Consider the following 144,179-nt stretch of genomic DNA (forward strand, 5'->3'; position numbering starts at 1 on the left):
TCACCGACCACGACCGATGGATCCTGTAACTAAGGCTCCGATCACATCTACAAGATGTCACCGACCGCGACCGATGGATCCTGTAACTAAGGCTCCGATCACATCTACAAGACGTCACCAACCACAAGCGATGGATCCTGTAACTAAGGCTCCGATCACATCTACAAGACGTCACCGACCACGAGCGATGGATCCTGTAACTAAGGCTCCGATCACATTTACAAGACGTCACCAACCACGAGCGATGGATCCTGTATCTAAGGCTCCAATCACATCTACAAGACGTCACCAACCACGACCGATGGATCCTGTAACTAAGGCTCCAATCACATCTACAAGACGTCACCGACCACGACCGATGGATCCTGTAACTAAGGCTCCGATCACATCTACAAGATGTCACCGACAACGAGCGATGAATCCTGTAACTAAGGCTCCGATCACATCTACAAGACGTCACCGCCTCGACCGATGGATCCTGTAACTAAGGCTCCGATCACATCTACAAGACGTCACCAACCACGACCGATGGATCCTGTAACTAAGGCCCCGATCACATCTACAAGACGCCACCGACCACGTCTGATGGATCCTGTAACTAAGGCTCCAATCACATCTACAAGACGTCACCGACCACTGATGGATCCTGTAACTAAGGCTCCGATCACATCTACAAGACATCACCGACCACTGATGGATCCTGTAACTAAGGCTCCGATCACATCTACAAGACGCCACCGACCACGACCGATGGATCCTGTAACTAAGGCCCCGATCACATCTACAAGACGCCACCGACCACGTCTGATGGATCCTGTAACTAAGGCTCCGATCACATCTACAAGACGTCACCGACCACGACCGATGGATCCTGTAACTAAGGCTCCGATCACATCTACAAAACGTCACCAACCACGACCGATGGATCCTGTAACTAAGGCCCCGATCACATCTACAAGACGCCACCGACCACGTCTGATGGATCCTGTAACTAAGGCTCCGATCACATCTACAAGACGTCACCGACCACGACCGATGGATCCTGTAACTAAGGCTCCGATCACATCTACAAGACGTCACCAACCACGACCGATGGATCCTGTAACTAAGGCCCGATCAGATTTACAAGACATCACCGACCACGAGCGATGGATCCTGTAACTAAGGCTCCGATCACATCTAGAAGACGTCACCGACCACTGATGGATCCTGTAACTAAAGCTCCGATCACATCTACAAGACATCACCGACCACTGATGGATCCTGTAACTAAGGCTCCGATCACATCTACAAGACGTCACCGACCACGACCAATGGATCCTGTAACTAAGGCTCCGATCACATCTACAAGACGTCACCGACCACGACCGATGGATCCTGTAACTAAGGCTCCGATCACATCTACATGACGTCACCGACCACTGATGGATCCTGTAACTAAGGCTCTGATCACATCTACAAGACGTCACCGACCACGACCGATGGAACCAGTAACTAAGTCTCCGATCACATCTACAAGACGTCACCTACCACGACCGATGGAACCTGTAACTAAGGCTCCGATCACATCTACAAGACGTCACCGACCACGACCGATGGAACCTGTAACTAAGGCTCCGATCACATCTACAAGACGTCACCAACCACGAGCGATGGATCCTGTAACTAAGGCTCCGATCACATCTACAAGACGTCACCGACCACGACCGATGGATCCTGTAACTAAGGCTCCGATCACATCTACAAGACGTCACCGACCACTGATGGATCCTGTAACTAAGGCTCCAATCACATCTACAAGACATCACCGACCACTGATGGATCCTGTAACTAAGGCTCCGATCACATCTACAAGACGTCACCAACCACGAGCGATGGATCCTGTAACTAAGGCCCCGATCACATTTACAAGACATCACCGACCACGAGCGATGGATCCTGTAACTAAGGCTCCAATCACATCTACAAGACGTCACCGACCACTGATGGATCCTGTAACTAAGACTCCAATCACATCTACAAGACATCACCGACCACTGATGGATCCTGTAACTAAGGCTCCGATCACATCTACAAGACGCCACCGACCACGACCGATGGATCCTGTAACTAAGGCCCCGATCACATCTACAAGATGCCACCGACCATGTCTGATGGATCCTGTAACTAAGGCTCCGATCACATCTACAAGATGTCACCAACCACGAGCGATGGATCCTGTATCTAAGGCTCCGATCACATCTACAAGACGTCACCAACCACGACCGATGGATCCTGTAACTAAGGCTCCAATCACATCTACAAGACGTCACCGACCACGACCGATGGATCCTGTAACTAAGGCTCCGATCACATCTACAAGATGTCACCGACCACGAGCGATGGATCCTGTAACTAAGGCTCCGATCACATCTACAAGACGTCACCGCCTCGACCGATGGATCCTGTAACTAAGGCTCCGATCACATCTACAAGATGTCACCAACCACGACCGATGGATCCTGTAACTAAGGCTCCAATCACATCTACAAGACGTCACCGACCACTGATGGATCCTGTAACTAAGGCTCCGATCACATCTACAAGACATCATCGACCACTGATGGATCCTGTAACTAAGGCTCCGATCACATCTACAAGACGCCACCGACCACGACCGATGGATCTTGTAACTAAGGCCCCGATCACATCTACAAGACGCCACCGACCACGTCTGATGGATCCTGTAACTAAGGCTCCGATCACATCTACAAGACGTCACCGACCACGACCGATGGATCCTGTAACTAAGGCTCCGATCACATCTACAAAACGTCACCAACCACGACCGATGGATCCTGTAACTAAGGCCCCGATCACATCTACAAGACGCCACCGACCACGTCTGATGGATCCTGTAACTAAGGCTCCGATCACATCTACAAGACGTCACCGACCACGACCGATGGATCCTGTAACTAAGGCTCCGATCACATCTACAAGACGTCACCAACCACGACCGATGGATCCTGTAACTAAGGCCCCGATCAGATTTACAAGACATCACCGACCACGAGCGATGGATCCTGTAACTAAGGCTCCGATCACATCTACAAGACGTCACCGACCACGAGCGATGGATCCTGTAACTAAGGCTCCGATCACATCTACAAGACATCACCGACCACTGATGGATCCTGTAACTAAGGCTCCGATCACATCTACAAGACATCACCGACCACTGATGGATCCTGTAACTATGGCTCCGATCACATCTACAAGACGTCACCGACCACGACCGATGGATCCTGTAACTAAGGCTCCGATCACATCTACATGACGTCACCGACCACTGATGGATCCTGTAACTAAGGCTCTGATCACATCTACAAGACGTCACCGACCACGACCGATGGAACCAGTAACTAAGGCTCCGATCACATCTACAAAACGTCACCAACCACGACCGATGGATCCTGTAACTAAGGCCCCGATCACATCTACAAGACGCCACCGACCACGTCTGATGGATCCTGTAACTAAGGCTCCGATCACATCTACAAGACGTCACCGACCACGACCGATGGATCCTGTAACTAAGGCTCCGATCACATCTACAAGACGTCACCAACCACGACCGATGGATCCTGTAACTAAGGCCCCGATCAGATTTACAAGACATCACCGACCACGAGCGATGGATCCTGTAACTAAGGCTCCGATCACATCTACAAGACGTCACCGACCACGAGCGATGGATCCTGTAACTAAGGCTCCGATCACATCTACAAGACATCACCGACCACTGATGGATCCTGTAACTAAGGCTCCGATCACATCTACAAGACATCACCGACCACTGATGGATCCTGTAACTAAGGCTCCGATCACATCTACAAGACGTCACCGACCACGACCGATGGATCCTGTAACTAAGGCTCCGATCACATCTACATGACGTCACCGACCACTGATGGATCCTGTAACTAAGGCTCTGATCACATCTACAAGACGTCACCGACCACGACCGATGGAACCAGTAACTAAGGCTCCGATCACATCTACAAGACGTCACCGACCACGACCGATGGATCCTGTAACTAAGTCTCCGATCACATGTACAAGACGTCACCGACCACGACCGATGGAACCTGTAACTAAGGCTCCGATCACATCTACAAGACGTCACCAACCACGAGCGATGGATCCTGTAACTAAGGCTCCGATCACATCTACAAGACGTCACCGACCACGACCGATGGATCCTGTAACTAAGGCTCCGATCACATCTACAAGACGTCACCAACCACGACCGATGGATCCTGTAACTAAGGCCCCGATCACATTTACAAGACATAGAATCATAGAATCATAGAATGGTAGAGTTGGAAGGGACCTCCTGGGTCATCTGGTCCAACCCCCTGCTCAAAGCAGGATTCACTAAATCATCTCAGACAGATGTCTGTCCAGCCTCTGTTTGAAGACGTCCATTGAAGGGGAACTCACCACCTCTCGTGGCAGCCTGTTCCACTCATTAATCACCCTTACTGTCAAAAAGTTTTTTCTAATATCTAATCTGTGTCTCCTCCCATTTAGTTTCATCCCATTGCTTCTAGTCTTTCCTTGTGCAAATGAGAATAAAGATGATCCTTCTACAATGTGACAGCCCTTGACATATTTGTAGACAGCTATTAAGTCTCCTCTCAGTCTTCTTTTTTGCAAGCTAAACATTCCCAAATCCTGCAACCGTTCCTCATAGGACATGGTTTGCAGACCAGTCACCATTCTGGTCGCTCTTCTCTGAACTTGCTCCAGTTTGTCTATGTCTTTTTTAAAATGTGGTGCCCAAAACTGTACACAGTATTCCAGATGAGGTCTGACCAAAGAGGAGTAAAGACCAATAATGACTTCACGTGATCTAGACTGTATGCTTCTGTTAATACATCCCAGAATTGTATTTGCCTTTTTTGCTGCTGCATCACACTGTTGACTCATGTTCAGTCTATGATCTATTAGTATACCTAAGTCTTTTTCACATGTACTGTTGTTTAGCTCTATTCCTCCCATTCTGTATATGCTTTTTTCATTTTTATTGCCCAGATGTAGTACTTTGCATTTTTCCCTGTTAAAAACCATTCTGTTGGTTGCTGCCCACTGCTCCAGTTTATTTAGGTCTTTTTGAATCCTCTCTCTCTCTTCTCTAGTATTAGCTATCCCTCCTAGCTTTGTGTCATCAGCAAATTTAATCAGTTTACCCTCAATTCCTTCATCTAAATCATTGATAAAGATGTTGAACAATACAGGTCCCAGGACGGAGCCCTGTGGTACCCCACTTGAGACATTCATCCAGCTGGATGTGAAGCCATTTACAATCACCCTTTGAGTCCGATCACTAAGCCAGTTATGAATCCACCTAACAGTTGCCTGGTCCATTGCATACTTGGTCATTTTTTCAATAAGGATGGTGTGAGATGCTTTGTCAAATGCTTTGCTGAAGTCAAGATATACTATATCTACAGCATTTCCCTGATCCACCCAGTCAGTGATTCTGTCATAGAAGGAAATTAAGTTAGTCTGACATGACTTGTTAGTTATAAACCCATGCTGACTCTGGTTAATCACTTCATTCTTATCCAGGTACTTACATACATGTTGTTTAATAATTTGTTCAAAGATCTTTCCTGGTATAGAAGTCAGACTCACCGGCCTATAGTTCCCTGGGTCCACCTTCTTCCCCTTTTTGAAGATAGGAACAACATTTGCTCTTCTCCAGTCTTCTGGGACTTCTCCTGTTCTCCAAGAATTTTCAAAGATTAAGGAGAGTGGTTCTAAAATTTCTTCTACGATCTCCTTCAGTACTCTGGGGTGTAATTCATCTGGACCTGGAGACTTGAACTCATTTATGTTAGCTAAATATTCCCTCACAATCTTTCTGTTTACAGATAACTTGGATTCTTCTATTCCTTTAAAAGGACAGTGAAGATCAGTTGATGTTACATTTTCTTTCTGAGAGAAAACAGATGCAAAATAGGAATTAAAAAGTTTGGCCTTCTCAACATCCTCTCTTACCATTTCTCCATTTTCATCCTGTAAAAATCCTATAGCATCTTTGACTTTTCTTTTACTTTTGACATACCCCCAAAATCCTCTTTTATTGCTTTTGACATCTCTTGCAAGCCTTAATTCATTGTCAGCTTTAGCTAACCTCATACATGCCCTGCAGGATCTGCAGACTGCATTATAATCTTCTTTAGATATGCCTCCCTCTTTCCATTTAATAAACATTTCTTTCTTTCTTTTTAGCATGTGTTTAAGTTCTGTGTTCATCCATCCTGGTTTCCTTAAATGCTTCCCATTCTTCCTACTTTTCGGGATTGTTAACGATTGTGCTTTGAGAATCTCATTTTTAAAAATTTCCCATCCTTCCTGGACATTTTTGTCCTTAAGGACATCCAGCCATTGGATCCCTCCTATTCTCTTTCTGAGTCTCTTAAAATCTGCCTTTCTAAAATCTAACCTTGAAGTTTGAGTCTTCACATGTCTTCCTCCTCTAGTTATCCAAAATTCTATAATAGCATGATCGCTGCCTCCTAGGGTCCCAGCCACTTTTACCTCCTCAACCATTTCCTCCTTGTTTATAAGGATTAGATCCAAAGTAGCAGATCCCCTTGTTTTCTCCCCTACCTTTTGGAAGATAAAGTTGTCAGCAAGAGAGGATAAGAATTTGCTTGACCTGTTAGTTTTACTTGAGAGAGATTCCCAACAAATGTCTGGATAGTTGAAATCTCCCATGACCACTACGTCATATTTTTTGGAGAACTTGGTCATTTGATACATAAAGAGTTCATCCATATCTTCAGCTTGCCCAGGTGGCCTGTAGTAAATGCCTACAATGGTGTCCTTTCCGTTGTTCTCTCCTTGTATTCTTACCCAAACAGTTTCCACAGAACTCCCAGTCTCTGAAGCTTCAATCTCTGTGCAGATATACGCTTTTCTAACATACAATGCGACACCTCCTCCTCGTTTATCAAGTCTGTTTCTTGCAAATAAGTTGTATCCTTTTAGCCTTTTATTCCAATCATGTGTATCGTCCCACCAAGTTTCAGTGATTCCAATGACATCATATTTCTTTTCCTGCGTTAGTAGTTCTAATTCTCCTTGTTTGTTGCCCATGCTTTGTGCATTTGTATAAAAACATTTTAGTTTGTGATTGGTTTCTCTTCCTCCCATATTTTTATTATTTAAATTGTTTTGTCTTTGTTCTTCCTTTCCACTTCCAGTAGCAGAGATCTCAATAGTATTTGTCAGCTGTATGGCTTTTTCTGGCCTTTTGCTTCCCTTCCCACATTGTTCTAGTTTAAAGCTCTCCTGATGAGTGCAGCAAGGCAATTTCCAAATACATGTTTTCCAGTCTTCGTAAGGTGCACCCCATCTCTAGCAAGTAGTCCATCGTATAGGTAATTCATTCCGTGATCCAGAAATCCAAATCCTTGTTGACGGCACCATCGACGTAGCCAGTTGTTCACCTGTAGAATCTTATTCCACCTCATTGTTCCATGGCCATCCACTGGGAGGATGGATGAGAAGACCACCTGCGCTCCCAATTCTTTCACTTTCTTGCCCAAGTCTTCAAAGTCACTGCAGATGGTTTCCAGGTCCTTTCTTGCGGTGTCATTTGTCCCCACATGTATTAGCAGGAATGGGTAGTGATCTGTAGGTCTGAAGAGTCTTGATATCCTGTCAGACACATCTTTAATTTTTGCTCCTGGAAGACAGCACATTTCTCTTGAGGTTATGTCTGGTCTGCAGATAGCAGCCTCTGTTCCTCTTAACAGGGAATCCCCCATGACCACCACTCTCCGTTTTTTCTTCACAACATTCTTCTTTCTCCATCCAGGAGGATTCTGAGGGCTTACAAGGTTATTCATTGCTGGCAAAGTCTTATCTTGCTGTATTTCTTCATGGTTCTCCTGCGAGAGAGCCTGGTACTGGTTCCTGAGCAGTATAGGTGCTGACTGCCTCTCTATCCTCCTGCTTCTCTGGGTCACATGCTTCCATTCCTCTGTTTCCTCAGGTGCAGTTCGAATTTCTTCTCTTTCTGAATCATGAAGAGATGATTCTGCTCTCACCGATAATTCTGCATCACCGACCACGAGCGATGGATCCTGTAACTAAGGCTCCAATCACATCTACAAGACGTCACCGACCACGAGCGATGGATCCTGTAACTAAGGCCCCGATCACATCTACAAGACGCCACCGACCACGACCGATGGATCCTGTAACTAAGGCCCCGATCACATCTACAAGACGCCACCGACCATGTCTGATGGATCCTGTAACTAAGGCTCCGATCACATCTACAAGACGTCCCCGACCACGACCGATGGATCCTGTAACTAAGGCTCCGATCACATCTACAAGACGCCACCGACCACGACCGATGGATCCTGTAACGAAGGCCCCGATCACATCTACAAGACGCCACCGACCATGTCTGATGGATCCTGTAACTAAGGCTCCGATCACATCTACAAGACGTCCCCGACCACGACCGATGGATCCTGTAACTAAGGCTCCGATCACATCTACAAGACGTCCCCGACCACGACAGATGGATCCTGTAACTAAGGCTCCGATCACATCTACAAGACGTCACCGACCACGACCGATGGATCCAGTAACTAAGGCTCCGATCACATCTACAAGATGTCACCGACCACAAGAGATGGATCCTGTAACTAAGGCTCCGATCACATCTACAAGACGTCACCAACCACGAGCGATGGATCCTGTAACTAAGGCTCCGATCACATCTACAAGACGTCACCGACCACGAGCGATGGATCCTGTAACTAAGGCCCCGATCACATTTACAAGACATCACCGACCACGAGCGATGGATCCTGTAACTAAGGCTCCAATCACATCTACAAGACGTCACCGACCACGAGCGATGGATCCTGTAACTAAGGCCCCGATCACATCTACAAGACGCCACCGACCACGACCGATGGATCCTGTAACTAAGGCCCCGATCACATCTACAAGACGTCCCCGACCACGACCGATGGATCCTGTAACTAAGGCTCCGATCACATCTACAAGACGCCACCGACCACGACCGATGGATCCTGTAACTAAGGCCCCGATCACATCTACAAGACGCCACCGACCATGTCTGATGGATCCTGTAACTAAGGCTCCGATCACATCTACAAGACGTCCCCGATCACGACCGATGGATCCTGTAACTAAGACTCCGATCACATCTACAAGACGTCACCAACCACGAGCGATGGATCCTGTAACTAAGGCTCCGATCACATCTACAAGACGCCACCGACCACGACCGATGGATCCTGTAACTAAGGCCCCGATCACATCTACAAGACGCCACCGACCACGACCGATGGATCCTGTAACTAAAGCTCCGATCACATCTACAAGACGACACCAACCACGACCGATGGATCCTGTAACTAAGGCTCCTATCACATCTACAAGACGTCACCGACCACGAGCGATGGATCCTGTAACTAAGGCTCCGATCACATCTACAAGACTTCACCAACCACAACCGATGGATCCTGTAACTAAGGCTCCGATCACATCTACAAGACGACACCAACCACGACCGATGGATCCAGTAACTAAGGCTCCGATCACATCTACAAGACGACACCAACCACGACCGATGGATCCTGTAACTAAGGCTCCGATCACATCTACAAGACGTCACCGACCACGACCGATGGATCCAGTAACTAAGGCTCCGATCACATCTACAAGACTTCACCAACCACAACCGATGGATCCTGTAACTAAGGCTCCGATCACATCTACAAGACGACACCAACCACGACCGATGGATCCAGTAACTAAGGCTCCGATCACATCTACAAGACGTCACCGACCACGAGCGATGGATCCTGTAACTAAGGCTCCGATCACATCTACAAGACGTCACCGACCACGACCGATGGATCCTGTAACTAAGGCTCCGATCACATCTACAAGACGTCACCGACCACGAGCGATGGATCCTGTAACTAAGGCTCCGATCACATCTACAAGACGTCACCGACCACGACCGATGGATCCTGTAACTAAGGCCCCGATCACATCTACAAGACGCCACCGACCACGACCGATGGATCCTGTAACTAAAGCTCCGATCACATCTACAAGACGACACCAACCACGACCGATGGATCCTGTAACTAAGGCTCCTATCACATCTACAAGACGTCACCGACCACGAGCGATGGATCCTGTAACTAAGGCTCCGATCACATCTACAAGACTTCACCAACCACAACCGATGGATCCTGTAACTAAGGCTCCGATCACATCTACAAGACGACACCAACCACGACCGATGGATCCAGTAACTAAGGCTCCGATCACATCTACAAGACGACACCAACCACGACCGATGGATCCTGTAACTAAGGCTCCGATCACATCTACAAGACGTCACCGACCACGACCGATGGATCCAGTAACTAAGGCTCCGATCACATCTACAAGACTTCACCAACCACAACCGATGGATCCTGTAACTAAGGCTCCGATCACATCTACAAGACGACACCAACCACGACCGATGGATCCAGTAACTAAGGCTCCGATCACATCTACAAGACGTCACCGACCACGACCGATGGATCCTGTAACTAAGGCTCCGATCACATCTACAAGACGTCACCGACCACGACCGATGGATCCTGTAACTAAGGCTCCGATCACATCTACAAGATGTCATCAACCACTGATGGATCCGGTCTCTCGGCCTCTGGTCTCCTCCTGGAATCCCCTCAGTGCTGACGTCACACAGATCCTGTTCTGTCTCCAGGAATATAATCTGCGGGGAATGTTCTCTGCTCTGTATATAATGTCTCCTGGGCGCAGGTCTCTGTATAATGGCTGATAACAGAGAGAACAGCGATCCAGAAGTATGAAGCGTCTGCAGCACTGAGGGGGAGGAGCTGTGGTGACGTCATCATTATCACAGGTCCTTCACCACTTCTCTCCTGAGCTCCGCCCCCTGATCACATGGCGGTGACGTCACCACAGGTCCTTCACCACTTCTCTCCTGAGCTCCGCCTCCTGATCACATGGCGGTGACGTCACCACAGGTCTTTCACCACTTCTCTCCTTAGCTCCGCCCCCTGATCACATGGCGGTGACGTCACCACAGGTCTTTTACCACTCCTCTCCTGAGCTCCGCCCCCTGATCACATGACGGTGACGTCACCACAGCTCCTTCACCCCTTCTCCTGAGCTCCGCCCCCTGATCACATGGCGGTGACGTCACCACAGGTCCTTCACTACTTCTCTCCTGAGTTCCGCCTCCTGATCACATGGCGGTGACGTCACCACAGGTCCTCCACCACTCTTCTCCTGAGCTCCGCCTCCTGATCACATGGCGGTGACGTCACCACAGGTCCTCCCGCTCTCAGTGCAGCAGCTCCGTCCTGGGTGTGCGCAGCTCTTGCTCTCTGGTATCAGCCAGCAGCAGGTTTCCGCTTCCCGCCATTCCGGTGAGATTACAGGGAGGGTTTGTGGTGAATCTGTGAGAGGAGAGTGTGGGGTGAGATCAGAGCTGTTCCTGTGGAGGCTCCTGCTCCATGTGACTGCGGCTCCTCAGTGTTGTATGGGGGATGTGCAGCGGCTCCTCCTCACCTCACCGCCCCCGCTGGAGGTGGAGTTACCACGGTGACCGTCCCCCGCTGGAGGTGGAGTTACCACGGTGACCGTCCCCTGCTGGAGGTGGAGTTACCACGGTGACTGTCCCCCGCTGGAGGTGGAGTTAGCACGGTGACAGTCCCCCGCTGGAGGTGGAGTTACCACGGTGACCGTCCCCCGCTGGAGGTGGAGTTACCACGGTGACTGTCCCCCGCTGGAGGTGGAGTTAGCACGGTGACAGTCCCCCGCTGGAGGTGGAGTTACCACGGTGACCGTCCCCCGCTGGAGGTGGAGTTACCACGGTGACCGCCCCCGCTGGAGGTGTGGTGACCGTCACCCGCTGGAGGAGGCGTTACCACGGTGACCGTCCCCCGCTGGAGGTGTAGTTACCACGGTGACCGTCCCCCGCTGGAGGTGTAGTTACCACTGTGACCGTCCCCTGTTGGCGGTGTAGTTTCCACGGTGACCGTCCTCTGCTGGAGGTTTAGTTACCATGGTGACCGTCCTCCCCTGGAGGTTTAGTTACCACGGTGGCCGTCCTCCCCTGGAGGTTTAGTTACCACGGTGGCCGTCCTCCCCTGGAGGTTTAGTTACCACGGTGACCGTCCCCTGCTGGAGGTGTAGTTACCACGGTGACGACCTCCTACGAGGCTGATAATGAGCGGTCAGATCGGCGGAGGAGGCCGCGGTGGAGTTTGTGGCTTTTCCTCCAGATTCTTCCTGACAAATGTCGGATATTTGGGGCAGAATTCAGTGATTGTCGTTATATCGTCCCCTGTGATCTCCATCTTCTCCTTTATCATGAAGACGCCGGCAGGACGAGATCCCTCCAGCTGATCCAGTGCTCATCCCTCCTTCTCCTGAATGACCCCGAGGATGGACGAGGGCGAGACCACCAGAAGATTATTACACTTCACCCTGGAGATCATCTCCCTGCTGAGCGGAGAGGTAACTCCTCTACATTTCTATCAGCTTTATTGTGTTATGTAACAAGTCCGACATCGGGAAGAGGAAATCCAGAAGAGGAAGAGAAGGATTCTTTACTGTAAGAGCAGTGATTGTGTGCAGCTCTCTGCCAGGAGGAGTTGTCATGGGGATTCCCTATAAGAGTTGTAGAGGGGCCTGGATGTCTGTCCTGAGTGTAATAATATTCCAGGTTATGGCCCTAGATTACTGGAGACGGTTATTGATCCCGGGATTTCTACTGATTGTCAGATCTGGAGTCGGGAAGGAATTCTTCTCCCTAAGTGTCTCTCTCCATACACAGGATTACACAATAGTGAGAAAGACACCGGGGGAGGGTGTGACTCACATCATCCATCTCCAGGAGTCAGGAGGGCGGAGCCCGGACCCCATCACACAGCCTCCCCCGCACATGAGAGGAGGAAGAAGATCCTAGAGCTCAGCAACAAGATGATTGAGCTGCTGAGCGGAGAGGTGACTGCTGGGACATTATACAGGACAGCACTGGAGGATTCTGGGTGATGACCGGAGAGGTGACTGCTGAGACATTATACAGGACAGCACTGGAGGATTCTAGGTGATCAGCGGAGAGGTGAGTGCTGGGACATTATACAGGATGGCACCAGAGGATTCTGGGTGACGACCGGAGAGGTGACTGCTGGGACATTATACAGGACAGCACTGGAGGATTCTGGGTGATGACCGGAGAGGTGACTGCTGGGACATTATACAGGACAGCACTGGAGGATTCTGCGGGATGACCGGAGAGGTGACTGCTGGGACATTATACAGGATGGCACCAGAGGATTCTGGGTGACGACCGGAGAGGTGACTGCTGGGACATTATACAGGACAGCACTGGAGGATTCTGGGTGATGACCGGAGAGGTGACTGCTGGGACATTATACAGGGCAGCACTGGAGGATTCTGGGGGATGACCGGAGAGGTGACTGCTGGGACATTATACAGGACGGCACTGGAGGATTCTAGGTGATGAGCGGAGGTGTGACTGCTGGGAGATTATACAGGATGGCACTGGAGGATTCTGGGTGATGAGCGGAGAGGTAACATAGTTTGTAAAGCCGAATAAAGACTTGCGTCCATCAAGTTCGACCTGTAAGTTCTGTAATTGCTAAAGTTGATCCAGAGGAGGGCAAAAACCCCAAATGATTTGGCCAATCTTCACCTGAGGAAAAATTCCCTCCCGACTCTGAAACCAGCAGTCAGAATAAATCCCTGTATCAACCTACTATTTTATTCTATTTTTAAGTATACGCTGAAATCTGCCTGGTATCTAGAAATGCATCCAGTCCCCGCTTGAACTGGTGTAGTGAATCCGACATTACCGTCTCCTCACTCAGTGAATTCCATATTCTCACTGCTCTTACCGTAAAGAACCCTTTCCTATGCTGGTGCTGGAACCTTTTCTCTTCCAGTCTTAGTGAGTGCCCTCTTGTTACCGTAATATCCCTCCTTTTGAACAAATCCCTGGCAAGGTCTCTATACTGTCCCCTAACATATTTGTACACATTTATTATGTCCCCCCTCAACCTTCTCTTTTCCAGGCTGAATAGTCCTAGTTTTGCCAACCTCTCTGGGTATTGCAGTCCCTCCATTCCCTTTATTTATTTTGTTGCCCTCCTTTGTACCTTTTCAAGCTCGTTTATATCCTTTCTATATATTGGGGCCCATAACTGAGCACAGTATTCCAAGTGTGGTCTGACCAGTGCTTTGTACAGTGGAAGAACAATGTTCTCATCCTTTGCAGCTATACCTCTTCTGATACATCCCATTACCCTGTTTGCCCTTACAGCAGCGGCCTGACTTTGGGCACTCCAATTTAGTTTGCTATCAATCAAGATGCCCAAGTCCTTCTCCATCTCTGAATTCCCCAATGATTTCCCATTCAGTGAGTACTGGTGACTTCCATTTTTCCTTCCCATATGTATGACCTTACATTTCTCCTCGTTAAACCTCATTTGCCATTTAATGCTCCACCTACCCAGCTTATCCAAATCCCTCTGTAGGTCTGCACTGTCCTCTTTTGTATTAATTGTTTTACATAACTTTGTGTCATCTGCAAATATTGATATTTTACTATTTATCCCATTGACTATGTCGTTAATAAAGATATTAAATAACATTGGGCCTAGTACAGACCCCTGTGGTACCCCACTAGTGACGCTTACCCAATCTGAGTATATTCCATTTATAACCACCCTCTGCCTTCTATCCTTTAGCCAGTTAGCTACCCACTTGCAGACATTTTCCCCCAGCCCCATCATTCTCATTTTGTATACCAACCTATTATGTGGCACGCTATCGAACGCTTTTGAGAAGTCGAGATACACGACATCCACTGGTTCCCCCTGATCTACTCGAGAGCTAACCTCCTCGTAGAAGTCAATCAGGTTTGTTTGGCAGGAGCGATTCCTTATGAATCCATGTTGGTTCGGGGTTAATAGATTATTACCGTGTTTCCCCGAAAGTAAGACCCCCCCGAAAGTAAGGCAGGGTGGGGGGTTTCGGGGGGGTCCGCCAATGTAGGGCACCCCCCGATTGTAAGGCAGGGTAGCGGGGGGGGGGGGCCGGGGAATGTAAGGCTGATTCGTCACAGGCTCCCTAGCCGGCTCGCAGCTGATTGGCCGATCAGCCTGTTCGTCACAGGCTCCCTAGCCGGCTCGCAGCTGATTGGCCGATCAGCCTGTTCGTCACAGGCTCCCTAGCCGGCTCGCAGCTGATTGGCCGATCAGCCTGTTCGTCACAGGCTCCCTAGCCGGCTCGCAGCTGATTGGCCGATCAGCCTGTTCGTCACAGGCTCCCTAGCCGGCTCGCAGCTGATTGGCCGAATCAGCTGCGACGTCACCGCCTGCAGGCTCGCTCCGATTGGTCCAGCTTCCCCGGCATCCGAATCGTCAGCCCGGCACCGCAGAGGAGATCGAAACAGAAGGAAAGTAACGGTAAGTTCCGAAACTCTCTCTCTGTGTGTGTGTGTGTGTGTGTGTGTGTGTGTGTGTGTGTATACGATATGTGTATGGGTGCCGTATGGGGCTGTGTGTGTGTGTGTGTGTGTGTATACGATATGTGTACGGTATGTGTATGGGTGCCGTATGGGGCTGTGTGTGTGTGTGTGTATACGATATGTGTACGGTATGTGTATGGGTGCCGTATGGGGCTGTGTGTGTGTGTGTGTGTGTGGTGGCAGAGTGGGGGGCAGAACCACTGTATGGGGAGGCTGCATACTGTTCAGCCTGTTTTTTTTCCCAATGTAAGGCCTCCCCCGAAAGTAAGGCAGGGTGGGACTTTTGGGGGTAAAATTAATGTAAGACAGGGCCTTACTTTCGGGGAAACACGGTAGCATCAAGATGCTCCATAATTGCCTCATTAATAAAGCCTTCAAAAATTTTGCCCACAACAGACGTCAGACTCACCGGCCGATAGTTTCCGGCGTCACTTTTCGCTCCCTTTTTGAATATTGGCACTACATTCGCCTGTCGCCAATCAAGTGGTACAGACCCAGTCTCAACAGAGTCCTTAAATATAAGATATAACGGTCTGTCTATCACATTACTTAGTTCCCTTAGTACCCGTGGGTGTATGCCATCAGGTCCTGGTGATTTGTTTATTTTAATGTTACTGAGGCGTTTCTGTACCCCAGCTTGGGTTAGATTTGTCATACTTAGTGGAGGATTAAGCTTGTCACTTCTCATTTCTCCTGTTAGTTCTTTTTCCTTTGTGAAAGTTGACGAAAAAAATTATTTAATAGATTAGCTTTATCCTCATCTTTCTCTATGATTTTGCCTTCCTCACTTTTTATCGGTCCAATATTATCCGATTTAATCCTTTTACTATTTATATACGTAAAGAACAGTTTGGGATTTGATCTACTTTCCCTAGCAATACATCTCTCTGTTTCCTCTTTCGCTATTTTTATTTGTTTTTTTGCAGGTTCTCGTTTTTTCCTTGTAACACATTAGTGCCTCCTTACTGTTTTCCTGTTTTAATCTCTTGAATGCCTCTTTTTTGCTATTTAACGCCCCTTTTACGTTCTTATTCAACCATATTGGTTTCCTCTTATTTCTGGCCCTTTTATTCCCATACGGTATATACCTCTCGCACTGAGTATTCAGAATTATTTTGAAGGTTTCCCATTTACTATTCGTATTTCCTTGATTAAGAACTTTGTCCCAGTCAATAAGTTGAAGGCTTTCTTTCAGCTGATCAAACTTCGCCCTCCTAAAGTTTAATGTTTTAGTTGTTCCCTTATTGATAACCCTACTGAAGGGCATTTTGAAATTGATAATATTATGATCGCTATTACCTAGGTGCCCCCCTATCTGTACCTCAGTTATTCTATCAGGCCTATTAGTCAATATTAAGTCCAACACGGCCTTCCCTCTCGTTGGTTCCTGCACTAGTTGGGAGAGATAATTATCCTTAATATTTGTCAAGAACCTTTTTCCTTTCTGCGATCTACAGGTTTCTGTTTCCCAGTCAATATCCGGGTAGTTGAAGTCCCCCATTACAATCACTTCATTATGTTTTGCTACTTTGTCTATTTGTCCTAATAGCAGTTTCTCATTCTCTGTTATATTGGGTGGCTTATAGCAGACCCCCAGTAATATTTTATTATTATTTTTTGCCCCCTCTATCTCTACCCACATGGACTCGACCCCCTCTTCTCCCTCTCCTATATCTTCCCTTAGTCTGGGCTTTAGACGTGACTTTACATATAAGCAGACTCCTCCGCCCTTCCCCTGTTTCCGGTCCCTTCTAAATAAACTATAATCTATTAAATTTACCGCCCAGTCGTAGCTATCGTCTAGCCAAGTCTCTGTTATACCTACGATGTCATACCTCTCCTCCGATATTAGCGCCCGCAGCTCATCCGCCTTATTGGTCAGGCTTCTTGCGTTGGTCAGCATGCAAGATAAAACTTTGGGGTTATTTAGCATCCTATTCTTCTCTAACGATCTAACTGTACTATCCCCACCCCCCTCTCCACCCTCATTATATTCACTTCTCCCCTTCCCCCTTGCTTGCCTCACATCCTACCTATTTCCTTGGTTCCCCCCCCGTCTCTAGTTTAAAAACTCCTCCAACCTATTAGCCATCTTCTTCCCCAGCACCGCTGCACCCTCCCCATTGAGGTGCAGCCCGTCCCTACGGTAGAGCCTGTAGCCGACAGCGAAGTCGGCCCAGTTCTCCATGAACCCAAACCCTTCTGCCTTGCACCAACTCTTTAGCCACTTATTCACCTCCCTAACCTCCCGTTGGCGCTCCTGTGTGGCTCGCGGGATTGGTAGTATTTCTGAGAAAACTACCTAGGAGGTCCTTGCCCTAAGCTTCCTACCTAGATCCCTGAAATCATTTTTAAGGACCCTCCATCTACCACTCACTTTGTCATTGGTGCCAATGTGGACCATGACCGCTGGGTCTTCGCCAGCCCCACCCAGTAACCTGTCAACCCGATCCGCGATGTGCCGGACTCGAGCGCCAGGGAGGCAGCACACCGTTCGGCGATCCCGGTCTTTGTGACAGATTGCCCTGTCTGTCCCCCTAATAATAGAGTCACCCACTACCAGGACCTGTCTAGCCTGCCCTACACTTCCCCCCTCCCCCTCATTACTGGAGCATACACTCCCCCGGCGGTCAGAGGATCTGTCGTGCTCCAATAATGCCGGTTCTGAACCAGCCTTCCTATACTTCTTCCCTCTATCCCTTCTAACTGTTACCCAGCTCTCTGCCTGTTCAGCCTGCGCTTCCCCACTAAGCTCCACCCCCAGTGTTGACCCATTGAGTGTCTGCTCGGTGAGCAGCAAACTCCGTTCCATGTTGTCGATGCTCCTCAGTACCGCTATCTGAGCACTTAGATCCAGGATTTGGGCTTCCAAGTGCACGATATGCTCACATCTCTCGCAGCAGTATGGATCCTTGAGCGGTAGCTCAGGGAATGCATACATTGCGCAAGATGTACACTACACGGCTCCGACCAACATGGACGTCATTCTAAATATGGGGATACAGTCAGTATATATGTACAAGTACAAAACACAATTATTCATATATATAGGTGTATGGACGGGGATCAATTAGGGATGTGCAAGTGTATCGATTAGATATCGGCGCGGGATCAGTTAAGTATGGACGGGGGATCAATTAAGTATGGACGGGGGATCAGCTGAGTGGGTCAGGTGGATTAATTAAGTATGGACGGTGTGTCAATTAACTATGGACTGGGATCAATAAGTATGGACTGGGGAAATAATTGTGGACTAGGGAATCAATCAATTAATTATGGACAGGGGGTTTAATTAAATAGGATGGGGGGTAAAGCAAATAAATAGGTATGGACGGTGGGTCAATTAACTAAGGACTGGGGATCAATAAGTATCAATAATATCAATAAATATGGACTGGGGAAATAATTAATTGTGGTCTGGGAATCAATCAATTAATTATGGACAGGGGTTAATTAAATATGGTGGGGGATAAGGCAAATAGATAGGGACTGGGGATGAGTAAAAGTGGACAAGGGGAATCTATTAAATAGGACAAGGGGGATCAATCAATTATGGGCTGGGGGGGTCAATCATTTAAATGTGGTCAGGGGGATCATTTTAATATGGACGGGGGGTGGTCGGGGATCAATTAAATGAGGACGGGGGGGTCAATTTAACGTGGTCAGAGGGATCAGTTAAATATGGACGGGGGTGTTCAGGGGAATCAATTTAAATATGGACGAGGGGTGATCAATTAAATATGGACGGGGGGGTGATCAATTAAATATGGACTAGGGAATACAATACAATTACAATACAGATACAAATACAATACAGTACAGTACACACTTGGGTTCAGTAGGGCCGCTTATCGCGGCCTACTGCCCCTCACTCACCTCCTCTAGGGACGCTGCTCGCTATCACAGCGCGCTCGTCCCTCCGGTCGCCTCTTACCGGTCCTCCTGATCACCTCCTGGTCACCACCACCTGGCACCCTCCGCTGGCCGGCACTGCACGCTACCACAGCGCTCTCTTGCGCTCGTCCCTCCGGTCGCCTCCTACCGATCCTCCCGGTCCGCTCGGTCACCTCCGCCTGGCTCTCCTCCCTTCCCAGGAGCTCTCTCCACACACAGCACAACTCTTGCAGCACACGGCAGGCTCCACCTCCACCACTTCCTGTCAGGTCTCCTCCCACTTCCTGTGTAGAGGTGACTGCTGGGACATTATACAGGACGGCACTGGAGGATTCTGGGTGATGACTGGAGAGGTGACTGCTGGGACATTATACAGGACAGCACTGGAGGATTCTGGGGGATGAGCGGAGAGGTGACTGCTGGGACATTATACAGGACAGCACTGGAGGATTCTGGGTGATGAGCGGAGAGGTGACTGCTGGGACATTATACAGGACAGCACTGGAGGATTCTGGGTGATGACGGTGTCGTTGTTGTCAGGTTCCTATAAGGTGTCAGGACGTCGCTGTCTATCTCTCCATGGAGGAGTGGGAGTATCTAGAAGGACACCAGGATCGGTACCAGGAGGTGATGATGGAGGAGCTCCGGCCTCTGACATCACCAGGTGAGAGGAGACTCTTGTTGGCTCCGGTGGATGTGATGACGTCTCTCGGCCTCCTCCTATAATAGATGATTTTTCTCCAGACTTGCTCTGGTTTTCTCTACATTTTCTCACAGCTTTCATTCCCTGATTCTTCTCTTCTGATCTGTGAGTCGCGGTTTCTCCGCTGTCGTCTTCATCAGTCTTGAGTCTTCGTCCTCGGCGGCTTCTTTCAGAATCTTTCACCTTCCTTAGAGCATCGGTCACATTTTGTCTGCAGATGTCCCAGCCCTTCTGTCCTTTCTCTCCTGTGAGATCTTTCGGTACCTGAGTCTGTCGTGGATTGTTACTCAGCAGAGTCGGGGTTAATTTACTGATTATTTTCCCCCTAATCCGCTGTCGCTCGTCCGTCCCTCAGAATCGGTGCCGGCTCAATGTCGTCATCAGTCGTGGTCGGGCGTCCGGCTCCTCCCTCTTGGCTGACACTTGTGTGACCTTCCTTGGTCTCCTCCGTTCATTCTTCTTCTTTGTGACAAATCACTTTCTTCTTACTGAGCACAAAGTGCTGGATAAATATCGGCATCGGACCGTCCCTCAGACCCCGAAACACGAGTCCTGAGATAAAGATGGAGCGTGGTGGAGCCGATCACCCCCCAGAGCCGGACATGGAGGCTCCAGCAGTTCTCCGGCCCCCGCGTCTATTCACCACTCGCTCTGCAGGCGGAGAAGCACAGAACTTTCCGCACTGGAGGAGAAGGTCGGATCACCGCGCACTCCTCTCTATAGGGGGAATGTGTCTCCTGGAGGAGAGCGGCGATTCTGAGTATGGAGAGTTATAGGCCGTGCAATGCCCCATGGGAAATAAGATATGCAGAGAACGGGGTCTCTAGTGCCACCTACAGGAGGCAGCAATCCTAGGAGTCAATATCAATGTTTCAACCCCATCCTGTTGGGAAAAATTTCCATTTTTTTCATTTTTTTTTCCTCTCCTTCCATCAGCCAGAACATTTCTATTTTCTATCCACAGATGTTTGAGGTTTTGTGTTTTTTTCGCAGGAAAAATTGTGCATTTTACCATATAATGTGCTGAAAACGGGAAAAAAAATCCAGCTGAGGTGAGACAGTTAGTGAAAAAAAACCAAAACGCAATTCCACATTTATATTTTGTTTTTTGTTTCTCTGCATTTATTGGGCGGTAAGAACGACCTTGTGGCGATTTTCCAGGTCAGAACAGGTACAGCGATTCCAAACTTCTGGGTTTGTTTTTTGAATATATTTTTTGGGTTAAACAGATTCTGTGGCATCGGACAAGACAATCTCTCCTTGGCTCCCCGTGTGCATCAGTAAGCGCCCATGACCCCGGTGCCGACTCTCTAGTTGTCCTTTCTACACATTGATAGACGCTAACCGCTGCGTACCGGGTGCTCCCCACAACACCGTCCTTCCGGGTTCTGTGACTTCATCCGTCAGCCGTACATGTGCCCTTTTTTCTTCCTTCAGAGACAAACTCAGAACTTTCCGAGCACTTGCTGCCTATTTTAGTGTTTATATCGATGTGGATACGGAGATTTATGTCTGTTTAAAAAGGAATAAAAACACATTAACTCGTGTTTTTTTGGCTCTCAAAATACAATCACTGGTAAATGGTCACCGTCCTTCCCCCAATCTCCATACAGTAAATTAGGAGAGAAGAAACCAATTGATGGAAATGTGGAGTTTTCACCAGCTCCTCTGTGGTTCCATCCCTGGTGGAGACGAGACTTGGAGTTGTGTTTCTTAGCACGGCTCCTCCATCTGACTGACGAGGGTCTTCTCTGTCCCTCTCCTGAGGGTCCTCATCCTCCGAGTGCAGAGCAGAGAGCATTAGGCTTTGGCCTCGCTGATTACCACTTCATACTTGTTGCCCACAATGTGCTGGGACCTCTGTACCGGGGGTGAGGACCACAACAATGTAATTTAGTCCCTGATACATAAAACTAGAATTACCGGTTCTGAGAGACGAGTCTCATATATAGACCGATACACGGCAGGTCATGTATTCAGTCTCTGTGTCTCCACAGATGGATCCAGGAGGAGAAATCCACCAGAGAGATGTCCCCGTCCTCTGTATCCCCAGGACTGTCCAGAGGAGAATCACAACATCCCGGAGGATCATCAGGCAGATGACACTGAAGTCCCCACAACATCTGACCATGACGTGATGGGACTTGAGCTCATCGTACATTTTTATTTTTATGGTGAAGATCTGAATGACATTAAGATTGAGGCTATCGATGAAGAAGAAGAGATGATGGATTCATGGACCGATCAGCAGGGTGAGGAGGGGAGACTGTCCTATCTGTTCTTTGGTCACCTACTACTACTTAAATCATCTCATCACATGACCCAATCTATTCCGTCACTATGTGTTTCCTACAGATGGATCCAGGAGGAGAAATCCACCAGAGAGATGTCCCCGTCCTCTGTATCCTCAGGACTGTCCAGAGGAGAATCACAATGTCCCGGAGAGTCATCAGGTAGACGGTGCTGAGCCCTGTACTGGATCTGTATATGGGGGGACATTTCTGGTACTGAGGTCATTGATGTCATATATTTTGGTGGTTTCTTGTATTGTGCTGATTGTTACATCTGATAAATCAGAAGGAAGATCCGACTAAGAATAAAGTGAAGGACGAGACAGAAGAAGAAGCGATGACGAGGAGGGATCAGCCGTGTGTGAGTGACGGGAAGGAGGAGATTCCTGTAGATGTTTCCACAGGTGTGTAATAATGACCGGCGTGTGATGATGATGATGATGATGACTGGCGTGTGGTGATGATGATGACCGGTGTGTGATATTGTGTGGAGTCTCCGGTGCAGTGAAGCTTTATCCGTTGTGCACATCACAGCAGAAGAGTCCGGTGGTGTCGCAACTGCTCCTCTAGAGTCCCGCTGTGCACCGATGACTAACGGGGCCGCCTCCACACTGCTTTTGATGATTTAGGAATCAAATTCTTAATTTTCCTAATTATATGACTTCTAATATTACTTCCATATTTTTGTTACACAAGTCCCGTGCTGCCATATAAATGACTGACCTTGTGATCCAGACAGAACCTTTGGCAGAAGATTCCCTGTAATGAGGCAGATGGAGGCATTGTGGACCCCGTCTGACCTGGATTTGGCATTCTCCGTCTTTTTCAGTGTGCGTAAAAGAGCCGTTAGCATAGTTTTGTGCATCTCTGAAAAGAAGGACACAGCTGAACAGAGGCCTGACGGTGTCCAGAGTAACTCTGCTGCCACATTATATTGAATGGATCCCTTGGGGGTGTCATCTGAATCACATATTTTGTAGATTTAGATGGAAACCCTGATGTAAGTGCTCAGCGTAGAGCACAGGATAAATGTGATCTAAAATGTTCTGTACCCCAGAATGCCACCAATAAAAGCTTCTACTCAACCCACGAAAAACAAGTCTCCACTCTGGTTCATCATATTAACAAAAACATAGGGTGTCCACATTATGTGACGTGGCTCCCACCTAATGAAATCCAGCAAGATCTGCTCATCTAAATATCCTCTCCTCCTGTGCCCCACAGTACGCTTAAACCACAAGTTAGCGTCCACATGTTTTGCATTATTGTAGCAAGGAGAGCCCACTTAATTTACAGGGTGCGTGTCTCCAGAAGCACAAGCTGAGCATAATGTACTAGGCACTGCAGTATACCGGGCGCTACTGTGTACTGGGCACTACATCGTATGGGCGCTGTGACGATACAGCTTAAAATTTTAATTAGCCAGACGATTAGATTTGGTAAGTCACAGTGGCTCAGTGGTTAGCACTGCAGCCTTGCAGCGCTGGGGCCCTGGGTTCAATTCCCACCAAGGACAACATCTGCAAAGAGTTTGTATGTTCTCCCCATGTTTGCTTGGGTTTCCTCCAGGATCTCCGGTTTCCTCCCACATTCCAAAGACATCCTGATAGGGAATTTATATTATGAGCCCCAATGGGGACAGTGCCCATAATGTCTGTAAAGCGCTGTGGAATTAATGGAACTATATAAGTGAGTAAAATAAATAAATGAATACACTATTATCTTGGTGTTGACTTGTAAATGTTTGTGTATTTATGTGCCTGGTCAATAAGAACAGACCAGTATTTGTATAACCCTGAATATTAACTTCTGTTCGTTTGGAAACAAGGATGTTTACTATGCTAAAGACATGTTGTACTAAATGGCAACTAGATGTTTATTTACAAGACCCCCCTGTGATACCAACTATGTAAATTGATTAGCTCAAACAATGCCCTCCCTAACACCTTACCTGTGAATGTGTACTTGCACAGACAACTGTAGCTATTTTTAAGGGACATGTACTTCTGTAGTAGTTAGTCTTGAAGCAGAGAATCAGAAAGGAGAATGAGAGACATCCTTCAGGACAGTAGATGGGTAGCATGTCAATTCCATTCAAAGAGACACAGATTTGGATTCTACATGACTCCGGCATAAGGGTATCAGCCCTGACTGGAAAGATACGGATCTCTGCTCCATTGACCATCAGAGAACAAGGATACATTTGGGGAGACCAGGTTGGGATGATGAAGTCACTTGGCCCCATGGATATGTTGTTTGGGGTTGCCAGGAGGAACCCACCGGTCGCCTGGAACCCATGGAGACAAAGAAGCCAGATTGGGACCCACCGGTCATCTGGCCTAATGGAAACTCTCAGAAAAGCCAGGGTGGGACCCTCAGGTCACCTGGCCTTGTACCTTGATGGACTGCTAGCTTCCTAAGCTTACCGCTACCTTCTCTCTGTGGGGGCCCGCCAGAAGCGGGAAGCCACTGGTTGAGGTAGTCGGCCCTGGAAGTTTCCAAAGTCGCAGCTGTTCTATCCCAGGCGGGCGGAGTGGAATGGTGAGACTGTGTAATGTTGTACCATCTTAGGTATTTGCTGGGACTGTTCTGTGTGTTTATTGTCCTCTTTGTGGTTCACTAAAGTATTGCCACGCTGTTTTACCCTCACCCTGTGTTGTCTGAGTAGCATTTCACCCATGGAAGACCCTGGGTCTTCACAGGCACTATAATGGAATATTTGCATTTTCACTTTGCAACATCCATTGCTGCTCGTTTCTGAAAAACACCGATGGAGTCAAATTCATCACTACAACTGTAGATAAATTCCCAGATAGGTGTAATTTCCAAGACGGGATCACTTGAGGGGGGATTCTGCTCTTCTGCACTTAGGGGCTCTATATATGGAGTCCGCAAACTATTCTAAAAAAAATTTTTCTCCAAGAGTCAAGTAGCACTCGCTATATGCTGCCCCACGCTGCATATCTGACCGTCTTTTCTAAACTGTATCTATCTGTCTCCCAGTATGTTCCCTGCATCCAATATCTGCTGTGTATCCACTGATCCCTGCTAATTTCATTCTATCTGTCTTTGGTATGTGTGATCCCATCTGCACGTTCACCTCAATCCTTTGATCCCAATACACACTGGTCCCTGGCTGCCTGTTTCCTGAATACATTTAGCCTCTGTGTCCTAATTACTCCCCCCTCCCCCACTCCACCCATGCACTCAACCCCATCCCTTCCCACCTCCTCCCCAACCTCACCCCCACACTCACCCCATTCCTAGCCCATCTCTTCAACCTATCACTAACTTCTGGTACCTTCCCCGCTACCTTCAAAAATGCCACAATCACGCCCATCCTCAAAAAGCCATCCCTCCACCCAACCGCCTTGTCCAGCTATCACCCCTTTTCGCTCCTCCTATTTGCCTCCAAACTTCTTGAGCAACATGTTCACGCTAAACTTTCCTCCCACTTCTCATCTAATTCTCTCTTCGACAATCCGGCTTCCGCCCCCCCCATTCCACCGAAACTGCTTTTACCAAAATCACCAATGACTTACAGCCAAAGCTAACAGACAATTCTCTGTACTCCTTCTTCTTAACCTGTCCTCTACTTTCGATACAGTTGACCACTGCCTCCTACTACAGATCCTCTCTTCCTTTGGCGTCAAAGACCTTGCCCTATCTTGGATCTCCTCATACCTTTCTAACAGCACATTTAGTGTCTCCCACTCACAAACTACCTCCTCACCCCTCCCCCTCTCTTCTTAATCTATACTCTTGGCCTGGGACAGCTCATAAAATCCCATCTGTACGCCGATGACACCCATATCTACCTCTCTGGCCCAGACGTCACCTCTCTGCTGTCCAGAATCCCAGCCTGTCTATCAGCCATATCCTCCTTCTTCTCCTCTCGCTTCCTCAAGCTCAATGTGGACAAAACTGAACTCATCATCTTTCCCCCATCTCGCATATCTTTCCCACCTGATCTTTCTATCACAATAAATGACATCACTCTTTCCCCTGTACCGACAATCCGCTGCCTCGGAGTAATCCTTGACTCTGCCCTGTCCTTCAAACCCCACATCCAAGCTTTCGCCACCTCCTGTCATCTCCAGCTCAAAAATATTTCCAGAATCCGTTCTTTCCTCAACCCTCAATCCACTAAACTTCTTGTGCATGCTCTCATCATCTCCCGCCTCGACTACTGCAACATCCTCCTCTGTGGCCTCCCTGCTAACACTCTCGCACCCCTCCAGTCCATCCTTAACTCTGCTATGCGACTGATCCATCTCTCGCCTCATCACGCCTCTGCTACCCCCCCTTTGCAAATCCCTTTACTGGCTCCCAATTGCCCAACGTATCCAGTTCAAACTACTAACACTGACCTACAAAGCCATCCACAACCTCTCTCCTCCGTACATCTCTGAACTAATCTCCCAATACATTCCCTTACCTCTAATCTCCCGATACATTCCCTATCCTCCATTTTATGGAATTGTGTGCCTCAACACGTCTGATTATCCACCACACTTGGATCCTTCGGACGGAACCTGAAAACCCATCTCTTCAAACAAGCTTACAGCCTGCCATGACCTTGCCTGCTGCCACCTCAACAACACCTGAACTATTGAAACCCCCCCAACCTACGGTCTCCTTCCCCTCTCCTGTAGAATGTAAGCCCACAAGGGCAGGGTCCTCCTCCCTCTGTACCCGTCTATCATTGTTAGTTTGTTTACTGTAAGTGATATCTGTATTTGGTATGTAACCCCTTCTTATATTCAGCACCATGGAATCAATGGCGCTATATAAATAATAATAATAGCGCTCCTCCCCTCCCGAGTCTCGCCATGTGGCTAAGCAGTACTGTACAGCCACATATAGTGCACTGCCACGTTCAGCAGAAATTGTGTAACAAATTATGTGGTCATTTTTACCCATTTTACCTTATGAAAATGTAAAATCTGGGTCTAAAACAACATTATAGTGGTAAAAAATATTTTGTTGTGTCTTCTCCGTTCAATGGTATAACATTTTGTGAAACACATATGGCGTAAAAATGCCCACTACACCCCTAGATAATTTATTTGTGAAAATGATTAATTTGTGGCCAAAATAACATTTTTTGGGGAAATTATTTTTTTTTTTTAACTTTCACGGTCCAATTTCTTAAAATGCTCCCCATACATTTTAGATAAATTCCTTGAGGGGTCTAGTTTCCAAAATGGGGTCAGTTGTGTGAGGTTCTTCTGTTTAGGCACATCAAGGACTCTCTAAATGCGATATGGCGTCCGCTATCTACATCAGCCACTCCAAACTTCAAATGGTGCTCCCTCCCTTCTGAGTCCTGCTGTGCACCCAAACAGTAGTTTTCCTCCACATATGGGGCATTGACATACTCAGGGGAAAGTGTACAACAAATGTTATGGTCCATTTTCTCCTGCTACCTTTCTGAACATTAAAAATTTGGAGCTAAAATAACATTTTTGTGGAAAAATTTTTCCCTTCCACATTGCTTTAATTCCTGTTAAGCCCCTAAAGGGTTAATAAACTTCTTGAATGTGGTTTTGAGGACTGTGAGGGGTGCAGTTTTTAAAATAGTGTCACTTTTGGGTATTTTCTATCACAGGACCCTCAGTCACTTTTAATGTGATGTTTTCCCTAAAAATTATGGTTTTGTATATTTTGTTGGAAAAAAATGAGAAATTGCTGATAAACGTTTAACCCTTCTAACTTCCTAACAAGTTTCATCAATGATGCTGATGTAAAGTAGACATGTGGAAAATGTTATTTATTAACTATTTTGTGTGATATAACTCTCTGGTTTAAGGGCATAAAAATTCACAGGTTGAAAATTACAAAATACTAAAAAAAAATTTGCCAGGTTTTTTTTTATATTTTCATAATTAAAGGCAAATAATAACGACCAAAATTTACCACTAACATAAAGTGCAATCTGTCACGAAAAAAACAGTCTCAGAATCAGTGGGATACGTTGAATTACCACATAAAGTGATGCTGGTCAGAATTGTAAAATGAGGCCGGGTCATTAACCCACATAACGAGCAAAGTATCTTGGTCCTTTAGGGGTTAATGTACCTTCAGCACTATTGCAGTCTTCTGAGGTTTCCTATTATGCTCTTATGCATGCTGTGGACATGATTACGGTGGCCGGAGCTCGACTGCTCCTGGATGTAGGGCCGCCTTTGTGACTAGTCAATCTGATTTGCATTCGGTACTGAAATATTAAAACTCCATTGAGTGGACACTTTTCTACACTAAGGGCATGATAGGAAGCTTGCTACGAGAGTGACATGGCACTGGTGCAACATTAAGGGGTTAATTCCTGATGACAGGTTCTCTTTATGACCTGTCTATTTGCTGTCTAATCTATGGCACCCCTGACTTGTGCCAATGTCACCAGATTATAAGTGTCATTCACTTTACCCGTCATTGTGTTAATGTTATGGCATGTAGTTGTCCTCCTTATTACCGGTACTTTCACTGACGAGGGTCTTCACTGTGAGCTCCAGAAAATACATTTAGAAATCTCTTTGGATATGATTTTTTTCTTTAACACAAATCTATGTTTCATCCTTATAGGAAATCCTTGTGGGAATAACGGTTTATCACTAAATTGTAAAAAAGAAGATATCTGGAAGCACTCTAATGGAGAAAACCTCATCACCCTTCCTGCACCTCCTGGACTTCACAGCACTTCACTTTCTTATAATCCTCCAAATCATGAGGAATCATCTCCTGAGCAATCTCACATTATTACCACAATTCCTGGTGAGAAAGTGGATACAAGATTTCAGTGTGACAAGCAACTTACTAAAAGCTCAGCTCAGACACAAAGAAAACACAAAGGAGAAAAGCCATACTCCTGTTCAGAATGTGGGAAATGCTTTACATATAAATCACAATTTGTTATACATGAGAGAATTCACACAGGAGGAAAGCCATATTCATGTTCAGAATGTGGGAAATGTTCTAGAAATATATCAGATCTTGTTAAACATCAAAGAATTCACACAGGAGAGAAGCCATATTCGTGTTCAGAATGTGGGAAATGTTTTAGAAGTAAATCAGATCTTGTTAGACATCAAAGAATTCACACCGGGGAGAAACCATTTTCTTGTTTACAATGTGGAAGAAGCTTTAGAGATGAATCAATACTTCTTGTACATCAGAGAATTCACACAGGAGAGAAGCCGTATTCATGTTGACTTTGAGAAATGCTTTACAAAAAAAAATCAAGTCTTTTGAGCCACGAGAGAAGTCACACAGGAGAGAAGCCGTATTCATGTTCAGAATGTGGGAAATCTTTTACACATAAATCATATCTTGTAAAACATGAGTAGTCAAACAGGAAAGAAACTGTAATTATGTTCTCTGTGTTTCATCAATTTTAATAAACATTGCTCAGCATAAATGAGTACACCCCTTTTGATAAATTTTATTTAATATCTCACTGAACACAAGAACAATTCTAAAATTTTGCCAACACTGAATTTCATAGAAAATTTTGTAGAATCAAAACCTGAAAGTAAGGTTAATTAGTGATGAGTGAGCATGCTCACCACTGTTCGCTACTAGCCCGAGCATCTCAGTGCTCGAGATGCTTGGTACTCGGCGAGCATATTTTGAATGCTCGGGCTGGAGCCTGAGTCCTCTCCCTGCATGTTTGGTGTTAGACAGCCAATTAACATGCAGAGATTGCCTGCCAGCCACGGTAATGCCTCAGCCATGTTGGTTGTGGCATTACAGTGATTGGCTGGCCGCATAGCGTCATTGGGTCTATATAAGACCTGGCGCAGCCATGCTCGACACAGTTACTGTGGAATCAGACAGTGTAGGGAGAGGTGCTGCTGAGCGAGGGAGAGAATTGACGGTTGTTTTAGTGAGGTATTCCACAGCATTACAAATCCACACTAACAGTCCTTCTAAGGACTAATGCTACTGAATATTAATCCTGGTGATAGCAGGAGTTAGGCAGGCAGAGTTTGTGGAGAGCGTATACAACACAATAGGATCCTTTGCATATTCTTTCTGCTGCTGTTACTCATATCCATAGTTCTAGATATCAGGGCTAATATTCTTATTGCTCTTAATCCTGATAATTTTGGTGAAAGCAATATAATGCACCATTTTTAGTGCTCCATTTGCTTGTTAGCAGCATACAGCCAGATTTGGTTGATTTGAATAGCATTGCTGTATTGTGGAAGAACAGAAACTTGTCCACCATCTCAGGTGGTCAGATATTACTGCCGTAATAATCCAGACATTTTTGGGAACGTGACAGATTTTATACTCCATTTAAAGTCTGCCAGTTGTGTGTTCAAACCTATTCACACTTGGTCGCTGACCAATAGCTTATCTATTAGGGCAGTGTTCCCCAACTCCAGGCCTCAAGGCCCACCAACAGGCCATGTTTTCAGGATTTCCTTAGTATTGCACAGGTGAGTGAACATGCATGATTATATATAAAAGACCCACCAATATAATTCAAGATTGACATCACATGATTAAACTACCAATACAAAAGACAATCAAGATAACGTCACATAATAAAGTCATCAATAGAAAAACCCCAATATAAAACTACACAAGTAAGTACAATAATATATATATATTTTTGTACTTTCTTATTTGTGTAGTTTTATATTGGGGTTTATCTATTGATGACTTTATTATGTGACGTTATCTTGATTGAAATCACACGATTAAACTACCAATACAAAAGACAATCTTGAATTGTATTGGAGGGCCTTTTATATGTAATCACGCATGTTAATTCCAGGTATAGCTTTGACTAAGAACGCAGGCTTGCGTTTGAAACGCGTTTCTTTGCCTTTCTTCATGATGGAATTTCCATTTTACCATTAAAATCTTTTTGCGCATGACAGAAGCTGGAACATTTTGTATTTTTCCTTCTAACGCAAGTGGTCCCTTGAGGTCCATGCTTCAGGACGCCAGGAAGTGTGGGTAAGCTGGTTTCTTTTTTCTCCTGTTTGACAGATATTATACTCCATTTAAAGCCTGCCAGTTGTGTGTTCAAACCTATTCACACTTGGTCGCTGACCATTAGCATATCTATTAGGCCACTACCTAAAACTGTGGTCATTAGACATGATCCTATATTACTGCAGTAATAATACAGACATTTTTTGGAATGTGACAAATATTATACTCCATTTAAAGTTGGCAAGGCGTGTGGCAAGGGACGGGGAAGTGGATTTTGCCAGTCCAACTGCTAGGTCTTCCTGAGTCTTGCTCTTTTTTTAAAGACTGTCCAGTTAACCCAAAAAAGGCCATTTGCAACATCTGCAATGCCAGCATCAGCAGGGGCAGCAAAACTACCAGCCTGACTACCACCAGCATGCTCAGGCACATGACAGCAAAGCACCCGACTAGTTGGGCAGAGCGCCAGGGTCCAGCAACAGTGTCTGCGGGTGACACCACTACCTGTTCCACTGTTGTGCGTGCATGACAATCCCCTGTCTATGGACCAGGCGAAGATGTCTCCCGCCCTGCACCTGTCGTTGCACACTTGCAACCACCACCATCAGCAACCACGTTTTTGTCCCAGTGCAGCGTTCAGTTGTCCCTACCCCAGCCCTTGGAACGCAAGCACAAATACGCAGCCAACCACCCTCAGGCCACAATGCTAAACTGCCACATTTCTCGACTGCTTGCACTGGAAATGTTGCCTTTTAGGCTCGTGGAGACGGAAGCTTTCCGCAACCTCATGGCTGTGGCCATCCCTCGGTACTTGGTCCCCACCCGCCACTATTTCTCCCAGTTTGTGGTCCCGGCCTTACACAAGCACGTGTCCCAGAATATTACCCGTGCCCTCACCAACGCAGTTACTGGGAAGGTCCACCTAACCACAGACACATAGACAAGTGCTTGTGGCCAGGGACGGTACATCTCACTGACTGCACTCTAGGTTAATACTGTGGAAGCCAGGACCCAGTCGGACCCTGGGATGGAATGCGTCCTCCCGACGCTGAGGATTGCGAGCCCTGGGGCAATCAGGGTTGCCCACACATTCTACAGCTCCTCCACCTATTCCTTCTCTTCAGCCTGCATATCCGAAATGACCACATCAGTCGTAAGCTGGAAGCACTGCCACGGCCAAGCGGCAACATGCTCTGCTGAAGCTAATATGCTTAGGTGACAAACAGCACACTGCTGCAGAGTTGTTGAAAGCTGTAACAGAGCAGGCAGATCTGTGGGTCTCACCACTGAACCTACAGCCAGGCATGGTCATGTGTTACAATGGCCAGAACCTGATGGCGGATCTGAGGCTTGGCAATCTCACACACGTACCATGCCTGGCCCATGTGCTCAAATTAGTGGTTCAGCGGTTTCTCAAAACCTACCAAGATCTGCCAGAGCTCCTTGTGAAAGTACACTGCGTGTGCCCATTTTAGAAAGTCAGCTACAGCTTGCACTGCCCTCGCATTGGAACTCAACGTTGCAGATGTTGGGAAAGATTTGTGAGCAACAGAGGGCAGTTGTTGAGTACCAGCTTCAACACGCCCGTCGGTATTCAGGTCAGCCTCCGCACATAAGAGCTGATGAGTGGGCATGGATGTCTGACATCTGTGGCGTCCTCCAAAACTGAGGACTCAACCAAGATGGTGAGCAGTGATGACTCCATAATTAGCGTCACCATCCCGCTTCTCTGCTTACTGAAACACTCGCTCACAATTAAAGAGGAGGCTTTGCAGGCAGAGCACAATGAGATGGAGCAAGGAACTATACAGGGTGATGCTACACAGCCCAGCCTTATCTCATCTCAATGTGGATTGGGTGATAATAAGGAGAAAGAAGATCAGGAGCTGGGTTTCAGTGCTCAGACGGTACTACCCACACCACATTCGTACCGTCTATTCAACTTGGATGGCCCGAGAAGAGGGAGAGCGATGAGGAGAACATGGACAGTCGTCCTCTTGGTGAGGACAGGGAAGTCTTGACTGTTGGCAGTCTGGCACACATGGCTGACTTTATGTTCTGCTGCCTTTCCCGTGACCCTCTCGTTATATGCATTTTGAGCAACAGTAATCACTGGTTGGTCACACTTCTACACTGTGTTCCAAATTATTATGCAAATAATATTTTCTCAGATTTTCCCAAATTACCTATATGAATTGCAGTCATTGTAATTTTCCAGTCAAATAACTATTAGAGTACAATTGAAAGGTTTTTGTACAAACTTCCTATGATAACAGGATATTTTTAAAAAAATAAAACACTCAAACTGCACTCAAAATGCATGTTCCAAATTATTATGCCCAGCAGAGTTTTCAACCTTTTCATTTTAATAAAGAACAAAAAAATGGTCATTTTTGAAATTATAAGCATTAGCAGGCTATTACAAACTGAAATCAAACAGTTTTCACCTCCAAACTTTATTCTAGGTGATGTTACATTTGCACATAGGACCCCTTGTTCGAAAGGAGCTTCTGAACTCTCTCGTCCATTGAATTTGTCAGGTTTTGGATGGTTTCTGCTTCAATTGTTTTGCATGAGGATAGAATACCCTCCCAGAGCTGTTGCTTAGATGTGAACTGCCTCCCGCCATCATAGACACTCCTTTTGATGATGCTCCAGAGGTTCTCAATGGGGTTGAGGTCAGGGGAGCATGGGGGCCACACCATAAGTTTGTCCCCTTTTATGCCCATAGCAGCCAGAGATGCAGATGTGTTATGTGCAGCATGAGACGGGGCATTATCATGCATGAAATGCTCTCGATGGTCCAGATGGATGGAGTGGAGGATGGCTGGTTGATGGACACCCCATGCAAACACGGCTACGGCGCTAACAAGGAGGAGGTGGAGTAATGTTTTGGGCTGGAATCATGGGGAGAGAGATTGTCGGCCCTTTTAGGATCCCTGAAGGGGTAAAGATGAACTCCATAATGTATGTTGAGTTGCTCAAACAGCACTTCCTTCCATGGTTCAAGAAGAAGAACCGTGCATTCTGCAGCAAGATCATTTTCATGCATGATAATGCCCCGTCTCATGCTGCACATAACACATCTGCATCTCTGGCTGCTATGGGCATAAAAGGGGACAAACTTATGGTGTGGCACCCATGCTCCCCTGACCTCAACCCCATTGAAAACCTCTGGAGCTTCATCAAAAGGAGTGTCTATGATGGCGGGAGGCAGTTCACATCTAAGCAACAGCTCTGGGAGGGTATTCTGTCCTCATGCAAAACAATTGAAGCAGAAACCATCCAAAACCTGACAAATTCAATGGATGAGAGAGTTCAGAAGGTCCTTTCGAACAAGCGGTCCTATGTGCAAATGTAACATCACCTAGAATAAAGTTTTGAGTTGAAAACTGTTTGATTTCAGTGTGTAATAACCTGCTAATGCTTATAATTTCAAAAATGACCATTTTTTTGTTCTTTATTAAAATGAAGGTTGAAAACTCTGCTGTGCATAATAATTTGGAACATGCATTTTGAGTGCAGTTTGAGTGTTTTATTTTTTAAAAAATATCCTGTTATCATAGGCAGTTTGTACAAAAACCTTTCAATTGTACTCTAATAGTTATTTGACTGGAAAATTACAATTACTGCAATTCATATAGGAAATTTGGGAAAATCTGAGAAAATATTATTTGCATAATAATTTGGAACACAGTGTAGACCCGCGCTACAAGGAGAACGTTCTAGTCTGGCAGAGAAGTCTAATAAAATGTTGCAGTACCAGAAGGCCCTTGATGAAGCATTATCTGACAACGCTGGTGGCAGAGGTCACATATTGTTGGATAACCAAGGAGTACAGGTGAGGGAGACACAAACCAAAGACAGGGAAACACTGTCAAAGGTCTGGAACAGTTTTCTCAGACTCTCCCAGCGCCTAGGCCCTGATTCGTGAGGTACTCTGACAAGAAGGGAAAAGTTTTGGAAGATGCTGAAGGAGTACCTTGCTGATCGTACCAACGTCCCCCGTGATTCCTCTGTGCCTTACAGCTATTGGGTATTGAAGCTACACAAGTGGCATGAACTGGCTCTCTACGCCTTGGAGGTCCAGGCCGCTGGCGTTTTGTCAGAGATGGTTTTTAGTGTCACCGGGGGTATTATAACATATACACAATAAATGTGGAGGAGACCCACTCCTTAATAATGGGAATGATATATGCAGGGAGGAGGAGAATGGAAGATCAGCTCAGCAGTAAGTAGTATCCAGGACACAGCTGCAGGGATCCGCTCAGAAGTCCCGGGACCGGCCTGAACAGCAAATGTAACAATACAAGTTCCAGCAGAGATCCAAAAGTAACAGAAGATGAAGTTTATTCACAAAGTAGTTACAATACACGGCAGCAACACGACCAGCTAGTGTGAACACCAAAGTGTTTCCACCCCCTGAGGGGTCTTACTCAGGGCTCTCTGCTGAAAACACAATGGTGCTATTTACAAGGAACAAATACACAAGTCCCATGTTAATGGCGACCAATGAATGTAACAGGTTAATTATGATAATTACATCACACCTGTACTTAGCTGAGGAGCCAGGAAACTGTTACCATCAGGGTCTGCATACAAATCTCATGAGTCCTATAGGGAAAAAAGAGTCCTGCATGGAAAGAGTTAAATGGAGCCAGAGTATAGTATCTGCGGGAAGGAAGCATACAACATATAATATCCCATATTCACACATAATATAATGCACGACAGCCGCTACCAATAATGTCATTACATTATCCACGGAGTATAGTCCCAGTTATTATAATGGGGTTAGAATAATGAAGAAATATTTACCTGTACGAGAACAAGATGAAACATTGTCACGTGTCCTAAAAGAGAATCACATGAGATAGACCCCCAGGAGACCCCACTACTGACTCTGTATTGGCTCCTAGCACGGATCCATCAATTCAGCTGCAGATCTCAGACACATGGCTGTGCTTAAAAGGATATTTCCAGTGCGGCCGGACTAGATGTATTAAAAGGTAACGAATCCACTTCCTTTTCACTAATAAAACGAACCATATTCAGCAGTTTATGAATTACACCGGGTGTGGTTTCCTTAGGCTGTGTGCTCACGATGCGGTTTTTAAGTGTTTCCGCAGGGGCAAAAACGCTGCAGAAACGCTTAAAAAACGCTTGGTAGAAGGTCCGCCATGTTCCCCAATGATAATCCGCGTGTGCTGTGCACATGCTGCGGAAATTTCCACTGCGGATTATCATTGCGGAAAAATACGCAGCACTAACAATTATTTTGCGGAAGTGTTGCGTTTTTGCCGCCATTGATTTGCATTAGAACGCGTGGAATCCGCTTCACTAGATAAGGACATGCGGAATACACGCGTTCAATGTGCAGATGGTACCCGGGTATAGAGGACAGGAGACTCTCCTCCGGACCCGGGTACCATAGAACCTGTAAAAGAAAGAATAAAATAAAAAATAAATGTTATATTTACCTTCTGACGGCCCCCGCTGCGCTCCTCCTCTCATGCCGGCACATCGCGGTGGACTGGAGGACCTGCGCTGACGTCATAGTCATGTGACGGGTCACGCGACGCTGACGTCGGCAGGTCCTTCAGTGTACCGCGACTTGCCGGCAAGGGAGAACGGAGAGAAGCAAGACTGCGGGGGCCATCAGAAGGTAAGTATAGATTTATTTTTCATTTTTAAACATTCTTTTACGGTCACATTATATAAATGGATTTCTATAGTGTGACCAAGTTGTCAAGCACTTTCCAAGTGATGCTAAAATCGCTTGTCAACCCGCAAGCGGAAATGCATGTGAAGAACGCTTCACATCCGCATGTCCCTGGCAGGAAAAACGCATGTACAATCCACATGTACAATCCGCACGTACAATCCGCATGTACAATCCGCATGTACAATCCACATGTACAATCCACATGTACAATCCGCATGTATAATCCTCATGTACAATCCGCATGTACAATCCTCATGTACAATCCGCATGTATAATCCTCATGTACAATCCGCATGTACAATCCGCATGTATAATCCTCATGTACAATCCGCATGTACAATCCGCATGTACAATCCTCATGTATAATCCGCATGTACAATCCGCATGTACAATCCTCATGTACAATCCGCATGTACAATCCGCATGCGTTTTTTCTGCCAGGGAGATGCAGAAACGCTCAGGAAAACTCCGGAGCATTTCTGCATGGTGGGCACATAGCCTTAGTTGATTGTGTTCAGGGCCGCGTTCAGTATGTTGGATGCAACCAGCACAACAGCTATTAACATCTCTCTGATCTCTGCAGTATCTCGTCATTTTGTTAATATACTGTACATAAGGGTGATTTGTCAGGACTCAAATTTAGAGCTATTGATAAAGTCCATAAATCTAGCAGAGGTGGAAATTACAGAAGAATGGTATTAAACCGAGAATCCTATTGGATCTTCCAACTCGGCACCAGGGTGCTGCTAGGTCTGAACGTGAGGCAGGATTTAATCTAAAATATTGATCACTGCAGTCAGGTATTATTCCCCATACTGTTAGTTATTGCATGCACATGACGATAAATACATCATTCCCCTTAGGTGGTGGAAACGCGTTGGTATTCACACTAGCTGGTCGTGTTGCTGCCGTTTAACTACTTTGTGAATAAACTTAATCTTCATTTACTGTTGGATCTCCACTGGAACTTCTATTTTTACATTTATGTAAACCAAACAGAAAAAAATACCCAGTAAAATGTAACTTTTAATAATTACCATTAAAAGTGTACTAAATAGTCCAAATGGGACAAAAACATAACTACACCTATCAATATGGGGCCGTTACATTGACGATATCCTCGTCCTCTGGACTGGGGACCAAGCGTCCTTCATTAGGTTTATACAGCGTCTTAATATAAATAATCTTGGCCTAAAATTCACCTATGAGATTGGTGGCAATAAAATTGCCTTTTTGGATGTTATTATTTCAGTTGATGGATCTGGTTCCCTGAGGTCATCTATCTTTAGGAAGCCGACAGCGGCACATAGTCTACTAAGATGGGGGAGTTATCATCCTACCCCCTTAAAACAGGGAATCCCTAAAGGTCAATTTTTAAGACTGAGGAGAAATTGTTCCTCTGAGTCAGACTTTCTCCATAGAGCAAAGGACTTGAAGGAACGATTCATTGATCGAAACTATCCGATTAAGGTGGTTAATGAAGCATATAATCATGCTTTGAAACAGGATAGGTCTAAACTGCTGGTACCCCGAGCCAGGTCTGAACAGACTCCTCTGACTAGATTAATCAGGACGTATGATGATCAACATCCAAGGATTATGACAATTTTGAGAAAACACTGGGCCATTTTAAGGACTGACCCTGATGTATCTAAGTGGATTACGGACTATCCATCAGTGACCTGTAGGAGAGGCAGATCAGTTATAGACCATCTTGTACATAGCCACTTTGTTCCACCTAAAAAAGAAGGCACCTGGCTGGATAGAAGGTCAGTGGGCACTTTTAGGTGTGGCCAATGTAGTTTCTGTAGATACGTCTCGCCTTCAGATACCTTTCAGAGTGCGGTAACCAGACGCACGTATAGGAACAAACATTCTGCCAATTGCAAAACTATGGGCGTTGTCTACATGTGCACATGCACCTGTCCAAAAGACTATGTGGGAAAGACTAAGAGACAATTTAAAGTTCGCGTTGGTGAACATCTGCGGGATATTAGAAATAAAAGACACACCCCGAGCGAAACATGTGAACATTGCTCATGGAGGAGATCTTAAATCTATTACGTTCCGCTCAATCGAAGTTGTTGGCCCCTCAGTTCGCCAGGGCGACTGGAATAGGAGGATTTTATAGCGGGAATCCAGATGGATTTTCTGGCTTGAATCTTTGAACCCTGGAGGCATTAATGAACACCTGAATTTCTCTAGCTTTGTTTAGCCTCTTTTTCTGACTAGCCCTAACGGATGAAATCATTTTTGGCCTCTTGAATGGATTTCTATTTGTATTCGATCCCAGTAACTGTATCTTTTTTACTGATTGATTGGGACTATTTATTCATACTCCATATGTTATGATTGACATTGGGTTAAAACTGCATTTTCTTACAACACGCTGCCTATTGACAGTGGATGGTCTACTATATAGGTACTCATGTACATGTGCTTTATTGTGATGGACTTGTCAGTACTTATTATGGTATATTTAATACCTCCCTCTTGGGGGTAGGATTGACTCCCCCTTATGATACAAGCGTTTCGAAGATTTTTCTATTGAGAAGTTTTACACTTGCAACTTTGTGCGCTCTACCATCTTTATGATGGGAATGTCTGCTGTTCTGTTATTGCAGCCAATACTGCCATATCGAGAAAGAGAGAGTCTATTAGACATACACTGACATCATTATGTAGAACGCTGTGTGCGTCCAATTCCCGTGGTTACCGTGGTCTCGTGGTTGAATGAGGCTTGTGGTTCATCTCCATGGTATTACCGGAAGTGACGCGATATACGTCACAATGTGAGCCATGTGGCATTAGCTTTAAGTGCGCCCTACAATGTACTGCGCAACTGTGGAATCATATAAACTATGGCACGCAGCTTGCGTTCCACCTCCAGGGTAACACCGGAAGTGACCACAATTACGCAACCGGAAGTTACGTAATATAGGACTATACAAATTATGGAACGCAGCTTTGCGGTTCACCTCCAGGGTATACCGGAAGAGACTGCAATCAAAGGAGATCTTCTTCTGGGGGAATTTTGAATGAATTGGCGCACATTATCTTGAGAGGAGGTATAAATATATGGTGTTGTTTGTTGTTCCAGGCACGGCTATATTCCGGCATGGAAGCACTTATTATCAGTGCAACAACTATGGTCTTTCTCCTCTAACATTTGGTTTGTCCCCTGATGAGCCCTGGATCGAGGAGGGGGCGAAACGCATTGGGACTACTTTAAAAGGGACATTGTTTGCTGCTGGGTCTATATCACCCTGAGTGACCAAGAAAGTGGATGCCCGGCTCGACTGAAAAATTTGTGTGAAGTCCACAAGTGTGAATTTATCCTGTGATTGGGACTATATAGTCACCTATCAAAGGGCCTAAAGAATTATCTTCTAAGACATCTGTCGGGACCCCCAGATGGACTAGAGACCAGATAAGTCCATTTACTTGTCTTTGACCAGTGTATTTCTGTCTAATTGTGTGGGATCCTGTGAGTGGCTATTGTGGGGCTCACACTTATATATACTAGTGTTGGGAGGCTAGTTCCTGTTCCTTGTTATATTTAGGGGATAACATTTCCTCTGTCTTTGCATTTTTTTTTTCCCTATTTACATACATGTTGTGTGATATTTAGCATGTCAATTATGACATGATTGTATTCGATGCTGGTCAAACTTTGTCATCTGTGTGTTTGTTTAGGGAGATCTAGGGACAGGTTAGGGACAGCCTCCATGGAGCGGGGACACCAACTCTTATCGTTAGGGTGAAAATACTCCGCTGGTAGGTAGGGTATTCCATCCCACAAGGGTTATTTAGGGTAAGTCTGATTGCATACATATTTTTTCTACCCTGACTATCCTTCCCCATATATGTTTTTATTGATAGGTGTAGTTATGTTTTTGTCCCATTTGGACTATTTAGTACACCTTTAATGGTAATTATTAAAAGTTAAATTTTACTGGGTATTTTTTTCTGTTTGGTTTACATAATAATATATATACCCTCTTTTTCTTGCCAACTTTGTTTGGCTTGTTTTGTCTTGTTTTTTTCACTATTTTTACATTTAATAATGGGAAGGCCAATTCAAATTGATTCCATATTCTACAACGTTACCTCTCTTATCTGAAATTTGTTTATGGGTGAGCTATCGCAGTATGGAAAGCATATTACACCGATACAGCCAGGTGTTATTACCTTATACTGCGTGCTGCAAAAAATTTGTAAAAATCTATCTTATTCCCTATTGATACCGCTGTTGGCTCCATTTGCAATATGGACAGGTGCAAGGTATCATCATCTGGAGAGGAGTGTTCATTGTCGTTGAATACATCAGTTTGTTGTTGCCACGTTCGAAAAAAAGCTCTCCGGGGCCGGTTGAAATGTATTTTTTACTGTACAATATTACCTCTCTTTTCTGCGATTTGTGTACGGGTCAGCATCCGCGTTGCATTTTCCTGGCCTGTACTTGATGCTGAAATTGAAGTCAGCTAGTTCAGCGACCCATCTCTGACCCTTTGCATTCACTTTGGCTGTAGTAAGGACATAGGTCAAAGGGTTGTTGTCAGTGTATACCTCATACTCTTTGGTATAGTAGAGATAATCTCTAAATTGTTTACAGATAGCCCATTTCAATGCCAGGAACTCCAATTTTCTGGAATTTAGATGGTAATTCTCCTCGGCGTCTGTCAACGTTTTAGAACCGTAACCAATCACTCTCATTTTTCCATCTTGATGCTGATACAGGGCAGCTCCCAGTCCAACTTGAGAAGCGTCACAATGAAGAACAAATGGTAAATTGAAATCAGGATATCCCAAGATGGGTGGTTTTACCAGGTAGTCTACTAGTTATTCCAATACCTGTAGTTCAGTCTGCGGACAGAGATTCCCGCTTTTGGTAATTGGTGCTGCCCCTCCATCCTCCAACTTCAACCTGGTTAGAAACTGTGTTAGCTCCTGGAGGACAGTCCCCATGACGTCTTCAGCTTCTTTCTCCCCCAGCTCATCCATTTTTTAATTAATGGCAGCTAACAGTTGTCTGCGGTTGTGTGCTTTCGAAATCTGTTCTTCTGACATCTTTATATGTTCTGCTACTGTTCTCAATTTTTCACAGGTTAACTGAAGAAGCAGCTCACTAATTCTGTCCATTTGTATTTCCACATCCATTGCTGCTAGTGAGTTTTCTTTAGGGCTGGTCCCCTTTAACTGGTGTAGCAGAGTAGAGTTGTGCTGCTGTTTTTTTCCAGACAGTTTTCCTCTTCTCCCTCTACACGCTAATTCCTGCTCAGGACTCCCCGTACGGGCCACCAATGTTACACGCACGCCGCTAGGTTCAGATAGGGGCGAGACTGGTTACATGGATTCTTTGGAATCCTGGGGGAAACGTTGCTCAGGGCGACTCTTTAAGGTGCATCTACACCGGCCAATAATCGGATACTGATCGGCCTATCTAAACAGGCTGACAGTCACCCGATATATGAGCAAAACATTAGTTCATCAGGTGAAATCATTAAGCTTAAATATTCCTGTTCTAGGCAGCAGATCATCCTGTGTAAACGTGCTGCCGAGGACAATGCTATTCTCGGCGCACAGAACCATCATATTAAGGTTCACAGGTGATTAAACGACTGCCGATCGGCTCCATATAACCAGTCAGGGGGCATTTAGGTGCCGCGTTTGTCCATTGTAAATGCAGCCTTAGATCCCGGTACCTTATAGGAGACTTCTTCTCTGGTTGCTCACATCCTTTTCTTCTTCATCTGACCCTGATTCCAGGGTAAGTTTTTACATCCGTAGCTCGTCTCAACAGATGTTCTTTTCTTCAGTCTTCGGCAGCACATGTCGACACAGTGCCAAGTGTCATTATAATGCCGCTTGAATAAAAATAGCTGCCCCTGCTGTGCCGTAATTAAGCCTGTGCTGTGCCCCTGAATAAATAATAGCGCCTCCCTGTGCTCCATACACAAAAAATGACATCCACACTGTCCCTCTTATGATACATGGCCTCCTCTCCTATAAAATATTGCCTCCACACCATCCTCCCTTGTATACTACTAGCTATTGAACCTGTTCTACGCCCAGGTGGCGAGCATTTTTATAGGTATATGGTCTCCCATGCAGGTATGTGCTGCCCCCCTCCTGGTATTTGTGCTGCCCCCCTCCTGTCCCCTCCATCCTATCCTGGTATGCATGGCACCCCTCATCCTTATCCTGGAATGCATGGCACCCTTCATTCCCAATCATGGAATGCATGGCACCCCTCACCCCCAATCCTGGTATGCATGGCACCCCTCACCCCCAATCCTGGTATGTGTGGCACCCCTCACCCCCAATTCTGGTATGCGTGGCACCCCTCACCCCCAATTCTGGTATGCGTGGCACCCCTCACCCCCAATCCTGGTATGCGTGGCACTCCTCATCCCCAATCCTGGTATGCGTGGCACCCCTCATCCCCAATCCTGGTATGTGTGGTACTCCTCATCCCTATCCTGGTATGCATGGTACCCCATCCCTCTTCCCTATCCTGGTATGTATGATATCCCTCATCCTGGTATGCATGGGCCCCTCACCCACATCCTAGTATGCATGGTACCCCTTATCCTGGTATGCATGGCCCCTCATCCGAATCCTGGTATGCATGGCCCCCCCACATCCCTATCCTGGTATGCGTTGCACCCCTCATCCCCAATCCTGGTATGCATGGTACCCCTCATTCCTATCCTGGTATGCATCGCCCCTCATCTGAATCCTGGTATACATGGCACCCCTCATCCCCAATTCTGGTATGCATGGCACCCCTCATTCTTAATCCTGGTATGTATGGCACCCCTCATTCCAAATCTGGTATACATTGCACCCCTCATCCCAATCCTGGTATGCATGGCCCCCTCATCCCAAATTTGGTATACATGGCACCCCTCATCCCTATCCTGGTATGCATGGCACCCCATCCCTTATCCTGGTATGCATGGCACCCCTCATCCCAATTCTGGTATGTATAGCACCCCTCATCCCCCAATCCTGGTATGTATGGTACCCAGTCCTTCATCCTGGTATGCATGGCACCACTCATCCCCCAATCCTGATATGTATGGTACCCCTCATCCTGGTATGCATAGCACCCCATTTCTCATCCTGGTATGCATGGCAACCAATCCCTCATCCTAGTATGCATGGCACCCCTCATCCCTATCCTGGTATGCATGGTACCCTGCATTCCTATCCTGGTATGTATGGTACCCCTCATCCCTATTCTGGTATGCATGGCACCCCTCACCCCCCAATCCTGGTATGCATGGTCACCTCACCCCCCAGTCCTGGTATGCATGGTCCCCTCACCCCCCAATCCTGGTATGCATGGTCCCCTCACCCCCCAATCCTGGTATTTGTGGTACCCCTCATCCTGGTATGCATGGTCCCCTCACCCGCCAGTCCTGGTATGCATGGAACCCCTCATCCCCCAATCCTGGTTTGCATGGAACCCCTCATCCCCCAATCATGGTTTGCATGGAACCCCTCATCCCCCAATCATGGTTTGCATGGAACCCCTCATCCCCCAATCCTGGTATTTGTGGTACCCCTCATCCTGGTATGCATGGTCCCCTCACCCCCCAGTCCAGGCATGTGTGGTACCCCTCACCCCCCAATCCTGGTATGGGTGGTACCCCTCACCCCCCAATCCTGGTATGCACGGTCCCCTCACCCCCCAATCCTGGTATGTGTGGTACCCCTCATCCTGGTATGCATGGTCCCCTCACCCCCCGATCCTGGTATGTATGGTCCCCTAACCCCATAATCCTGGTATGCATGGTACCCCACATCCTCCCAATCCTGGTATGTGTGGCCCCCTCACACCCCAATCCTGGTATGTATGGTACCCCTCATCCCTTTCACGCTGCACACATACAAAAAATAAACACTTGTACTCACCTTTCTTCCCTGTGCTCCAGCGCTGAGGTGTCCTGTTCTGCCGGAGGCTGGGGTAGGAGTGTGGCACCAGAGTACGCGCGTGCCCATACCCCGCTGTCTGGCGCCATTTTGTTGAAGACACACTGCAAATGTGTCTTCAGTAAAATGGCGCCGGATAGCACTATGCGCATGCGCCGATTCCGACGCCTCACTCCTGCCCCAGTCTCCGGCAAAGAGAGGCGCCGCGGCAACACTCCTACTGGTCAGGTAAGTATGGCGCCGGAGATCGCGGTATGCATTCAGTGTCTACGCATACCGTGATCTCCGACGCCACACACTCTTCTTACCTGTAACGGCTCCATGCGGTCTTCTGTCTGGAGCCAGATTGCACAGGCGTGTCGCGCTTGCGCAGTCTATAAAGGCTTCAGACAGAGACACGCATCTCCCGTTATATTATAGATATCCACCACACCATCGCCCCTTAACAACTATGACCTATACACTGTCCATCCTACACACTATACCTACGTTATGACCTATAGCCTCCACTCTGTCCCCATCTTCAGTGCCCCTCCCCACAATGCGCCCTCTCCATACTGTGCCCCATCTTCACACTGTACTCCCTCCATATTGTGCCTACATAATGTCCCTCCTATATACTGCCTCCCATACTGTGCCCTTACTGAATATTCAGCTCCACTTAGGAGCACTTAGCTTCCCCTCATTTATGTCGCTATATCACACAGCTAGTACCACATGTACCTCCCAAATACAGCCAGCACCCCATGTACTCCCCATGCAGCCAGCACCCCATGTACCAACCATAACAGCAAACATCCCATGTACCCCCACACAGCAAACACCCTATGTAGTCCCTACCCAGTTAACACCCTATGTAGCCAGCACCCCATGAGAAGCCAACGTGCCATGTACTCACAACACAGCCAGCGCACCATGTACCCCCCACACAGCCAACGTGCCATGTATTCACCACACAGCCAACATCCTCATTTACTCACCACCCCAATGTACTCCCCATACAGGCAGCACCCCATATACAGCCTGCACTCCATGTATCCCCCACATGCAGCGTATAGCCCAACATGCCCTGCCCATATACAGCCTGCACCCCATGTACCCCCAGTGTTTGTTTTCCACCACACATAGCAGTTAGTCCAAAAAATTTTACAGTCTTGTGAAAAGTATTTGCCCCCTTCCTGATTTCTTTTTTTTTGCATGTTTGTCAAACTTAAATGTTTCAGATCACAAAACAATTTTAAATAAAAGACAAAGATAACACAAGTAAACACAAAATTAAGTTTTCAAATGAAGATCTTTATTATTAAGGGTCAAAGAAATCCAAACCTACAGGGCCCTGTGTGAAAAAGCGATTGCCCCCATAAAACATAAGTTAACTGTGGTTTATAACATCTTTGGGAAGCTGAGTACAATTTCTCTAGCCACACACAGGGCTGATTACTGCCACACCTTGCTTCAGTTAAGGTCAGTGTTCACTCCACCATTAGAAAGAGACTGGGCAAAAATGGCATGCATGGCAGAGTTCCAAGACGAAAACCATTGCTAAGAAAAAAGAACAAAGGCTCATTTCAGTTTTGCCAGAAAACATCTTGATGATCGCCAAGACTTTTGGGAGAATACTCTGTGCCCTGACGAGACAAAAATGTAACATTTTAGAAGGTGTATGTCCTATTACATCTGGCGTAGAAGTAACACAGCATTTCAGAAAAGTAACATCATTCCAACAGTAAAATATGGTGGTGGTAGTGTGATGGTCTGGGGCTGTTTTGCTACTTCTGGACCTGGAAGACTTGCTGTGATAAATGGAACCATGAATTCTGCTGTCTACCAAAAATTCCAGAAGGAGAATGTCCGGCCATCTGATTGTGACCTCAAGCTGAAGCAAACTTGGGTTATGCAGCAGGACAATGATCCAAAACACACCAGCAAGTCTACCTCTTATAGGGGTTTTACTCACTTGGATGCGAAGGGAGGAAAACAGTGAGCATGTTCCTTTAAGAGTCCATGTCGGTTTATTGCTTCATAAACAGACAAGCAAGAAAAAGAAAACAAACAGCCTTTAGTTCAGACAAACAAAGTAAAGTGTCCTTAGCAGGTCTCTGCTTAATCAGTCCTGTGGGCACAAAGGTTGTGTAATGTCCAGTATCCTGGCTCGGTCAGGAGCCAACCACACACAGAAGGCCTTCTCCCTCCAAACACACAGACAATGTGCCAAATAGCCTCCATTTTATAGGCTGTTAACCACACCCAGAGGTGAGGTATGTGGGTTGTTGGACCCGTCCATTCTCTCCTAACAACCCGTAAGCCGGCTCCCAGGTGCACCAATTAGTCCTCTTAGTGCGTGGGTACACTAGAGAAACACTCCGGGCTACATCACAGAGACCAGCCATCTCTGTGACACATACTTCCCATAGATTATGTGACCATTAGCCACCTTACATACCTCCCCCCTCTGCCTAAAGCCGTGGGGCTTGGCACCTTCTACCACTAGACAGGGGATTCTCGAGAGGGCATCAGCATTACCATGTAGCTTCCCTGCTCTATGTTCTACATGATCGTTGAAATACTGTAGGGCTAAAAACCAGCGGGTGACCTTGGCATTTTTCCTTTTTGTTTCCCTCATCCGAGTGAGGCTTGGTCGGATACCAGTCTAAATTTTCGACCTAGCAGATAGTACCACAACGTTTACACCACCCACTTTATGGTCAAGCACTCCTACTCTATGACCGCATAATTTTTCTCGCAGGAGGACAGCTTCCTACTCGGGTAGAGGACAGGGTGCTCCTCCCCGTGTATCTCTTGGGAAAGGACAGCTCCTAAACCCACATCTGAGGCATCTGTCTGGAGTAAAAACTCTCTTGAAGTCAGAGGCAACAATGACCGGTTGCCTACACAGACCCACTTTCATTTCTTTAAAGGTCGTCTCCGCCTTTGCAGTCCATGGCTGATTTTGTCCCCTTAAGAAGGTCATTCAGGGGTATGGCCATCATGACGAAGTTTGGGATGAACCTTCTGTAGTATCCCACGATCCCCAGGAAGGCTCTAACCTGTTTTATTGACAGGGGTCTCGGCCAGGTTTAGATTGCCTCCACTTTACTAATTTGGGGTTTGATCTCACCTCTACCAACGACATAACCTAGGTATTTGGCTTCTTCTTTCCCCATAGCACATTTCTTCGGGTTTATTCAAAACCCCGCCTTCAAACACCACCTGGACTTTTTCCAGATGACTCTGCCAGTCCAAGCTGACGATAACAATATTGTCCAGGTATGCCGCAGCGTATTGTTTATGGGGTGCAAGAATTCAATCCATAACTCTCTGGAAGGTTGCAGGGGCCCCTTGCAGTCCAAACAACATCTGGATATACTGGAAGCATCCATCCGGCGGGGAAAACACAGTCTTCTCCTTGGCTCCCTGTGCCATGGGGGATCTACAATATCCCTTCATCAAATCCAAGGTGGTTATGTACCTTGCTGTCCCAAGCCTCTCGATCAGCTCGTCGACGCGTGGCATGGGATATTCATCGAATTTGGAGACTTCATTCAACTTCCGATAGTCGTTGCAAAATCTCCACTCACCATCGGGCTTTGGGACCAAGATGATCGGGCTCGACCAACCGCTCTTGGATTCTTCAATGACACCGAGTTTCAGCGTACCAGCCACCTCTTTGGAGATCAACTCTCGTTGGGCCTCAGGAATCAGATAGGGCTTCAAGTTCACCCGCACAGGTGGCTCTGTCAGAACCTTGTGTTCTATGACCCTTGTGCAGCCCGGCAATTCCGATAACAGATCCCGGTTCTTCTGCAATAACTCCCGACACTGCTGTTTGTGGGCCTTCGTTAGCGTTTCTGCTATTGCGACTCCTCCAACGTCACGTTCAGGCTTGCCCAGCAAGCTTAGAGCTTCCACAGCCTCCCTGTCTTGCCACGGCTTGATGAAGTTGAAGTGGTATATCTGGTACTGCTTACGTCGTCCTGGTTGATGAACCTTGTATTTCACATAACCAAGCTTCTCCACCACCTCATACAGCCCTTGCCATTTGGCCAAGAACTTACTCTCTACAGTAGGAATTAACACGAGCACTTGGTCTCTGGTACTGAATTTCCTCACTCTGGCTGACCGGTTGTAGAACCTGGCCTGAGCTTCTTGTGCCTGCAAGAGATGACCTTTTACGATGGGCATCACCTTCTCGGTCCTCTGCTGCATCAGTGTCACATGCTCGATGATGCTTCTGTGGGGCGTGACCTCAGCTTCCCTGGTTTTCTTGGCTATATCCAGGAGATCTCGTGGATGTCGGCCATACAGAAGTTCGAATGGCGAGAACCTCGTAGATGACTGTGGAACATCTTGGATGGAGAACAACAGATACTGTAAGAGACGGTCCCAGTCTCTACCATCCTGTTCTATGGCCTTCCTTAGCATACTCTTCAATGTTTTATTAAATCTTTCCACCAGGCCATCTGTCTGAGAATGGTACACTGAAGTTCTCAGTTGGGAGATTTGTAGGACCTTGCGGAACTCCCTCATCACCTTACTCATAAAAGGTGTTCCCTAGTCGGTCGGGATCTTGTATTTCCAGCAGCAGCTGCCGATCTCATACAGGTCACTCACTGAATATGTCTTGGAGTTGCACAAACATCTGACTGTTACTCACAACCGTGTTTTTTCCTCCATCCCAGACCTCAACTGTATAAATGGCACACACACTGGTACCAGGAGACTGGGTCGTGGTCAAGAGACATATGAGGAGACTAATGAACCCAGATACAGTGAGCCATTTTAAGTACTGACCACTGCTATTTCTGTCAACCTCCAAGGCAAAGATACTTGGATCAATGCCAGCCACTGGAAAATGGTCTTGATCCCCGGCAGCAGCAAAGATGATGACCCTGCCCCTTTGGACCATTCTGATGGCAATTGCATCCCTTGCCCTAACTCTCAATGACGTAAAAAAAGAGGAGAGGACTGGGACAACAAACTCATAAGTATCACCAAGTCCTGCTTTGAGACACAGTTTATAAAGACTGTCCTAAGAACTACTGGATATGCACCCATAGCCCAATATCCTCTGATACACTGTCATATTGTGCGGGTTGTGTGGGGGATGTCTACTCCACTCCCCTGTAGAACTGTACTGTTTTAGTAATTCTATGCGTGTTTTAGTCATCTGAAAAGGTGTTATTTTCAGGTATGGGCATTAGATGGCAGGAGAGGTACGGTTTGATACTACAGTACCCTTATGTCAGTGGGACACAGGGTTAACTAGTTTCGGGGCTGTCCTCAGTGACAAGCTAGAGACTGAGGGATCTCTGGGAGTGAGATTTGGCCATCTTGGTTATTTAAGAAGTAGCAGTGAGTGAGGAAGGACAGAGAAGAAGAGAGAACCGTGTATGTGGGAGAAACCAGGAAGATTAAAAGGAACGGGCACACCACAGTATAATCTATACTCTAAAGGTCAATTTGTGGATCCTGGCCTCTTCCAGGCGATAGGCAGTAACGGACGTGCCTGGACTAGGGAGCCTCAGGAGCAAGGTAGTCCCTGCTAGAGTTAGGTATTGGGAGCCGTGGAGTGAAGCAGGAACTTCTCCACGAGAAAGTCCAGAGGCAGTTTCCCCTAGGTCCGAGTCACACCGTGATTAGCACCGTGTGGGGATTAAGACTGTGTTTTACCATCTGTGAATGCCATCTTTTGCAACAAGTGTTGTACCTGTAATCCCGTTTCTAAGGCCGTGCTGAACAAGTAAACTGGACTGTTTTGTTTTTAAAGAACTGTGTCGTCTTTTATTCAAAGCGCAGAAGATCTGAACCCGTCTGAACCAAGGATGAAAGTGAGTAAAGACTTCCACAGCATACGGCCCAAACTACAGCACCCCACACTCACCCAGGGACAACCATGTCACCATATTTCTAAACAAAAAAAGACCAACATATTGTATAGAAAGTGGAATAAGGAACCGTTAAAACAAGGCCGGGCCCAAATCACAAAGAAGCCAACTCAAACAGCAAGATATCGTAAAGGAGAAACATGAGTAATTATGACATAAAATAGATTTTATTAGAAAATATTCTTATTAAAATGACAATAGTGTAAAGTATATAGTAGAAACAACAAAGCATGGGAAAAATGGATCAAGTCAAGCGACACCATGTCCATATACAGGGGGCCCCAATATATCCAATATGGATAACACAGGTAAATATATATGTGTATGAGTTACTACAGGGTGGGCCATTTATATGGATACACCCAAGTTAAATGGGAATGGTTGGTGATATCAACTTCCTGTTTGTGGCACATTAGTATATGGGAGGGGGAAACTTTTCCAGATGGGTGGTGACCATGGCGGTCATTTTGAATTCGGCCATTTTGGATCCAACTATTTTTTTTTCAATGGGAAGAGGGTCATGTGACACATCAAACTTAATGAGAATTTCATAAGAAAAACAATGGTGTGCTTGGTTGTTTTTTTTTAATACTGTAAATTTTATTGAAAATGTATAAGCTTAACAATAGAACCAAAGAAATAACGCATAAACTGAAATTAATAGAGCATGTTGGAAATCCGCTATGGATCATACACTTATCTGCGTTCTACTTGCAGACTCCTAATAAACAGTGTTTAGTCCATGCACTATTATACGAGGAGCTGAATATTTCCATAGTTGGTGTAACTGTAGGAGCTGCTCGCTTACTCAATCATTTGCTATAATCTATATTGGTTTACAATTTCAGAAACACTACTAACCTTTATGACACAGACAGGAAAACAACAGGGGGAATGGGAAGGGTAATAAGGCAAAATACTGGAAGATTTCAGCAGTAAACTCTGTTCTACTTTCCTTGAACAAATATCAGGTATTAAATTGGGCCCATTAATAGTCCCATGGTCCCCACACCTTATTGAATACATCTAATTTGGCGTTTATTACTGCCGTCAGGTGTTCCATTCTTCGTATATCCACAATTCTACTTAGTAGATCTCTATTAGAGGGGGGGGGGGGGGGAGCGTTTTTTTCCAATGAAGAGCTATGAGGCATCTAGCTGCTGTTAGGATGTGTAGAAGCAGCTTTGAGGACTTTTTACCCATCCCTCTTGGAGTAACATTTAATAAATATATAGCCGGGTCTAGAGGGATTTCAGTGAACAATACTTCCCGCAGGAGGGATCTGACATTTCCCCATAATGGGGTCAGGATCGGGCAGGTCCACAAAATGTGGATAAGGGACCCCTTAGCAGCTCCGCAGCGCCAGCATCCATCCGGGACAGAGGGGTTTAATTTGTGTAATAGTTCAGGGGTATGATCCTAAAACATCATTAATTTATAATTGGTTCTCCTTGTACAAAGTGCAAAGAGAGGTTTTGGATGCTTTATCCCAGATGGACTGCCAACACCACGGTGTTAGTTCCTTTCCCAGAAACCTCTCCCACTTAGTCATGTATGAGTGTTTAGGAGGTGGATCCCCCCGGGGAGTTTTAATTAGACCATATATGTCCGATATCAGACGGTGTGCTTGGTTTTAACATAACTTTATTCTTTCATGAGTTTTTTACAAGTTTATGACCACTTATAAAATGTGTTCAAAGTGCTGCCCATTGTCTTGGATTGTCAATGCAACCCTATTCTCCCACTCTTGACACACTGATAGCAACACCACAGAAGAAATGCTAGAACAGGCTTCCAGTATCTGTTGTTTCAGATGCTGCACATCTCGTATCTTCACAGCATAGACAATTGCCTTTAGATGAAAACAAAGATAAAAGTCTAAGGGTGTCAGATCGGGAGACCTTGGTGACCATTCAACTGGCCCACGATGACCAATCCACTTTCCAGGAAACTGGTCATGTAGGAATTCTCGGATCTGACACTCATAATGTGGTGGTGCACCATTTTGTTGGAAAAACTCAGGGAACGTGCCATCTTCAGTGCATAAAGAGGGCAACACATCATCATGGAGCAATTTCAGATATCCAGTGGCATTGAGGATTCCATTGATGAAGAATGGCCCCACTATCTTTGTACCCCATTAGCCACACCATACCATCAAGATACCACCCTGTATATTTGGGTAAGATTTAACAGCCTCAGTAGGAAGTATGCACCAACATTAGGGTTACAATAGAAATAATAATACCCATAGCCAGAGCTCTGGCTGGGCCAGTCAAGAATGGTCATAGAGTTGTTCTGAAGCCACTCCTTTGTTATTTTAGCTGTGTGCTTAGGGTCATTGTCTTGTTGGAAGGTGAACCTTCGGCCAAGTCTGAGGTTCAGAGCACTCTAGAAGAGGTTTTCATCCGGGATATCTCTGTACTTGGCTGCATTCATGTTTCCTTCAATTGCAACCAGTTGTCCTGTCCCTGCAGCTGAAACACCCCCCCCATAGCATGATGCTGCCACCACCATGTTTCACTGTTGGGATTGTATTGGGCATGTGATGAGCAGTGCCTGGTTTTCTCCACACATACCGCTTAGAATTATCACCAAAAAGTTCTATCTTCATCTCTTCAGACCACACAATCTTATTTCTCATAGTCTGGGAGTCCTTCATGTGCTTTTGAGCAAACTCTATGCGGGCTTTCATATGTCTTGCACTGAGGAGAGGCTTCCGTTGGGCCACTCCGCCATAAAGGCCCGACTGGTGGAGGGCTGCAGTGATCGTTGACTTTGTGGAGCTTTCTCCAATCTCCCTACTGCATCTCTGGAGCTTAGCCACAGGGATCTTGGGGTTCTTCTTTACCTCTCTCACCAATGCTCCTCTCCCACGATTGCTCAGTTTGGGTGGACGGCCAGATCTAGAAAGACTTCTGGTGGTCCCAAACGTCTTCCATTTAAGGATTATGGAGGCCACTGTGCTCTTAGGAACCTTGTGTAATGCAGAAATTCTTTTGTAACCTTGGCCAGATCTGTGCCTTGCCACAATTCTCTCTCTGAGCTCATTGGGCAGTTCCATTAACCTCATGATTCTCATTTGGTCTGACATGCACTGTGAGCTGTGAGGTCTTATATAGACAGGTGTGTGCCTTTCCAAATCAAGTCCTATCAGTTTAATGAAACACAGCTGGACTCCAATGAAGGAGTAGAACCATCTCAAGGAGAATCACAAGGGAATGGACAGCATGTGACTTAAATATGAGTGTCTGACCAAAGGGTCTGAATACTTATGATCATGTGATATTTCAGTTTTTCTTTTTTAATAAATTTGCAAAAATTTCTACATTTCAGTTTTTTTTCAGTCAAGATGGGGTGCAGAGTGTACTTTAATGAGAAAAATAAATGAACTTTTTAGAATTTACCAAATGGCTGCAATGAAACAGAGTGAAAAATTTAAAGGGGTCTGAATACTTTCCGTACCCACTGTATCTCAGTGAACGGGATCTGTCCCCTGCAGGATCCCATAGCATGGGGAAGTAGCTGATGGATAAATTATCTGTAAATAATAAAAAGGGAGGAATTGTTGTGGTAAATATTTATACTTTGATTATTATTTTACACAAATCTACCTATATATTTGATAATTTTAATATTAGTTTTATAAGTGTTATTCAAAAAAGCGATAACACAGGGTGTAGCGCTGTGTTTCTGTTACAATTTCCTCTGTTTTTTTAAGTACAGTTAACTGGATAGAGAGAGTTTTAGTTTCAAGGACATCTGCAGATGTTTCCATAATTACAATTTTGTTATTTTCAATTAAAATGCTTTCTTTCCCCAATTAAAATATCTGCAGCATGAGGTAATGTAAAGCCTGTAAAGACCTTCCCCTTCTCTGTTGTTGTAATAAAGATATGTGACTGTGCTTCTGAGACTCAGGTATAATTGTACACTCAGACACTGGCTGTTTGTTATTCTCTTTTCTCTGATGCATCGTATTGATTCTATTTATCTAATTTGAACCAAAAATGGCAGCCAGATTTAGAGTTAATTATCTCAATCCAAATTAGCTTTTCTTCGAAGGGCTATCACCGACCACGACCGATGGATCCTGTAACTAAGGCTCCGATCACATCTACAAGACGTCACCGACCACGTCCGATGGATCCTGTAACTAAGGCTCTGATCACATCTACAAGAGGTCACCAACCATGACCGATGGATCCTGTAACAAAAGCTCCGATCACATCTACAAGACGTCACCGACCACAACCGATGGATCCTGAAACTAAGGCTCCGATCACATCTACAAGCCGTCACCAACCACGACCAATGGATCCTATAACTAAGGCTCCGATCACATCTACAAGATGTCACCGACCACAAGCGATGGATCCTGTAACTAAGGCTGTGATCACATCTACAAGACGTCACCGACAACGACCAATGGATCCAGTAACTAAGGCTCCGATCACATCTACAAGATGTCACCGACCACAAGAGATGGATCCTGTAACTAAGGTTTCAATCACATCTACAAGACGTCACCGACCACGACCGATGGATCCTGTAACTAAGGCTCCGATCACATCTACAAGAAGACATCAAACACGACCGATGGATCCTGTAACTAAGGCTCCAATCACATCTACAAGACGTCACCAACGACCGATGGAGCCTGTAACTAAGGCTCCGATCACATCTACAAGACGTCACTGATCACAACCGATGGATGCTGTAACTAAGGCTCCGATCACATCTACAAGACGACACCGACCACGACCGATGGATCCTGTAACTAAGGCTCCGATCACATCTACAAGACGTCACCGACCACGACCGACGGATCCTGTAACTAAGGCTCCGATCACATCTACAAGACGTCACCGACCACGACCGACGGATCCTGTAACTAAGGCTCCGATCACATCTACAAGACGTCACCGACCACGACCGACGGATCCTGTAACTAAGGCTCCAATCACATCTATAAGATGTCACCAACAACGACCGACAGATCCTGTAACTAAGGCTTCGATCAAATCTACAAGACGTCAACAACAACGACCGATGGATCCTGTAACTAAGGCTCCGATCACATCTACAAGACGTCACCAACCACGACCGATGGATCCTGTAACTAAGGCTCCGATCACATCTAAAAGACGTCACAGACCACGACCAATGGATCCTGTAACTAAGGTGCCGATCACATCTATAAGACGTCACAGACCACGACCGATGGATCCTGTAAGTCACAGCCCATGCCTCCTCACACCAACCACCCAGGCCCTTCGATGCCCCTGTACATCATGCACAACCCATGCCCCCTCACACCAGCCACGCAGGCCCTTGGATGCCCCTCTACATGCACAGACCACGCCTCCTCACACCAACCACGCAGGCCCTTGGATGCCCCTCTACATGCACAGCCCATGCCCCCTCACACCAGCCACGCAGGCCCTTGGATGCCCCTGTACACGCACAGCCCATGCCTCCTCACACCAACCACGCAGCCCCCTGAATGCCCCTCTACTTACCCCCTCACACCACCCACACAGCCCGCTGGATGCCCCTCTACATACCCCCCTCACACCACCCACACAGCCCCCTGGATGCCCCTCTACATACCCCCTCACACCAGCCACACAGCCCCCTGGATGCCCCTCTACATGCCCCCTCACACCAGCCACACAGCCCCCTGGATGCCCCTCTACATGCCCCCTCACACCAGCCACACAGCCCCCTGGATGCCCCTCTACATGCCCCCTCACACCAGCCACACAGCCCCCTGGATGCCCCTCTACATGCCCCCTCACACCAGCCACACAGCCCCCTGGATGCCCCTCTACATGCTCCCTCACACCAGCCACACAGCCCCCTGGATGCCCCTCTACATGCTCCCTCACACCAGCCACACAGCCCCCTGGATGCCCCTCACACCAGCCACACAGCCCCCTGGATGCCCCCTCACACCAGCCACACAGCCCCCTGGATGCCCTTCTACATACCCCATGCCCCCTCACACCAGCCATAAAGCCCCCTGGATGCCCCTCTACATACCCCATGCCCCCTCACACCAGCCACACAGCCCCCTGGATGCCCCTCTACATACCCCATGCCCCCTCACACCAGCCATACAGCCCCCTGGATGCCCCTCTACATACTCCATGCCCCCTCACACCAGCCATACAGCCCCCTGGATGCCCCTCTACATACCCCCTCACACCAGCCACACAGCCCCCTGGATGCCTCTCTACATACCCCCTCACACCAGCCACACAGCCCCCTGGATGCCCCTCTACATACCCCCTTACAGCCCCCTTGATGCCCCTCTACATACCCCCTCACAGCCCCCTGGATGCCCCTCTACATACCCCATGCCCCCTCACACCAGCCACACAGCCCCCTGGATGCCCCTCTACATACCCCATCACACCACCCACACAGCCCCCTGGTTGCCCCTCTACATACCCCCCTCACACCACCCACACAGCACCTTGGATGCCCCTCTACATACCCCCTCACACCAGCCACACAGCACCTTGGATGCCCCTCTACATACCCCCTCACACCAGCCACACAGCCCCCTGGATGCCCCTCTACATACCCCCTCACACCAGCCACACAGCCCCCTGGATGCCCCTCTACATACCCCCTCACACCAGCCACACAGCCCCCTGGATGCCCCTCTACATACCCCATCACACCACCCACACAGCCCCCTGGTTGCCCCTCTACATACCCCCCTCACACCACCCACACAGCACCTTGGATGCCCCTCTACATACCCCCTCACACCAGCCACACAGCACCTTGGATGCCCCTCTACATACCCCCTCACACCAGCCACACAGCCCCCTGGATGCCCCTCTACATACCCCCTCACACCAGCCACACAGCCCCCTGGATGCCCCTCTACATACCCCCTCACAGCCCCCTTGATGCCCCTCTACATACCCCCTCACAGCCCCCTTGATGCCCCTCTACATACCCCATGCCCCCTCACACCAGCCACACAGCCCCCTGGATGCCCCTCTACATACCCCATCACACAGCCCCCTGGTTGCCCCTCTACGTACCCCCTCACAGCCCCCTTGATGCCCCTCTACATACCCCATGCCCCCTCACACCAGCCACACAGCCCCCTGGATGCCCCTCTACATACCCCATCACACCACCCACACAGCCCCCTGGTTGCCCCTCTACATACCCCCTCACACCACCCACACAGCCCCCTGGTTGCCCCTCTACATACCCCCTCACACCACCCACGCAGCCCCCTGGTTGCCCCTCTACATACCCCCTCACACCACCCACGCAGCCCCCTGGATGCCACTCTACATACCCCCTCACACCACCCACGCAGCCCCCTGGTTGCCCCTCTACATACCCCCTCACACCACCCACGCAGCCCCCTGGATGCCACTCTACATACCCCCTCACACCAGCCACACAGCCCCCTGGATGCCACTCTACATACCCCATGCACACTCACACCACCCACGCTGACCCCTTTATGCCTCTACAACATTTATTCACATGGTCAGTTCTCCCCACCTCAGTCCTCACAGCTGACGGCTGAACACGAGCTCCTCATCACCATCCTCCTGTCCCGGCACAATGTCCACTGCTGCAGCTGCACGATGGATAGTGTCCACTGGACTGAGAAGGCCCCGCCCCTTCCGGTGACGTCATGATAGAATGAAATCACTCCTCCCCCTCCAGAAATCAACTCCAATCTAGACGCTGCCTATAGATTATAGACTCATTACAGTCTGTGAGGAAACACTGCGGAGCCAATCACCACCCGAAGCCCCGCCCCCTGATCACATGGCGGCGACGTCACCACAGGTCCTTCACCACTTCTCTCCTTAGCTCCGCCCCCTGATCACATGGCGGTGACGTCACCACAGGTCCTTCGCCATCTCTCAACTGAGCTCCGCCCCCTGATCACATGGCGGTGACGTCACCACAGGTCCTTTACCACTTCTCTCCTGAGCTCCGCCCCCTGATCACATGGCGGTGACGTCACCACAGGTCCTCCCGCTCTCAGTGCAGCAGCTCCGTCCTGGTTGTGCGCAGCTCTTGCTCTCTGGTATCAGCCAGCAGCAGGTTTCCGCTTCCCGCCATTCCGGTGAGATTACAGGGAGGGTTTGTGGTGAATCTGTGAGAGGAGAGTGTGGGGTGAGATCAGAGCTGTTCCTGTGGAGGCTCCTGCTCCATGTGACTGCGGCTCCTCAGTGTTGTATGGGGGATGTGCAGCGGCTCCTCCTCACCTCACCGCCCCCGCTGGAGGTGTAGTTACCACGGTGACCGTCCCCCGCTGGAGGTGGAGTTACCACGGTGACCGTCCCCCGCTGGAGGTGGAGTTACCACGGTGACCGTCCCCCGCTGGAGGTGGAGTTACCACGGTGACCGTCCCCCGCTGGAGGTGGAGTTACCACGGTGACCGTCCCCCGCTGGAGGTGGAGTTACCACGGTGACCGTCCCCCGCTGGAGGTGGAGTTACCATGGTGACCGTCCCCCGCTGGAGGTGGAGTTACCACGGTGACCGCCCCCGCTGGAGGTGGAGTTACCACGGTGACCGTCCCCCGCTGGAGGTGGAGTTACCACGGTGACCATCCCCCGCTGGAGGTGGAGTTACCACGGTGACCATCCCCCGCTGGAGGTGGAGTTACCACGGTGACCGTCCTCTGCTGGAGGTGGAGTTACCACGGTGACCGTCCCCCGCTGGAGGTGGAGTTACCATGGTGACCGTCCCCCGCTGGAGGTGGAGTTACCACGGTGACCGCCCCCGCTGGAGGTGGAGTTACCACGGTGACCGCCCCCCACTAGAGGTGTAGTTACCACGGTGACCGTCCTCCGCTGGCGGTGTAGTTACCACGGTGACCGTCCTCTGCTGGCGCTGTAGTTACCACGGTGACCGACCTCCTACGAGGCTGATAATGAGCGGTCAGATCGGCGGAGGAGGTTGCGGTGGAGTTTGTGGCTTTTCCTCCAGATTCTTCCTGATAAATGTCGGATATTTGGGGCAGAATTCAGTGATTGTCGTTATATCGTCCCCTGTGATCTCCATCTTCTCCTTTATCATGAAGACGCCGGCAGGACGAGATCCCTCCAGCTGATCCAGTGTTCATCCCTCCTTCTCCTGAATGACCCCGAGGATGGACGAGGATGAGACCACCAGAAGATTATTACACTTCACCCTGGAGATCATCTCCCTGCTGAGCGGAGAGGTAACTCCTCTACATTTCTATCAGCTTTATTGTGTTATGTGACAAGTCCGACATCGGGAAGAGGAAATCCAGAAGAGGAAGAGAAGGATTCTTTACTGTAAGAGCAGTGATTGTGTGCAGCTCTCTGCCAGGAGGAGTTGTCATGGGGATTCCCTATAAGAGCTGTAGAGGGGCCTGGATGTCTGTCCTGAGTGTAATAATATTCCAGGTTATGGCCCCAGATTACTGGAGACGGTTATTGATCCCGGGATTTCTACTGATTGTCAGATCTGGAGTCAGGAAGGAATTCTTCTCCCTACGTGTCTCTCTCCATACACAGGATTACACAATAGTGAGGAAGACACCGGGGGAGGGTGTGACTCCCATCATCCATCTCCAGGAGTCAGGAGGGCGGAGCCCAGACCCCATCACAGAGCCTCCCCCGCACCCCCGATACATGAGAGGAAGAGGAAGAAGATCCTAGAGCTCAGCAACAAGATGATTGAGCTGCTGAGCGGAGAGGTGACTGCTGGGACATTATATAGGACAGCACTGGAGGATTCTGGGTGATGAGCGGAGAGGTTACTGCTGGGACATTATACAGGACAGCACTGGAGGATTCTGGGTGATGACTGGAGAGGTGACTGCTGGTACATTATACAGGACAGCACTGGAGGATTCTGGGTGATGACCGGAGAGGTGACTGCTGGGACATCATACAGGACGGCACAGGAGGATTCTGGGTGATGACCGGAGAGGTGACTGCTGGGACATCATACAGGACGGCACAGGAGGATTCTGGGTGATGACCGGAGAGGTGACTGCTGGGACATTATACAGGATGGCACTGGAGGATTCTGGGTGATGAGCGGAGAGGTGACTGCTGGGACATTATACAGGACGGCACTGGAGGATTCTGGGTGATGAGCGGAGAGGTGACTGCTGGGACATTATACAGGACAGCACTGGAGGATTCTGGGTGATGACCGGAGAGGTGACTGCTGGGACATTATACAGGAGAGCACTGGAGGATTCTGGGTGATGACCGGAGAGGTGACTGCTGGGACATTATACAGGACGGCACTGGAGGATTCTGGGTGATGACTGGAGAGGAGACTGCTGGGACATTATATAGGACAGCACTGGAGGATTCTGGGTGATGACCGGAGAGCTGACTGCTGAGACGTTATACAGAACAGCACTGGAGGATTCTGGGTGATGACGGTGTTGTTGTCCGGATCCTATAAGGTGTCAGGACGTCGCTGTCTATCTCTCCATGGAGGAGTGGGAGTATCTAGAAGGACACCAGGATCGGTACCAGGAGGTGATGATGGAGGAGCTCCGGCCTCTGACATCACCAGGTGAGAGGAGACTCTTGTTGGCTCCGGTGGATGTGATGACGTCTCTCGGCCTCCTCCTATAATAGATGATTTTTCTCCAGACTTGCTCTGGTTTTCTCTACATTTTCTCACAGCTTTCATTCCCTGATTCTTCTCTTCTGATCTGTGAGTCGTGGTTTCTCCGCTGTCGTCTTCATCAGTCTTCGTCCTCGGCGGTTTCTTTCTGAATCTTTCACCTTCCTTAGAGCATCGGTCACATTTTGTCTGCAGATGTCCCAGCGCTTCTGTCCGTTCTCTCCTATGATTTCTTTTGGTACCGGAGTCTGATCGTTACTCAGCAGAGTCGGGGTTAATTTACTGATGATTTTCCCCCTAATCCGCTGTCGCTCGTCCGTCCCTCAGAATCGGTGCCGGCTCAATGTCGTCATCAGTCGTGGTCGGGCTTCTGGCTTTTTGGGTTTTGTTTCTCAGCATTTATTGGGCGGTAAGAACGATGTCGCTGCCATTTTCAGAACTGTTCCTGACACCCATCACTTTATCTTCCGTTATCGGAGCTGTGTGAGGGCTTCTCTTCTTGAATGGCCGCTGACCTTTTTATTGGTGACTTTTTTTGATCATTGTTTTTTCATTACAGTTTTGGGGAGGTGTTTCTGATGTGTTTTTTTCTTTTGGCGTTTACCGTGTGCAATAAATCCTGACGTGAAAATGCCAAATAATAATATATATATGTGTGTGTGTGTGTGTGTGTGTGTGTGTGTGTATATATATGTATGTAGATAGATAGATAGATAGATAGATAGATAGATAGATAGATTTATTTTTATAAAATTAAATAAGTATAAAAAATTCGCGCTGAGCTGTCGGAAAAGAAGGAGGGAAAGAGATTGGATTATCAATAAAATGAATTTATTACAAAATAAGTTAAAAAGGCATAAATAGCAATTCAAAAGGTAATTATGAATGTGTCCCCAGAGGTGGGTAAGTAAAAGTCCAATTGATAGTAGCCAGTCAAGGTATCAGAGGGACCATAGATTAGCAATGATACCTAGAAGGGAAAGAGAGGGGAGGTGTATCAGTAGAGAATGTTTTGGTTCTTATTGTAAAGGCTGATGAAAAGGAATAGTTACCTTCCTTGTACAAGTGTGTTCCTATATTGCGTATTCTCACCGGGAGTGGTATCCAAGTGGCTAGAATATATAGGTGCCTATTTGTGCAAGAGATTTATAAAAAATTGTTAGTTAAAAAGTCTTACAGTAGTACTTATGATTTTTAAAATAGTACTTTTTATGATTTTAAAACCACAGGATACCTGGTATCGCAGTTCTTTGTATAATCCTAGGATATTGCTTATAGATAAGAAAGAATCTTATTGGAGGTGGAGCAGAGCACTTAGTTATCCTAGAAAAGATAGAAAGTGATAACTAAATCAAAATAAATGCGTCACTGTATAGGTCTCCCTAATAAGTGGTAGTAACGGAAGGAGGACCCGATACAAGTGTCCACCATGTAGGTTATATTGTACCCAACGCAAATATGTGTCCAGTAGGTGCACGATTAGGTAGAGTGTATAATTTACTATAGGAAGTAATCAGTACCTCTAGCGGGCATCAATATTAGTCCTATGGCAATGAGAGTCTTACCTCCTCTTCGGTATAGACGATTGCAAGGGTCAGTAGGAATGCAAGCTCAAAGGTGCGTTGCGGGTACTACTGTAGTCCTTTAGTATATGGATGATATCTGGTTTACCTCGTGGGTTGTCGAGTGGAGCGGCAGGAGGAAGCAGAGCCCCGGCCGGTGGCTGTGTGCTTCCGTTGGTATAACCTCGTTGGCGCGCAGATTCCGGTGGAGTCGGTAAGACGAGTAGGACCTTGCGTGACGTCACTGACACGTGATGGTCATGTGATTCCTCAGGCTACGGAGCGCTGAGAGAGCCAATTCCGACGCGTTTCGGAAACGAACGGTTTCCTTCCTCAGGGATGGCTCTCAAAGGTGTACCTGCTGTTTATATACTTTGTAGGCAGCCATTGTGGGAAGTCCTTCAGTCCAGGTAGGAGGTCCTTCAATCATTGAACGCAAATAATTCAATCTCGCTGTTGAGACCCTTTTTTTCTCAAAGTATCCATATTAAAAATCCACTGACTCTCAATTCTTGACATGCACTTAATGTAGTCCCCTTGTCGCCAGTGTTTAGGGACAGTTTGAATGCCGGTCACTTGGGTACCAATAATCCTCCCCCCGTGTTTCGTGGTGTAGTGTCTGGAGAGAGGGTGACCTGCAAATTTATTTTTAATGTTTCTAAGGTGCTCGTTGATCCTTACATACAAAGGGCGTTTAGTGCGGCCAATGTATAGCTTATCACATGGGCATTTTAACCCATAAATCACTCCCTTTGTGCAGCATGTAACAAAGTCAGTAATTGGAAGTTCAATGTTTTGATTTTTAATAGTTTTTTGTTTTTTCAGTGATAGGCGTTTGCAAACAGAACATTTATGACATGGATAAAAGCCCGTGTGATTATTTGGGTGGGAGCCTTCCATATTATGGGATTTGATTTTCATTGGATTTTTTACTGTTGGAGCAATTATGTTCCCTAGATTGTTAGCTCTTTTAAAGACAAATTTAGGATGTGGGGGTATTAGATCCCCAATGATTTTATCCTCCTTCAGGATGTTCCAATGTTTTCGGACAATTTTTTTTATAATTTTTGTATTGGCATTGAATTGGGTGATGATGGGGATGTCTGCCAAGAATTCTTGATTTCTATTGTCCTGATTCATTCCTTCATGTCTGGCTTTATCAGTTAGTAGATTTTCACGTTGTGATTCTGAGATAGTTTTATGGGTAGCTTCTAAGAAGTCCTTTTTGTAACCTTTGTCCAAAAATTTTTTGGTAAGTATTTGTGCCTCCACCTCAAAATCAGTTTCCCTTGAACAGTTCCTATAGATTCTCATATATTGGCTTCTTGGGATGTTTAATAGCCAATTCGGTAGATGACAACTGTCTAAGGGTATATAGCCATTAACGTCAGTAGGTTTAGAATAAGTACGTGTAAAAAGATGATTTTGTTCAATATAGATATCAATGTCTAGAAAATTCACTTGCTGTTTATAAAAATAAACATTTGTTCTCATTTTGGGAGACAAAACAAAAATAATGGGGACTTCAATCTGAGATCCTGGCGTGGTAATAAGTGTAAGTCTCCCTTAAAGGGATGTTTGTTCAGAAGAATATGTATTATGGAGCTTTTCTGTGGAGTCTGACCAGACAATCTCTCCTTGGCTCCCCGTGTGCATCAGTAAGCGCCCATGACCCCGGTGCCTGCTCTCTAGTTGTCCTTTCTACACATTGATAGGTACTAACCGCTGCGTACCGGGTGCTCCCCACAACACCGTCCTTCCGGGTTCTGTGACTTCATCCGTCAGCTGTACATGTGCCCTTTTTTCCTCCTTTAGAGACAAACACAGATCTTGCTGCCTATTTTAGTGTTTATACCGAGGCGGCTGTTGAGATTTATCTCTATTTAAAGAAGAAGAAAAACGCGGTAACCCGTCTTTTAATAGGAGGAAGTCAGGTTCTCTCCTCTGAGTGATCCCAGAGGATCCTGTCCAGGAGGGAGGCCGTGTCCTCATGGTGACATCATGAGCTCTCAAAAAAACAATCACTGGTAAATAGTCTTCCCCCAATCTCCATACAGTGAATTAGGAGAGAAGAAACCAATGGATAGAAATGTGGAGCTTTCTCCAGCTCCTCTGTGGTTCCATCCCCGGAGACGAAACTTGGAGAAGTTGTGTTTTTTAGTACGGCTCCTCCATCTGACTGACGAGGGTCTTCTCTGTCCCTCTCCTCAGGGTCCTCATCCTCCGAGTGCAGAGCATTAGGCTTTGGCCTTGCTGATTATCACTTCATAGTTGAGGCCCACAATGTGCTGGGACCTCGGTACCGGTGGTGAGGACCACAACAATGTAATTTATTCCCAGATACATAAACATAGAATTACCGGTTCTGAGAGACGGATCTCATATATAGATGACGCGCCCCCTGGGCCTGTGCTGTGCAGGGGATACCCGGAGCCGGATCGCTGGGAGTTGTAGTCTCAGTGTGGCGGTGACCCGGTCCGTGCCCAGGGCGGTCAAACCAGTGGCAGTCTTAGGTAATAACAAATGTCCGACTACGCCACCCGTGGATTGCGGTCAGTGGGGACCGCCGCTGCGCTGCCGACCGCTGAGGCTGATGTTGTTTGCGCAGCTGAGTATGGGATAACTCCCCACGGGAGAAGTATTGCCTCAGGGCAGCTAGTGTGGATGATGGGAGTGATGGTGTGAGCGTCCCAGTAGTAATGGTGCTGGTGTGGCGATGAAACACAGAGACGTGTGGTGCAGTTCAGGGTCTTTACTGATGGTATAAGGCAGACCCTCCCGGGAGTACTGGTTAGCAGTAGGGGCCTGGTCAGTCTGTGAGCAAGCAGGATCTCCCCTGGCCAGGTGGAGTTGTAGGCCTCCCCGACTATCTGCACTCTTTCCTGACTACCTTGCTCTATGCGGGTAGAAGTAGCCCACGTCCCTGAGTATACCGTGTGGTGCTCACCCGTATGGCCGGTGACTTGGGGCCTTCCGTTAGCCTCCGCTTCACGATGGCGGTGCTGGTCCCTTGCTTGTGACCGTGCCTTCGGGTTTCTAAGGCCAGAGGACATGGAATCCCCTGCCGGTTGGATTCTGCTGCTGGACCTGGATGTCCCCACAGCTTCGGACTCCGTGTCCGGGTTAGTGTCTTCAGCCAAGGCGAGCTTTCTAGCTTCCAGCCTCTGGCACTCGCTCCTGCTCCTACAGAGCTCCTGTTGTAACTTTCCCTGTGTCTGCTGTCCTCCAGACCTGGCTGCGTCTCTGTCTGGGACTTCACTCACTAATCCCGCCCCAGACCCAGTTTATAAGGGCAGATTCCTCCCCTCCCAGGTCTGGGTGGGCCGTGTTGCATGCTTAGGGCTCCTGACCAGAGAAACCTCCCACTTGCTCTCAGACATAATATCTCTATTACTGTGGTAACCAGACCCCTGGGGTGCCACATTCCCCCCTTGTAAATTTTAGTACTCTGGGACTAAACACATTTTTTTTTTAAAGAAACATAAATGCAGGGTATAACAATAATACAATAACATATTTACAGGAAGCTTTAGTTCTTTAAAGGTCACGGCGTGTCTGCAACCGGGTGTCCATATCACCCAAGGTGAAGTTTTAAGCGAAGTAGGGGACCTGTTCAAAGCAAACCCCTTGCGTTGGCCTTGGGCGTGGCTGCAAGGCTGGAGCTAGCTACTTTGGGCCGCAAGTAGGCCACGCCAGACAGGTTTTCTCTTCCGCGGCCGTCTTCGCAAGAGGCACCAAGGTGCAACTATCTACAAAATTGTTCCGGTTATCCAGTGTCCATAACCTGTTAGTCCAAATAAATCTGCAGGGTAACTGAGAAACATAATTAATAACAGGCAACAAACATAAACCATAAATATTTTCAAGAAACAGGTAAATTCACAGTGCATTACTTATATTCTCCAGCGCGCGGGCATTTGACCTCTAGTGACTCTAGTGGACCTACGGAGCTCACTAACTGGTCCTGCACTACAGGGTGTAGGAGGTGTTATGGGCAAGCTGGGCAGCTTTCTGCGCACTCTTTGGCGCACTAGGGGCACGGCAGGCTCACTACTAGCAGAGGGTTGATTCTCCTGGGCTGCTGGTGTGGATTCTTCTGCCTCCTGGGCCGGCTGCTCTTCCAGCTCTACCTGGTCTTCTGTAGGCACTTGAGGGGCTAGCTGGAGAAAGGTGAGGACGGGCACCACGATAGCGTTGTTTACTTGTGTCCAGGACCGGGGAAAGTCTCCGAGTACGGTGCTGATCATTTCCTCCTTTTCCTCTACGGGTTGAGGGTCTTCCTGATCTTCATCCGTGCTTTGTAACTTCTCGGGGCACTTTTTCAGGTGGTCTCTGGAGACAGTGGCTGTGGTCTCTCCTCCATCCTTACTGATGACGTACACCTTTGGATTATTGTGGCTTGAGGGCAGTACGGTGTACGGGTCCTTTTCCCACTGGTCATCCAACTTATGGAGCCGCCTTTTTCTTTTCAAGACCTGCTCTCCAGGTACCAAGGGAACAGCGGGAGCATGTTGGTTGTAAGTCCTCTCCTGCCTTTCTCTTGATTGACAGAGACTTCGCTCGACGCTCTCCTGTACTTTCCGGTACTGCTGCTGCCGTTCTGTATCCCAGTCTGCTTCTGGCGAGGTGTCCTCGGGTGTCAGGACTCCCATATCCAGGTCAACAGGCTGCTTACCAGGTCTTGCTCGCATTAGGTAAGCCGGGGTACAGTTGGTGGAACCTACCGGGATGTGGTTATACAGGTCCACCAGATCGGGCAGTTTCTCAGGCCACAGACTGCGTTCTTCCAGGGGCAATGTTTTTAGCAGATCTATCACCACCTGGTTCATCTTCTCGCAGAGTCCATTGGTTTGGGGGTGATAGGGCGTTGTTCTTATCTTCTTGCAGCCATACAGGTTGCAGAACTCCTGGAAGACCTCCGCTTCGAAGGCTGGTCCTTTGTCCGTCAGCACTTGGTCCGGGTACCCGTGTGGGCGACAGAAGTGCAGCTGGAAGGCTCTGGCTGCTGTCTGAGCCGTCAGGTCTTTGACAGGGACCACCACCAGGAACCGGGAGTAGTGATCCACGATGGTTAGGGCGTAGACATACCCGCTTCTGCTTGGAGCCAGTTTAACATGGTCCAGAGCGACCAGTTCCTGCGGCTGCCTGGTGATGATGGGCTGCAGGGGAGTCCTCTGGCTGGCACGGTCCCTTCTTCTTAGATTGCACGGGCCACAGTCTCTACACCACCTCTCAATGGCTCCTCTCATGCCTATCCAGTAGAACCGTTCACGCAGCAGGAACTCCAGCTTCTTCCAACCGAAGTGCCCTGCCCCATTGTGGTAGGCCTCCAGCACCATAGCTGCGTCCCATCTCGGTACCACCACCTGCCAGATCAGTTCATGTGTCCGGGAATTGACCAATCTGCAGCACAACTTCTCCTTGTAGAGAAACAGTCTGCTCTTCTCCGTCCACAGTTGCTTGGTCTCTTCCGGAGCGTCTGGGTCCAGGCGGGCGTCAGCCTGGGTCAGCATCTCCTTCACCAGACGGACTGCGGGGTCGCTGTCTTGTGTCTCCGCCCAGTTGTAGTGGGGTAAGGGTTTGAACGTAGCGGATCGCTAGCCCCTCACACGGTGGGAATACTAGGTAATCCCATGACTGTGAAACGCAGGGAGTTCGATCTCTTCCAATTCTTCTGGATCCTCCCCTTCGTCCGGTAGGTTTGGCATCCTGGACAGGGCGTCCGAGTTGGTATTGGAGCGTCCTGCCCGGTACTTGATCGTGAACTCAAAATTGGACAGGCGGGCCATCCATTTCTGCTCCAGGGCACCCAGTCTTGCAGTGTCCAGGTGTGTCAACGGGTTGTTGTCCGTGTACACGGTGAACCTGGAAGAGGCAAGGTAATGCTTGAAACGTTCGGTTACTGCCCACACCACTGCCAGGAACTCTAGCTTGAACGAGCTGTAATTCTCAGGGTTTCTTTCCGTGGGTCGCAGTTTTCGGCTGGCGTAAGCAATTACCCGTTCTCTCCCCTGCTGGATCTGGGACAGTACGGCCCCTAGCCCGATGTTGCTTGCGTCCGTGTGGAGGATAAAGGGCTGGCTGTAATCAGGGTACGCCAGGATTTCATCCCCCGTGAGGGCCATCTTCAGCTGGCGGAATGACTCCTCTTCCAGCTTTTCCCATTTGAAGGGTGGCTTCTGGTTTTTGGCCTTCCTGGACTGGCCTATCAGGAGGTCCTGCATAGGAGCTGCCTTCTTGGTAAAACCGGGAATGAATCTTCGGTAGTAGCCTACCAACCCGAGGAACTGCCGCACTTCCTTTATGCTGGATGGTCTTGGCCAGTCCTTAATTACGGTGATCTTGTCAGGGTCGGGGGCTACTCCGTCAGCACTCACCACGTGTCCCAGGTACTGTACCTTTGGCTTCAGTAGATGACACTTTGAGGGTTTTACCTTTAGGCCATAGTTTGCCAGGGCTTCAAACACTTCTGCCAGGTGTTCCAGATGGTCCTCATAGGTCTTAGAATAGACGATGACGTCGTCCAGGTATAACAGGACCATCTCAAAGTTCCGGTGTCCCAGACAGCATTCCATCAACCGTTGGAAGATTGCAGAGCCCGAACGGCATACAGTTAAATTCGCTGAGTCCCATCGGGGTGGTGAATGCGGTCTTCTCCTGGTCCGCCTCTGCTACAGGAACCTGCCAGTACCCGCTAGTGAGATCCAAAGTAGAGAAGAAGTTAGCAGATTTTAATGCAGCTAAGGACTCTTCTATCCTTGGTAACGGGTACGCATCTTTGTGTGTGATACGGTTGACCTTCCTGTAGTCTACACACATTCTCATGGTGTTGTCTTTCTTTTTCACTAAGACTAGTGGAGCTGCCCAGGGGCTACAGCTGTCCCTAATTATCCCAGCCTCCTTCATGTCTTTTAGCATCCCCTTGGCATGTTGATAGTGTGCAGGGGGTACGGGTCGGTATCTCTCTTTTATGGGAGGATGGTCTCCCGTTGGGATGTGATGTTCTACCCCCTTTACTCGCCCAAAGTCTAACGGGTGTTTGCTAAACACTCTTTCGTACTCTTGAACCTCCCGATAGACTCCCTGTTTTTGGTGTGAGGGAGTGGAGTCAGTACCCAAATGCAGTTGCTGACACCAGTCCTCCATTGGTTTCTTAGAGCCGTTACCTTCCTCTGGTTGAGATGGAGGCAAGGGTTCCACGGCCTGTACAGAGTTCTGGTTGATGGTGAACAATTTGGCTAGCGTGGCATACCGGGGCAGGTGTACTTCTCTCTCCCCGATATTTATGATGCGGACGGGCACCCTCCCATGGCGTACATCGACCACCCCCCGTGCTGTCAAAATGGTGGGCCTACTGTCTGAGTAGACGGGTTCTACCATTGCTTGGTAGTCTCTACCTCTTAGACCAATAGCTGCCCCGCACCAAATCATCATCTCACTTTTTGGGGGCATGGCAATAGGGAATGGGTCACACATTCTCACGCTACCTATCTCACCACCAGATAGTTCCACTTGTTGCCGCTTCATCAGTGCCCAGATCTCTTTCTGGAGCACACGCTGCTGGCTGGAACTGGCGTTCTTGGCAACCTGTTGCAAAATAAGAATCACCTCTGCAAGACAGTTTTCAATTACGTTAGTACCTAGGGTGATTTTTGGGTGACTCTCGCGACGGTCAATGTCCACAATGATAAGTCCTTGTGCCGGCAGTTCAACTTTACCGACCTTGATGGTCATTTCCTTAAATCCTATCTGTGGCACGGGCTGACCATTGCTGGCGATAATGCTCAGGTCGTCATCTGGGTAGCGGGTTATGTCCGAGTCATTCCAGTACCGCTTGAAGAGCACGTACGGGATGGTGGTGACCTGTGACCCGGTGTCTAGTAGGGCACTCATAGGAATGCCATCCAGTACCACGGGCAAGACCGGACGTCCCCCTACGTATTTGTCACGCCAGTTTGATGGGCCTGATGATCTTATGCCTGGGGATTGGCCCTCTACCCCAGGTTGTGCCCGTTTAAATGACAGTACCTTGCCATATGTCCGGGTTGATCGCAGCGGCGGCAGATGGGTCGTCCGTCCTCGTTGTATCTGTCGCTGGGTCTTCCTCTGGCCGGTGGGGTCCTCCTCAGTCGGCGCCACGGGACGTCCTCCGGTCCGGATGCCAGCTGGATCTTTCTTGGAGAAGAGACCTGTAAAGACTGCACAGTTCTGGTTGGACCTGATGGTGCTGGTCTGTTGCCGGGTTATTGTTCAAAGCCTGTGCATCAGCTCCCACAGGCCCTGCAGACAAGGGCGCCGCATCCTGGTGATAAGTGATAGCAGGGCGCCTGTGGGTCACAGCGCCACCTGGTGCTGGTTCTCGGAGCACCCGGATGGCTCTGTCCTTGAACTGTGCAAAGTCCACGTCAGGTTCCTGTAAAGCCATTGCCCGCAACTGGGTTCGGTGGGCATTGCACAGTAGACCCTCAATAAATTGTTCGGTCAGCAACTTGTCTTCATTTCCCACGCTGTCAGGGTCTGCCTGCTTAATGGCTCTCAGGGCCTCTTGTAGGTTTAGAGCATAGTCTCTTATACTTTCATGTGCCCGTTGTTTGCACCCGTAAAATCTGAGCTTTATTTCGGCTGAGGTGCGGGTATCAAATGTGTCTTTCAGCCGGGCTAGTATCTCTCTGACAGTCCTCTTCTTCCCAGGTGACCAGGACTTTATCTCCCTTTGGGCTGCCCCGATTAACTGGGCCACCAGAATGCTCACTTTTTGCTCTTCTGTGAGGGGGTATACCTGGAAGAGGCTATCAAGTCTTTCCCTAAAGTCACTCAGGGTATGTGACTCCCCTGAGTACTGGGGTAGCCAGGTTGCCCCCAGGATATAAGGCATGGTGAATGGCATGACCGCTGCAGCGGTTGCGCAGGTGGCCGGTGTGGCGGTGGACCTCCCCTCGGTGTCCGACATCCTCCTTCCCCCCTAGTGGACCGTGGCCTACCTTGCGATGCTCTTCTTCCGTAGGCCGCGGCTCCGCAATCAATCGTCGGGGTAGAGGACCTGGCGTCGCGCTCCGATGACGTCAGCGTCGCTCTTCCTCCCTTCCAGGACCTTACGCAGCGTCGGAGCGTGGGGCGGAGCTTCGGATCTCGCGCGCTTTCGGCGTCCACGCCCCTCTTCTTCCCGCGCGGCGTCCCGAAGATGGCGTCCGAAGGCGGGAAGCAGCTGCGGATGGCGGGAAGAAGGCAGAAGACGGCGGGAAGCGGTCCAAGATGGCGTCCGATGGCGGGAAACGACTCCGGACGGCGGGAAACTTTGCCACAGGTAAGTTCAAAAGTCTTTTTCAGGCACGCAGTACCCGGTGGTTGCGGGCACGAAATCCTGCCGACTACGCCAAAGTTGACGCGCCCCCTGGGCCTGTGCTGTGCAGGGGATACCCGGAGCCGGATCGCTGGGGGTTGTAGTCTCAGTGTGGTGGTGACCCGGTCCGTCCCCAGGGCGGTCAAACCAGTGGCAGTCTTAGGTAATAACAAATGTCCAACTACGCCACCCGTGGATTGCGGTCAGTGGGGACCGCCGCTGCGCTGCCGACCGCTGAGGCTGATGTTGTTTGCGCAGCTGAGTATGGGATAACTCCCCACGGGAGAAGTATTGCCTCAGGGCAGCTAGTGTGGATGATGGGAGTGATGGTGTGAGCGTCCCAGTAGTAATGGTGCTGGTGCGGCGATGAAACACAGAGACGTGTGGTGCAGTTCAGGGTCTTTACTGATGGTATAAGGCAGACCCTCCCGGGAGTACTGGTTAGCAGTAGGGGCCTGGTCAGTCTGTGAGCAAGCAGGATCTCCCCTGGCCAGGTGGAGTTGTAGGCCTCCCCGACTATCTGCACTCTTTCCTGACTACCTTGCTCTATGCGGGTAGAAGTAGCCCACGTCCCTGAGTATACCGTGTGGTGCTCACCCGTATGGCCGGTGACTTGGGGCCTTCCGTTAGCCTCCGCTTCACGATGGCGGTGCTGGTCCCTTGCTTGTGACCATGCCTTCGGGTTTCTAAGGCCAGAGGACATGGAATCCCCTGCCGGTTGGATTCTGCTGCTGGACCTGGATGTCCCCACAGCTTCGGACTCCGTGTCCGGGTTAGTGTCTTCAGCCAAGGCGAGCTTTCTAGCTTCCAGCCTCTGGCACTCGCTCCTGCTCCTACAGAGCTCCTGTTGTAACTTTCCCTGTGTCTGCTGTCCTCCAGACCTGGCTGCGTCTCTGTCTGGGACTTCACTCACTAATCCCGCCCCAGACCCAGTTTATAAGGGCAAATTCCTCCCCTCCCAGGTCTGGGTGGGCCGTGTTGCATGCTTAGGGCTCCTGACCAGAGAAACCTCCCACTTGCTCTCAGACATAATATCTCTATTACTGTGGTAACCAGACCCCTGGGGTGCCACATAGACAGATACACGGCAGGTCATATATTCAGTCTCTGTGTCTCCACAGATGGATCCAGGAGGAGAAATCCACCAGAGAGATGTCCCCGTCCTCTGTATTCCCATTACTGTCCAGAGGAGAATCACAACATCCCAGAGGATCATCAGGTAGATGACACTGAAGACCCCACAACATCTGACCATGAAGTGATGGGATTTGAGCTCATCTCACATTGTTCTTTTTTAGGGTGAAGATCTGATTGATATTAAGGTTGAGGTTATACATGGAGCAGAAGAGGCGACCGCAATATGGGCCGATCAGCAGGGTGAGGAGGGAAGACTGTCGTGTCGGTTCTATGGTCATCTACTACTACTTCCATCATTGCATGACACAATCTACAGTGGCATGTAAAAGTTTGGGCACCCCTGGCCAAATTCCTGTTATTGTGACCAGTTAAACAAGTTGAAGATGAAATGATCTCTAAAAGACCTAAAGTTAAAGATGACACATTTCCTTTGAGTTACCCTGGGACATTTGTGTGCTCAGATAACTTTGACCAATGATTCAGATCTTACTTAGCCTGTTAGGGTTATGGCTCGTTCACTATCATCGTTAGGAAAGGCCAGGTGATTCAAATTTCCAGCTTTATAAAAACACAGCTTACTCTAACATTGTGCCAAAATAACCGCAGCCATGGCTTCTTCTAAGCAGCTGTCTAGCTCTCTGAAAATGGTGGAGGCCACAAAGCAGGAGAAGGCTATGAGCAAAGCGCTTTCAAGTTGCCCTTTCCTTGGTTCAAAATGTAATAAAGAAATGGCAGTTAACAGAAACAGTGGAGGTCAAGATAAGGTCTGGAAGACCAAGCAGATTTTCAGTAGGATTGCTAGAGAGGCAAATCAGAACCCCCGCCTGACTGCAAAAGACCTTCAGAAAGATTTAGCAGACTCTGGAGTTGTGGAACATTGTTGTACTCTTCAGAGACACCTGGACAAATATGGCCTTCATGGAAGAGTCATCAGAAGAAAACCTCTCCTGCGACCTCACCATAAAATTCAGCGTCAGAAGTATGCAAAAGTACATCTAAGAAGGTCTGATGCATTTTGTAAACAAGTCTTGTAGACCGATGAGGCTAAAATAGAGCAATGATCATAGTTGTGTGGAGAAAAAAGGGCACAGAATTTTAGGAAAAGAACATCTCGCCAACCATTAAGCATGGTGGTGGATCAATCATGCTTTGGGGTTGTGTTGCAGCCAATGGCACAGGGAACGGGTAGAGGGAAGAATGGATTCCTTGAAATTTCAGCAAATTCTTGATACAAACTTAACACCATCTGCAAAAAAGCTGAAGGTAAAAAGAGGATGGCAAATGATAATGATACTAAACACACGTCAAAAGGCGAAAGCTGAAGGTTTTACAATGGCCCTCACAGTCCCCTGATCTGAACATCATTGAAAATCTGTGGCTAGACCTCAAAATAGCAGACGATGCTAGACGACCCAAGAATCTCACAGAACTGGAAGAATTCTCCAAAGAAGAATGAATGAAAATCCCTCAAACAAGAATTGAAAGACTATTGTCTGGCTACAAAAAGCATTTACAAGCTGTGATACTTTCAAAAGGGGGCGCTACTAGGTACAAACCTTGCCGGGTGCCAAAACTTTTGCATTTTCCCTTATTGAATTTTTTTTAAATGTAAAAGATGAAAATATATATAATTTATTATTCATTGTTTTGCCTAAACTACAAAGGAAATGTCATCTTTAACTTTAGGCCGTTTAGAGATTATTTCATCTTCAACTTAACTGTTCGCAATAACAGTAATTTTGACCATTGGTGCCCAAACTTTTACATGTCACTGTATTCTGTCACTGTGTGTTTCCTACAGATGGACTCATGGAAAGAAATCCACCAGAGAGATGTCCCCGTCCTCTGTATTCCCAGGACTGTCCAGAGGAGAATCACAACATCCCGGAGAGTCATCAGGTAGACGGTGCTGAGCCCTGTACCCGATCTGTATATGGGGGGACATTTCTGATCGATATCATAGATGTCACAGATTTTGGTGGTTTCTTGTATTGTGCTGATTGTTACATCTGATATATCAGGAGGAAGATCCGACTAAGAATAAAGAGGAAGACGAGACAGAAGAAGAAGCGATGACGAGGAGGGATCAGCCGTGTTTGAGTGACGGGAAGGAGGAGATTCCTGTAGATGTTTCCACAGGTGTGTAATAATGACCAGCGTGTGATGATGATGATGATGACTGGCTTATGACGATGATGACTGGCATGTGACTATGATTAGCGGCGTGTGATGATGATTACTGGCGTATGACGATGATGATTGGCATGTGACTATGATTAGCCGTGTGTGATGATGATGACTGGCATATGACGATGATGATTGGCATGTGACTATGATGACCGGCGTGTGATGATGATGACTGGCGTATGACGATGATGATTGGCATGTGACTATGATTAGCGGCGTGTGATGATGATGACTGGCGTATGACGATGATGATTGGCATGTGACTATGTTGACCGGCGTGTGATGATGATGACTGGCGTGTGACGATGATGATTGGCATGTGACTATGATTAGCGGCTCCTGATGATGATGACTGGCGTATGACGATGATGATTGGCATGTGACTATGATTAGTGGCGTATGACGATGATGATTGGCATGTGACTATGATGACCGGCGTGTGATGATGATGACTGGCGTATGACGATGATGATTGGCATGTGACTATGATTAGCGGCGTGTGATGGTGATGACTGGCGTATGACGATGATGATTGGCATGTGACTATGATTAGTGACGTGTGATGATGATGACTGGCGTATGACGATGATGATTGGCATGTGACTATGATTAGCGGCGTGTGATGATGATGATTGGCATGTGACTATGATTACTGGCGTGTGATGATGATGACTGGCGTATGACGATGATGATTGGCATGTGAGTATGATTAGCGGCGCCTGACGATGACCGGTGTGTGATATTGTATGAAGTCTCCGGTGCAGTGAAGCTTTATCCGCCGTCCACATCACAGCAGAAGCGTCCGGTGATGGCGCGGCTGCTCTTGTACAGAGTCCGGTTGCGCACCGATGAATAACTGGGCCGCATTCACACCTCTTCTTAATGATTTAATAAGCACATTTTTAATTTTCCTAATTGTGTTTTTAATATTACTTCCATCTTTTACTTCCATATTATTCTTACACAAGTCTCATGCTGCCATATAAATGACTGAGCTTGCGATTCGGACAGAACCCCGGGGGAAGATTCCGTATAATGAGGCTCTGTGGACGCCGTCTGGCCTATGATCCAGTGATGTCCATCTTTTTCAGCGTGCATAAAAGCGCAGTCGACCAGAGGCTAGACGGAGTCCGGTGTAACTCTGCTGCCTCATTATTCTGAATGGATCCCTCGGGGGTGTCATCTGAATCATGTATTTTGTAGATTTAGATGGAAACCCCGATGTACAGTGGGTGCGGAAAGTATTCTTACTCCTTGAAATTTTTCACTCTTTGTTTCATTGCAGCCATTTTGTAAATTGAAAAAGTTCATTTTTTTCCTCATTAAAGTACACGCTGCACCCCATCTTCACTGAAAAAAAAACAGAAATGTAGAAATTTTTGTAAATTTATAAAAAAAAAAAGCCTGAAATATCACATGGTCATAATTATTCAGACCCTTTGCTCAGTGTTGAGTAGAAGCACCTTTTGAGCTAGTACAGCCATGAGTCTTCTTGGGAATGATGCAACAAGGTTTTCACCCCTGGATTTGGGGATCCTCTGCCATTCTTCCTTGCAGATCCTCTCCAGTTCCATCAGGTTGGTTGGTGAACGTTGGTGGACAGCCATTTTCAGGTTTCTCCAGAGATGCTCAATTGGGTTTAGGTCAGAACTCTGGCTGGGCCAGTCAAGAATGGTCACAGAGTTGTTCTGAAGCCACTCCTTTTGTCATTTTAGCTGTGTGCTTAGGGTCACTGTCTTGTTGGAAGGTGAACCTTGGGCCAAGTCTGAGGACCAGAGCACTCTGGAAGAGGTTTTTATCCAGGATATCTCTGTACTTGGCTGCATTCATGTTTCTTCATTGGCAACCAGTCATCCTGTCCGTGCAGCTGAAAAATACCCCCATAGCATGATGCTGCCACCACCATGTTTCACTGTAGGGATTGTATTGGGCAGGTCATGAGCAGTGCCTGGTTTTCTCCACACATACCGGTTAGAATTATCACCAAAAAGTTCTATCTTCGTCTCATCAGACCAGAGAATCTTATTTCTCATAATCTGTGAGTCCTTCATGTGTTTTTGAGCAAACTCTATGCGGGCTTTCATATGTCTTGCACTGAGTAGATCCTTCCATCTGGCCACTCTGCCATAAAGGCCCGACTGGTGGAGGGCTGCAGTGATCATTGACTTTTGTGAGCTTTCTCCCTTCTCCCTACTGCATCGCTGGAGCTCAGCCACAGTGATCTTGGTGTTTTTCTTTACTTCTCCTACCAAGGCTCTTCTCCCACGATTGCTCAGTTTGCTGGACGGCCAGGTCTAGGAAGACTTCTGGTGGGCACAAACTTCTTCCATTTAAGGATTATGAAGGCCACTGTGCTCTTAGGAACCTTGAGTAATGCAGAAATTCTTTTGTAACCTTGGCCAGATCTGTGCCTTGCCACAATTCTGTCTCTGAGCTCCTTGGGCTGTTCCTTTGAGCTGATGATTCTCATTTGGTCTGATATGCACTGTGAGCCGTGAGGTCTTATATAGACAGGTGTGTGTCTTTCCAAATCAAGTCCTATAAGTTTAATTAAACACAGCTGGACTCCAATGAAGGAGTAGAACCATCTCAAGGAGGATCACAAGGAAATGGACAGCATGTGACTTAAATATGAGTGTCTGAGCAAAGGGTCTGAATACTTATGACCATGTGATATTTCAGGTTTTCTTTTTTAATAAATTTGCAAAATTGTCTGCATTTATGCTTTTTTTCAGTCAAGATGGGGTGCAGAGTGTACTTTAGTGAGAAAAATAAATGATCTTTTTCGAATTTACCAAATGGCTGCAATGAAACAAAGAGTGAAAAATGTAAAGGGGTCTGAATACTTCCCGTACCCACTGTAAGTGTTCAGTGTACAGCACAGGATAAATATGCTCCAAAATGTTCTGTACCCCAAAATGCCACCAAGAGCTTCTACTCAACCCACAAAAAACAAGTCCCCACTCAGGTTCATCATCTGTAAACAGTAATATAGGGGCTGTCCATATTACTGGAAGTACAAAGGTTCTGGAAAAGTGACTTGGCTCCCACTTAAAGAAATCCAGTGACATCTGCGCTCCCAAATCCAAATGCCCCCTCCTCCTGGGCCCCACAGTGTGCAGTTAGCATCCACATGTTTGGCATTACTGTAGCGGGGAGAGGCAATTTATTTCTCCAGAAAGCACTAGCTGGGAATCATGTACTGGGCGCTACAACGTAAGGGCACTGCAATGTACCGGACACTACAATGTACTGGCCACTATAAGGGAATATTTGCATTTTCACTTCACAACATCCATTACTGCTCGTTTCTGGAAAGCACCCATGGAGTCAAATTCATCACTACACCTGTAGATACATTTCCATAGGGGTGTAATTTCCAAACTGGTGTCACTTGAGGGGGGATTCTGCTCTTCTGCCACTTTGGGGCTCTGTATATGGAGTCTGCAAACTGTTCTACTAAAGTTTGTTCTCCAAGAGTCAAATAGCGCTCCGTCCCTCCCGAGTCTCGCCATGTGGCTAAGCAGTACAGTACAGCCACATATGGGGTATTGCCCCGTTCAGGAGAAATTGTATAAAGTTATGTGGTCATTTTTACCCATTTTCCCTTGTGAAAATGTAAAATCTGGGGCTAAAATAATACTATAGTGGTAAAAATGTAATTTTTTTTTCTTCACCATTCAATTGTATAACATTTTGTGAATCACAATTACCTTGTATTCATTGGGAAAGTGCGCGGTGGATGCTGGGTGTGACGCGCGGGGAAACCCCACCCACAGCCCGGTGTCCACCGCGGGGATCGCATCACCGAGTCACGCCTCACTTGACGTGACATCAGGGGAAGCAAGAGCCGGCTGAGGCCGGGGATCGCGTGATGCCGGTGAGTGGCCAGCGATAGCGCCGCTCACAGCCAATAAAGACAAAGCTAGGTAATTAGAAAAAACCTTCTCTCAACGGGTTAATTACATTGGCGGCATTTTTAATAGTAGTGGACAACTTCTTTAATTACGTGGACACTTTTCTATACCAAGGGCAAGATACGAAGCTTGAGAGAGTGAAATGGCACTAGAGGTACATTAAGGGAACCTGTCATCAGTAATTACCACTTAAAGAACTATTTCCCGTCTAATCTCTGCCACCCCTGACTTGTGCCAATGTCACCAGTTTATAAGTGTCATTCACTTTACCCGTCATTGTGTTAATGTTATGGCATGTAGTTGTCCTCCTTATTACCGGTACTTTCACTGACGAGGGTCTTCATTGTGAGATCCAGAAAATACATTTAAAAATCCTTTTTGTGTTGTTGAAAAAATCACATGTAATCTATCTTTCCTCCTTACAGGAAATCCTTGTGAGAATAACGGTTCATCACTAAATTGTAAAAGAGAAGATATCAGGAAGCACTCTAATAGAGGAAACCTCATCACCCTTCCTGCACCTCCTGGACTTCACAGCACTTCACTTTCTTATAATCCTCCTAATCATGTGGAATCATCTCCTGAGCAATCTCACATTATTACCAAAAGTCCAGGGGGCAAAGTGGATTCAAGATTTCAGTGTGACAAGCAATTTACAAAAAGCTCAGATTTTTTCACTCACAGAAAACACAAAGGTAAAAAGCCATACTCCTGTTCAGAATGTGGGAAATTCTTTACCTATAAATCACAATTTATTATACATGAGAGAATTCACACAGGACAGAAGCCATTTTCATGTTCGGAATGTGGGAAATGTTTTGGAAGTAAATCAGACCTTGTTAAACATCAAAGAATTCACACCGGGGAAAAACCTTTTTCATGTTTACAATGTAGAAGGTGCTTTCCAGAAAAATCACAGCTTGTTATACATCAGAGAATTCACACAGGAGAAAAGCCGTATTCATGTTCAAAATGTGGAAAGTCCTTCACAGGTAAAGGAAGTCTTATTAGACATGAGAGAATTCACACAGGAGAGAAGCCATATTCATGTTCAGAATGTGGGAAATGCTTTACAGATAAAAGGACTCTTATTACACATCAGAAAATTCACACAGGAGAGAAGCCATATTCATGTTCAGAATGTGGGAAATCTTTTATGCGTAAATCAAATCTTTCTGCTCATAAGAGAATTCATACAGGAGAAAAGCCGTATTCATGTCCAGAATGTGGGAAATGCTTTACAGAGAAATCAAAACTTGTGAGACACGAGAAAATTCACACAGGAGAGCAGCCGTATTCATGTTCAGAATGCGGGAAATCTTTTATGCTTAAATCAAATCTTTCTGCTCATAAGAGAATTCATACAGGAGGAAAGCCATTTTCTTGTTCAGAATGTGCGAAATGTTTTAAAAGTAAATCACACCTTGTTATACATCAAAGAATTCACACCGGGGAGAAGCCGTATTCATGTTCAGAATGTGGAAAGTCGTTCACGAATAACTGGAGTCTTATTAAACATCAGAGAATTCACACAGGAGAGAAGCCATATTCATGTTCAGAATGTGGGAAGTCCTTTACAGATAAAAGGAGTCTTATTCCACATCAGCGAATTCACACAGGAGAGAAGCCATATTCGTGTTCAGAATGTGGGAAATGCTTTAGAAATAAAGGGAATCTTATTAGACATCAGAGAAATCACACAGGAGAAAAAACATTTTCATGTTCACTATGTGAGAAGTCCTTCACAAATAAAGGGCATCTTTCATACTGGAAAGTCGCCATATTCATGCTCAGAATGTGGGAAGTGTTTTAGTTATAAATCAGATCTTGTTAAACATCACAGAATTCACACAGGAGAGAAGCCGTATTCATGTTCAGAATGTGGGAAATCTTTTATGCGTAAATCAATTCTTGCTGCACATAACAGAATTCATACAGGAGAGAAGCCATTTTCTTGTTCAGAATGTGGGAAATCTTTTATACATAAATCACACCTTGTAAAACATGAGAGAAGTCATACGGAAAAGAAAGTGTAATTATGTTCACTGTGTTTTATAAAGTTTAATAAGCATTGTTCAGCATAAATGAGTACACCCCCTTTGATGAGTAAGATTTTGTTTAATAGCTCACTGAACACAAGATCAATTTCTACAATTTTGCCAACACTTAGTTTCATAGAACATTTTTTTTGTAATCAAAACATGAAAGTAAGGGTAATAATATAACTCTCATTACAAAATCTTCAGTTTTACTCAAATTAGTTGATGCAAAAATGAGTACACCCCACATCAAAAGCTACTACATCTATTATTTTGTATGGCCTCCATAATTTTAAAGGACGGCACCAAGTTTTCTAGGCCTGGAATGAACAAGTTAGTGACAATACTATATCTATCTTTTATCTCTCTTTCGATAACGAGCTCTTAGAGCCTGGATGCTGGATGGAGCGATGACAACTTGTCTCTTCAGAATCCCCCATAGGTGTTTGGTTGGGTTCAGATCAGGAGACACTTGGCCACTGAATCACTGTCACCCTGATCTTCAGAAATGTAACAGTGGCCTACCAAGGGAACAGAGTGATGGCAGCATCTTTTCTGTCACTACAGAGCAGAACATCTGTGAATTCAAGATACCATCAATGAAATGTAGCTCCTCATGCAGCCGCACATAAGGACACGGCCACCACCAGGTCTCACTGTAGACACCATGCATTCTCATTGTATTCCTCACCTCTTCAATGTCATACAGTTTTGAAGCCATCAGTTCCAAAAAAAACCTTTATCTTGGTCTCATCACTCCAGAGTATAAAGTCCCAGGAGTCTTCATATGTTTCCGCATGTGTCCTGGCAGATTGTAGGGCGGCTTTTTTGTGTATGGGATTTAGGAGAGGCTTTCTATGTGGACAACACCCATGTCTGCCATTCCTCTATAGAAAACATTGTCTGCTTTCAGCTCATCTCTCAATGCTTGGATGAAAAATCACAGTTGGGAAGGAATGGACGGGACAAAGAAAGTTACTGATAATCCAGCACTTGTTTTCCAGTGTGAATAAAACCAAAAACTTTTATTGAAAAATCCAAATTAAAATCATAGAAACATTAAAAAACAGATAGGAGCAAAACATCTCTGCGTTTCTACCTGGTATTTGTGTTCAGTTCTTCTTCATGACATAATAAATCACCAGTAACCGGCTTCTTCTACACATCATAGGGTCTAATGCACAGCGGAGACCCCCAGCCCCAAGTGGACATGTGCAAGTATGTCTACATTACCCTATGGATGATCATATGTCCACAACAAAAAGCATCCGTGCAATACAAGAATGAAGTGTCTGCATCTATAATGTGTATATTATGTATAATTACTATAAAAGAGGAAAAAACACAATTCAGTAAATGGATACAAGGTCTGAACGAAGCTTCATATCACTGGGGAATCTGGAGTCCAATTCCAGAATCCACAAGGCTTCTCGGGGGTGTACTTTTTATACCAATCTCCCCCTTAGCTGGTCTGGTGACATATTCAATACCCACAACTGTAAAGTGATTAATCCCTATTGTGTTGTATGAGATGTTGTGATGCTGCAGATGTATTACGTGTTGTGGGGCCAAGAACGTCCCTAACGTGTCCCCCAATGCGGTGACGTAAGGGTCTGACCGTGCCCCCCACATATTGCAGCAGACAAGCTTCACATTGTATGGTGTCAATGACGTGTGGAGCTACAACTAATGAGATGTCGGATATTATAGGGTTTATTATGGTTAGTAGATGCAGACATTTTTGCTTTGTGCACAGACTTGCACAAACCACATTTATTTCTCCCACATTCAATGAAACCTTTGGTGTTTGTCCTCCACGTGTCAGTTGTCTTTCTTGTTGCTGGATCCTTGTCAGTGTATAACATAGGTAAATGTTTTCTGGTAATATTCACTATATTATAGGAATCTTCTCTGCAGCCAGTATTGAATGTATCTCCAGACTGATGGATGTTTCCTTCTTTGTGAGTTTTCGGTAATGTATGAAATATTGCACATTGTGGGTGATTTTCCTTTAATCGTTCTATTTGTTTGGCATTAAGTACAGCCGATACCAAACCCTCCTCCAAAAGACAATGTAAGGGGGTATTGTATGAATTAGTAGGATCTCCATCTAGAGTGCGGCATATATTAGTATTGTCACCCATGTTCATAACCTCCGGCTCATACAACCCACTATCCAGAGCTGTGATCGAGCCCCCTTTATCTGCAGCTCTAATGACTTTATTAGGGCTGTGCTCAGGGCCGTATCTGGCATTCATGCTGCCCTAGGCACTTTAAGTGGTCACGCCCCCTACTGGTAACTCATACTAAAAGTGCTCATACCCTTTAGGCCCCCTTCACACGTACCGAAGACACACACGTACACCCATTATAATCTATAGGCTGCGCACATGGTCACACGGACCGGACATGTCCGTTTTTTGCTGGCAGCTCAGACGTCAGTACGTCCTGCACACAGATGACATAAAGTGTGACATCCGCACACACGTCTGTGTGACACGTGCCGGAAGAGAGTGCAGAATAGAAATGACAGATATTTAGGTGTTAGATGTGCAAAGATCGAGATAGATATCCGTGAGATATATAATTAGTGCCCTGTGTGTGGAGTTTACTGTACTTGTGTTTAGCTAATAAATTAAAAAAGAGATGTGGAATCCTCCCTATTTTTGATAACCAGCAAAGGTAAAGCAGACAGCTGTGAGCGGATATTATCAGGGTGGGAAGGTCCTCGGTTACTGGGCCCTTCCCAGCCTAAAAATACCAGCCCTCAGCCGCCTCAGAAATGGGGCACCAATTCAGGTGCTTTGCACGGCTCTTCACGATTACCCTGGTGCGGTGGCGATCGGGATAATGGTGGTTAGGGTTGATGACAGCTGTGATTTGTCAAAAAACACAGCTGTCTTCAAGCCCTCAGTAATGGAGGGGGAAAGGAAAGAGATCCCGGCACTCACCTGTAGTCAATCATTTATTCCACATCCACAGATCTGCAAAACGTTTCAGCTCCTCCAGAGCTTTTGTCAATTGTGGGCAATCACATAGAAATACAACATTTATATAGAAAAAAAACAAGGAAATGACATCACAATGAAATAAAAAATGAAGAAAACTACAAACATTCATATAATCATATTAGTCTCATTATATAAAATATACACTGCTCAAAAAAATAAAGGGAACACTTAACAGAATATAACTCCAAGTGAATCAAACTTCTGTGAAATCAAACTGTCCACTTAGGAAGCAACACTGATTGACAATAAGTTTCACATGCTGTTGTGCAAATGGAATAGACAATAGATGGAAATTATTGGCAATTATCAAGACACCCTCAATAAAGGAGTGGTTCTGCAGGTGGGGACCACAGACCATATCTCAGTACCAATGCTTTCTGGCTGATGTTTTGGTCAGTTTTGAATATTGGTTGTACTTTCACACTCGTGGTAGCATGAGACGGACTCTACAACCCACAGAAGTTGCTCAGGTAGTGCAGCTCATCCAGGATGGCACATCAATGCGAGCTGTGGCAAGAAGATTTGCTGTGTCTGTCAGCGTAGTGTCCAGAGGCTGGAGGCGGTACCAGGAGACAGGTCAGTACACCAGGAGATGTGGGGGGCCATAGGAGGGCAACAACCCAGCAGCAGGATCGCTACCCCCACCTTTGTGCAAGGAGGAGCACTGCCAGAGCCCTGCAAAATGACCTCCAGCAGGCCACAAATGTGCATGTGGCTGCACAAACGGTTATAAACCGACTCCATGAGGGTGGTATGAGGGCCCGACGTCCACAGATGGGAGTTGTGCTCACAGCCCAACACCGTGCAGGGCGCTTGGCATTTGCCACAGAACACCAGGATTGGCAAAGTCGCCACTGGCGCCCTGTGCTCTTCACAGATGAAAGCAGGTTCACACTGAGCACATGTGACAGACGTGACAGAGTCTGGAAACGCCGTGGAGAGCGATCTGCTGCCTGCAACATCCTTCAGCATGACCAGTTTGGCAGTGGGTCAGTAATGGTGTGGGGTGGCATTTCTTTGGAGGGGCGCACAGCCCTCCATGTGCTCACCAGAGGTAGCCTGACTCCCATTAGGTACCAAGATGAGATCCTCAGACCCCTTGTAAGACCATATGCTGGTGTGGTTGGCCCTGGGTTCCTCCTAATGCAGGACAATGCCAGACCTCATGTGGCTGGAATGTGTCAGCAGTTCCTGCAAGATGAAGGCATTGAAGCTATGGACTGGCCGCCCGTTCCCCCAGACCTGAATCCGATTGAGCACATCATGTCTCGCTCCATCCACCGTTGTCACGTTGCACCACAGACTGTCCAGGAGTTGGCGGATGCTTTAGTCCAGGTCTGGGAGGAGATCCCACAGGAGACCATCCATAACCTCATCAGGAGCATGCCCAGGCGTTGTAGTGAGGTCATACAGGCACGTGGAGGCCACACACAATACTGAGCCTCATCAGGAGCATGCCCAGGCGTTGTAGGGAGGTCATACAGGCACGTGGAGGCCACACACAATACTGAGCCTCATCAGGAGCATGCCCAGGCGTTGTAGGGAGGTCATACAGGCACGTGGAGGCCACACACAATACTGAGCCTCATCAGGAGCATGCCCAGGCGTTGTAGGGAGGTCATACAGGCACGTGGAGGCCACACACAATACTCAGCCTCATCAGAAGCATGCCCAGGCATTGTAGGGAGGTCATACAGGCACGTGGAGGCCACACACAATACTCAGCCTCATCAGAAGCATGCCCAGGCATTGTAGGGAGGTCATACAGGCACGTGGAGGCCACACACAATACTCAGCCTCATCAGGAGCATGCCCAGGCATTGTAGGGAGGTCATACAGGCACGTGGAGGCCACACACAATACTGAGCCTCATCAGGAGCATGCCCAGGCGTTGTAGGGAGGTCATACAGGCACGTGGAGGCCACACACAATACTGAGACTCATTTTGACTTGTTTTCAGGACATTACATCAAAGTTGGATCAGCCTGTAGTGTGTTTTTCCACTTTGTACAGAACAAAGTATTCAATGAGAATATTTCATTCATTCAGATCTAGGATGGGGTATTTCAGTGTTCCCTTTATTTTTTTGAGCAGTGTATATACACAAAGATGAAAAAACGTCCATAACAAAGTATAATAACTATCAAATAAAATATTTTATTTTACACCAATACACATTGCCACAAATATATATATAGGCGTATATACAGTGCTGGCCAAAAGTACTCAGTTTCTTCCTGAAAATGATTGCAATCACAAATTCTTTGGTCTTATTCTCTTCATTTAATTTGCTTGCAAGGAAAAAACACAAAAGAGAATGAAGCAAAAATCAAATCATTGATCATTTCACACAAAACTCCAAAAAAGGGCCGGACAAAAGTATTGGCACCCTCAGCCTAATACTTGGTTGCACAACCTTTAGCCAAAATAACTGCGAACAACCGTTTCCGGTAACCATCAATGAGTTTCTTACAATACTTTCAAAGTTTTCCCAATTTTTCGGACTGACTGACCTTCATTTCTTAAAGTAATGATGGCCACTCGTTTTTCTTTACTTAGCTGCTTTTTTCTTGCCATAATACAAATTCTAACAGTCTATTCAGTAGGACTATCAGCTGTGTATCCACCTGACTTCTGCACAACATAACTGATGGTCCCAACCCCATTATAAGGCAAGAAATCCCACTTATTAAACCTGACAGGGCACACCTGTGAAGTGAAAACCATTTCCGGTGACTACCTCTTGAAGCTCATCAAGAGAATGCCAAGAGTGTACAAAGCAGTCATCAAAGCAAAAGGTGGCTACTTTGAAGAACCTAGAATATAAGACATATTTCCAGTTGTTTCACACTTTTTTGTTAAGTATATAATTCCACATGTGGTAATTCATAGTTTTGATGCCTTCAGTGTGAATGTACAATTTTCATAGTCATGAAAATACAGAAAAATCTTTATATGAGAAGGTGTGTCCAAACTTTTGGTCTGTACTATATGTATATATTTTATTATTTGGCAAAATAATGTATGTGTGTGTGTAAATAAATAAATATATATATTTTATACAAAAACATTTGTTCTAATTTTGGGAGACAAAGCAAAATTAACGGGGACTTCAATCTGAGATCCTGGTCTGGTGGTAATAATTGTAAGTCTCCCTTACAGGGATGTTTGTCAGAAGAATATGTATTATGGAGCTTTTCTGTGGAGTCTGACCAGACAATCTGTCCTTGGCTCCCCGTGTGCATCAGTAAGCGCCCATGACCCCGGTGCCGGCTCTCTAGTTGTCCTTTCTACACATTGATGGGCACTAACCGCTGTGTACCGGGTGCTCCCCACAACACCGTCCTTCCGGGCTCTGTGACTTCGTACGTTAGTCGTACATGTGCCCTTTTTTCCTCCTTCCTTTAGAGACAAGCGCAGAACTTGCTGCTTATTTTAGTGTTTATACCGAGGCGGATGTTGAGATTTATCTCTATTTAAAGAAGAAGAAAGACACGGTAACCCGTCTTTTAATAGATCAGGTTCTCTCCTCTGAGTGATCCCAGAGGATCCTGTCCAGGAGGGAGGCCGTGTCCTCATGGTGACATCATGAGCTCTCAAAAATACAATCACTGGTAAATGGTCACCGTCCTTCCCCCAATCTCCATACAGTGAATTAGGAGAGAAGAAACCGATGGATGGAAATGTGGAGCTTTCTCCAGCTCCTCTGTGGTTCCATCCCTGGTGGAGACGAGACTTGGAGAAGTTGTATTCAGTCTGTGTGTCTCCACAGATGGATCCAGGAGGAGAAATCCACCAGAGAGATGTCCCCGTCCTCTGTATCCCCAGGACTGTCCAGAGGAGAATCACAACATCCCGGAGGATCATCAGGTAGATGACACTGAAGTCCCCACAACATCTGACCATAAAGTGATGGGACCTGAGCTCATCTTACAATGTTCTTTTTAGGGTGAAGATCTGATTGATATTAAGGTTGAGGTTATACATGGAGAGCAAGAGGCGACCGCAATATGGGCCGATCAGGGTGAGGAGGGGAGACTGTCATGTCGGTTCTGTGGTCATCTACTACTACTCCCATCATCTCATGATCACATGACACAATCTACAGTGGCATGTAAAAGTTTGGGCACCCCTGGTCAAAATTCCTGTTATTGTTGCACAGTTAAGCAAGTTGAAGATGAAATGATCTCTAAAAGACCTAAAGTTAAAGATGACACATTTCCTTTGTATTACCCTTGGACATTTGTGTGCTCAGATAACTTTGACCAATGATTCGGACCTTACTTAGCCTGTTAGGGTTAGGGCTCGTTCACTATGATCGTTAGGAAAGGCCAGCGTTATAAAAACACAGCCTACTCTAACAATGTGCCAAAAAACAGCAGCCATGGCTTCTTCTAATCCGCTGTCTAGCACTCTGAAAATGGTGGAGGCCCACAAAGCAGGAGGAGGCTATGAGCAAAGCGTTTTCAATTTGCCCTTTCCTCGGTTCAAAATGTAATAAAGAAATGGCAGTTAACAGAAACAGTGGAGGTCAAGATAAGGTCTGGAAGACCAAATTAATTTTCAGTAGGATTGCTAGAGAGGCAAATTAGAACCCCCGCCTGACTGCAAAAGACCTTCAGAAAGATTTAGCAGACTCTGGAGTTGTGGTACATTGTTGTACTCTTCAGAGACACCTGCACAAATATGGCCTTCATGGAAGAGTCATCAGAAGAAAACCTCTCCTGTGACCTCACCATGAAATTCAGCGTCAGAAGTATGCAAAAGTACATCTAAGAAGGTCTGATGCATTTTGGACACAAGTCTTGTGGACCGATGAGGTTAAAATAGAGCAATGATCAAAGTTGTGTGGAGAAAAAAGGGCACAGAATTTTAGGAAAAGAACATCTCGCCAACCATTAAGCATGGTGGTGGATCTATCCTGCTTTGGGGTTGTGTTGCAGATAATGGCACAGGGAACGGGTAGAGGGAAGAATGGATTCCAAGAAATTTCAGCAAATTCTTGATGCAAACATAACAGCATCTGCAAAAAAGCTGGAGGTGAAAAGAGGATGGCAAATGATAATGATACTAAACACACGTCAAAAGGCGCAAGCTGAAGGTTTTACAATGGCCCTCATAGTCCCCTGATTTGAACATCATTGAAAATCTGTGGCTAGACCTCAAAATAGCAGAGGATGCAAGACGACCCAAGAATCTCACAGAACGGGAAGAATTCTCCAAAGAAGAATGATTGAAAATCCCTCAAACAAGAATTTAAAGACTATTGTCAGCTACAAAAAGCATTTACAAGCTGTGATACTTTCAAAAGGGGGCGCTACTAGGTGCTAACCTTGCCGGGTGCCAAAACTTTTGCATTTGCCCATTTTCCCTTATTGAAATTTTTTTTAAATGTAAAAGATGAAAATATATATCATTTATTATTTATTGTTTTGCCTAAAATACAAAGGTAATGTCATCTGTAACTTTAGGCCGTTTATTTCATCTTCAACTTAACTGTTCACAATAACAGTAATTTTGACCATTGGTGCCCAAACTTTTACATGTCACTGTATTCTGTCACTATGTGTTTCCTACAGATGGACTCATGGAAAGAAATCCACCAGAGAGATGTCCCCGTCCTCTGTATCCCCGGGACTGTCCAGAGGAGAATCGCAACATCCCGGAGGGTCATCAGGTAGACGGTGCTGAGCCCTGTACCGGATCTGTATATGGGGGACATTTCTGATCGAGGTCATAGATGTCACAGATTTTGGTGGCTTCTTGTATTGTGCTGATTGTTACATCTGATATATCAGGAGGAAGATCCGACTAAGAATAAAGTGAAGGATGAGACAGAAGAAGAAGCGATGACGAGGGGGGATCAGCCGTGTGTGAGTGACGGGAAGGAGGAGATTCCGGTAGATGTTTCCACAGGTGTGTAATAATGACCGGCGTGTGATGATGATGATGATTGGCGTATGACGATGATGATTGGCATGTGACTATGATTAGTGGCGTGTGATGATGATGACTGGCGTATGATGATGATGATTGGCATGTGACTATGATTAGTGGCGTGTGATGATGATGATGACTGGCGTATGACGATGATGATTGGCATGTGACTATGATTAGCGGCGTGTGATGATGATGACCTGCGTGTGATGATGATGATTGGTATGTGACTATGATTAGCGGCGTGTGATGATGATGACTGGCGTATGACGATGATGATTGGCATGTGACTATGATTAGTGACGTGTGATGATGATGACTGGCGTATGACGATGATGATTGGCATGTGACTATGATTAGCGGCGTGTGATGATGATAACTGGCGTATGACGATGATGATTGGCATGTGACTATGATTAGTGACGTGTGATGATGATGACTGGCGTATGACGATGATGATTGGCATGTGACTATGATTAGCGGTGTGTGATGATGATAACTGGCGTATGACGATGATGATTGGCATGTGACTATGATTAGTGACGTGTGATGATGATGACTGGCGTATGACGATGATGGTTGGCATGTGACTATGATTAGCGGCGTGTGATGATGATGACTGGCGTATGATGATGATGATTGGCATGTGACTATGATTAGCGGCGTGTGATGATGATGACTGGCGTATGACGATGATGATTGGCATGTGACTATGATTAGCGGCGTGTGATGATGATGACTGGCGTATGACGATGATGATTGGCATGTGACTATGATTAGCGGCGTGTGATTATGATGACTGGCATATGACGATGATGATTGGCATGTGACTATGATTAGCGGCGTGTGATGATGATGACTGGCGTATGATGATGATGATTGGCATGTGACTATGATTAGCGGCGTGTGATGATGATGATTGGCGTATGACGATGATGATTGGCATGTGACTATGATTAGCGGCGTGTGATGATGATGACTGGCGTATGACGATGATGATTGGCATGTGACTATGATTAGCGGCGTGTGATGATGACCGGTGTGTGATATTGTATGAGGTCTCCGGTGCAGTGAAGCTTTATCCGCCGTCCACATCACAGCAGAAGCGTCCGGTGATGGCGCGGCTGCTCCTGTACAGAGTCCGGTTGCGCACCGATGAATAACTGGGCCGCATTCACACCTCTTCTTAATGATTTAATAAGCACATTTTTAATTTTCCTAATTGTGTTTTTTAATATTACTTCCCTCTTTTATTTTCATATTATTCTTACACAAGTCTCATGCTGCCATATAAATGACTGAGCTTGCGATTCGGACAGAACCCCGGGGGAAGATTCCGTATAATGAGGCGCTGTGGACGCCGTCTGGCCTATGATCCAGTGATGTCCATCTTTTTCAGCGTGCATAAAAGCGCAGTCGACCAGAGGGTAGACGGAGTCCGGTGTAACTCTGCTGCCTCATTATTCTGAATGGATCCCTCGGGGGTGTCATCTGAATCATGTATTTTGTAGATTTAGATGGAAACCCCGATGTACAGTGGGTGCGGAAAGTATTCAGACCCCTTTAAATTTTTCACTCTTTGTTTCATTGCAGCTATTCGGTAAGTTCTAAAAAGTTCATTTTTTTCTCATTATAGTACACTCTGCACCCCATCTTGACTGAAAAAAAACAGAAATGTAGACATTTTTGCAAATTTATTATAAAAGAAAAACTGAAATATCACATGGTCATAATTATTCAGACCCTTTGCTCAGTATTGAGTAGAAGCCCCTTTTGAGCTAGTACAGCCATGAGTCTTCTTGGGAATGATGCAACAAGTTTTTCACACCTGGATTTGGGGATCCTATGCCATTCTTCCTTGCAGATCCTCTCCAGTTCCATCAGGTTGGGTGGTGAACGTTGGTGGACAGACATTTTCAGGTCTCTCCAGAGATGCTCAATTGGGTTTAGGTCAGGGCTCTGGCTGGGCCAGTCAAGAATGGCCACAGAGTTGTTCTGAAGCCACTCCTTTGTCATTTTGGCTGTGTGCTTAGGGTCACTGTCTTGTTGGAAGGTGAACCTTCGGCCAAGTCTGAGATCCAGAGCACTCTAGAAGAGGTTTTCATCCAGGATATCTCTATACTTGGCTGCATTCATGTTTCCTTCAATTGCAACCAGTCATCCTGTCCCTGCAGCTGAAAAATACCCCCATAGCATGATGCTGCCTCCACCATGTTTCACTGTAGGGATTGTATTGGGCAGGTCAAGAGCAGTGCCTGGTTTTCTCCACACATACCGCTTAGAATTATCACCAAAAAGTTCTATCTTCGTCTCATGAGACCAGAGAATCTTATTTCTCATAGTCTGGGAGTCCTTCATGTGTTTTGAGCAAACTCTATGCAGGCTTTCATATGTCTTGCACTGAGGAGAGGCTTCCATCTGGCCACTCTGCGATAAAGGCCCGACTGGTGTCAGGCTGCAGTGATCGTTGACTTTGTGGAACTTTCTCCCATCTCCCTATTGCATCTCTGGAGCTCAGCCACAGTGATCTTGGTGTTTTTCTTTACCTCTCCTACCAAGGCTCTTCTCCCACGATTGCTCAGTTTGGCTGGACGGCCAGGTCTAGGAAGACTTCTGGTGGTCCCAAACTTCTTCCATTTAAGGATTATGGAGGCCATTGTGCTCTTAGGAACCTTGAGTAATGCAGAAATTCTTTTGGAACCTTGGCCAGATCTGTGCCTTGCCACAATTCTGTGTCTGAACTCCTTGGGCAGTTCCTTTGAGCTCATGATTCTCATTTGGTCTGACATGCACTGTGAGCTGTAAGGTCTTATATAGACAGGTGTGTGCCTTTCCAAATCAAGTCCTATCAGTTTAATTAAACATAGCTGGACTCCAATGAAGGAGTAGAACCATCTCAAGGAGAATCACAAGGAAATGGACAGCATGTGAATTAAATATGAGTGTCTGAGCAAAGGGTCTGAATACTTATGACCATGTGATATTTCAGTTTTTCTTTTTTAATAAATTTGCAAAATTGTCTGCATTTCTGCTTTTTTTCAATCAAGATGGGGTGCAGAGTGTACTTTAATGAGAAAAATAAATGAACTTTTTAGAATTTACAAAATGGCTGCAATGAAACAAAGAGTAAAAAATTGAAAGGGGTCTGAATACTTCCCGTACCCACTGTAAGTGTTCAGCGTACAGCAGAGGATAAATATGCTCCAAAATGTTCTGTACCCCAAAATGCCACCATTAAGAGCTTCTATTCAACCCACAAAAAACAAGTCCCCACTCAGGTTCATCATCTGTAAACAGTAATATAGGGGGTGTCCATATCACTGGTAGCACAAAGGCTCTGGAAAAGTGACTTGGCTCCCACTTAAAGAAATCCAGTGACATCTGCGCTCCCAAATCCAAATGCCCCCTTCTCCTGAGCCCCACAGTGTGCAGTTAGCATCTACATGTTTGGCAACTTACTGTAGCGGGGAGATGCAATTTATTTCTCCAGAAAGCACTAGCTGGGAATCATGTACTGGGCGCTACAACGTAAGGGCACTGCAATGTACCGGACACTACAATGTACTGGCCACTATAAGGGAATATTTGCATTTTCACTTCACAACATCCATTACTGCTCGTTTCTGGAAAGCACCCATGGAGTCAAATTCATCACTACACCTTTAGATACATTTCCATAGGGGTGTAATTTCCAAACTGGTGTCACTTGAGGGGGGATTCTGCTCTTCTGCCACTTAGGGGCTCTGTATATGGAGTCTGCAAACTGTTCTACTAAAGTTTGTTCTCCAAGAGTCAAATAGCGCTCCGTCCCTCCCGAGTCTCACCATGTGGCTAAGCAGTACAGTACAGCCACATATGGGGTATTGCCCCGTTCAGCAGAAATTGTGTAAAATTATGTGGTCATTTTTACCCATTTTCCCTTGTGAAAATGTAAAATCTGGGGATAAAATAATACTATAGTGGTAAAAATGTAATTTTTTTTTCTTCACCGTTCAATTGTATAATATTTTGTGAATCACAATTACCTTGCATTCATTGGGAAAGTGCGCGGTGGATGCTGGTGTGACGCGCGGGGAAACCCCACCCACAGCCCGGCGTCCACCGCGGGGATCGCATCACCGAGTCACGCCTCACTTGACGTGACATCAGAGAAAGCAAGAGCCGGCTGAGGCCGGGGGTCGCGTGATGCCGGTGAGTGGCCAGCGATAGCGCCGCTCACAGCCAATAAAGACAAAGCTAGGTAATTAGAAAAAATCTTCTCTCAACGGGTTAATTACATTGGGGGCATTTTTAATAGTAGTGGACAACTTCTTTAATTACGTGGACACTTTTCTATACTAAGGCCGAGATACGAAGCTTGAGAGAGTGAAATGGCACTGGAGGTACATTAAGGGAACCTGTCATCAGTAATTACCACTTAAAGAACTATTTGCTGTCTAATCTCTGCCACCCCTGACTTGTGCCAATGTCACCAGTTTATAAGTGTCATTCACTTTACCCATCTTTGTGTTAATGTTATGGCATGTAGTTGTCCTCCTTATTACCGGTACTTTCACTGACGAGGGTCTTCATTGTGAGATCCAGAAAATACATTCAGAAATCTCTTTTGTGTTGAAGAAAAAACTCACATCTAATTTATCTTTCATCCTGATAGGAAATCCTTGTGAGAATAACGGTTCATCACTAAATTGTAAAAAAGAAGATATCAGGAAGCACTCTAATGGAGAAAACCTCATCACCCTTCATGGACCTCCTGGACTTCACAGCACTTCACTTTCTTATAATCCTCCTAATCATGAGGAATCATTTCCTGAGCAATCTCACATTATTACCAAAAGTCCAGGTGGCAAAGTGGATTCAAGATTTCAGTGTGACAAGAAATTTACAAAAAGCTCAGATTTTTTAACACACAGAAAACACAAAGGTAAAAAGCCATACTCCTGTTCAGAATGTGGGAAATTCTTTACATATAAATCACAATTTGTTATACATGAGAGAATTCATACAGGAGAGAAGCCATTTTCATGTTCGGAATGTGGGAAGTCCTTTAAACATAAAGGGGATCTTATTACACATCAGAGAATTCACACAGGAGAGAAACCATATTCATGTTCGGAATGTGGGAAATGTTTTGGAAGTAAATCAGAGCTTGTTAAACATCAAAGAATTCACACAGGAGAAAAGCCATTTTCATGTTCGGAATGTGGGAAGTCCTTCAAACAGAAAGGGGATCTTATTAGACATCAGAGAATTCATACAAGAGACAAGACATTTTCATGTTCGGAATGTGGGAAATGTTTTGGAAGTAAATCAGACCTTGTTAAACATCAAAGAATTCACACAGGAGAAAAGCCATTTTCATGTTCAGAATGTGGGAAGTCCTTCAAACAGAAAGGGGATCTTATTAGACATCAGAGAATTCACACAGGAAAAAAGCCGTATTCATGTTCAAAATGTGGAAAGTCCTTCACAGGTAAAGGAAGTCTTATTAGACATGAGAGAATTCACACAGGAGAGAAGCCATATTCATGTTCAGAATGTGGGAAATGCTTTACAGATAAAAGGTGTAACATACCTGGCGGCGTCCTTGCATGGTGGTCCATCTCCCACTGTGCAAGAGGGCGCACTTGATCTCCTGTCCAGAATGTCTCTCTGGCTTCCCTCCATGCTGTCTGTTTGTGTCTTTCTGCTGCTTAAGGGCGGCGCCCGATCACTTCCTGCCTTTTGTACCTGCTGTGGGTCACACCCCTTGTGCGTCCTCAGCCTATTGCTGTCTGTCACTTGGTATATAGCTCAGCAGCTCCCTTCTATCCCTGCTTGAGCATAGTGTTTCCTTCAGTGTGTGCTTGCACTCTGAAGGTGCCAGGTCCCGTCTCTTGTCTCCTGCTTTTTCTATCAGTTCCCGTGTCTGAACTGAGTCCTGTATGTCTCCTGCTTTGCGGTATCAGCTCCCGTGTCTGAACTGAGTCCTTTCTGTGTTCTCTTGTCTGTCCTGTCTGAACACGCTCCTAGCCTGTTCCTCCTGCCTTCTAGGGGCCGATTACCTAGACCCGTTCCTGTATCTTGTCTGACCTGTCTGAACTCGCTCCTAGCCTGTTCCTCTCGCCTTCTAGTGGCCGATTTCCTAGACCCGCTCCTGTGTCTGGTCTGTCCTGTCTGAACACGCTCCTTGCCTGTTCGTTCCGCCTTCTAGTGGCCGATTTCCTAGACCCGCTCCTGCGTCTGGTCTGTCCTTTCTGAACACGCTCCTTGCCTGTTCGTTCCGCCTCTCTGGGGGCCGTATTCCCAGACCCGCTCCTGTATCCCTCTGCAGTGTCGGTCTCCTCCGTACACTCAGTTCCAGTCTGAACTCTCTCCTGTCCTTTACCTGTTTTGCCTCTATGTCCGTTCCCTTCCTTTTTCTGCAGAGTCTGAACTCGTACCTAACTCCTGCTTGTTGTCTCTGCAAGTACTGTGTGAGTATCTGGCTCTGTCTTTCCCTTCCTGTCTGTTCCGTGTGAACAGAGCCCTGTCCTCCCTGCTCAGCCTTGTCTGCACTCTAGCTGTGCTTGCCTGTAACCCTCTGCCTGTATTGTTCCTGAGTCCCGGTGTGTACTGGGTCCTATCCCGCCTGTGTTCCTACCTGCTAGTGCCTCTCTGTCTGCACTCTAGCTGTGCTTGCCTTTACCCCCCTGCCTGCATACCCGCCTGCCTGCATACCAGTCGTGCCTGCCTATACCCACCAGTCTGTGTGCCAGCCTACCAGCCTGTTCCTGTATTCCCCTGTGTGGGTCAACAGCCGTGTCCGGGGTCTGTCCTGGAGTAGCACCTGGTCCCTCTGCTCGGTTCCTCCTTGGTGCACTGGCGTCGTATGCCGTCGTGCGACCCTGGTCGGATCGGGTGAATACTTAGTCACGCCCCTCCAGGCATTCACTCTCCGGCACGGTCCAGTGGAATCACTACCAATCACACGCACACGCCGCTTAGCCCGGGCGTGTGCATAACATCATGCTCAGGCCATGGTTCCCGTTGAGCCCCACGGCCTTCGCTCTTTGAGAAGTTTTTCCAGCGAATACATGCATTAAAATAAAATAAATAAATTTTTTTTCCCCCTTTAGCTGAGTTCCAGGCGAATTACGCACCCGTCCAGATGGATCTATCAGCTCTCGTTCCTGCGGATCCGCCACGTTACTATGGGGATCCAAGACAGTGTCGTGCATTTGTGGAGCAATGCATGCTACACTTTAAGGCCTACCCTCTCTATTTTCCTTCCGATTGGGCTAAAGTGGCCTTTATGATTGACTACCTAGCGGGTGATGCCTTGAAATGGGTCACCCCCCTATGGGAAGCATGGGATCCTGTCATCCTTGACCTGCAGGCCTTCCTGGTGGCCTTTCGTATGGTCTTCGAGGACCCTAACTCTGAAGCCCCTGCTGAAGCTTCACTTCCCAATATCCCGGAGCAGCCCCGACGGGTAATGTGTGTGGGTAGCGCAATAGTCCTCCAGCCCAATGAGACTACTGCCCACCCAGAATCCTCACAGGGTGACTACGCTTTCCGGAATATTTCTCTCAACCTCAAGAGGCAGTCCAGACGTGCTAGACTTAGAGGCAAGCCGTCACGCCAGGGTCTGTCCTCCCTGAGACCTCCTGACCCCAACCTTGAAGTCCCTACTGAAGCTTCATCTCCCTGTATCCCGGAGAAACCCCAATGGGTAATGTGCGTGGGTAGTGCACCAGTTCTCCTGGCCGAAGAGACTTCTGCCCATCCAGACTCCACACAGGAGAACTTCCTGCACCCGGCATCAGATGCTTCTTTCTCTTTAACCGGTGTGCATGTCCAAGGATGCTCCAAAGCTGTGGTTACCTCAGAGTCTGTGCACCTCTACTACCTGGCGGAGGATCCCCTGTTGCCTCCTGAACCCTCCGGGATACCACTCGGTGACAAATGGAGAGAGACTTCTCTACACCCGGTACTCAATACTTTGTCCGCTTCGTCCTGTGAGCCTGACAATGGGTACCCCAAAGTGGTAGTTACCTCCGAGTCTCTACACCCCTCCGACCAGGCGGAGGATCTCCAGTTGTCTCTTGAACCCTTCGGGGTGCTACCTGGTAGCGAAAGGACAGAGACTCTCTTATACTCTGTACCTGATACCTCGCTCGCTTCGTCCAGTGAGTCCAACCTAGTGTACTCCGAAGCAGAGGTTACTCCTGAGTCTCTACACCCCTCCGACCAGGCGGAGGACCTCCAGTTGTGTTCAGAATCCTTCGGGGTGCCACCTGGTGGTGAATGGACAGAGACTTTCCTATATCCTGGATCTGATACCTCGCTTGCTTCGTCCAGTGAGTCCGACCTAGTGTACTCTGAAGCAGAGGTTACCCGTGAGTCTCTACACCCCTCTGACCAGGCGGAGGACCGCCAGCTGTCTCCAGAACCCTTCGGGGTGCCACCTGGTGGTGAATGGACAGAGACTTTCCTATACTCGGTACCCGATACCTCGCCTGCTTCCTCCAGTGAGTCCGACCTAGTGTACTCTGAAGCAGAGGTTACCCGTGAGTCTCTACACCCCTCTGACCAGGCGGAGGACCGCCAGCTGTCTCCAGAACCCTTCGGGGTGCCACCTGGTGGTGAATGGACAGAGACTTTCCTATACTCGGTACCCGATACCTCGCCTGCTTCCTCCAGTGAGTCCGACCTAGTGTACTCTGAAGCAGTTGTTTTCTCTGAGCCTCTGCACTCTTCTGACCCGGCGGAGGACCTCCAGTTGTTTCCTGAATCCTCCGGGATACCACCAGATAACAAAGAGACAGTGACTTTTCCTCATTATGTACCTGATAACCCGTCTATTTCTTCCTGTGAGCTTGACAAGATGTACCTCGAAGCAGAGATTACCCTTAAGTCTCTGTCCCCCTCCAACCCAGTGAACGACTGGCCCTCGAATTCCCTGCGGAAGATTCTGGCAGGCCTGAAGAAGAGGGGGCGTAAGGGGGGAGGTACTGTAACATACCTGGCGGCGTCCTTGCATGGTGGTCCATCTCCCACTGTGCAAGAGGGCGCACTTGATCTCCTGTCCAGAATGTCTCTCTGGCTTCCCTCCATGCTGTCTGTTTGTGTCTTTCTGCTGCTTAAGGGCGGCGCCCGATCACTTCCTGCCTTTTGTACCTGCTGTGGGTCACACCCCTTGTGCGTCCTCAGCCTATTGCTGTCTGTCACTTGGTATATAGCTCAGCAGCTCCCTTCTATCCCTGCCTGAGCATAGTGTTTCCTTCAGTGTGTGCTTGCACTCTGAAGGTGCCAGGTCCCGTCTCTTGTCTCCTGCTTTTTGTATCAGTTCCCGTGTCTGAACTGAGTCCTGTATGTCTCCTGCTTTGCGGTATCAGCTCCCGTGTCTGAACTGAGTCCTTTCTGTGTTCTCTTGTCTGTCCTGTCTGAACACGCTCCTAGCCTGTTCCTCCTGCCTTCTAGGGGCCGATTACCTAGACCCGTTCCTGTATCTTGTCTGACCTGTCTGAACTCGCTCCTAGCCTGTTCCTCTCGCCTTCTAGTGGCCGATTTCCTAGACCCGCTCCTGTGTCTGGTCTGTCCTGTCTGAACACGCTCCTTGCCTGTTCGTTCCGCCTTCTAGTGGCCGATTTCCTAGACCCGCTCCTGCGTCTGGTCTGTCCTGTCTGAACACGCTCCTTGCCTGTTCGTTCCGCCTCTCTGGGGGCCGTATTCCCAGACCCGCTCCTGTATCCCTCTGCAGTGTCGGTCTCCTCCGTACACTCAGTTCCAGTCTGAACTCTCTCCTGTCCTTTACCTGTTTTGCCTCTATGTCCGTTCCCTTCCTTTTTCTGCAGAGTCTGAACTCGTACCTAACTCCTGCTTGTTGTCTCTGCAAGTACTGTGTGAGTATCTGGCTCTGTCTTTCCCTTCCTGTCTGTTCCGTGTGAACAGAGCCCTGTCCTCCCTGCTCAGCCTTGTCTGCACTCTAGCTGTGCTTGCCTGTAACCCTCTGCCTGTATTGTTCCTGAGTCCCGGTGTGTACTGGGTCCTATCCCGCCTGTGTTCCTACCTGCTAGTGCCTCTCTGTCTGCACTCTAGCTGTGCTTGCCTTTACCCCCCTGCCTGCATACCCGCCTGCCTGCATACCAGTCGTGCCTGCCTATACCCACCAGTCTGTGTGCCAGCCTACCAGCCTGTTCCTGTATTCCCCTGTGTGGGTCAACAGCCGTGTCCGGGGTCTGTCCTGGAGTAGCACCTGGTCCCTCTGCTCGGTTCCTCCTTGGTGCACTGGCGTCGTATGCCGTCGTGCGACCCTGGTCGGATCGGGTGAATACTTAGTCACGCCCCTCCAGGCATTCACTCTCCGGCACGGTCCAGTGGAATCACTACCAATCACACGCACACGCCGCTTAGCCCGGGCGTGTGCATAACAAAAGGGCTCTTATTAGACATCAGAAAACTCACACAGGAGAGAAGCCATATTCCTGTTCAGAATGTGGGAAATGCTTTACATTTCAAGGGAGTCTTATTACACATCAGAAAATTCACACAGGAGAGAAGCCACATTCATGTTCAGAATGTGGGAAGTCCTTTACAGATAAAGGGAATCTTATTCCACATCAGCGAATTCACACAGGAGAGAAGCCATATTCATGTTCAGAATGTGGGAAGTGTTTTAGTTATAAATCAGATCTTGTTAAACATCACAGAATTCACACAGGAGAAAAGCCATATTCATGTCCAGAATGTGGGAAATGCTTTACAGAGAAATCAACACTTGTGATACACGAGAAAATTCACACAGGAGAGCAGCCGTATTCATGTTCAGAATGCGGGAAATCTTTTATGCTTAAATCAAATCTTTCTGCTCATAAGAGAATTCATACAGGAGAAAAGCCATTTTCTTGTTCAGAATGTGCGAAATGTTTTAAAAGTAAATCAGAGCTTGTTATACATCAAAGAATTCACACCGGGGAGAATATAGGGAAGATATAGGAGAGGGAGAAGAGGGGGTCGAGTCCATGTGGGTAGAGATAGAGGGGGCAAAAAATAATAATAAAATATTACTGGGGGTCTGCTATAAGCCACCCAATATAACAGAGGAGAATGAGAAACTGCTATTAGGACAAATAGACAAAGTAGCAAAACATAATGAGGTGATTGTAATGGGGGACTTCAACTACCCGGATATTGACTGGGAAACAGAAACCTGTAGATCTCAGAAAGGAAAAAGGTTCTTGACAAATATTAAGGATAATTATCTCTCCCAACTAGTGCAGGAACCAACGAGAGGGACTTAATATTGACTAATAGGCCTGATAGAATAACTGAGGTACAGATAGGGGGGCACCTAGGTAATAGCGATCATAATATTATCAATTTCAAAATGCCCTTCAGTAGGGTTATCAATAAGGGAACAACTAAAACATTAAACTTTAGGAGGACGAAGTTTGATCAGCTGAAAGAAAACCTTCAACTTATAGACTGGGACAAAGTTCAAAACCAGGGGAGGAGTCCTGAGGAGATAATTTGCATATTCCCACTGCATTTTGGGGTAAGTGAAGAGTCTCCGTGAGCTCAAAGAACACTGGATTTTGGCTGTTGGAGCTGAAAAGAGGACATCGGTAAACCAGGGAAGGAGTCCTGAGGAGATAATTTGCATATTCCCACTGCATTTTGGGGTAAGTGAAGAGTCTCCGCGAGCTCAAAGAACACTGGATTTTGGCTGTTGGAGCTGAAAAGAGGACATCGGTAAACCAGGGGAGGAGTCCTGAGGAGATAATTTGCATATTCCCACTGCATTTTGGGGTAAGTGAAGAGTCTCCGCGAGCTCAAAGAACACTGGATTTTGGCTGTTGGAGCTGAAAAGAGGACATCGGTAAACCAGGGGAGGAGTCCTGAGGAGATAATTTGCATATTCCCACTGCATTTTGGGGTAAGTGAAGAGTCTCCGCGAGCTCAAAGAACACTGGATTTTGGCTGTTGGAGCTGAAAAGAGGACATCGGTAAACCAGGGGAGGAGTCCTGAGGAGATAATTTGCATATTCCCACTGCATTTTGGGGTAAGTGAAGAGTCTCCGCGAGCTCAAAGAACACTGGATTTTGGCTGTTGGAGCTGAAAAGAGGACATCGGTAAACCAGGGGAGGAGTCCTGAGGAGATAATTTGCATATTCCCACTGCATTTTGGGGTAAGTGAAGAGTCTCCGCGAGCTCAAAGAACACTGGATTTTGGCTGTTGGAGCTGAAAAGAGGACATCGGTAAACCAGGGGAGGAGTCCTGAGGAGATAATTTGCATATTCCCACTGCATTTTGGGGTAAGTGAAGAGTCTCCGCGAGCTCAAAGAACACTGGATTTTGGCTGTTGGAGCTGAAAAGAGGACATCGGTAAACCAGGGGAGGAGTCCTGAGGAGATAATTTGCATATTCCCACTGCATTTTGGGGTAAGTGAAGAGTCTCCGCGAGCTCAAAGAACACTGGATTTTGGCTATTGGAGCTGAAAAGAGGACATCGGTAAACCAGGGGAGGAGTCCTGAGGAGATAATTTGCATATTCCCACTGCATTTTGGGGTAAGTGAAGAGTCTCCGCGAGCTCAAAGAACACTGGATTTTGGCTGTTGGAGCTGAAAAGAGGACATCGGTAAACCAGGGGAGGAGTCCTGAGGAGATAATTTGCATATTCCCACTGCATTTTGGGGTAAGTGAAGAGTCTCCGCGAGCTCAAAGAACACTGGATTTTGGCTGTTGGAGCTGAAAAGAGGACATTGGTAAACCAGGGGAGGAGTCCTGAGGAGATAATTTGCATATTCCCACTGCATTTTGGGGTAAGTGAAGAGTCTCCGCAAGCTCAAAGAACACTGGATTTTGGCTGTTGGAGCTGAAAAGAGGACATTGGTAAACCAGGGGAGGAGTCCTGAGGAGATAATTTGCATATTCCCACTGCATTTTGGGGTAAGTGAAGAGTCTCCGCGAGCTCAAAGAACACTGGATTTTGGCTGTTGGAGCTGAAAAGAGGACATCGGTAAACCGCGCGCCTACTGGCGCGCGCATTTTGAAGCTTTTTTTTAAGCTTTTTTCACTGTTTTCAGAACATTAACAATAAGAACATGGAAGAGTCCAGGAGCCATTTGGTGAGCTGCATATCCTGCTACATGTTCACAGACTTGCCAGTGGAAAAGCCAAACTTCACATGCCAGAAATGCAAGCTTGTGTCCCTGTTGGAGGAAAAGTTGCGAAATCTAGAAGAGAGGTTAACTACCTTGAAAATCATTAAGGAAGGTGAAGAGTTCTTAGACAGAGCAGAATTATCTCTTCATGATTCAGAAAGAGAAGAAATTCGAACTGCACCTGACGAAACAGAGGAATGGAAGCATGTGACCCACAGAAGCAGGAGGATCGAGAGGCAGTCAGCACCCATACTGCTCAGGAACCAGTACCAGGCTCTCACGCAGTAGAACCATGAAGAAATACAGCAAAATAAGACTTTGCCAGCAATGAATAACCTTGTAAGCCCTCAGAATCCTCCTGGATGGAGAAAGAAGAATGTTGTGAAGAAAAAACGGAGAGTGGTGGTTATGGGGGATTCCCTGTTAAGAGGAACAGAGGCCGCTATCTGCAGACCAGACATAACCTCAAGAGAAATGTGCTGTCTTCCAGGAGCAAAAATTAAAGATGTGTCTGACAGGATATCAAGACTCTTCAGACCTACAGATCACTACCCATTGCTGCTAATACATGTGGGGACAAATGACACCGCAAGAAAGGACCTGGAAACCATCTGCAGTGACTTTGAAGACTTAGGCAAGAAAGTGAAAGAATTGGGAGCGCAGGTGGTCTTCTCATCCATCCTCCCAGTGGATGGCCATGGAACAATGAGGTGGAATAAGATTCTACAGGTGAACAACTGGCTACGTCGATGGTGCCGTCAACAAGGATTTGGATTTCTGGATCACGGAATGAATTACCTATACGATGGACTACTTGCTAGAGATGGGGTGCACCTTACGAAGACTGGAAAACATGTATTTGGAAGTCGCCTTGCTACACTCATCAGAAGAGCTTTAAACTAGAACAATGTGGGAAGGGAAGCAAAAGGCCAGAAAAAGTCATACAGCTGACAAATACTATTGAGATCTCTGCTACTGGAAGTGGAAAAGAAGAACAAAGACAAAACAATTTAAATAATAAAAATATGGGAGGAAGAGAAACCAATCACAAACTAAAATGTTTTTATACAAATGCACAAAGCATGGGCAACAAACAAGGAGAATTGGAACTACTAATGCAGGAAAAGGAATATGATGTCATTGGAATCACTGAAACTTGGTGGGACGATACACATGATTGGAATAAAAGGCTAAAAGGATACAACTTATTTGCAAGAAACAGACTTGATAAACGAGGAGGAGGTGTTGCATTGTATGTTAGAAAAGCGTATATCTGCACAGAGATTGAAGCTTCAGAGACTGGGAGTTCTGTGGAAACTGTTTGGGTAAGAATACAAGGAGAGAACAACGGAAAGGACACCATTGTAGGCATTTACTACAGGCCACCTGGGCAAGCTGAAGATATGGATGAACTCTTTATGTATCAAATGACCAAGTTCTCCAAAAAATATGACGTAGTGGTCATGGGAGATTTCAACTATCCAGACATTTGTTGGGAATCTCTCTCAAGTAAAACTAACAGGTCAAGCAAATTCTTATCCTCTCTTGCTGACAACTTTATCTTCCAAAAGGTAGGGGAGAAAACAAGGGGATCTGCTACTTTGGATCTAATCCTTATAAACAGGGAGGAAATGGTTGAGGAGGTAAAGGTGGCTGGGACCCTAGGAGGCAGCGATCATGCTATTATAGAATTTTGGATAACTAGAGGAGGAAGACATGTGAAGACTCAAACTTCAAGGTTAGATTTTAGAAAGGCAGATTTTAAGAGACTCAGAAAGAGAATAGGAGGGATCCAATGGCTGGATGTCCTTAAGGACAAAAATGTCCAGGAAGGATGGGAAATTTTTAAAAATGAGATTCTCAAAGCACAATCGTTAACAATCCCGAAAAGTAGGAAGAATGGGAAGCATTTAAGGAAACCAGGATGGATGAACACAGAACTTAAACACATGCTAAAAAGAAAGAAAGAAATGTTTATTAAATGGAAAGAGGGAGGCATATCTAAAGAAGATTATAATGCAGTCTGCAGATCCTGTAGGGCACGTATCAGGTTAGCTAAAGCTGACAATGAATTAAGGCTTGCAAGAGATGTCAAAAGCAATAAAAAAGGATTTTGGGGGTATGTCAAAAGTAAAAGAAAAGTCAAAGATGCTATAGGATTTTTACAGGATTAAAATGGAGAAATGGTAAGAGAGGATGTTGAGAAGGCCGAACGTTTTAATTCCTATTTTGCATCTGTTTTCTCTCAGAAAGAAAATGTAACATCAACTGATCTTCACTGTCCTTTTAACGGAATAGAGGAATCCAAGTTATCTGTAAACCGAAAGATTGTGAGGGAATATTTAGCTAACATAAATGAGTTCAAGTCTCCAGGTCCAGATGAATTACACCCCAGAGTACTGAAGGAGATCGTAGAAGAAATTTTAGAACCACTCTCCATAATCTTTGAAAATTCTTGGAGAACAGGAGAAGTCCCAGAAGACTGGAGAAGAGCAAATGTTGTTCCTATCTTCAAAAAGGGGAAGAAGGTGGACCCAGGGAACTATAGGCCGGTGAGTCTGACTTCTATACCAGGAAAGATCTTTGAACAAATTATTAAACAACATGTATGTAAGTACATGGATAAGAATGAAGTGATTAACCAGAGTCAGCATGGGTTTGTAACTAACAAGTCATGTCAGACTAACTTAATTTCCTTCTATGACAGAATCACTGACTGGGTGGATCAGGGAAATGCTGTAGATATAGTATATCTTGACTTCAGCAAAGCATTTGACAAAGTATCTCACACCATCCTTATTGAAAAAATGACCAAGTATGCAATGGACCAGGCAACTGTTAGGTGGATTCATAACTGGCTTAGTGATCGGACTCAAAGGGTGGTTGTAAATGGCTTCACATCCAGCTGGATGAATGTCTCAAGTGGGGTACCACAGGGCTCCGTCCTGGGACCTGTATTGTTCAACATCTTTATCAATGATTTAGATGAAGGAATTGAGGGTAAGCTGATTAAATTTGCTGATGACACAAAGCTAGGAGGGATAGCTAATACTAGAGAAGAGAGAGAGAGGATTCAAAAAGACCTAAATAAACTGGAGCAGTGGGCAGCAACCAACAGAATGGTTTTTAACAGGGAAAAATGCAAAGTACTACATCTGGGCAATAAAAATGAAAAAAGCATATACAGAATGGGAGGAATAGAGCTAAGCAACAGTACATGTGAAAAAGACTTAGGTATACTAATAGATCATAGACTGAACATGAGTCAACAGTGTGATGCAGCAGCAAAAAAGGCAAATACAATTCTGGGATGTATTAACAGAAGCATACAGTCTAGATCACGTGAAGTCATTATCGGTCTTTACTTCTCTTTGGTCAGACCTCATCTGGAATACTGTGTACAGTTTTGGGCACCACATTTTAAAAAAGACATAGACAAACTGGAGCAAGTTCAGAGAAGAGCGACCAGAATGGTGACTGGTCTGCAAACCATGTCCTATGAGGAACGGTTGCAGGATTTGGGAATGTTTAGCTTGCAAAAAAGAAGACTGAGAGGAGACTTAATAGCTGTCTACAAATATGTCAAGGGCTGTCACATTGTAGAAGGATCATCTTTATTCTCATTTGCACAAGGAAAGACTAGAAGCAATGGGATGAAACTAAATGGGAGGAGACACAGATTAGATATTAGAAAAAACTTTTTGACAGTTAGGGTGATTAATGAGTGGAACAGGCTGCCACGAGAGGTGGTGAGTTCCCCTTCAATGGACGTCTTCAAACAGAGGCTGGACAGACATCTGTCTGAGATGATTTAGTGAATCCTGCTTTGAGCAGGGGGTTGGACCAGATGACCCAGGAGGTCCCTTCCAACTCTACCATTCTATGATTCTATGATTCTTAATCAAGGAAATACGAATAGTAAATGGGAAACCTTCAAAAGAATTCTGAATACTCAGTGCGAGAGGTATATACCGTATGGGAATAAAAGGGCCAGAAATAAGAGGAAACCAATATGGTTGAATAAGAACGTAAAAGGGGCGTTAAATAGCAAAAAAGAGGCATTCAAGAGATTAAAACAGGAAAACAGCAAGGAGGCACTAATGTGTTACAAGGAAAAAACGAGAACCTGCAAAAAACAAATAAAAATAGCAAAGGAGGAAACAGAGAGACGTATTGCTAGGGAAAGTAGATCAAATCCCAAACTGTTCTTTACGTATATAAATAGTAAAAGGATTAAATCGAATAATATTGGACCGATAAAAAGTGAGGGAGGCAAAATCATAGAGGAAGATGAGGATAAAGCTAATCTATTAAATAAATTTTTTTCGTCAACTTTCACAAAGGAAAAAGAACTAACAGGCGAAATGAGAAGTGACAAGCTTAATCCTCCACTAAGTATGACAAATCTAACCCAAGCTGGGGTACAGAAACGCCTCAGTAACATTAAAATAAACAAATCACCAGGACCTGATGGCATACACCCACAGGTACTAAGGGAACTAAGTAATGTGATAGACAGACCCTTATATCTTATATTTAAGGACTCTGTTGAGACTGGGTCTGTACCACTTGATTGGCGACAGGCGAATGTAGTGCCAATATTCAAAAAGGGAGCAAAAAGTAACACCGGAAACTATCGGCCGGTGAGTCTGACGTCCGTTGTGGGCAAAATTTTTGAAGGCTTTATTAATGAGGCAATCATGGAGCATCTTGATGCTAATAATCTATTAACCCCGAACCAACATGGATTCATGAGGAATCGCTCCTGCCAAACAAACCTGATTGACTTCTACGAGGAGGTTAGCTCTCGAGTAGATCAGGGGGAACCAGTGGATGTCGTGTATCTCGACTTCTCAAAAGCGTTCGATAGCGTGCCACATAATAGGTTGGTATACAAAATGACAATGATGGGGCTGGGGGAAAATGTCTGCAAGTGGGTAGCTAACTGGCTAAAGGATAGAAGGCAGAGGGTGGTTATAAATGGAATATACTCAGATTGGGTAAGCGTCACTAGTGGGGTACCACAGGGGTCTGTACTAGGCCCAATGTTATTTAATATCTTTATTAACGACATAGTCAACGGGATAAATAGTAAAATATCAATATTTGCAGATGACACAAAGTTATGTAAAACAATTAATACAAAAGAGGATAGTGAAGACCTACAGAGGGATTTGGATAAGCTGGGTAGGTGGAGCATTAAATGGCAAATGAGGTTTAACGAGGAGAAATGTAAGGTCATACATATGGGAAGGAAAAATGGAAGTCACCAGTACTCACTGAATGGGAAATCATTGGGGAATTCAGAGATGGAGAAGGACTTGGGCATCTTGATTGATAGCAAACTAAATTGGAGTGCCCAAAGTCAGGCGGCTGCTGTAAGGGCAAACAGGGTAATGGGATGTATCAGAAGAGGTATAGCTGCAAAGGATGAGAACATTGTTCTTCCACTGTACAAAGCACTGGTCAGACCACACTTGGAATACTGTGCTCAGTTATGGGCCCCAATATATAGAAAGGATATAAATGAGCTTGAAAAGGTACAAAGGAGGGCAACAAAATTAATAAGGGGAATGGAGGGACTGCAATACCCAGAGAGGTTGGCAAAACTAGGACTATTCAGCCTGGAAAAGAGAAGGTTGAGGGGGGACATAATAAATGTGTACAAATATGTTAGGGGACAGTATAGAGACCTTGCCAGGGATTTGTTCAAAAGGAGGGATATTACGGTAACAAGAGGGCATTCACTAAGAGTGGAAGAGAAAAGGTTTCAGCACCAGCATAGGAAGGGGTTCTTTACGGTAAGAGCAGTGAGAATATGGAATTCACTGAGTGAGGAGACGGTAATGTCGGATTCACTAAACCAGTTCAAGCGGGGACTGGATGCTTTTCTAGATACCAGGCAGATTTCTGCATATACTTAACAATAGAATAAAATAGTAGGTTGATACAGGGATTTATTCTGACTGCTGGTTTCAGAGTCGGGAGGGAATTTTTCCTCAGGTGAAGATTGGCTAAATCATTTGGGGTTTTTGCCCTCCTCTGGATCAACTTTAGCAATTACAGAACTAACAGGTCGAACTTGATGGACGCAAGTCTTTGTTCGGCTTTACTAACTATGTAACTATGTTTTCATGTTTACAATGTGGAAAATGCTTTACAGCTAAATCAGATCTTGTTAGACATCAGAGAACTCACACAGGAGAAAAGCCGTATTCATGTTCAGAATGTGGGAAATGATTTACAGATAAAAGGAGTCTTATTCCACATCAGCGAATTCACACAGGAGAGAAGCCATATTCGTGTTCAGAATGTGGGAAATGCTTTACAAATAAAGGGAATCTTATTAGACATCAGAGAAATCACACAGGAGAAAAAACATTTTCATGTTCACTATGTGAGAAGTCCTTCAGAAATAAAGGGCATCTTAGTAGACATCAGAGCATTCATACTGGAAAGTCACCATATTCATGCTCAGAATGTGGGAAGTGTTTTAGTTATAAATCAGATCTTGTTAAATATCACAGAATTCACACAGGAGAACAACCGTATTCATGTTCAGAATGTGGGAAGTCTTTTATGCGTAAATCAATTCTTGCTGCACATAACAGAATTCATACAGGAGAAAAGCCATTTTCTTGTTCAGAATGTGGGAAATGTTTTATATATAAATTGGATCTTGTTAAACATCAAAGAATTCACACAGGAGAGAAGCCGTATTCATGTTCATTCTGTGAGAAATGCTTTCCAAAAAAAATGTATCTTGTGCAGCATGAGAGAAGTCACACAGAAGAGAAGCCGTATTCATGTTCGGAATGTGGGAAATCTTTTATACATAAATCGTACCTTGTAAAACATGAGAGAAGTCATACGGGAAAGAAAGTGTAATTATGTTCACTGTGTTTTATAAAGTTTAATAAACATTGCTCAGCATAAATGAGTACACCCCCTTTGATGAGTAAGATTTTATTTAATAGCTCACTGAACACAAGATCAATTTCTAAAATTTTGCCAACACTAAGTTGCATAGAACATTTTTTTTGTAATCAAAACATGAAAGTAAGGGTAATAATATAACTCTCATTAGAAAATCTTCAGTTTTACTCAAATTAGTTGATGCAAAAATGAGTACACCCCACATCAAAAGATACTACATCTATTATTTTGTATGGCCTCCATAATTTTAAAGGACGGCCCCAAGTTTTCTAGGCCTGGAATGAACAAGTTAGTGACAATACTATATCTATCTTTTATCTCTTTTTCGATAACGAGCTCTTAGAGCCTGGATGCTGGATGGAGCGATGACAACTTGTCTCTACAGAATCCCCCATAGGTGTTTGGTTGGGTTCAGACCAGGAGACACTTGGCCACAGAATCACTGTCACCCTGTTCTTCAGAAATGTAACAGTGGCCTACCAAGGGAACAGAGTGATGGCAGCATCTTTTCTTTCACTACAGAGCAGAACATCTGTGAATTCAAGATACCATCAATGAAATGTAGCTCCTCATGCAGCCCCACATAAGGACACGGCCACCACCAGGTCTCACTGTAGACACCATGCATTCTCATTGTATTCCTCACCTCTTCAATGTTATACAGTTTTGAAGCCATCAGTTCCAAAAAAAACCTTTATCTTGGTCTGATCACTCCAGAGTATAAAGTCCCAGGAGTCTTCATATGTTTCCGCATGTGTCCTGGCAGATTGTAGGGCGGCTTTTTTGTGTATGGGATTTAGGAGAGGCTTTCTATGTAGACAACACCCATGTCTGCCATTCCTCTATAGAAAAATATGTCTGCTTTCAGCTCATCTCTCAATGCTTGGATGAAAAATCACAGTTGGGAAGGAATGGACGGGACAAAGAAAGTTACTGATAATCCAGCACTTGTTTTCCAGTGTGAATAACGTCAAAAACTTTTATTGAAAAATCCAAATTAAAATCATAGAAACATTAAAAAACAGATAGGAGCAAAACATCTCTGCGTTTCTACCTGGTATTTGTGTTCAGTTCTTCTTCATGACATAATAAATCACCAGTAACCGGCTTCTTCTACACATCATAGGGTCTAATGCACAGCGGAGACCCCCAGCCCCAAATGGACATGTGCAAGTATGTCTACATTACCCCTATGGATGATCATATGTCCACAACAAAAAGCATCCGTGCAATACAAGAATGAAGTGTCTGCATCTATAATGTGTATATTATGTATAATTACTATAAAAGAAGGAAAAACACAATTCAGTAAATGGATACAAGGTCTGAACGAAGATTCATATCACTGGGGAATCTGGAGGCCAATTCCAGAATCCACAAGGCTTCTCGGGGGTGTACTTTTTATACCAATCTCCCCCTTAGCTGGTCTGGTGACATATTCAATACCCACAACTGTAAAGTGATTAATCCCTATTGTGTTGTATGAGATGTTGTGATGCTGCAGATGTATTACGTGTTGTGGGGCCAAGAACGTCCCTAACGTGTCCCCCAATGCGGTGACGTAAGGGTCTGACCGTGCCCCCCACATATTGCAGCAGACAAGCTTCACATTGTATGGTGTCAATGACGTGTGGAGCTACAACTAATGAGATGTCGGATATTATAGGGTTTATTATGGTTAGTAGATGCAGACATTTTTGCTTTGTGCACAGACTTGCACAAACCACATTTATTTCCCCCACATTCAATGAAACCTTTGGTGTTTGTCCTCCACGTGTCAGTTGTCTTTCTTGTTGCTGGATCCTTGTCGGTGTATAACATAGGTAAATGTTTTCTGGTAATATTCACTATATTATAGGAATCTTCTCTGCAGCCAGTATTGAATGTATCTCTAGACTGATGGATGTTTCCTTCTTTGTGAGTTTTCGGTAATGTATGAAATATTGGACATTGTGGGTGATTTTCCTTTAATCGTTCTATTTGTTTGGCATTAAGTACAGCCGATACCAAACCCTCCTCCAAAAGACAATGTAAGGGGGTATTGTATGAATTAGTAGGATCTCCATCTAGAGTGCGGCATATATTAGTATCGTCATCCATGTTCATAACCTCCGGCTCATACAACCCACTATCCAGAGCTGTGATCGAGCCCCCTTTATCTGCAGCTCTAATGACTTTATTAGGGCTGTGCTCAGGGCCGTATCTGGCATTCATGCTGCCCTAGGCACTTTAAGTGGTCACGCCCCCTACTGGTAATTCATACTAAAAGTGCTCATACCCTTTAGGCCCCCTTCACACGTACCGGAGACACACACGTACACCCATTATAATCTATAGGCTACGCACATGTTCACACGGACCGGACATGTCCGTTTTTTGCCGGCAGCTCGGACGTCAGTACGTCCTGCACACAGATGACATAAAGTGTGACATCCGCACACACGTCTGTGTGACACGTGCCGGAAGAGAGTGCAGAATAGAAATGACAGATATTTAGGTGTTAGATGTGCAAAGATCGAGATAGATGATAGATATCCGTGAGATATATAATTAGTGCCCTGTGTGTGGAGTTTACTGTACTTGTGTTTAGCTAATAAATTAAAAAAGAGATGTGGAGTCCTCCCTATTTTTGATAACCAGCAAAAACAAAGAAATGACATCACAAAGAAATAAAAAAATGAAGAAAACCACAAACATTCATATAATCATATTAGTCTCATTATATAAAATATACACTGCTCCAAAAAATAAAGAGAACACTTACACAACAGAATATAACTCCAAGTGAATCAAACTTCTATGAAATCAAACTGTCCACTTAGGAAGCAACACTGATTGACAATCAATTTCACATGCTGCTGTGCAAATGGAATAGACAATAGATGGAAATTATTGGCAATTATCAAGACACCCTCAATAAAAGAGTGGTTCTGCAGGTGGGGACCACAGACCACATCTCAGTACCAATGCTTTCTGGCTGTTTTGGTCACTTTTGAATGTTGGTTGTGCTTTCACACTCATGGTAGCATGAGATGGACTCTACAACCCACAGAAGTTGCTCAGGTAGTGCAGCTCATCCAGGATGGCACATCAATGCGAGCTGTGGCAAGAAGGTTTGCTGTGTCTGTCAGCGTAGTGTCCAGAGGCTGGAGGCGTGACTAGGAGACATGCCAGTACACCAGGAGACGTGGAGGGGGCCGTAGGAGGGCAACAACCCAGCAGCAGGACCGCTACCTTCACCTTTGTGCAAGGAGGAACAGGAGGAGCACTGCCAGTGGCCTGCAAAATGACCTCCAGCAGGCCACAAATGTGCATGTGTCTGCACAAACGGTTAGAATCCGACTCCATGAGGGTGGTATGAGGGCTCGATGTCCACAGATGGGGGTTGTGCTCACAGCCCAACACCGTGCAAGACGCTTGGCATTTGCCACAGAACACCAGGATTGGCAAAGTCGACACTGGCGCCCCGTGCTCTTCACAGATGAAAGCAGGTTCACACTGCGCACATGTGACAGACGTGACAGAGTCTGGAGACGCTGTGGAGCGATCTGCTGCCTGCAACATCCTTCAGCATGACCGGTTTAGCATTGGGTCAGTAATGGTGTGGGGTGGCATTTCTTTGGAGGGCCGCACAGCCCTCCATGTGCTTGCCAGAGGTAGCCTGACTGCCATTAGGTACCGAGATCAGATCCTCAGACCCCTTGTGAGACCATTTGCTGGTGCGGTTGGCCCTGGGTTCCTCCTAATGCAGGACAATGCCAGACCTCATGTGGCTGGAGTGTGTCAGCAGTTCCTGCAAGATGAAGGCATTGAAGCTATGGACTGGCCCGCCCGTTCCCCAGACCTGAATCCGATTGAGCACATCTGGGACATCATGTCTCGCTCCATCCACCAACGTCACGTTGCACCACAGACTGTCCAGGAGTTGGCGGATGCTTTAGTCCAGGTCTGGGAGGAGATCCCACAGGAGACCATCCGCAACCTCATCAGGAGCATGCCCAGGCGTTGTAGGGAGGTCATACAGGCACGTGGAGGCCACACACAATACTGAGCCTCATCAGGAGCATGCCCAGGTGGTGTAGGGAGGTCATACACGCACGTGGAGGCCACGCACAATACTGAGCCTCATCAGGAGCATGCCCAGGCGGTGTAGGGAGGTCATACAGGCACGTGGAGGCCACGCACAATACTGAGCCTCATCAGGAGCATGCCCAGGCGTTGTAGGGAGGTCATACAGGCACGTGGAGGCCACACACAATACTCAGCCTCATCAGGAGCATGCCCAGGCGTTGTAGGGAGGTCATACAGGCATGTGGAGGCCACACACAATACTGAGCTTCATCAGGAGCATGCCCAGGCGTTGTAGGGAGGTCATACAGGCACGTGGAGGCCACGCACAATACTCAGCCTCATCAGGAGCATGCCCAGGCGTTGTAGGGAGGTCATACAGGAACGTGGAGGCCACACACAATACTGAGCCTCATTTTGACTTGTTTGTAGGACATTACATCAAAATTGGATCAGCCTGTAGTGTGTTTTTCCACTTTAATTTTGACGGTGACTCCAAATCCAGGCCTCCATTGGTTAATAAATGTGATTTCCATTGATGATTTTTGTGTGATTTTGTTGTCAGCACATTCAACTTTCTACAGAACAAAGTATTCAATGAGAATATTTCATTCATTCAGATCTAGGATGGGTTATTTCAGTGTTCCCTTTATTTTTTTGAGCAGTGTATATACACAAAGATGAAAAAACGTCCATAACAAAGTATATTAACTATCAAATAAAATATGTAATTTTACACCAATACACATCGCCACAAATATATATATATATAGGCGTATATAGGAAATGCAAAAAAAACATAAAAAGTTTTATTTATATAGCGCCAACATATTCCGCAGCACTTTACAATTAAGCGGGGACATGTACAGACAATAAATTCAATACAAGGTAAGACAGTTTAAACAGTTACATTAGGAGCGAGGGTCCGGCCGCTCGCACGCTTACAATCTACAAGGGAATGGGGGGAACACAATAGGTGGAAAGTGCTTGTTATTTCAGGTCTGACAATTATAATAAATAGGGATTTTCATATAAAGCTGCATGATCCGGTCATCAGCCCGTATGTATAAGTGCAATAATCAAGTATCGAGTGCAGTTATCGTGTGCATGGAGGGTGTGAAGACAGATGAAGAGTAGGGAGCAGATTCTGAATAATATATAGAAGGAGGGAACAGGGGAAAGTAGGTTTACTGAGTTGTTGAGGTGGTCGGCTTGTTTAAAGAGATGGGTTTTTAAAGCGCGCTTGAAGACATGGGGGCTAGGCATCAGTCGGATCGTCTGGGGTAGTGCATTCCAGAGAACTGGCGCAGCACGAGAGAAGTCTTAGAGACGGAGGTGCGAGGTTCGGATTATGGGGGATGTTAGGTCATTTGTAGAACGGAAAGCACGTGTAGGGTGATAGACAGAGATGAGAGAGGAGATATAAGGTGGTGCAGAACTGTGGAGAGCTTTGTGGCTGAGAGCGATGAGTTTATATTGGACCCTGTAGCGAATGGGCAACCAGTGTAATGACTGGCACAAGATGGAAGCATCGTTGAAGCGGCTGGACAGAAATACGACCCTGGCTGCCACAGTCAGGACGGATTGGATTGGAGAAAGTTTGGTAAGAGGGAGACCGATCAGAAGAGAGTTGCAGTAGTCCAGACAGGAGTGAATAAGAGCGACAGTAAGAGTTTTAGCAGTTTCAAAGATGAGAAAAGGTCGGATTCTGGAGATGTTTTTAAGATGCAGGTGACAAGAGCGGGTGAGTGATCGGATATAGGGAGTAAAGGAAAGGTTAGTGTCGAATATGACCCCAAGGCAGCGGGCGTGCTGCTGGAAGTTATGGTTGAACCCTCCAAGGTAATTTCGATGTTAGGTAGAGTTGGGTTAGTAGAGGGGAGAAACACAAGAAGTTCAGTTTTGGAGAGATTCAGTTTAAGATAGAGGGAGGACATGATGTTAGAGACAGCGGACAGACAGTCCTTAGTATTTTCTATTAGGGTAGGGGTGATGTCAGGTGAAGAGGTGTATAATTGGGTGTCGTCAGCATAGAGATGATACTGAAACCCAAATCTGCTGATTGTTTGTCCAATAGGGGCAGTGTATAGAGAGAAGAGGAGGGGGCCTAGGACTGAGCCCTGCGGACTCCGATAGTAAGGGGACGAGGAGAGGAAGAGGAGCCGGCAAAAGATACAGTGAAGGAGCTGTCAGAGAGGTAGGAGGAGAACCAGGAGAGAACAGTGTCCTTGAGGCCAATAGAGCGGAGCATAGTGAGGAGGAGCTGGTGATCCACAGTGTCAAATGCGGCAGAGAGATCCAGGAGAATCATCAGGGAGCAGTGACCTTTGGATTTAGCTGTTTGTAGATCATTAGAGACTTTAGTGAGGGCAGTTTCAGTGGAGTGTAAGGAGTGGAAACAAGATTGTAGAGGGTTGAGGAGTTATCTGAGAGATAGCGGATTAGACGGGAGTGGACCAAGCGTTCCAGGAGTTTAGAGATGTAAGGAAGGTTAGAGACAGGTCTGTAGTTAGCAGTGCAGTTCTGGTCCAGAGATGGCTTTTTAAGTAAAGGGGTTATGATGGCATGTTTAAATGAGGAAGGAAAGATACCTGAAGAAAGAGAGAGGATAAATATTTTAGTCAGGTGAGTGGTGACCACCGGTGAGAGAAACTGCAGGAGATGTGAGGGAATGGGGTCACTGTTGCAGGTTGTAGGCCGAGAAGAAGCGAGGAGCTGGGTAACTTCTTCTTCTGTGACTGGCTCAAAGATGGCTAGTGAGCTTGAAGTGCGGCAGGTAAAGGGATCCAGGCACTGAGGAGATTGGGCTGAGATGTCCTGATGGATGTGGTTGATTTTTTCTAGGAAATAAGTGGCCAGATCCTCACCGCTGAGGTTGGTGGTGGGGGGCCTGTGCATTAGGTTTCAGGAGAGTTTAAGGTTTCAAAAAGTCATTTTGGATTGTTGGACAGTGAAGTGATGAGGGTGGTGAAGTAGGATTGTTAGCCAGATGAAGGGCAGAGTTATAGGTTTTGAGCATGAATTTATAGTGGATGAAGTCCTCTGCTAAAAGAGATTTTCTCCACTGACGCTCAGCACACCTAGAGCAACGCTGAAGAAAGCATGTTTGCATTGTGTGCCAGGGCTGCCATTGTCTGCGTCGGGTCTTTCTGCATATAGAAGGTGCTGCTTCATCTAGGGCGCTCTTCAGTGTATTATTGTAGTGTGACAATGCTAAGTCTGGACAGGAGAGGGAGGAGATGGGGGCTAAAGATGTGTGGAGATTGTCCATAAGCAGCTGGGTATTAATGGTACGTGTATTCCTATAAGTGTGGTAAGTGGGGGTGTCCCGTGAGAGGAGACAGTTCTTGACAGAGAAGGAAGGAAGGTTGTGGTCCGACAACGGGAGAGGGGAGTTAGTAAAGTCATGCAGCAAGCATAGACAGAAGAAAACCAGGTCCAGAGTATTCCCGTCTTCATGTGTAGGAGAGTTAGTAACCTGTGAGAGGCCGAATGAGGGGGTTAGAGAAAGTAGATGAGAGGCAGATTGGGAGAGGAGATCATTGATGGGGATGTTAAAGTCTCCCATGATGATGGTGGGGATGTCACAGGATAGAAAGTGAGGAAGCCAGGAGGCAAGGTGATCCAAGAACTGGTGGGAGGCGCCTGGAGGGCGATACACAACCACCACTCACAGGGAAAAGGGTTTGAAGAGTCTGACGATGAGGACTTCAAAGGAAGGAAACATAAGTGAGGGAACTGGGGGGATGACCTGGAAAGCACATTGTGGTGAAAGGAGCAAACCAACACCTCCACCCTGTCTATTCTCAGGTCTGGTGGTATGTGAAAATTTCAGCCCACCAAATGAGAGCAGCAGCTGCGATGGTGTCTGAATGCTGGATACAGGTTTCTGTAATAGCCAGAAGGTGAAGGGAATTAGAGAGGAAAAAATCATGAATGTAAGTTAGTTTGTTACACACAGACTGTGCGTTCCAGAGAGCACAGTGGAAAGCAACAGGAGAGGGCATGCACTGAATGTTACTAAGATTAGCAGGGTTTCTATATGCAGCTGGAGGAGAGTGGTGTATGCTAGTGGAGGGAGGACCAGGGTTGGGGGAGATGTCGCCAGCGACTAGGAGGAGAAAAAAGAGAAAGAGCAGGTGGTGCAATGATTTGTATGAACTTTTGCGTGCTGTATGGAGGTAGTGGATGGTTTGGAGTGGGTGAGAAATGTCAGTAGAGCCTCAGAGTTATACATGAGAGAGGGGAGAAGGGAGGGGTGGATATGGAGAGAGTGCACAGAATGTGTTAAAGGGCGGGCGAGATGTGAGAAAGCAGAAGTTAAAACAAGTAAGATAACAATCATTGTACCATTTAACTATACGCACCAAAGTCTAAAAAACATGTATCATCATTCACCCACAACACATTCTAATTCTCCTCTGAATATCATAAATGGGAAGGAAAAATTATTGACCTAATTTATATATTATTTGTTTTACATTTTTCGCAATCTCCACTTTTAAATCTGTATCTGCCGCCTGCAGTCTATCAGCAGTCAACAAGATTAAATCCAGGGAACACTTATTAATCTGCTCGAATTGATCGCAGAAAGTCCCATCCTCTGAAAACAGAGTGGGGCGCAGATGGACTCGCAGTCCTCGCGATAGGCGTTTTTCTCCACAGTATTCCATTACAGTTGCAGCATGAAGTTCATAGGAGACTCACCTTTTGGTTTCTTTTCCCAGTCACGTCTCCTGAATTCACTTGTGGATATTTTGAGAAAGTCCGAAGATATCGTTGTCTGAGACAAAATACCAGGTGATAGAACAAGTGAGTGCTCCTAGGAGAGGAGGCAGTATTAAGAGAAGGTTATTAAGGAGGGAAGCCTTCTGGATATTGACTGTAAATCGTCTGTCTCCTAAAGGCCTGAATCTAGAGTATAATGTGAGTCTGTCAGTAGAGCTGGGGGACAAATGTTCCCTTTCTTTTCTTTCTTCTTGCAGACAGTACAGACACGGTGGTCTCGCTGGAGCGCAGATACCGCATTGTGCACTAACACATCTATGGTTATAGAAATGATCGGGGTCAGGAATGAAGTTGAGATTTGATGAAGGTTTTTTATGGATAGAGCAACATTGGATTCCGGGGAAGAAGCTTTCACATTACTATTTGTGGCTTCGGTTCTTATGTTGTGATAATGTCGGTATACTCATTGTTTTTTGAGTATGTAGACAGTGATCAGGTCATAGAAGGGTTATGGATTTAGAATGGCTTTCATTTCTCATTGGGTGAATATTTTAATATCTGAACGGATGACTAAATTATCAGCATTAGAACATTTTAATAACATTTTTTAAAATTAAAAAAATAGGAGAAAAAAAATATTAACTAAATAAAATATTAAAAATTCGCCAGACCCTCATCACAAGATGGCGCCGAGAACTCTGCACAACAACATGGAGAGGAGGAGATGGCGCGGGAGGATGCTGAGGCTGAGTCGCACCCGGGAGAACCTGAGCCTACGTAAAGACAGGTATCTGTACAACTCCGCTCTGCTATACAAGACACAGACGTATCTCTTAGGCCGGGGTCCCACTAGCGTACGGTATGCGATGCGAGACCACCCGATGCGATATGCTAATGACACTCGCTGCTGCTCTGCTGCGAGCGGGAGCCGAATGTCAGTGCTCCATGCTCTGATCCTCTCGCACGGCTACGGAGGGGACGGGGACATCAGTTTCTCCATCTCCTCTGTTGCTGGCATTGGCGGGAATCGCACTGCACTCGGGTGGTATCTGAGTGCAGTGCGATGTTTCACACGCACCTGTAGATTATATGGGTGCATGCGATCCGATCGGAGCTGGAAAACAAAACGCCGCTGAGCAGAGAATCCGAGGATTACTGGGTACAGACGCAGTCTGGTGTTTTATCGGATTGAAGTGAGAGCGAGCCCTGACTGGGGAAACAGATGAACTTACTATAGATGTGGACCTGATGAGACTACTGGACTTACAGAACCTCCGGGAGCAGAGAAATCCTCATCACTGGAGAAAGCGGCCACTATGTGACGTCAGAGGGAGGAGGAGCCGGAGGAGCGACTGCGCCGGGATCATCTGCAGATCTGGGCGGGGCAATGACCCCTGAGGGGGAGGAACTGCGGTGACGTCATCACTGTCACATGACCGCAGCCTCATCACAGCTCCTTCACCATTATAATAACTTTATAGTTTATGGTTGCGTTTAGTTTGGAGTTGATTATTTGTGCTCCTCCATTCTAGCTGATTCACTAGTGAGCCGTCTACATCAGAGTGGGTTTATAGATGATCTCCCTGTAGCCTCTATTCTGTACAGTTCATTGCTGACCTGACTAGAATGGAGTTGCTGGAGCGATGTCCTCATAGGATCAAATCCAATCTAGACGGCTCATGACTGAAACCTCCAGAATGGAGTTAATTCCAGGAGCTCCTCATAGATTCCAATCTAGTGGCGTAGGAATTATAAATGTATGTATTGTCACTTTTTGTGACATACATAATTACACACAGCACTGATTGTTCAGTTTTGCCCCAATTTGACTTCTACTGTATTTCCACCAGTCCCAGCCACAGCACCGACATTTCTGAACAGTGGACGGAGCTAGACAACATTTATGTGATCATTTTTGCCCCTTTTGTGATGTAAATTATGATAATGTCCACCCGCTCTTCACAATGCTGGTGCTGACCAGGACTGGTGGACAGGCAAGAGAAGTAACATTTTGTCAAACATGAACAATCAGAGCTTTGTGTAAGTTTTTAAACTATGAAAAGTGATAAATTAAAAAATAAGTTTTTCTTTATATTAACACAAAAAAGCTTTCTACCTGTCATCTTTTATTAATACTGGCATGCAAAATTTGTTTCTTCATGAATTGTGGCTGCAATCTTGTATAATGTCTGCCAAGAAATAATAAAACACCCTGCAGCAACTCCAATCTATATGTCTCAGTACAGAGATGACAAGATTGAGCTGCTGCCCTGAGGTCCATGATTTGGGGGCACAATGTACTGTGTATAAGGACGTCCTCTGTACAGAAACTCCATTCTACAACCCCTGGCAAAAAATATGGAATCACCGGGCTCGGAGGATGTTCATTCAGTTGTTTAATGTTGTTGAAAAAAAGCAAATCACAGACATGGCACAAAACTAAAGTCATTTCAACTGGCAACTTTGGGGCTTTAAGAAACACTAAAAGAAATCAAGATAAAAAATGTGGTACTCAGTAAGGGTAATTTTTTTCAGACCAAGCAGAGGGAAAAAATTATGGAATCACTCAATTCTGAGGAAAAAATTATGGAATCACCCTGTAAATTTTCATTTCCAAAACTAACACCTGCATCAAATTAGATTTGCTCGTTAGTCTGCATCTAAGAAGGAGTGATCACACCTTGGTGAGCTGTTGCACCAAGTGGAGTGACATGAATCATGGCTCCAACACGAGAGATGTCAATTGAAACAAAGGAGAGGATTATCAAACTCTTAAGGTAAATCGTCACGCAATGTTGCAAAAGATGTTGGTTGTTCACAGTCAGCTGTGTCTAAAATCTGGAGCAAATACAAACAACATGGGAAGGTTGTTAAAGGCAAACATACTGGTAGACCAAGGAAGACATCAAAGATTCAAGACCAGAAACTTAAAGCAATATGTCTCCAAAACAGGAAATGCACAACAAAACAAATGAGGAACGAATGGGAGGAAACTGGAGTCAATGTCTGTGACCGAACTGTAAGAAACCGCCTAAAGGAAATGGGATTTACATACAGAAAAGCTAAACATAAGCCATCATTAACACCTAAACAGAAAAAAACAAGGTTACAATGGGCTAAGGAAAAGCAATCGTGGACTGTGGATGACTGGATGAAAGTCATATTCAGTGATGAATCGCGAATCTGCATTGGGCAAGGCGATGATGCTGGAACTTTTGTTTGGTGCCGTTCCAATGAGATTTATAAAGATGACTGCATGAAGAGAACATGCAAATTTCCACAGTCATTGATGATATGGGGCTGCATGTCAGGTAAAGGCACTGGGGAGATGGCTGGCATTACATCTTCAATAAATGCCCAAGTTTACATTGATATTTTGGACAGTTTTCTTATCCCATCAATTGAAAGGATGTTTGGGGATGATGACATCATTTTTCAAGATGATAATGCATCCTGCCATAGAGCAAAAACTGTGAAAACATTCCTTGAAGAAGACACATAAGGTCAATGTCATGGCCTGCAAATAGTCCGGATCTCAATCCAATTGAAAATCTTTGGTGGAAGTTGAAGAAAATGGTCCATGACAAGGCTCCAACCTGCAAAGCTGATCTGGCAACAGTGCTGTGATGGCCTATTTTTATTCGTCCCATACAGAATCCATGAATGGACGGACAGACCTGTGCTAGGCATACCTGAAAATTACTTTATTAAACATGGACATAGTCTTTCCTAAGTAACATTGGGGTCCCTGATGGTCCTAACCTCAGCAACTTATGTTTTATCCAATATGTAACAGTGTGTCCCTCTCCCGCCTGTGTTCATGTACTCTATGTAATGTAACCTGCTTTAGTTTAAGGGGTGTAACAGTGTGTCCCTCCCCCGACCTGTGTTCATGGACTGTAATGTAATCAGGCCTAGGTCAATAGCTCTTGTTGCATCTAGTGGGTTTGAACCCTTTCCCCATCCAGGGTCTGATCCCAGTAGACAGAACAATAGACTCATGTTTGGCCCTATCAGTTGCATGGTGACTCCCGACGCTGGAGGGTCTCAGGCTGCAGCCAGATCCTCGTGGCGTATGTGGATTGATAGAAGCTGCAACGTGGGATTGTGTCGTGTCCCTCATCTGCTGGATCCATTGAACTCATCCAAGGACTATTTCTATATTTTCCCTGGCGGGAGGCACTCCCAGACTTGTTTCTGCTGTTATATAGTGTTATATAGCAAAAACAAACCAAATATGGAGTATATGGCAAAGAATCAAAAAACTTTATTGTAAACAATATACAGAAAAGACAAACGTGATTAAAAAGGACGACACACAGACAACCAAACTGGGTGACACATATACAACATAATAGATGTTAAATATCTATTGGGACAAGAAGTGCTCGTATTTAAGTCATTTATGCACTGGTACAAAATGATGGCATATTTCATCACTATGGATATGTACCACGTGCCATATGGCCCATAGTGCCCTATGAAAAAATGCTAAAGAATTATAATGCACTTTTACCCATATTAGATGAGGTGTCAGCACCCAGAATAAACAAGCACCACAACAAGTGTTTCACGTGGTATATCCTATGGCTTCCTCGAGGGGATTGTTTAATAGGACCTTCCATGTCTGTTTAAATATACTTTAGGACCTGCGGTCACGTGACTGGAACGGACCAATCATCTCCTGGATAGTGATGAGCGAAAAGGGTTAAACGAACATACTCGCTCATCACTACTCCTGGATCATTGGCGCCTGCGCGCTGAACCGCCCGAGCCAGATGCGTCACGCACGGCAATCAAGGTGAACCACGCATGACAGGGAACCAGGACATGTTGGCATGGCCCCCGAACATGCGCAGACACCATGCAGATGCCGTGCATGACGCAGAGGCAAGGGGTGGCACAGCACCCACGCGCTCACCAAAGAGAATAACACAGCAACGCATTTAGACAAGTATAGCAAAGCAACTACTTAATGCAAAAATGTGTTAGAGTAAGCAGTATCATTTTCCTATAATTGCAACACGATTCTGTCAGTACGAAAATCTATTTTCTTGGTCCAATTTAATTGTTGCTCGTAGTATCCTCATATTGATTAACCATATGTAGGTGATCCATATAGACTATGGGGGGGAGAAAGTTACAAATAACAAAGAAAACAAATTTAAATCAACACATACAATTGTATAAAAATACCACAGATTAGATCTATTAAAGAAATGGGGTTGTGAGTGAAATACGCTCTCCTCTGCCTTCCGAACTCCAAATTAATACGATTTGTTTTACGAGCGCTCGGGAAATCAATACCGCACAGCCTTGTATGGTGGACTAGAAAAGACTTCTGCTTTATTATCACATGTGGGACTTTAAATAGGGTCAGAGACAAAGGAATAGTGCCCTCTGACCTATGAACCAATAGTAACCATAAGGGGAGTGAATAGTAATGTGACTCCTCCCCGCCCATCAGTGTTACTTGATCACCATTACACAGAAGTTACAAGACAAGATGGAGACCACACAATCAGAATGGATTCTTCTCTCACAGGGTGAAGCTCAGGGCCTCATTGAGGCCATTGGACGTCATTGTTCCCAGTTCCACTGTCCATTTGGTTTCCCTTTGAGCCAGAATTTTTTTTTACGTTTCCACCCCTAATGCCACTATGGATGACATCGATGCCATAAATGTTTTAGGATTTCTCCCATGACAGATTTTAAAATGGCGTGGTATCATCTTTAAGGAGGTTGCGTCGGCCACAGTCCTCGCGGCGCAAATGTCTCTCACATGCTCCCTAGTCCTCACCCGCAATTCTCTGGATGTTAATCCCACATAGATTTTACTGCAACCGCATGTGGCATAATATATCAAATTAGATGTTCTGCACGTAATATGATAATTGATTGTATATTGGCGGCTCCCAGAAGCGTTTGAGAACTCGGAGATGCGAGAGACATTAACGCACACCACACAGCGACCGCACGGAAAACAACCATTTATCGGCCACCTTGTTCCAAATGGATTGGATCTTGGTGGAACATAGCGGCTTTTGACCAAAATCTCCTTAATACTTTCACAATGCCTAGGTGTCATTTGAGGAGATGCTGTTAAATGAGAGGAAAGTGACGGTTCAGTGAGTAACACAGACCAATGTCTCTCAAGAATGGTTCTCATAACCCCCAGTCCTGATTATAAGTGGAGATGAATCTAAGTTGGCCAGGACCATCTTTTGATTTTGTTATAGACTGTAATAGTGTATTCCGGGGGGGTGGACCGCGCTCTCCTATATCCATTTTTAATACAATGCTTACTGTACCCCCTCTCAATAAAGAATGATGCAAGATCCTTAGCCTGATTTTCAAACGCATCATCGGAAATATCACATTGTTTCTGCTGTTGTGGACTCATTGCGGACTCTGCAGAATTACCTTCATTTCTGCCGTTCCATTTTCCCTGTTCCAATAAATCTGGTTGGATTGATGGTCGGCCTGGTGTCCCTTCCTGCTGTCACACACCCAGTCACAATGACCACTAAAACTTTACTTCTACAGGCCACCTGGAAGGCAAAACCACCACAGAAGGTTGTGACGGACCAAGATTGCCAAAGAAACACTGCTGTGACCTAATAAAATAGTCTGCAGGAGGAACACGATCCCCATCATTGCAGATCTATTATTGTGGACATTTGTGGAGATACTTCTGGATTTCTTGAAAACTCAACGTTTACCCACCTTGATAGAGATCAAACTATCAGTTACCGGTCATTAATGCCACAACAAGCTTCACTCAACCTGTTTAATTAAAATAACAAAAGGCAAAAATACATCTATATGTAGAAATCACTGACATTTTTAACCCCTTACTGGCCCATGGCGTACTAGTACGCCTTGGGCCATCACCACCGGTTCAGTTAGGGCTCCGGCGCTGAGCCCGCACTGAACCGAGCACATGTCAGCTGATTCTTACAGCTGACATGTGCCCGCAACAGCCGCGGGTGGAATCGCGATCCACCCGCGGCTGTTAACATGTGAAATGCCGCTGTCAATCTCTGACAGCGGCATTTAACTCGCGCTTCCGGGAAGAGCGTCACTTACCCCGCCCATCGGCGACCCCATCACGTGATCGCGGGTTGCAGATGGGTGGGCATGACAACCCTGGGTCTGCAGCAGACACCAGTGGTTGTCATGAGCGCCACCTAGTGATCGGCGCTCATAGCACAGGACCATTTCTGCTGCATGCAGGGGATCTGCTCATCACCTCTATGTAGCAGAGGCGATCAGACAATTGCTGCTTCTAGTCTCCTATGGAGACTATAGAAGCAAGCAAAAAGTGAAAAAAAAAAAAATGAAATGTTTTAAAAAATATAAAAAAAAAATATAAAAGTTTAAATCACCACCCTTTCGCCCCATTCAAAATAAAAAAAAAAACACCAAAAAAAACCCCACATACACATATTTGGTATCGCTGCGTTCAGAATCGCCCAATCTATCAATATAAAAAAAGAATTAATCCGATCGGTAAATGGTGTAACAAGAAAAAAAATTCTAAACGCCAGAATAACGTTTTTTTTGGTCGCTGCAAAATTGCAATAAAATGCAATAAAATGGCGATCAAAACATCGGATCTACCCCAATATGGTATCAATAAAAACTTCAGCTCAGCGCACAAAAAATAAGCCCTCACCCAGCCCCAGATCATGAAAAATGGAGACGCTACAGGTCTCGGAAAATGGCACCATTTTTTTTTTTTTTTTACCAAACTTTGGAATTTTTTTTCACCACTTAAAAAAGAACCTCTACATGTTTGGTGTCTACGAACTCGTAATGACCTGGAGAATAACGGCGGGTCAGTTTTAGCATTCAGTGAACGTGGTAAAAAAAAAAATATATATCTGTGGTATTGCACTCTTTTTGCAATTTCACCGCACTTGGAATTTTTTTCCCCGTACACGATATGGTAAAATTAGTAATGGCGTTGAAAAGTACAACTCGTCCCGCAAAAAATAAGCCCTCACACGACCATATTGACCAAAAAATAAAAACGCTATGGCTCTGGGAACAAGGGGAGCAAAAAACGAAATTGCAAAAACGGAAAATGGCCAGGTGTGAAGGGGTTAAAATAGAAAACGTAACAAACAAATGTAACATTACAGAAAACATGTTGCTGATAGTTCCTGCCATTAGAATGAGGTCTGTATGTAGCACACCACGATGGCACGGATCAGGCCCCCACAATCAATGGAGCACTTCTGAGATATGAAGACTGTGAATGGATATTGCGCGTCATGGCGTGCAGGAGTAAGAGCAGAAATCGCAGGGATCAGGTCACACAAGGAGGCAGAATCTGCTGTAAATGGTTTTTCCACAAACAAAATACATTTTCATCAATAGATCTTGGGATAAGGCCGGCTTTCTTTCAGCTTTCCCTGCACATTAGGATACTTTGCTCTGCCCTCAGCAGTGCAGAGACGTGCACCTGCGCAGGAGGGCAAAGGAGGAGACTGTGTGTATGACATCGGACGCGTTATCCAAATGAAGCAGAGGAGGGCGCCATTCACAAAATAGGAGGCGCTGTGCCCAGATCAGCAAGGCCCATCAGAGCAGGCTGTCCCTCCAGTGAGGATAAATGCTGTTCTTGAAGTGATACAGATCGGCCTGGGGACTTGTATACAGCCTTATGGAATAAGGTATATATGGCCTTACGGTGGTGGCTGCAGCTTAAATGAGAAAAACCTAGTGACAAATTTACCTTAACCAAGAGGATAAAGGATGACCAATAGGTGTTATCTGTAAGTTCTCTCTTTGCTCCTTGGGTATCAAGGAGGATATACAAAGTACCCATGCTTTTCTGTGAATGACAGCCGAGATAGGACTCATCACTGGAGCCAAAAAAAAGTTTGACCAACGAGAACATCTTTGCAACCTGGACTCAAGAACAGTTTCCAAAAGTTTACTTTATCCCACAAGAGTTCTCCTGCCACCACATTACATTTTTTACATTCCCATTTGGACAACTTAACTGAAAACATTGGTGCCGTTAGCGAAGAGCAAGGAGAAAGATTTCATCAGGATATTAAGGAGATGGAATGTAAAAATGATGGAGAACAACTGCTGGGGGCTTCACAGAGGAGATCCGCAGCCTTCTATGAGAGAAAGATGAACATGTAGGCCGAGGGATTGAGGAAATCCACGTGTCAGACAATCTACAAATGAACACACAATTAGGACTCCGGCCCATCTGACATGAAACAATGGCTAACATATCTTGATTTACCAAAGAAAGGAACAATATTTGTAGTCTGGCCTAATCCAGAACAGTTCACACTGTACACAAACGGCCAGATAATGAGTCGTCACACAAGCCCCCCTACATGCAGACATTTACATGTACCACCACACTTGTGAAAGCCCCACAAAGTGCAGCCCTACGCATGTATCATCAGCACAATCTCTGTGCAAGATCAATGCCATACATCACCCCCTTTTTTTAGACTAGCCTGTTGCAACATAACCCCTTTCCCAGTGCAATCCCCAACATGCAGCGCCATCATGCATCATCACCTTGACTATGCAATCCACACAGCAAGCAGTCCTGTGCAACCGCCAACATGCAGCATCAGTGCAAACCCATCAACATGTAGCAACATACCTGCATTACCCCCTTCACTGTGAAGCACGCCCAAGAAGCAGCCCTGTGCATGCAGTATCAGCACATCAACATGCACCATCAGCCCTTATCCTGTGCAAGCCCTCTGCAATAACCCTTCTCAGTGGATGCCCCTCTACATGCACAGCCCATGCCTCCTCACACCAACCACGCAGGCCCTTGGATGCCCCTCTACATGCACAGCCCATGCCTCCTCACACCAACCGCGCAGGCCCCTGGATGCCCCTCTACCTACCCCATGCCCCCTCACACCAGAGGCGCAGCCCCCTGGATGCCCCTCTACCTACCCCATGCCCCCTCACACCAGCCACGCAGCCCCCTGGATGCCCCTCTACCTACCCCATGTTCACTCACACCACCCACACAGCCCCCTGGATGCCCCTCTACCTACCCCATGCCCCCTCACACCAGCCACACAGCCCCCTGGATGCCCCTCTACATACCCCATGCCCACTCACACAGCCCCCTGGATGCCCCTCTACATACCCCATTCCTCAGTCACACCAGCCACGCAGCCCCCTGGATGCCCCTCTGCATACCTCATGCCTCCTCACACCAGCCACACAGCCCCTTGGATACTCCTCTACATACCCCATGCCTCCTCACACCACTCACGCAGCCCCTTGGATACTCCTCTACATACCCCATGCCTCCTCACACCACTCACGCAGCCCCCTGGATACTCCTCTACATACCCCATGCCCCCTCACACCAGCCACACAGCCCCCTGGCTGCCCCTCTACATACCCCATGCCCCCTCACACCAACCACACAGCCCCCTGGATGCCAGTCTACATACCCCCTCACACCACCCACACAGCCCCCTGGATGCCCCTCTACATACCTCATGCCTCCTCACACCACTCACACAGCCCCCTGGATGCCCCTCTACATACCCCCTCTCACCACCCACGCAGCCCCCTGGATGCCCCTCCACATACCCCCTCACACCACCCACGCAGCCCCCTGGATGCCCCTCTACATGCACAGCCCATGCCTCCTCACACCAACCACGCAGGCCCTTGGATAACCCTCTACAAACCCCTGGATGCCCCCTCACACCAGCCACGCAGCCCCCTGGATGCCCCCTCACACCAGCCACGCAGCCCCCTGGATGCCCCCTCACACCAGCCACGCAGCCCCCTGGATGCCCCCTCTACCTACCCCACGCCCCCTCACACCAGCCACGCAGCCCCCTGGATGCCCCCTCTACCTACCCCACGCCCCCTCACACCAGCCACGCAGCCCCCTGGATGCCCCCTCTACCTACCCCACGCCCCCTCACACCAGCCACGCAGCCCCCTGGATGCCCCCTCTACCTACCCCACGCCCCCTCACACCAGCCACGCAGCCCCCTGGATGCCCCCTCTACCTACCCCACGCCCCCTCACACCAGCCACGCAGCCCCCTGGATGCCCCCTCTACCTACCCCACGCCCCCTCACACCAGCCACGCAGCCCCCTGGATGCCCCCTCTACCTACCCCACGCCCCCTCACACCAGCCACGCAGCCCCCTGGATGCCCCCTCTACCTACCCCACGCCCCCTCACACCAGCCACGCAGCCCCCTGGATGCCCCCTCTACCTACCCCACGCCCCCTCACACCAGCCACGCAGCCCCCTGGATGCCCCCTCTACCTACCCCACGCCCCCTCACACCAGCCACGCAGCCCCCTGGATGCCCCCTCTACCTACCCCACGCCCCCTCACACCAGCCACGCAGCCCCCTGGATGCCCCCTCTACCTACCCCACGCCCCCTCACACCAGCCACGCAGCCCCCTGGATGCCCCCTCTACCTACCCCACGCCCCCTCACACCAGCCACGCAGCCCCCTGGATGCCCCCTCTACCTACCCCACGCCCCCTCACACCAGCCACGCAGCCCCCTGGATGCCCCCTCTACCTACCCCACGCCCCCTCACACCAGCCACGCAGCCCCCTGGATGCCCCCTCTACCTACCCCACGCCCCCTCACACCAGCCACGCAGCCCCCTGGATGCCCCCTCTACCTACCCCACGCCCCCTCACACCACCCACGCAGCCCCCTGGATGCCCCCTCTACCTACCCCACGCCCCCTCACACCACCCACGCAGCCCCCTGGATGCCCCCTCTACCTACCCCACGCCCCCTCACACCACCCACGCAGCCCCCTGGATGCCCCCTCTACCTACCCCACGCCCCCTCACACCACCCACACAGCCCCCTGGATGTCCCTCTACATACCCCACGCCTCCTCACACCACCCACACAGCCCCCTGGATGCCCCTCTACATACCCCACGCCTCCTCACACAAGCCACACAGCCCCCTGGATGCCCCTCTACATACCCCACGCCCCCTCACACCAGCCACACAGTCCCCTGGATGCCCCTCTACATACCCCACGCCTCCTCACACAAGCCACACAGCCCCCTGGATGCCCCTCTACATACCCCACGCCCCCTCACACCACCCACGCAGCCCCCTGGATGCCCCCTCTACCTACCCCACGCCCCCTCACACCACCCACGCAGCCCCCTGGATGCCCCCTCTACCTACCCCACGCCCCCTCACACCACCCACGCAGCCCCCTGGATGCCCCCTCTACCTACCCCATGCCCCCTCACACCACCCACGCAGCCCCCTGGATGCCCCCTCTACCTACCCCACGCCCCCTCACACCACCCACACAGCCCCCTGGATGTCCCTCTACATACCCCACGCCTCCTCACACCACCCACACAGCCCCCCGGATGCCCCTCTACATACCCCACGCCTCCTCACACAAGCCACACAGCCCCCTGGATGCCCCTCTACATACCCCATGCCCCCTCACACCAGCCATACAGCCCCCTGGATGCCCCTCTACATACCCCATGCCCCCTCACACCAGCCATACAGCCCCCTGGATGCCCCTCTACATACCCCATGCCCCCTCACACCAGCCATACAGCCCCCTGGATGCCCCTCTACATACCCCATGCCCCCTCACACCAGCCATACAGCCCCCTGGATGCCCCTCTACATACCCCATGCCCCCTCACACCAGCCACACAGCCCCCTTTATGCCTCCACAGCATTTATTCACATGGTCAGTTCTTCTCACCTCAATCCTCACAGCAGACGGCTGAACACGAGCTCCTCATCACCATCCTCCTGTCCCGGCACAATGTGCACTGCTGCAGCTGCACGATGGAATAGTGTCCGCTGGACTGAGAAGCCCCGCCCCTTCCGGTGACGTCATGATAGAATGAAATCACTCCTCCCCCTCCAGAAATCAACTCCAATCTAGACGCTGCCTATAGATTATAGACTCATTACAGTCTGTGAGGAAACACTGCGAGAGCCAATCACCACCCGAAGCCCCGCCCCCTGATCACGTGGCAGTGACGTCACCACGGGTCCTTCACCACCTCTCCTGAGCTCCGCCCCCTGATCACATGGCGGTGACGTCACCACAGGTCCTTCACCACTTCTCTCCTCAGCTCCGCCCCCTGATCACATGGCGGTGACGTCACCACAGGTCCTCCCGCTCTCAGTGCAGCAGCTCCGTCCTGGGTGTGCGCAGCTCTTGCTCTCTGGTATCAGCCAGCAGCAGGTTTCCGCTTCCCGCCATTCCGGTGAGATTACAGGGAGGGTTTGTGGTGAATCTGTGAGAGGAGAGTGTGGGGTGAGATCAGAGCTGTTCCTGTGGAGGCTCCTGCTCCATGTGACTGCGGCTCCTCAGTGTTGTATGGGGGATGTGCAGCGGCTCCTCCTCACCTCACCGCCCCCGCTGGAGGTGGAGTTACCACGGTGACCGTCCCCCGCTGGAGGTGGAGTTACCACGGTGACCGTCCTCCGCTGGAGGTGGAGTTACCACGGTGACCGCCCCCGCTGGAGGTGGAGTTACCACGGTGACCGTCCCCCGCTGGAGGTGGAGTTACCACGGTGACCGTCCCCCGCTGGAGGTGGAGTTACCACGGCGACCGTCCCTGCTGGAGGTGGAGTTACCACGGTGACCGTCCCCCGCTGGAGGTGGAGTTACCACGGTGACCGTCCCCCGCTGGAGGTGGAGTTACCACGGTGACCGTCCTCCGCTGGAGGTGTAGTTACCACGGTGACCGTCCCCCGCTGGAGGTGGAGTTACCACGGTGACCGCCCCCGCTGGAGGTGGAGTTACCACGGTGACCGCCCCCGCTGGAGGTGGAGTTACCACGGTGACCGCCCCCGCTGGAGGTGGAGTTACCACAGTGACCGTCCCTGCTGGAGGTGGAGTTACCACGGTGACCGTCCCCCGCTGGAGGTGGAGTTACCACGGTGACCGTCCTCCGCTGGAGGTGGAGTTACCACGGTGGCCGTCCCCCGCTGGAGGTGGAGTTACCACGGTGACCGTCCCCCGCTGGAGGTGGAGTTACCACGGTGACTGCCCCCGCTGGAGGTGGAGTTACCACGGTGACCGCCCCCGCTGGAGGTGGAGTTACCACGGTGACCGCCCCCGCTGGAGGTGGAGTTACCACGGTGACCGCCCCCGCTGGAGGTGGAGTTACCACGGTGGCCGTCCCCCGCTGGAGGTGGAGTTACCACGGTGACCGTCCCCCGCTGGAGGTGGAGTTACCACGGTGACTGCCCCCGCTGGAGGTGGAGTTACCACGGTGACCGCCCCCGCTGGAGGTGGAGTTACCACAGTGACCGTCCCCCGCTGGAGGTGGAGTTACCACGGTGACCGTCCCCCGCTGGAGGTGGAGTTACCACGGTGACCGCCCCCGCTGGAGGTGGAGTTACCACGGTGACCGTCCCCCGCTGGAGGTGGAGTTACCACGGTGACCGTCCTCCGCTGGAGGTGTAGTTATCACGGTGACCGTCCCCCGCTGGAGGTGGAGTTACCACGGTGACCGTCCTCCGCTGGAGGTGTAGTTATCACAGTGACCGTCCCCCGCTGGAGGTGGAGTTACCACGGTGACCGCCCCCCGCTGGAGGTGGAGTTACCACGGTGACCGTCCCCCGCTGGAGGTGTAGTTATCACGGTGACCGTCCCCCGCTGGAGGTGGAGTTACCACGGTGACCGTCCCCCGCTGGAGGTGGAGTTACCACGGTGACCGTTCCCCGCTGGAGGTGGAGTTACCACGGTGACCGTCCTCCGCTGGAGGTGTAGTTATCACGGTGACCGTCCCCCGCTGGAGGTGGAGTTACCACAGTGACCGTCCTCCGCTGGAGGTGTAGTTATCACGGTGACCGTCCCCCGCTGGAGGTGGAGTTACCACGGTGACCGTTCCCCGCTGGAGGTGGAGTTACCACGGTGACCGTCCTCCGCTGGAGGTGTAGTTATCACGGTGACCGTCCCCCGCTGGAGGTGGAGTTACCACGGTGACCGTCCTCCGCTGGAGGTGTAGTTATCACAGTGACCGTCCACCGCTGGAGGTGGAGTTACCACAGTGACCGTCCCCCGCTGGAGGTGGAGTTACCACGGTGACCGTTCCCCGCTGGAGGTGGAGTTACCACGGTGACCGTCCTCCGCTGGAGGTGGAGTTACCACGGTGACCGTCCCCCGCTGGAGGTGGAGTTACCACGGTGACCGTCCCCCGCTGGAGGTGGAGTTACCACGGTGACCGTCCCCCGCTGGAGGTGGAGTTACCACGGTGACCGTCCCCCGCTGGCGCTGTAGTTACCACGGTGACTGGCCTCCGCTGGCGCTGTAGTTACCACGGTGACCGTCCTCCGCTGGCGGTGTAGTTTCCACGGTGACCGTCCCCCGCTGGCGCTGTAGTTACCACGGTGACTGACCTCCGCTGGCGCTGTAGTTACCACGGTGACTGACCTCCGCTGGCGCTGTAGTTACCACGGTGACCGTCCTCTGCTGGCGGTGTAGTTACCACGGTGACCGTCCACCGCTGGCGGTGTAGTTACCACGGTGACCGTCCTTCGCTGACGCTGTAGTTACCACGGTGACCGTCCCCCGCAGGCGGTGTAGTTACAACGGTGACTGAACTCCGCTGGCGCTGTAGTTACCACGGTGACTGACCTCCGCTGGCGCTGTAGTTACCACGGTGACCGTCCTCTGCTGGCGGTGTAGTTTCCACAGTGACCGTCCTCCGCTGGCGGTGTAGTTAACACGGTGACCGTCCTCCGCTGGCGGTGTAGTTAACACGGTGACCGACCTCCAGCGAGGCTGATAATGAGCGGTCAGATCGGCGGAGGAGGCCGCGGTGGAGTTTGTGGCTTTTCCTCCAGATTCTTCCTGATAAATGTCGGATATTTGGGGCAGAATTCAGTGATTGTCGTTATATCGTCCCCTGTGATCTCCATCTTCTCCTTTATCATGAAGACGCCAGCAGGACGAGATCCCTCCAGCTGATCCAGTGTTCATCCCTCCTTCTCCTGAATGACTCCGAGGATGGACGAGGACGAGACCACCAGAAGATTATTACACTTCACCCTGGAGATCATCTCCCTGCTGAGCGGAGAGGTAACTCCTCTACATTTCTATCAGCTTTATTGTGTTATGTAACAAGTCCGACATCGGGAAGAGGAAATCCAGAAGAGGAAGAGAAGGATTCTTTACTGTAAGAGCAGTGATTGTGTGCAGCTCTCTGCCAGGAGGAGTTGTCATGGGGATTCCCTATAAGAGCTGTAGAGGGGCCTGGATGTCTGTCCTGAGTGTAATAATATTCCAGGTTATGGCCCCAGATTACTGGAGACGGTTATTGATCCCGGGATTTCTACTGATTGTCAGATCTGGAGTCGGGAAGGAATTCTTCTCCCTAAGTGTCTCTCTCCATACACAGGATTACACAATAGTGAGGAAGACACCGGGGGAGGGTGTGACTCCCATCATCCATCTCCAGGAGTCAGGAGGGCGGAGCCCGGACCCCATCACAGAGCTTCCCCCGCACCCCCCGATACATGAGAGGAGGAAGAAGAAGATCCTAGAGCTCAGCAACAAGATGATTGAGCTGCTGAGCGGAGAGGTGACTGCTGGGACATTATACAGGACAGCACTGGAGGATTCTGGGTGATGAGCGGAGAGGTGACTGCTGGGACATTATACAGGACAGCACTGGAGGATTCTGGGTGATGACCGGAGAGGTGACTGCTGGGACATTATACAGGACAGCACTGGAGGATTCTGGGTGATGAGCGGAGAGGTGACTGCTGGGACATTATACAGGACAGCACTGGAGGATTCTGGGTGATGACCGGAGAGGTGACTGCTGGGACATTATACAGGACAGCACTGGAGGATTCTGGGTGATGTCCGGAGAGGTGCCTGCTGGGACATTATACAGGATGACACTGGAGGATTCTGGGTGATGACCGGAGAGGTGACTGCTGGGACATTATACAGGACAGCACTGGAGGATTCTGGGTGATTACTGGAGAGGTGACTGCTGGGACATTATACAGTACGGCACTGGAGGATTCTGGGTGATGACCGGAGAGGTGATTGCTGGGACATTATACAGGACGGCACTGGAGGATTCTGGGTGATGTCCGGAGAGGTGCCTGCTGGGACATTATACAGGATGACACTGGAGGATTCTGGGTGATGACCGGAGAGGTGACTGCGGGGACATTATACAGGACGGCACTGGAGGATTCTGGGTGATGACCGGAGAGGTGACTGCTGGGACATTATACAGGACAGCACTGGAGGATTCTGGGTGATGAGCGGAGAGGTGACTGCTGGGACATTATACAGGACAGCACTGGAGGATTCTGGGTGATGACCGGAGAGGTGACTGTTGGGACATTATACAGGACAGCACTGGAGGATTCTGGGTGATGAGCGGAGAGGTGACTGCTGGGACATTATACAGGACAGCACTGGAGGATTCTGGGTGATGACCGGTGAGGTGACTGCTGGGACATCATACAGGACGGCACAGGAGGATTCTGGGTGATGACCGGTGAGGTGACTGCTGGGACATTATACAGGACAGCACTGGAGGATTCTGGGTGATGAGCGGAGAGGTGACTGCTGGGACATTATACAGGACAGCACTGGAGGATTCTGGGTGATGAGCGGAGAGGTGACTGCTGGGACATTATACAGGACAGCACTGGAGGATTCTGGGTGATGACCGAAGAGGTGACTGCTGGGACATTATACAGGACAGCACTGTAGGTTTCTGGGTGATGAGCGGAGAAGTGACTGCTTGGACATTATACAGGACAGTACTGGAGGATTCTGGGTGATGAGCGGAGAGGTGACTTCTGGGACATTATACAGGACAGCACTGGAGGATTCTGGGTGATGAGCTGAGAGGTGACTGCTGGGACATTATACAGGACAGCACTGGAGGATTCTGGGTGATGAGCGGAGAGGTGACTGCTGGGACATTATACAGGACAGCACTGGAGGATTCTGGGTGATGAGCGGAGAGGTGACTGCTGGGACATTATACAGGACAGCACTGGAGGATTCTGGGTGATGACGGTGTCGTTGTTGTCAGGTTCCTATAAGGTGTCAGGACGTCGCTGTCTATCTCTCCATGGAGGAGTGGGAGTATCTAGAAGGACACCAGGATCGGTACCAGGAGGTGATGATGGAGGAGCTCCGGCCTCTGACATCACCAGGTGAGAGGAGACTCTTGTTGGCTCCGGTGGATGTGATGACGTCTCTCGGCCTCCTCCTATAATAGATGATTTTTCTCCAGACTTGCTCTGGTTTTCTCTACATTTTCTCACAGCTTTCATTCCCTGATTATTCTCTTCTGATCTGTGAGTCGCGGTTTCTCCGCTGTCGTCTTCATCAGTCTTGAGTCTTCGTCCTCGGCGGCTTCTTTCAGAATCTTTCACCTTCCTTAGAGCATCGGTCACATTTTGTCTGCAGATGTCCCAGCGCTTCTGTCCGTTCTCTCCTGTGAGATCTTTCGGTACCTGAGTCTGTCGTGGATTGTTACTCAGCAGAGTCGGGGTTAATTTACTGATGATTTTCCTCCTAATCCGCTGTCGCTCGTCCGTCCCTCAGAATCGGTGCCGGCTCAATGTCGTCATCAGTCGTGGTCGGGCTTCTGGCTTTTTGGGTTTTGTTTCTCAGCATTTATTGGGTGGTAAGAACGACGTCGCTGACATTTTCAGAACTGTTCCTGACACCCATCACTTTATCTTCCGTTATCGGAGCTGTGTGAGGGCTTCTCTTCTTGAATGGCCGCTGACCTTTTTATTGGTGACTTTTTTTGATCATTGTTTTTTCATTGCAGTTTTGGGGAGGTGTTTCTGATGTGTTTTTTTCTTTTGGCGTTTACCGTGTGCAATAAATCCTGACGTGAAAATGCCAAATAATAAAATATATATATGTGTGTGTGTGTATATGTATGTAGATAGATAGATAGTTAGATTTATTTTTATAAAAAAAAACATTTGTTCTCATTTTGGGAGACAAAGCAAAAATAATGGTAACTTCAATCTGAGATCCTGGTCTGGTGGTAATAAGTGTAAGTCTCCCTTAAAGGGATGTTTGTTCAGAAGAATATGTATTATGGAGCTTTTCTGTGGAGTCTGACCAGACAATCTCTCCTTGGCTCCCCGTGTGCATCAGTAAGCCCCCATGACCCCGGTGCCTGCTCTCTAGTTGTCCTTTCTACACATTGATAGGTACTAACCGCTGTGTACCGGGTGCTCCCCACAACACCGTCCTTCCGGGTTCTGTGACTTCGTACGTTAGTCGTACATGTGCCCTTTTTTCCTCCTTTAGAGACAAACGCAGAACTTGCTGCCTATTTTAGTGTTTATACCGAGGCGGATGTTGAGATTTATCTCTAAAGAAGAAGAAAAACGTGGTAACCCGTCTTTTAATAGAACGGAAGGTTCTCTCCTCTGAGTGATCCCAGAGGATCCTGTCCAGGAGGGAGGCCGTGTCCTCATGATGACATCATAAGCTCTCAAAAAACAATCACTGGTAAATGGTCACCGTCCTTCCCCCAATCTCCATACAGTGAATTAGGAGAGAAGAAACCGATGGATAGAAATGTGGAGCTTCCTCCAGCTCCTCTGTGGTTCCATCCCTGGAGACGAAACTTGGAGAAGTTGTGTTTTTTAGTACGGCTCCTTCATCTGACTGACGAGGGTCTTCTCTGTCCCTCTCCTCAGGGTCCTCATCCTCCGAGTGCAGAGCATTAGGCTTTGGCCTCGCTGATTATCACTTCATAGTTGAGGCCCACAATGTGCTGGGACCTCGGTACCGGGGGTGTGGACCACAACAAAGTAATTTATTCCCAGATACATAAACATAAAATTACCGGTTCTGAGAGACGAGTCTCATATATAGACAGATACACGGCAGGTCATGTATTCAGTCTCTGTGTCTCCCCAGATGGATCCAGGAGTAGAAATCCACCAGAGAGATGTCCCCGTCCTCTGTATCCCCAGGACTGTCCAGAGGAGAATCACAACATCCCGGAGGATCATCAGGTAGATGACACTGAAGTCCCCACAACATCTGACCGTGACATGATGGGACCTGAGCTCATCTCACATTGTTCTTTTTAGGGTGAAGATCTGATTGATATTAAGGTTGAGGTTATACATGGAGCACAAGAGGCGACCGCAATATGGGCCGATCAGCAGGGTGAGGAGGGCAGACTGTCATGTCTGTTCTGTGGTCATCTACTACTACTTCCATCATTGCATGACACAATCTACAGTGGCATGTAAAAGTTTGGGCACCCCTGGTCAAAATTCCTGTTATTGTGACCAGTTAAGCAAGTTGAAGGTGAAATGATCTCTAAAAGACCTAAAGTTAAAGATGACACATTTCCTTTGTATTACGCTTGGACATTTGTGTGCTCAGATAACTTTGACCAATGATTCAGATCTTACGTAGCCTGTTAGGGCTCGTTCACTATCATTGTTAGGAAAGGCCAGTGTTATAAAAACCCAGCCTACTCTAACAATGTGCGAAATAAACAGCAGCCATGGCTTCTTCTAATCCGCTGTCTAGCACTCTGAAAATGGTGGCAGTCCACAAAGCAGGAGAAGGCTATGAGCAAAGCATTTTCAAGTTGCCCTTTCCTTGGTTCAAAATGTAATAAAAAAATGGCAGTTAGCAGAAAGAGTGGAGGTCAAGATAAGGTCTGGAAAACCAAGCAAATTTTCAGTAGGATTGCTAGAGAGGCAAATCAGAACCCCCGCCTGACTGCAAAAGACCTTCAGAAAGATTTAGCAGACTCTGGAATTGTGGTACATTGTTGTACTCTTTAGAGACACCTGCACAAATATGGCCTTCATGGAAGAGTCATCAGAAGAAAACCTCTCCTGCGACCTCACCATAAAATTCAGCGTCAAAAGTGCAAAAGTACATCTAAGAAGGTCTGATGCATTTTGTAAACAAGTCTTGTGGACCGATGAGGTTAAAATAGAGCAATGCTCAAAGTTGTGTGGAGAAAAAAGGGCACAGAATTTTAGTAAAAGAACGTAGTGGATCAATCATGCTTTGGGGTTGTGTTGCAGCCAATGGCACAGGGAACTGGTAGAGGGAAGAATGGATTCCATGAAATTTCAGCAAATTCTTGATACATACATAACACCATCTGCAAAAAAGCTGAACGTAAAAAGAGGATGGCTTCTATAAATGGATAATGATACTAAACACATGTCAAAATCCACAATAGACGACCTCAAAAGGCGCAAGCTGAAGGTTTTACAATGGCTCTCACAGTCCCCTGATCTGAACATCATTGAAAATCTGTGGCTAGACCTCAAAATAGCAGAGGATGCAAGACGACCCAAGAATCTCACAGAACTGGAAGAATTCCTCCAAGGAAGAAAGGATGAAAATCCCTCAAACAAGAATTGAAAGCCTATTGTCTGGCTACAAAAAGCATTTACAAACTGTGATACTTTCAAAAGGGGGCGCTACTAGGTACTAACCTTGCCGGGTGTCAAAACTTTTGCATTTAACCATTTTTCCTTATTGAAATTTTTTTTTAAATGTAAAAGATGAAAATACAGTGGTGGCCAAAAGTATTGGCACCCCTGCAATTCTGTCAGATAATACTCCGTTTCTTCCTGAAAATGATTGCAATCACAAATTCTTTAGTCTTATTATCTTTATTTAATTTGTCTTCAATGAAAAAACACAAAAGAGAATGAAGCAAAAATGAAATCATTGATCATTTCACACAAAACTCCAAAAATGGGCCAGACAAAAGTATTGGCACCCTCAGCCTAATACTTGGTTGCACAACCTTTAGCTAAAATAACTGCGAACAACCGCTTCCGGTAACCATCAATGAGTTTCTTACAACGCTCTGCTGGAATTGTAGACCATTCTTCTTTGGCAAACTGCTCCAGGTCCCTGATATTTGAAGGGTGCCTTCTCCAAACTGCCATTTTGAGATCTCTCCACAGGTGTTCTATGGGATTCAGGTCTGGACTCATTGCTGGCCACCTTAGAAGTCTCCAGTGCTTTCTCTCAAACCATTTTATAGTGCTTTTGGAAGTGTGTTTTGGGTCATTGTCCTGCTGGAAGACCCATGACCTCTGAGGGAGACCCAGCTTTCTCACACTGGGCCCTACATTATGCTGCAAAATTTGTTGGTAGTCTTCAGACATCATAATGCCATGCACACGGTCAAGCAGTCTAGTGCCAGAGGCAGCAAAGCAACCCCAAAACATCAGGGAACCTCCGCCATGTTTGACTGTAGGGACTGTGTTCTTTTCTTTGAATGCCTCTTTTTTTTTCCTGTACACTCTATGTTGATGATTTTTCCCAAAAAGCTCTACTTTTGTCTCATCTGACCAGAGAACGTTCTTCCAAAACGTTTTAGGCTTTCTCAGGTAAGTTTTGGCAAACTCCAGCCTGGCTTTTTTATGTCTCGGGGTAAGAAGTGGGGTCTTCCTGGGTATCCTACCATACAGTCCCTTTTCATTCAGACGTCGACGGATAGTACGGGTTGACACTGTTGTACCCTCGGACTGCAGGGCAGCTTGAACTTGTTTGGATGTTAGTCGAGGTTCTTTATCCACCATCCGCACAATCTTGCGTTGAAATCTCTCGTCAATTTTTCTTTTCCGTCCACATCTAGGGAGGTTAGCCACAGTGCCATGGGCTTTACACTTCTTGATGACACTGCGCACGGAAGACACAGGAGCATTCAGGTCTTTGGAGATGGACTTGTAGCCTTGAGATTGCTCATGCTTCCTCACAATTTGGTTTCTCAAGTCCTCAGACAGTTTTCAGGAAGAAACTGAGTATTATCTGACAGAATTGCAGGGGTGCCAATACTTTTGGCCACCACTGTATATATAGTTTATTATTTATTGTTTTGCCTAAAATACAAAGGAAATGTCATCTTTAACTTTAGGCCACTTAGAGATTATTTCATCTTCAACTTAACTGTTCACAATAACAGTAATTTTGACCAGGGGTGCCCAAACTTTTACATGTCACTGTATTCTGTCACTGTGTGTCTCCTACAGATGGACTCGTGGAAAGAAATCCACCAGAGAGATGTCCCCGTCCTCTGTATCCCCAGGACTGTCCAGAGGAGAATCACAACATCCCGGAGGATCATCAGGTAGACGGTGCTGAGCCCTGTACCGGATCTGTATATGGGGGGACATTTCTGATCGAGGTCATAGATGTCACAGATTTTGGTGGTTTCTTGTATTGTGCTGATTGTTACATCTGATATATCAGGAGGAAGATCCGACTAAGAATAAAGTGAAGGACGAGACAGAAGAAGAAGCGATGACGAGGGGGGATCAGCCGTGTGTGAGTGACGTGAAGGAGGAGATTCCTGTAGATGTTTCCACAGGTGTGTAATAATGACCGGCGTGTGATGATGATGATGACCGGCGTGTGATGATGATGACTGGCGTATGACGATGATGATTGGCATGTGACTATGATTAGCGGCGTGTGATGATGATGACTGGCGTATGACGATGATGATTGGCATGTGACTATGATTAGCGGCGTGTGATGATGATGACTGGCGTATGACGATGATGATTGGCATGTGACTATGATTAGCAGCGCGTGACGATGATCGGTGTGTGATATTGTATGAAGTCTCCGGTGCAGTGAAGCTTTATCCGCCGTCCACATCACAGCAGAAGCGTCCGGTGATGTCTCGGCTGCTCTTGTACAGAGTCCGTTTGCGCACCGATGAATAACTGGGCCGCATTCACACCACTTCTTAATGATTTAATAATCACATTTTTAATTTTCCTAATTGTGTTTTTTAATATTACTTCCATCTTTTATTTTCATATTATTCTTACACAAGTCTCATGCTGCCATATAAATGACTGAGCTTGCGATTCGGACAGAACCCCGGGGGAAGATTCCGTATAATGAGGCGCTGTGGACGCCGTCTGGCCTATGATCCAGTGATGTCCATCTTTTTCAGCGTGCATAAAAGCGCAGTCGACCAGAGGCTAGACGGAGTCCGGTGTAACTCTGCTGCCTCATTATTCTGAATGGATCCCTCGGGGGTGTCATCTGAATCATGTATTTTGTAGATTTAGATGGAAACCCCGATGTACAGTGGGTACGGAAAGTATTCAGACCCCTTTACATTTTTCACTCTTTGTTTCATTGCAGCTATTCGGTAAGTTCTAAAAAGTTCATTTTTTTTTTCATTAAAGTCCACTCTGCACCCCATCTTGACTGAAAAAAAAACAGAAATGTAGAAATTTTTGCAAATTTATTAAAAAAGAAAAACTGAAATATCACATGGTCATAAGTATTCAGACCCTTTGCTCAGTATTGAGTAGAAGCCCCTTTTGAGCTAGTACTGCCATGAGTCTTCTTGGGAATGATGCAACAAGTTTTTCACACCTGGATTTGGGGATCCTCTGCCATTCTTCCTTTCAGATCCTCTCCAGTTCCATCAGGTTGGATGGTGAACGTTGGTGGACAGTCATTTTCAGGTCTCTCCAGAGATGCTCAATTGGGTTTAGGTCA

The 144,179-nt window shown here is 47.1% G+C and overlaps 1 protein-coding gene, 1 long non-coding RNA gene and 1 pseudogene across 2 annotated transcripts; 2 read left to right on the forward strand and 1 right to left on the reverse strand.

Moving 5' to 3' along the window:
* Positions 1-19,749: 19,749 nt before the first annotated feature.
* On the forward strand, positions 19,750-101,972 carry LOC141201504 (uncharacterized). Its single transcript, XM_073663512.1, is given in 10 exon segments — positions 19,750-20,213; positions 22,250-22,504; positions 22,608-22,705; positions 22,830-22,947; positions 29,129-29,874; positions 30,011-30,074; positions 80,224-81,595; positions 88,288-88,345; positions 95,640-96,349; positions 101,186-101,972. Coding segments are annotated over 10 exon segments (4,065 nt in total). The 5' UTR covers positions 19,750-20,128; the 3' UTR covers positions 101,745-101,972.
* On the reverse strand, positions 45,345-58,901 carry LOC141201545 (uncharacterized). Its single transcript, XR_012272947.1, has 3 exons — positions 58,583-58,901; positions 54,506-54,581; positions 45,345-46,783 (listed from the first exon to the last, which is right to left on the reverse strand). It is a non-coding gene; the product is annotated as an uncharacterized lncRNA (long non-coding RNA).
* Positions 101,973-109,684: 7,712 nt separating the features above from the next.
* LOC141201505 (uncharacterized) lies at positions 109,685-110,803 on the forward strand (annotated as a pseudogene).
* Positions 110,804-144,179: the final 33,376 nt, after the last annotated feature.

The sequence above is a fragment of the Phyllobates terribilis genome, unplaced genomic scaffold, assembly GCF_046119375.1.
Source record: "Phyllobates terribilis strain yellow unplaced genomic scaffold, ASM4611937v1 Scaffold_117__1_contigs__length_5270597, whole genome shotgun sequence".
Taxonomy (NCBI): Eukaryota; Metazoa; Chordata; class Amphibia; order Anura; family Dendrobatidae; genus Phyllobates; species Phyllobates terribilis.